At 38.1% G+C, this 113,808-nt stretch overlaps 1 pseudogene across 1 annotated transcript; it reads left to right on the forward strand.

Moving 5' to 3' along the window:
- The first annotated feature begins 4,157 nt into the window (after positions 1 to 4,157).
- On the forward strand, positions 4,158 to 111,009 carry LOC308554939 (large ribosomal subunit protein uL6 pseudogene; annotated as a pseudogene). Its single transcript has 3 exons — positions 4,158 to 4,323; positions 109,078 to 109,204; positions 110,304 to 111,009. The product of its transcript is annotated as a large ribosomal subunit protein uL6 pseudogene (transcript).
- Positions 111,010 to 113,808: the final 2,799 nt, after the last annotated feature.

The following is a 113,808-nucleotide window of genomic DNA, read 5'->3' on the forward strand; positions in this document are numbered from 1 at the left end:
CTTATTGAGGTGGTTACTTTGTATGGTATATAAATGTCTAATCACTATGTGTAAACCTGAAACTAATATAATATTGTGTCAACTCTAACTGAAAAATAAATTAAAAAATTTTTTAAGTAAAGGTTTTTTAAATCGCCTATAAAGTATCTTTCTTATGAGTCAGAGTAACCAGATAGAAAATCATTTGAAAAATAAAAAATAAACAGAAAAATTTTTTGAAAGGTTATTTTCCTTGAAATAAATTTATTTTACAACATTAAAAAATAGAAAGCAGTAGTATCCAACGCGCACACACACAAAAACTTACACTACATAAGAATATACATAAAATAATGTTCAGTGATATAAAAATAAAATAAACACAAGAATAACTTATAAAGACAATAAAAGTAGATATAAAACTGCAAAAATATATTAACAGTATGAGAAAAACAAATCAAGGATTGGAAGGAGAAAATTATGTTGAGTGAAAGAGTGAGAAGGAAGATACCAGGCACAAAGAGGAGGGACAACAAAGACGCAAACTGGAAATAATATACTTCTTTGGAGAAGTGACAAGAGTAAATACTTCAGAAGTGAGAATGAAAAATACAGACAGAAACATCCCCGATCAGAACAAAATCTAAAAACCTGAAGCTTTGCCCAGGCAAATTTAAAAACTAAAGTCAACAACAAGAAATATCCCAATAGAAAGTTAAATTTCAAGGATAAGTAAGTAATCCAAGAAGTATTTTAGGAGGAAAATAATTAAAGTAATGCTAACCTCAGCCTTCTCCTCTACAAAATAAATGCCAGAATGTAATTAAACAGGGTGGGGCAAAAATCGGTTTACAGCTCTTCTATGGAAAATAATACAATTAATAAATAATAATACAAGAATAAGCTCTGTGTTTCACATACTCACAACAGTAAATCTAAATCTATGCCCCACCCTATATGTACAAAATCTTCAATTTCAAAACAAATATTTCACTGATTAACTTTATAATAGCTAAACTACCGTTTATATCAAAAGGCAACTAGGAGAGATTCTAAAATCTAAAAGATTTTGAACATTTATCACCCTATTATTTTTCTGCAGAAATCATAATATTTTAGTATAAGTATGTTCCATACAATATTTGGGACATGCTTAAACTACAATAAAATTCACTGTTTATCTGAAATTCAAATATGACTTGGTGCTCTGTATTTAATCTGGCAACCCAGATTATGCATAGTCTAATTGGATCATGTAAAAAGGAACCAAATTGTCTATACTAAAGAATTTTCTAATTAGCTATGAATTTAGACTACTATGTAGAAAGTACCATGTTGAAGCCACCATGGTTATACCAAATAGTGCCTTCTTCTTAAATAATTCTAAGACGTCTAGATCCCCACTATGCTTGTATCCTGCCTGGAACTTCTGCACATTTAGGGTTTTTTCAACACATCCAGGGGCTAACTGAAACATATGGGAGCATCTTACTCTGTATCATAGTCAGCTATTTGGAGCCATATTTATCCTTTGTTTTACCTCTAGGGTTCTCTCAGGCTATGTCATTGCCTTGTTTCAAACAAAATTCCTGAAAGAACATACTTCTTTAACACATAATTCACCTTTATTCTAGTGGTTGGTCCAAAGTAGAGCTTCTACCCTCTTCTTTTCAAATCAAATATTCCTGAGGTGTTAATGCCCACCTTACAATTGCATCACCTGGTTATTACTTGTTTTATCATTCTTAACCTCTTCTCCTAGGGACTGAAATTTTTGGCCTCTCTATTTTCTGATAATTCCATCTCCTGAAGCTTGAACTCCCTTTGACCCAGCATGCACTGCAACACATTCTCCCTGCTGTTAGAACAGGTGCCAAACCATAGAAATAAATAGAAAGTCCAAATGACCACTAAGACAAAGCTCACTGCATAGTCCATATCATAAAAAAAACAGCATCAAGCATAATGAAAGTAATGAGTGTACGCTAAGCTAAGAAAGTAAACCAAAATATTCCAAGAATCTAATTTAATTCATGCAAAATAAGCTTTTACATTCATGCCTTGTTGCACCATAGGAGAAATAACCTTCTAATATTACTTGCTATTTGTATCTTTTGATCCAAGATTGTATTAAAATTATAACTTGCAGCTTTTTGAATTTACAACTATAATTTAACAAGATTAAAAACCTCAAGAAAATCAAATGCTTTTTATAATAGTGTACACTGCTAATTGATTAAATAATGATGATCCAGAAACTCTAATATTTTGAAGTTTAATTCACTCAATATATACTGATCACCTAGGACTGAGATCTTCAGAGATATCAAATATATGGCAATTCAATACAATCTTCCTTTGAATAACAATCTAATTATCAAAAGAATGCATTATGATATGAATAAAAATGTTGAAATGTAAAGTATCTTCAATGACAATGCAACATTTTCTATATTTTTTATTTTTCAACTCCAGCTTTTAATATCTCCTACACGTGTGCTTTAAAAAAAAAGGTCTGATCTGAGAAAAATTAATTAAGGATGGAATTAAGAATTCAGCAATGCAGTTGCACCCTGCCATGCTTTGAGAGATGAGCTCTTCCTAACCCTGCACACACTTGTCTTTCCAGCCCTCTTGCATAACCAGGTTTACTCAAGCCATAATTACTACGGAGTTTACTGCATAGCTGCTGCATCTGTATGTGTCATTTTCACATCTCTCACCTTACAGCTGATGAGTTTGTTTTCCAATGCCTACATTCTCAATCCCATTCTGTTAGTTCCAATTAACTACTGCAGGTGACAATATTGGATCGTATGACCTAGGTGGTTTCTCCATCTCCTTAGTGACTGCCAAATGGAACAAATACAAATAATAAGAAAATAAAGACTAAAGAAGCTACTTGAGCAGAAGTTAAATTAAGGAGTAATCTACTACCAGACAGGGTAAGGAAAAAGCATCAGCATGCAGAGAAGGCAACGATCTCTTATTAGAACTCCTTTAACCTTTTCGACAGCTCACATGCCCTCCATGTGCCCATGAGGACCCCCAACATTTCACACTTAAGAAACTGTTTTGAGTCTCTTAACATTGGATGACTCTTTTGTTTCTATCATATTGTCTTCCAGCCCGTACTATGCATTCAGGGGTCTATAGAAAACTTTTAAATTGAAAAGCCTTCTAAAGGAAAAGGGCTATTGTGAGCTGAGTAATTTAATTCTTCGATTCTGGAGAAGTTTTAATTTTGAGGACAAGTGGCAATGTGCATATCATGTTTCATGGTGTGATAAGGGACATTTTTTGTCTATGCCCTTCAAAAATGTATGTTTCACAATGCAAAAAAGAAAGACTTTTTTAGTAGGTCATTTTTATTGCACTATCTCACTATGCTCGAATTTCACACTGGTTAGTCCTTAGATAAGTATTCTTAGCCAGAAACGCACCTGTCAAAGCTAATATCCCAAATCAATTAAACTGTGAGTAAAACTAAGGCTAAACCTTACTGTGAAGCAAGAAAATGTGATAATTAAATGCAATAAAACTTCATACTTACTTATAAAATTGCAGAATTTTAAACTACTCCAGTTATTTAACTAATGTAAATAATCAAACATAGCTCAGGCCCAAGCTCCCTCCTTTCACTGAAAGTACAATTTTTACCTAAATTACACTATGACTGTCTCAATCCCTCATTTCAAAATGCTGCCACAGAGTTGGACTTGGAAAGCCAGTTTTCACAATGAGGAAATTTCTAAACTCCTTTGAACATATTTCAAAGCAAATCTTCTTTAAAAATAACAACTTTTTAAAGTTTCATACCATTCAAATAGTTAAAGAATCATTTAATTTATAGATACACTGATGATATGCCAACATAAAGAGATCCACAGTTCTAGTAAAAGCAAACAGCAAAATAAACCAAATAATTTGCAAATTTTAAAATTTCTTTTTTTGAGAAAACTTTGAGGTTATAGACAGAGTCTAAGTTCTGGTGTCCAAGATGACATAAAACATTGTTTCATGAGGATCTTCATAATGTCGATAAATGCAAACCTTTCTACACGGGCCTTATACTTATTATAGTAAAACCCAAGTGGTTTTTAAAAAAGCAAATTCAGAACTCTCAATCGATGAAACATTTCTGTTTTGTAAATTCAATCTTTCATTGTTTTAAAGAGATGGAATATTGCACAGTTCACAAGAAGGATCAAATGGTGCTTGAAACTGTGGACCTCTTTGAAAGTCGCCCCAGCAACGTGCAGATAGGCGCCTGCCAGTACCAGTCAGAGATGCCATCCTACTGTGATGTTAATAAGAGAAAGGATGCCAGTACAAAAGGCCACAGTAATTATAGGGGGAGTAAATACTTTTTTACTTCATGAATTGTCTCTCCATGCCACCTGCACTTCAAGGTAAGAGCTTTGTTATCCTAAGTGCACATGTTGATTAAACATTTCTTTAGGATGTTGCCCTTCACTGATAGGTCAGAGAAGAGCCATGATGAGAACAAATCACTGCCAACTGTGTAAGGGGTTAGAAGATGCCTGACCTCTGACCTCTAAGCCTCCTAATTCTTTTGCTCTGCCTTTCAAAAAAAGTTGTTTGGTCACCAGTTTTTCAAATACCTACCACAAATGTCAATGCCAACTGGTTACCAGAAACTGCATGTAGATTAAAGGGGTAATAGACTAACTGGACCATTGTATGTGCACCTGGAAGTAAAATAAGAAATACAGAAATAGAATATAGCCATAGAATGCCTATAAAATTTATTTAGCTCTTCATGGATTCTCTTCTGCAGGAAATTCATGTCAGAAAAGAGATGGAGACAACCTTGGCAATCAGCCAAGTGTGAAATTCTCTATTTAGTTGTTCTAAATTGTCACAATAATCATGATTATTTAGTTTAATTTGGTTTCCTGAATACAGAACTGAAAAGGAAAGAACTGAATTCTGATTTGCTGAATCTAAGAATGTCTAAAATTCTAAAATGAAGTCCCTGTGTAGAAGCTAGGCATGAGTATATTTTCCTAAATGTATCAAGGGAGAAGCATGAGAATTGTCAGAAAAGAGAGATTTTTAGAAAAAGAAACAAGGCTGTATTTAGATCCCTAGTTGGTTAAACTAATTGGTGTGGAGTGAAGTAATTAGTGGCCCTAATGCAGACAGTTCAAAGCCTGACCGTATGGGAGCACGTAGGTTATGATCTGATGCTTCATAATAGTAGCTGTGCCCTAGATGCACATTCTGGAATGAAGTTAGATTAAAACGAGCATGTGTCCCTGACCTTAAGAAGAATCAGTGCTAGGGCACTGTTTCAGCCCTCTACATATATGATTTGCTTAACATTTGACTGCTTTACAGAGCTTAAAAATAGGACTCTTTTCCTTCAATGATAGAAAAAGGTTGAGCCACAGAGATGTGATCTAATATAGATAATAAATGAAAAGAGGTGCTAAATATGCCATAGAGTCTTCCCCACAACTCTTCATGGGTGTTTCCTGTGATTTATAATTGCTTCTTGGATTGAGGCTCAAGGAGAAAAAGGGTGAGGAGTACACTCATTTAGGGAGAAGAGGTCAAAGGGAACACCATTCTTATGGCAAGTATCTTACTTCACTCTTTTTGCAAGGAAAGCACACCCAGACTGTATACAGATATAGAGAATATGCTTAGAATAGAAAACATTAGAATTGGAAAAGAAAGCCATGGTCACTAATCCAATCCCTCCCCGTGAGCAGAAAGTGACCCTAAACCACCAGGATCTTACAGCACTGAGCACCTCCAGTGATGGAGAGCTCTCTGCCCTTGCCAGGCCCAAATAATTTTTGGACAATTGTGACTGTGAGAAAGTGCTACATTTCACAGAACCAGTATCAGCCTCCCTGTGTCTTCTCTCCATTAGCTTATTCCCTAGGACTTCATCCAAATTGCTGATGAAAGTATTGAACAGGGAAGGGTCAGCGGCCTCACTCCAGATATGCAATAATCACTAAGTCATCACCTAGGGCTCCCCTAATGGTGAGAAAGCGGCTCCCTGAAATCCCTGAGCTGTAGGTAACAACCCAACCCAACTCAAAAGCTGGATTTGAAGATCATTCTGAGCAATTTCACTTTGGCTGGGAGTTATTAGCACTTTCTTTTTTAAGTGCCAGCAGACCGACCATCTTTTCTAGAATTTGGCTGGGGATGAAGGAAGGGTGCCAAAACCGATTCATATACTTCTCAGTGTAGTCAAGGTTACCTTAGGCCTACAAAAAGGAAAGAAAAAAGCTCAAATCTCAGCATCCTTATAAAGTTATAGTTACGCCACAGCTTGAACATTTGAGAGAAAAATTGATTTATTTGACACGGCATTTCCACAGGGGTCAAAATCTCTTACAAGACCATGTACACTTTTAGTGATGTCTTAGAACATCCCAAAACAATAACAATGAATAAATGAAAATTGTGCCGGAGAAGCAATGTTGTAAGACACTGTTTAAGATTTATTTCCACAGAATATACATAATGACCACTCCCCCCCACCAAGTGCTTTTTTTGGCTTCAGCATCTCCACTCCTGCTTTCCTCCAATCTCCTAACTTCTCTTGGTTGGTCCCTTGCTCTGCCTTCCCTTTCTCTGACTACCCATTATTATAGGAGACTTCTTCACTTTGTCTACATTCTTTCCTTCAGTAATGGCTTCCTGTGGCTTCAGCAACTACCAAAAAGGCAATAACTCCGCAATCTGTACTTCCAGCCTCGACTACCCCTAGCACCCGGATTCATGAGTCTAAGATCTCCTGCTCTCTCACCCCTGCCATGACAATCATGCTGGTGATCATGCTGGTCTGTTCATGGGCGGCCCTTTCCTCCCACCTTTCCACTGACATAATTTATTCACGCTTCATAGTCGGCATCAGTGCCCATTCACATATACGTATTAATTAGCTAATACTATTCTCGCTGCACTGTATCTGCTGTAGGCATGCTCTTCTCATTCCTATACCATAAGCTCCTTGAGGGCAAGAACTGCATCATAGCGATCATTATATTTCTAAGACACATCACAATGAATGAATTATACCAGAGGCAGATAAAGTGTTATGTGAACGAAATGAAATTTGAAAACAGTTTCTCATGAAGCAGTAGAGGTGTTGGTGTCTACAGTCCAATCACTGAATATATTGAGCAAGTGCTTTTTCATCTGAGGCCTACAGAGCATGTGTGGTTTATCCCCTCCATGGCCTGTGCTTAATGCTCCCTTGGTCCCCTGAGGCATGGCAATCTGTGAAAGTGCTCCTCCAAGGGTAAAATCCTAGCCAGCCTGCACAGACAATCGCATTGAAGGCTGGACCTTCACCTCTTTCTTAGAATAACCCAATTACCACATTCTCACAGTAAAACTGAGTATTTGTCAAAGTTTATATGATTTCTTAGCGAAAAGTTCTGCAAGCTATAAAATGTAGCCACCTCTGAATAAACAAATTGTCACATCCTATCTCAAAGTAAAACTTAGAGAGAGCCATATCTTTTTAATGCAAATTACCATTGAGAATCTGATGTCCCACAGTACTTCCTGTGTTTTCTAAATTCCCAAGATTAAATGTTCTAAGTGCTCTAGACGTTAGTGACTCTGTTACAGAGAGAACCGTGACACACAGAGGACTCCAGGTCCTGGAGGGGCCACAAAGAAATGTGTGATGAGAGGTTGCAGGGACAAGCAGTTAAGGACAGACACGAAAATGATAAATGGAGCCAATTTTCCAGTAAAAAGAATGAAAAGAGAGATTTGCAGTGAGAGGAAGAGCATTAAAGTGAAGGAAACTCATAGGATATCCTGGGAGAGAACATCCCTCCGGGGGTGTATTATATGTATAATGGGGAAAACAGCGAAGTGAAAAGGATGATGGGTTAGGAGCTAAGAGCGACTCTGCCTCAGCTGTGTGCTGGGCACGGACTGGATTCTCTACACAAAAGCTCCATTTTTTTAATGAAAACACTTATTTTGAGCATAGAAGCTTCCTCTCTGATAAATCCTGTTATGGACTGAGTGTTGACCCCTGACCTCCAATGTGATGGCATCTGGAGGTGGGGCCTTTGGGAGGTGATCCTCTTTAGATGAGGTCATGAGAATGAAATCCCCAGGCTGGATTTTTGCCCTTATAAGAGGAAGAGACCAGAGCTCACTATCTCTCCCCCTCGTGGGGACACAGAAAAGGCAACCATCTGCAAAGCAAGAGAAGGGCTCTCACCAAGAACTCTACCATGCTGGCACTCAGATTTTCAATCTCCCAGCCTGTAGACTATAAAAAATAAATGTCTATCGATTAAGCAACCTAATTTGATATTTTGTTAAGCAGCCCAAGATGACTAAGACAAATTCTGTGTATCCCCCTATATGAATACCATTTTGCAATAAGTGAAAGACGCCGAACTAGTATTTCTCAGTACCTCCCACTTTCAACTCAGAGATTCTTGAAAATGATAACCTGATAACCGAATCATATCTTGTTTTTTCTTTAAATTATGCATATTTGGATAAGATGGGAAGTAAATGTACAAACATGGCAGAGGATGAATTAGTTTATATATGAGTATGGAATACATTTATTAGAACCTCACACCTGAGGCTGCCATCAGATAAATCAACAAACAACACACGCTGGCGAGGGTGTGGAGAAAAGGGCACCTAGTGCACTGCTGGTGGGAATGCAGACTGGTGCAGACACTGTGGAACACAGTGTGGAGTTTCCTCAAAAGATTAAAAATGGAACTGCCTTTTTGATCGATAAATCAACAAACAACACACGCTGGCGAGGGTGTGGAGAAAAGGGCACCTAGTGCACTGCTGGTGGGAATGCAGACTGGTGCAGACACTGTGGAACACAGTGTGGAGTTTCCTCAAAAGATTAAAAATGGAACTGCCTTTTGACCCAGTGATCTCACTTCTGGAAATATATCCTTACAATCCCAAAACACCAATCAGAAAGAATATATGCACCCCTATGTTCATAGCAGCATTATTTATAGTAGCTAAGAACTGGAAATAACCCAAGTGCCCATCAGCAGATGAGTGGATAAAAGAGATGTGGGACATTTATATGATGGAATACTATGTGGCCATTAAAAAGAAGAAAAATCTTACATTTTTTGACAGCATGCGTGAACATGGAAATTATTATGCTAAGTGAAATAAGATAGTCAGAGAAAGACAAATACAATATGATCTCACTTGTATGTGGAATCTAACAAACAAAATAGGACCAGGGGCATGGATACATGGAACAGACTGACAGATATCAGAGGGGAGGCGGACGGAGGGACTGGGAGAGATTAGTCAAAAAACTTATATGCATAAATACATAATAGCCCATGGATACAGACCACAGTGTGGTGAAGGCTGGGGGCCGGGGGTCTGGGTGGAGAAGGTCAAAGGAGGGGGGTGGACCTCTGTAATAGTGTCAACAATTTTTTTAAAAGAATAAAGAAAATTCTCAGCTAAAAAAAAAAAAAGTCTATCATATAGGATGAATATATTAGATAGGGCAGTAACAAGAACATGTACCTATACATAATGAGAGCAAGTGTTTCTTTCATCTTTCTCCATTCCTCTGGCACTTAAGTGCACAGGAAAGACTCTGTGAAGTTGATGAGCACCATCTACCAGATTTGGAAAACACAACGTTGAGAACAATTCAACAGAGTTCCATTTTCTACGTAAACATCTTGAGAAGTAACAATGCACAACACAGTACGTGAAGATGAACAATGTAATAAAAGCTAACTTGAATATGCCATTATATGGCCTTGGACTTCTGATAAATTATGCCCTTTCTCCAAACCTCCTTAGGGCTCAGGTATAATTAAAACTATACTTACTGACAACAGCAATGTTTTCCATCATAGATATATGAAATAGCACGATATAGATGAGAATAAATGTAAAGATTATTTTTTTTTAATTCCACATGATGTTTCATAGGAAAGCTTTTTAATTTTATTTTTGAATCACAGTTTACATTCAACATTATTTTGTATTAGTTTCAAGTGTAAAGGATAGCTTTTAAAATATATACATCCTAGGGTATTTAAAAGTACATAAAAGTAGAACTTTTAGTTGCATGTTCCATACAACATTATCAACCACCTCAAATATGATAGCAATGGATTTTTTTAACTTTATTTTTCCAGCATTTAGTGATCAGAATCGAAGAAAATCCACACTGGGCCACTCACAGTTAGACCCCAGCCTCCAGCCTCTGGCCTGGGGTGATAAATCTGTTCCACTGTACTGTCTTCCACCCGATCCATACCTTCTCCACTTCTAAACAGGAGAGTTGTGGGTTTGTCTAAGACCAAAGTGAGCATTGCCGCCTGCATCTAATCAATGCACAGCCTTGCTTTCTGAAATACAGACTGACCCTGGTTCTCCCTTCAAGATGACACCTTCCTCATCATTTGTCACTGCTGAAGGCACACCAGCCTCTGCTCCTCACCTGTTTCCAGAACAGGCTGACACACTTCACGGACAGCATGAATCCCTTATGCACAGGCAACAAAAGTTAAAGAATAATATTACCATGGCTGCCAGCATGAGGAGGAAGTACAGAGGCTAAATCTCCAACCCACTGCCATTTCCTTTCATAACAACTCACAGTTGTGCAAATTAGTATGACTCCTGCATGCCTTGAAAGGAGCAGATATGAGTTTAGCGGGAGTTGTGGCTCATTGACTTTAGTGAGAGCATACGACTCGAACCCTCTGAGTTTTATAAGGTGGTGAGTTAGGTTAGGTTAAAGCCAACCCTGGAGCATAATTTGATTGGTTTTCCCTCCATCAGTGATGGATGCTTGATAATTGGTTTCTGCCTATTATATCAATAAATCAACGGCAATTCAATTTTAATCTGTAAACAAAGTTAAATCAAGGCTATGAGGATATTACACGCCTGCATTAGCCACTTAGAGGTGTCATTACTGTCTGTGGTTATTGAGCCGAATGTAGTCGTTTGAGTTTTTAAGTTCTGGTTTTAAAGAAGCGGAGACAAATTTGCTGAATGTTCTTACAAGAAACACCATACGCTCTGAAAAATCTGTACCTGCCTGAAATAGCAAACATAAATTATATAATATCAGAACAAATAAGGATTTCTAGCTTCAAGCACCAAGCGATATTATCTTCAGGTTGTCAGTAGGGAAGCAGGGAATACAATATAGAATAAAGTTAAATGCTCCTCACAGAAAAGGGGAAAGATGGGCCAATATTCCCATCTCAACCTGAGAAATTAAAGCTGGAAAAAAATCCCGTCTATCAACCTGCTCTGCTGTACTGCGCTCACAGCTGGACCCCAGTCCACAGGCAGTCTTACAGCACTTAGCACATTATGGGCGCTCAATAAATATCACAGAACACTATTACCCAGCCTGTACGCAGCACGCACTGCGGCCTCTACGTCTCTGACATCGTGGGACGCGTCTGTATGAATGTAAAGCACAGGCCGCTGGACGGAAGCACGTGGCAGCCCGAGAGATGAAGGAGGGGCTGGGCAAACCTCCGGGAGAACGATGAGAGAAGAGTGGACAAGGGACACCACTGCCTTTGCTCTGTGTCGAAAGATCGGTTCCTCCGCCTACTGTGCCCAAAATCAACTAAAAAATACCAGAGCATAATTCTACAGCAGTCACCTTTGACTCACCACACTTTCGTGTCAAGTTACCGAGAGGCAAACATTCCAGAATGGTATTCTCCATTTAAGGAGGGTTGTAGAAAGTCACGCACACATATTCTGAATAGGACTATTTACATGTTTTTTTAATCACATGAATCAAAGAAACTCAAAGAAATCACTCATAACACCTGTTAAAAAGCTGAACTTAGCACATTTATGCTCCAAATTAATCTTGAACACTATTTCATAGAGAATTCAGGATATTAACGAGAATTTACACTAAAAAGAAAAATAGATTCAGGCAGACGTCAGACTTTTAAGATAAATATAATTCTCCTAAATCCTGTTTAACTTTTGTGTTGTCAAAACCACTTCCCTTTGAACTAATTATTTAAATGAAATCATCAAGCCTTAATTTTTTGTTTGTTTGCCTCCTTGGTTATACTATGGGAAAAAGTTGAGGAAATGGAATTCTCTACTAGGATACCCAGCACCAGTGTAAACATACTGAAAGTCTAATTCCACTGTCAAAGCAGCAAAGAAAACAAACACTGAGTTGCATGGAGTCCACAGCACAGGATGGGGAGCTAACAGAAATCAAGAGTACACTTAAAAGGATTCACATCCACAGGGTCTGCAACTGCCTTTCTGCATCACATGTTAATATGGGATCATGGGTAAATCCTAAACGCATCAACTGGAAACAAGTGCTTTTTATCTTCAGGATATGAAAAAAAAATAGTGAGGGGGGGGGATTTCAAAATTATAAACAGAGGTGAGCAAAAGAAGGTTCACAGTTGTGATACAAATAATTAGTGCCATAATTAATAATAATACAAGAATAAACTCTGTGTTTCAGGTACTCACAACTATACACCTACTTTTGCCCCACCCCTGTATATGGAGTATGCACGTATATAAATATATATGGGGATACACATACACATATGGGGGGGGTGTATGTGTATATATATGTGTATCCCCATACACAGAGAGAGATAACACAAGCATCTAAGATATAAGGATTAAACAAATTATAAGGCTTAAGTGGCACACAGACAGCATCTAGGAAGGGTATTAGAAATAGTTATATCCAGCTTACTCCACAGAAATTCCTGGAATTGATGCAACTAAGTTCATGTTCAAACTCAGTTATAAGCACGACCCTCTTTCAAAATTTATTCAAAATAGCCAAAGCCCCAAAAGAGCATTTTAAAAATCAAATTAAAACTAGGAGCAAAAGAAGGGTCCTGAAGCTGTGCCTCCCAATTATCAAGGTTATGATTTGGTCCTGTTTTAGTATCAGGCATATTTAATTTCACAGATCGGGATATAATGTTAAAACACACAGCTTTACCAAGCCAATAGCAAGGCCTATCAAACACCTTAGTTTTCTATCCATCAGTGAGAGGAAGGTGAAGAGCAGACAGAAGAACCATTCCCCTGTGCCACTCACTCCAACAACACTCAGCAAATGTGTATTGTGTGATGTCCAGGCATCAGACTCTTTGCCCAACACTGTCAACACCCCCTCCACTCAGCTGCAGGCTTAGTCAGCTGTCTAGCCCACCCCTTACATCCTCACCTCTTCACAGTGATTCCAAGTCTTTGGAAAATGTACCATTCTTCAAAATAAGATGGGGCCCTTTTCATATATGGCAGTTTTCAATTAGCTAGCATTTTAACTTGGCCAGAAAACTCCATAGCTTTAACTAATTTTGGAAAACTGGTATTTAACAAATTCATTCCTATTTTGCTTATCTGGCATTCCTTACACTCATGAGCAACCACAGCCTATATTAAAAACCTTCCATTCTCTTTTCTGGGAAAAACGCCATATGAAAAGAATCAATACACAATCTCCTTTCAGAGAAAAGAATATGATAATACCCTCTGTTTCGTGACATCAGCCACCAATCTTTGTCAAGTGTGGAGCATTAACGAAAGTGGAAATGTCATATTCCATCTACATGACAGAACACAAAGAAAGGGTCCTAATTTCTTGTTACCATTAGACAAATGGTCTCTACCCTGATGCAAGAAAGTTAATGAGTAAAGGATACTGAAATCTTTCCACCAGAGATTTTCCTGTTGCCCAGTTGTTTCAGCACCACTAGAAATCATGCTTGTGTGCTTACAGCTGTGCCGGTGTGTATCCCATTCATTAATTTTCCCTTAAAATAACAACGGAAGTAATTCATAAACTGAGTAATGGCACAAAACACCAAATTTAACAGAGTTGTGGAATTTAGGTGTTGGAACAGGTGTAGAAGGCATTGTGTCTACTATAAAAAACTTTGACAAGTTGTGGTTCAGCGTGTCTGTGGTAGGAAAATAGTTCCCAGAAAAGTCGATTATATCATTGGACAACTTTAATCATTAGAAGTTCTTTCCTTTAATCAAAATGTTAATAGTAGTTACCCCTAGGGAGGTAGGATGGGAGAGAACTTTCACTTCCATATTAACTGAATTCTTCAGAATGATAATGTATTAGTTTGTAATTCAAAATAAGTGATTTAAAATCCAACTTCACTTACTTTCCACTCACTTATCCTTGTTCTACCTAATAAGAGCTCCAAGAGCATAGATGAAAGTCTTTCCATTTGGTTGCATGAAGACAGATCAATTCTCCTCAGTCTTTGTTTACTTATAAAGAACAGTCTCAGCTCCTCAACAAGAAACTTTTCTGGTACTGTTGGCAGACAATTATCTGAGGGTCTCTCACATTTCCGTAAATCTTGTGAGCAGAAGCACTTACTGCTGCTGTTCCAGACAATTGTCTCAACAATGTTAGTAAAATGAAAAGTCTTAGAAGACAAAAAAACAATGTCTCCCTCTGGAACAAAAGGCAGGCATCCTTACCACCCATTATCAAAGACTTAGGTTCCTTAAAGTTTCGGTTCCTCTGCTGTAGAGCAACCTACTATATAAGTGCAGGTGTCGCCTGGTGTCTTAGCATTCCCCTGTGGCAACAGGGGTTTGGTGACGGAACCAGAAAATCCAATATTCTGGGTACTAATGTTGCTTTTAGTAATAAAGTCCTTTACCTATGGCCCAGGAATCTCCTGCCATCTGCCAGCATCCATGGAACTGCGGGGCTTAACAGATAAGCTTGCAGAGATGGCAAACTCTTATCCTTCTCCCACTTTCTGGCAGGTACTGTACACAACTGAGTTGAAAATACGTTCCTGTTTTCTAGGAGATTATATTCCAAAGATGTCAAACTTGTAAAATTTTTAATGACATGTAATTGGAGAAGCTTAAAACTGTATTTGAGCACTAAAAATAAAGTATAAAGAAGGAGCAGAGTTATATGGTCAAAAAGTCTACTCAGCAAAAAGTAAAACAGATGGAGTTTCTTATGATTGTGAAAGGGGCTTTTTTTTTTAAATTATATAAGACAAACTGGAAAAGCTCTAGAAATGGCAATGATATTTCATCCCCATAACCTGTAACTCTAAAGCTCCTAAACATCTTGCCTTTCTTGCGTGTTTATAGGATGTTCATGAATCATACTGGAAAAGCCTCTTTCTCACCTGCTGTCTGGCTCCATAATCCAGTTACTACACCAGGGACCTCTCTGATCCTCCAGATTTGCTTCTCTAGCTCCCTCTAAAGGTCATTCTCTGGGGTCAGTGTGGTGAGGTGCGGACAGGGCAATAGCTGACTCCAGTGACTTGGAAGACAAACTTCAATCATACTTTGCCACCACTGAGTCATTTCCCTTTGTCAGCCAGCACTTGGGGAGCTCAAATTTCTTAAACTAATTGAGCACTTCATATACAGCTGTATATTAATCACATTGAAATGGTGCTAATTATTTCATTAACTCAAAACCAACCCAATCTAAAGTGTCACTTCTTTAGAGCTCAACTGCTAAATTTCTTCTTTATTTAAACCATTGATTAAAAACATGCTATGAGTTACATATGCAGATGAATAAAGATTAAGTTTCTGTCTAACATTTTGGAAATTCATGTATCTTGCGAAGGAGGTATGTGTGTATGTGTGTTTGCTTCTGATCAACTTTTTTTTTTTTCCTGCAGCATATGCAGCAGTAGCTGCAGTTTGTGACCATGTGAATAAAGGGAGGTCAGGACATATTTTCATCCCACCAGGCCCATGACAGACTGATGAGCAAAAAAGCTCTTTGCTCTCCTTTTTTTTCCTGTTCCCCTGAACATCTTGACTAGCAGGCTGCTAGATAATCCTGTTCAGAGTTAATGTGTAGTAACAGGATTGAGGAAAACTGGCTTAAGAGGCTTTCATCTGGGTCAGGACATATCGATGCCATATTTAAAGATGTTCTCTCTGTTCACCTCTGTGAAGATAAATGCCTGAACATTGAGCTTAAAAGCAAAAAGGAGAGAGGCACTCAGAGATGGGTGATGAGTTGTCAAACTGTGGAAAGGAGCTTTCACCAAAGAGGCATGTTTGCTCTGTAAAGAGGTACAGTGAAAAGGGAAAAGGGAAAAAAATAATTAGCATGTGTCTCCTTCTCTGGGCTGCGTTAGCCGGAAACCAGATTCTAAATGGGCACCATGAAAGCTTAGCTATTTTAACTGATGGAGAGGAGCCCTCTTCAGCAACAAGGATGATAGAAGTTACTCTCCTGTGCCCAGTAAGAGGGGCCAAAGGCCTGGCGAGGCAATTCATCAGCAACTATCCTGTGAAAAAGCATTTATAATCATAAAATGCTACTTCGGTTTTTTAATCAGCATTTAACCTGATAGTCGCTCTTATCTCAAGAGGTGAAATACACAAATCTCAAGACTGAGACTGTCTAATGCATGTTTGTTTTCTTTCCCTTCAAAGCCTGGTTCAATGTCTTTTCATTAGAACAATCTCAACCAGTCTGTGTGCGGGTGACTTGCTAATGGCATTTGAGAGTTTGTATGGTGGCTTAATAGTGAGATTTAAGCTTTTAAGCAGGTTAATTTACAGGTGAGGAAAGACCCTTCCCTGAAAAGCCTAAAAGCCACCAATTATCATTTGGTTTGCTCAAGGAGCCTGAAGAGACAGACAGCAATAGGGTGGCACGGGGACTGTGACAGTGAAACAAAACACCCTCATTTCCTTGCGATCTAGATTCCCTATTATTCGGACAATATACTGTTCTACGCCACTGAACTGGGATGAAATGTGGTTTGTCATCAGTAAATAAATACATTAACAGGAATCATAAGGTACTCCTCCATGCAGTAATCTGACCTACCGCAGAGTCAGGGTATGTGTGAACTTGTAAAATTCTCTGAAAAAATCTACGTTATCACTCTGCAGTTCTCCCACTACCAGTACTTGCTCTTAACTCTTTTTCAACAAGATGCAAATCTCCATCTTAACAAGTAAACTTCAACAGTGCTAATAAGCATCAAAGTGCAACATGCTAATGTGCTGCCAATGACATGAGATAACATATCATCGTCACCTTTTTCCACCAGATAAAAATGGATTGTACCATAAGCTCCACAGAAGAAGGTACTGTATGTGGCTTATTTCTTCTTAAGAACCAAGCACCTAGAATTGTACTTGACTCATAAAAGACACAGTAAATATAGACATGAATGAATAAATGAATGAATGAGTTAAACCTATACGACTGTATCTGTGATTTTTAAACTCTGAGTCTATTTTACTGGATAGACTTTCGCTATACCTAAATCATCTTGGTAGTGTTTCTGTATAAGGCATTTGCTTCCTGGAATTCCTCCAAAACTTGAGCTCTCTGATTCTGACAACTTCAAATATCTTTAATGATTTCTTTAAAGAGCAATAAAACATCAGGCTACTGAAAAGGAGATAACTGTACCATCCCTGCTCATGAATGGACTTAGCAAGCATTTAAGGAGCCTTAATGTCAATCTTCCACAGCTAAATGTATAACGCATCCATTTTATGAATCTCTTTGACTTGGATCCTAAAGCCCCCAGGCACAATTTTGCAGGAGTTCCTATGACACACACATTAAACTGAGAAGCAGGAAATACGATTCTCCTAGAGGCTAGTATGCACCTACTTTGATTATTCTGCATAGTAAGTCGGGCTCGGTTGGCAGGTCATTATCTGATGGATGTCACCAACTATAGGAGAAAAACAGGGCATAGGGGTCTTACATCAAATTGTCCTTAAGTCCAAGCTGTGGGAAGTAATTATTAAAGTAAAGGCAAAAATTAGGGTTCGCATTTATTCTAGCCTAAGCACTGAATATTCATTTGTGCCTTTTTAGGGTATTTAATGAATCCTTTTTTTTTTTTAATGAAGAAAATAACACAGTAAAATGAGGTAACAGACTTTTCATTTTGCCTTTGAGATTGTAGATTGATTTGTTGGGGTCCTTAGGTCTCCCTGAATAGATAACAATTTCTAAAAGACACAGATATATTGCCCAAATGTGACCTCAAATGAGCTACCTGTCAGTTCATCTCTTAATAGTACACAAATCAAATATCTTTGCCACATTCGTACAATTTTTAAAACACTGTTTTGATATATACTCCTTGATATGCATATTTGGCAAACCCATCAGTGCTCCCTACAAAACACTTTACAGTTAAATGTAATTGTGAATGAAATCAAAGGGTCATAGAGGTTTGTAGTCGGTAGATACTATGTAATCATCTTGCCAATCATCCCCTCCACTGTATCTGTCATTATATAATGTCTCTGACAATTTCTGCTTTAATCCACCCGTATATAGGGAGCTCAGTAGCTAAACAAGATAACCTACTCCATTACTAAGCAGCAGGAGATACGAAAAAGAATGTCTTACAAAAATAACTTCCACTTATACTGCACTTTACGTAGTTTACAAAGTGTTCATATATGTCACCCCATTCTATCCTTATGACACTAATGCCAACTAAAAATTATAATCTTACTTCCCAGATAAGAAAATTGAAGTTCAAAAATATATAAATATAGCAAAATAGAGACAGACTCATAAATAGAGAGCAGACAGACAGCCCTGGGGGGGGGTGTTGGGGGGGGGTATAAGGAATGAGCAAAAAGAGAGAAAGAACTTATGGACATGGGTAAACAACAGTGGGGCGACTGGGGGGGGGGCGAAGGGGCAGGTGGAGGTAGAAGAGGGTATAGGCGGGGCTAAAAAGTGATGGGGAAAAAATAAAATAAAGAAAAAATAAAATAATAGAATGGTCTAACTTTCAACTTGCAAGCTATGTAATAAAACAGTTTACAGATCTGATGAATATATGCCTTTGGGATCTGTCCTCATTCCCTCCAGAACACAACCCTGGTTTGAGGCACATGTTGCTTGTTTTGATCTTTATGAGGTTCCAGAATTAGCACATCCTTCCACTTGCAGAGGTCAGGGAATATAACTGCAACCACTGGAAAGAGCACAGTGCCCGAAGAGCTGTTTCTGCAGAGACCAATATGGGTTTGGCATGTGTCTTTAACATCCATAAAGACATAGTAATGACCCCTCATGTCTTCACAACCAAGGATGCTACTTGCAAGACAATAAGCTGAGTAAAAGAAAATCCCCTTTTGGGAGGTTCTTCCTAATAACTTTTAAAGCAATGGCTAATAAAGTGTATCTGAAGTGTAATCACCATCTTAAAGGAAACTTCATGGAATCGATTCCATATGTTACAGTATTTTCTGTCACAGGTATTCTTGAGTGTGTAAGGACTGTTCCACCACTCAGCCAGGAGCTACATATATGGAGTCCAGTCACACGCTTACTGATTTTCCATCACAGGATGCAAGGAAGTCACTTTCTCAATTAGAGCACGATGACACTAATGAATGCACTCTGGTTGTTCCTTTTCTTACAAGACTTTCTTATCTGGCAGCTCCAATGATGTGATGAGAGGGTGATTTGCAAGTCTGATTTGGAAGTTTTGATCACAAGAAACTAGGGAGTATGAAGTTTCTGCTTACAGTCTTAGGGACATTACAGAAAATTAGCTCTGGTAATGTATTGAAATTATTCAGATAGAAATAGACTCTTGATTTTGTGATCCTTCCTTCTTAACGTGCACAGGGACTGTCATGTAAATAAAAACTTTTATAGTTACTCTCTAGAGACTTCTGTTTAGTAACTGGATCTCTTCAAATTCTGCATTGTGCACCTATCTAGTAGTCAATGGGCAGGACTGTAAATAGAGATATTTTCAGAGTTTCAAATATTCTATCCCTCCTCTTGATAAATTTGAGTCAGTGCTTCTAAATAAGTTTTAATAATCAAGTGCAAGATTTTTTATGCAGAAAAATAAGCTAATTTATTCTTTTGTGCACGCACATAGTGGTATCCATTATATTACTCTCTCATATTATCTTGATTTTAAAACACTGAACATCTTGGAAGTAAAATAAACATTCACATCATTAAAAGAAGTGCTATTTCTCGTCCATGTATATTAGCAGATAAAAAATCCTACTTAAATGCTATATTAGGCAAGCTATAGCACTAAAGTATTATTCATGAGACTAGACATAATGATAAAAGCAATCTACTGATAATATTATGGGTAAGTAAATGTGGAAATAGTCAGGAAAATATTTCTTTGCTTTATGGTGCACAGCAAGAATATATGCAGCTTATTGGTCCCTGAAAGACAGATGCATATACTGTAGATTGTTCCACTATAGAGCACATTCTATTAGGCCAGTGGTGAAGCTGAACTGCATCGGTTTTTGGAGGGGCCACTTAAACTCCCTTCCCATCCGGGTGATGGAGAACACTGCCAGATGGCGACGGGCCAGGTGCAGGCAAGGAGAACAAGATGTCAGAAAGGCAAAGGGTAATTTGTTTTCTCCTCTGGGGTAACCTGGATATATTCTTTTTTCTCCAAACTGTTAAGCTTCAAGAAAATATGTCTGTGCCAAGTTCTGAATTATTAACAAGTTTAACATCCATGTGCCACCTAATGTGAATGCATTTGGAGATTGGTGAAGATCAATTTTCTGTTCCTAATTTTTAATTGCAACTAATGACCAGAAATTACCTAGAAGGCCTTCAGCCTCAGGAGGAAAAGCATTAAGCAGACCTGAGCAATGAGATACTTCTACTTGCATGAATATTTTTTATTTCAGACACTGTCCCTGAAACTGCCAACATGACAATGCTCTTCAATAATAAAAAAGATGTGTTCCAGGCTTTTGCAAAGCTGACACCTGCTTGACTGACAGCCTGTTCCTGCACACCAGTTCTTTGGCTCCAGCTACACAGCCACCTATCAGCCACTTAGGTGACATGAGCTTTTTAAATCATTAAAGAATTAATATATATTATTGTTTACCTCTCCATAATTCCGGAGGTGGCAAAATTGCTCTCCAAAATAACACTAATTACAGGTTAATTGATTATTGTGTCTTTCTATGACACATACTCTTTATTTACACAGTCAGAAGAATCTCCCACTGTATCTTGTTTTAAATCTCTTTATTCACTCCCTTTGTTTGGTCCAAGAGATAATTTTTCGTGGGTTCTCAACACCGAAATCAAAATGTGTGTCCTACTTTCCTGCTAGTGTTGTTTAAAAGACCTGCTTTTATTATTGACATGCAAAGAACCTGACTGAAAGTGGATGAGCCATTTTTCACTCCCCTCCAGCTGGGTAGAGCTGGGAATTATTTCTCATCATTAAGTAAAAAACATTTTACTTTTGGTTGGCATGACAATGACATAAGAGCTCTCCTTGGCTCTTTCTCAGGAAGCTGGAAAGTGAAAACCTTTCAGCTCAAGACACAGAGTCGATCTTTTACACTCTCATTAACACTAAAGGCGGCCATGTGGGCAAATCCACATACGGAAGAGTATGCTTCATTCAGAATTGCTATTATATTGCTTTTTAAAATTTTTTTACTCCTCACCAGAGGATATTTTTTCCATTGCCTTTCAGACAGAGTGGACAGAAGAGAAAGAGAAACATCGATGTGAGAGACACTGATTAGTTGCCTCCCACATGCGCCCCCACTGGGGCAGGGGGATCAAGCCTGCAACTGAGGTACATGCCCTTGACCAGAATCAAACCCCAGGCCCTTCAGTCCACGGGCCAACGTTCTAATCACTGAGCCACACCAGCTACGGATGTATCGCTTTTCCAGAGCAAAATTAAAAGCATAAAATAATGCCACAAACTCAGGTTGTATGTTTGGAGAGCACTCTGGGCAGTAAGGGCAAGATATCGTCTATTTATTCCCTCTGAAGATTTTCACAAGATCAGTGGTAACTCTACAGAAAGACTCAAGATTGACTGTTACACTGTAATCAAGAGAAGCCTTAAGTAAAAGTGGTCTTCCTTTGCCTTCCTCCACTTCCAAAGGTTCCGAAACTTCCTGAAAAACAGAACAATGCAAGACAAAGGGAGAGAAAGTAAAGTGATAGGAGGGTGCTGGATATATTTCCAAAGAAACCAACAGAATGTGGTCACTCATGATAACCTTCTCTGTTTTTTCTGAAGTATCTGCAAAGCTTTCCCTCTCAACCTAATAACTCCAATGATGACATACATTTTTACTTGCCTGAAATGTATTTGATTTTCTTGTTTTAATTCCTTAAAAAATAAATAAAATACATGTAAATCAATAGTAAGAAACAAGGGGAGAAAACCTACCAGACAACTAAGAAACAGAAGACACTCAGAAACATCTTCTATAAATAAATATAGAAAAAATTGGGATAGAAAATTAACATTAACAGCTATTTTGGAAACAGAACCTGGGAAACTTTTTAATTTATGAACTAACATATTTTGTGTCCATTCATCCTGAGTCACTCTATGGAAAGAAAAAGAAAGAAAACCAAAAATATAGACTCACTGATCCTGTTATATTAGTTTTCTTTGCTGTGTAACAAATTACCACAAACTCAGTGACTTAAAACAACACACGTTATTTCATAGATTCTGTGTGTCAGGTGTCTGGGCACAACTCAACGGATCCCTCTACTCAGGGTCTCACAGGACTGCAGTCAAGGTGTTCACCGGGCTGCATTCTAACGAGAACTCAGGGTCTCTTCCCAGCTCATTTGGTGGGTGGCAGAATTCAGTTCCTTTCAGCTATAGAACTGAGGCCTTCAGCTTTAAGAAATCATCCACATTTTCCTGCCATGTGACCCCTTTCAGTCTGTTCAGGCTGCTATAAAAATGCTATAAACTGGGTGGCTTAAAGACAACAGGAATGTGTTCTCACAGTTCTAGAGGCTGGGAATCCAGGATCAGGCACAGCAGATTTTGTATCTGGTGAGAGCCTGCTTCCCGGTCCACAGATGGCTACATCTTTTCCCTATGCCCTCACATGGTAGAAAAGGCAAGGGACCTCTCTGGGGTCTCATTTATAAAGGCATAATACCATCTAATCACCTACCAAAGACCCCACCACCTCCTAACAGTCTCCTTGGGGATGAGAATTTCAACATAGGGTTTGGGGAGGGCACAGTCTATAGCAGACCCTTTCTACTGGCAGCTCCTTGTTCCTTGTTTCTTCAAGGTCATTAAAAGAGCCTCTCTAGTGCATGTGAACAAGGCAGAGCTATCTGTGTATGCAGATGGAGCAGGAGGGAGTGGGGAATGGCGGAGAGAGAGAGGAATCTAATTATAAGAATATCTCATTATATTTGCCATATTCTGTTGCTTAGAAGCAAGTCAGAGGTCCTGCCTATACTCGGGGGGGGGGGGGGGTACATAGTGCATGTCTACTAAGGTCTCTCTGAGCTACCCTATGGTCTATTTAGATAGTAATTTTGACCTGTGAAAAGAATTTTCCATAAGGTCATACTACAGAGGTCAGTCCTACATGTCCAAGGAGTCTTTTCTTGGCAAGAAACCTCTTATTTAAAAGCCAAATCAGTCCCACAAAAATACTTATTTCTGGCTCTGACCACTTCTCAGAAACAAAATGAGGAATATTTTAGTGTTCAATGAAATGCAGAGGTTCATCAATGTGTAATGTGACCAAACAATGGCATGAACCAGGTGATGACTATGTTTCCAAATCACTGCTGCTTGATAATATTCTGAGATATCCTCAAAATGTCTCCCTAATGTTTCCTTTCTCTGATAGGAATGGTTTATTATCTGAAGAAAGCTGTAACCATGCAATAAAATGGCCTTATGAGAATGTTAATGTCTCTATCCAGGGCCAGGATGGTAAAGGCTAGGCCCAGTGGTGTGCTTGGACAGTTATTAAGGAAGGACCATGCCTCTGTTAAACTGCTGACACAGACGTCCTTCATATATGCTGCTCTAAAATAAAACAGCGAAGGCTCTCTTATGCAACTCATTCAAACTCTCCGTTGATGAATTGTTCCAAAATAAAACTGGTGAAAGCAAGGATTTTTTGAATGATGCATATTTTCCATAGACAGTTAATTTTATTTAAGAATGAATAAATGTACATATTTGCTATTTTAACATAAGGCCATGACCATTTTTTAGTGTGTATAACACTACTGATTGGATTTCTCTGTTGTCTTTTATCAATAAATTCACACATAATGAATCATAGAAATCTACTATTTCTAGTTTTCTTAAAAGTGGAATAAGAACATAAAAACACTAACAAACTACGGATTTTAAAGTAAATCTAGATTTTACTATTTATTTTACATATATCTTATTACACATCTCTTTGGATAGTAATTTTGATCAACTCATATCTACTGAGTCTTTCAAAATCATCTGACATGGTTTTCAAAGAAATCATCTCCCTTGCATTTTATATTCATATTTTATTAGTACAATGTAATTAGTTTTTAAAACCACCATAACCAGTTCAGATGACATTAACAGGTGCAGGATCAAGCTCAACTAACTTTTGGTAAGGGTCCTATGTGAACAGATGGACTTGAGACTAGTCTATTAGCTACAGCACGCAGAGTGCTTTGGGCAAAAGTCAGCATGCTTTAAGAAGGAATGAAGAGTGTCATTTAACCCAGTAGAATGGTTAAGGGGTCATTTAAAATATCTTCTGCTATTGATTGTCAAAGATATCAATATGCACACATTCAACAAATATCTGTTGAGCCCTTACTATGTGTGAAGTTATGGAGGTGCTAGCTACTCCAAAGAAAAGGAAAAAAATGTGATTGCTACCCTTGAAGATTCCAAGACAATTATATTGTGAGGTACTATTGCACTTACATAATGTTTATAGCATACGAAGGGTTGCTATCTTCTTTAACCCTACAAGCTTTCGACGTTAGCCTTGAATTCTGATAGGTGCTAAAGAATGGTGAGTTCACTGAGGTCCTAAGGTTATTGTTTGATGATTTATGACTCATCAGACCTTAGTTGAAAGGACCCTGTTAAATTCATTTTTAACACCAATAAATATGAGGTTAAATTGTAAAATAGGTTCCATTTAATCCAATTTATTTTATGTAGTTATGCTCAAGGATGCATGAAGGGGCCTGTGGTATGTGAGAAATCATTCCAAAGACTAACAGAGATGGAGATTTACCCTAAAAAAACCACAACGGTATATTCAACTCTCCTTTCCTACACCCCATATGTAATCGGTCCCTAAGTCATGTCACCCAAAACTATCCATTTCTCTCCCCAACTTTCCCATGTCACTGTTTTAGTACATTCCTCCAAATCTCCTGAAAAGCTCTCTCTTTTTCCTGACACCAATTTTCTCCCTCTGGCTTTCAAAGTTCACAAATCTGTTTATATGATTCTCATTTTTAGAGCCCACTATAGATCACCACACTCCAAATAGTGCCTAAGATCCTCCAAATGGAGCCAAGCAAGACAAAATCTAGATTTACCGTATTTTACCAGCATCACCTATGATTATTCCTGCTCATATAGCCTAAGTTCAGTGTCATAAATCGATCCCCATTCCTTCTACAAGTACACAAACATTATTGTGTAAGTTTGTATCATTGCAATTCTGTTCTGTGTTCCTAAAACACCCCTTTTCCTTAAAATCTTGGCAAACTTTTACCCATCCTTCAATATCAACTCTTTAAACCCTTACCCAATATTCCAAGCAGTTTGGTCACAATTACCCTTCCGAAATTTTCTGTTCTGTTTGGGGTAGAAGGTAGATTAGTGAGACATTTCATTTTCAAATTTCAACTCAGGAGCACTCCTAATTTCTTTACTTTTATGCCCTATACCACTTCTACAATATTTACTATACCGATGGTATAATTGACATGGGGTCAGAACTTCTCTATGCATTTTCCCTTTCAGTCAACCAAGGTTTATATCAAAGCTTTTGAAGATAATTGAAGATCATAACTTTGTTTACTCAATTTCTTGAAAATCTCATTTACCTTTGATTGTTACGTAGCAAAACTTTAAGAATAGGTGTTAATTTAATTGTATGGCTTAATACCTTATCTTGAGTGAAGCCAGCAGTTTTAAGACAGTCCTTTATCTTTCAAAAGAGTAAAGAGGTAAAGTAGTAAAGAGCCAATATTCCTAAATTAATCTTTTATAAAAATGAATTTTCTGTTAATTCTGAATATTTTGGCAGAAGACTGCAGTAAAACACTAGCTGTGAACACTAAGATGTTTTATTGACTTGGAAACATAAAGTTCTCAAGACTAACTCTGCTAAAAATGTGTAATTCTTCAGAATGTATTGCCTAAATAACAATTTGTTATGTTTGGTGACTCAGTTAAATCCCTGAAGATGTTGGAACATTTTGGTCACAAGCGCTTGCTTTGAATATTAATCTTTCAGCACTATTTTCAAACACTTGAATCAGTGTCCTATGAAAGCTAAAAAGTTGCATTACTAGAGTTAGGATTTTGTTGTGAGCAATATGAGAGCCCAAAGAGTATATCATAATAGCTATCTGGCAACAAGATCCAGGGTCACCTTTCTAAAAACTAATGTTATCCTAATATGAATAGCCTATTAGTTATCCAGAATTAAAAGGTATATAATTATCCTTATTGAAAATCAATAACTGATGAGTTGTTGAATTGGTGTGGCTCAGCGGTTGAGTGCCAACACATGAACCAGGAGATTATAGTTTGATTCCGGGTCAGGGCACATGCCTGGATTGCAGGCTAAACCCCCAGCAGGGGGTGTGCAGGATGCAGCCCCTTGATGATTCTCCCTCATTATTGATGTTTCCGTCTCTCTCTCCCTCTCCCTTCCTCTCTCTGAAATCAATAAAAACATTTTTTTTTTAATTAAGAACTACCCTTTGGGACAGCATGGATGGACCTGGAGAATATTACACTAAGTGAAATAAGCCAGGCAGAGAAAGACAAACATCACATGACCTCACTTATATGTGGAATCTAAAGAACATAATAAACTGATGAACAAAATAGATTCAGTGACATAGAAGCATGGAACAGACTGATGAACCTCAGAGGGAAGGTGGGGGTGGGAGGGTGGGTGGGGAGAGATTAACCAAAGAATCTGTATGCATTATATGCATAACCCATGGACACAGACAACAGCGTGGTGAAGGCCTGGGGAGGGGAATGGGTGCAGGGTGGAAGGGGTCAGTGGGGAAAAAGGGGACATCTGTAACACTTTCAACAATAAAGATCAATTTAAAAACAAACAACTGATGAGTTGATAGTACCAAATAGAAAGAACACTAGAAAAATAAGCCCTGGATTATCCCAGTAGGATAACGCACACCCGTGAAGGAACATAGAAGAGACCACATGTGAAGAAAGGATTGAGAGAACTTAAGAGTTCCCGCAAGACTCTGATTGTTTAGTGGCATCCAACACCTATCCTGATCTGCCCCTGGGTACACATGTAAACATCTGTAGTACGGTTTTTTCAATGACTAAGTGAAGAGCAGCACAAATAAAAGAAAAAGCTACTATAGATCCTTGAACAGAATATTGACACAAAAAACAAACTGCTTTAAAATATGTACATTCTTTGCACTGCTTTAGATTAGAATTCTTACATATCAAACAAGTGACAAGTTTCCAGAGCAGATGAGCTAGGAGATTATCTAAATTGGACCACATTTGAAATTTCTTTTTAAAACCTTTTTTTAATCAAAGATATGAAAATATGACCCCTCAATCTGAAGAAGCAAAAACTGCTAGGGCTGAGCTGCTGCTGTGACAGCTCACATGAAGACAGCAGAGGAGAACACAGAGCCAAGTAAAATCTCACTGATTCTCATCACCCAAGCCTGGGGCAGTCTTGGGGTGTAAAGTTTGGATAATAAAACTATAGTATTTTATTGTATTCAAATTTACTTAATAACTTGATCTAGGTTACTGACATGTTTCCTGGGTACAGTTTGGGGGTAAGGCACAAATAGCAATTCCTATATAATAGCACTATCTGAAGCATCGTTCACCACCATGGGTCTGTCGGTTGCACTGTTTATACGTAAATCTATGTTTCCAAAGTACTTAAAAATGTGTTCGTTTTGGTTAAGTACACCATGCATTACGCAAGACTTTGGTTGCAACTAACTGAAAGCCAGTTTGAATGAAATAAAGAGGAATTACTGGAAGGACGCTGAGAGAGCTTTCTGAATCAAAAGACGAGCAGACCAATAGAGGGTAGCCCTCTATTCCTGGTACTCCAAATAGCACAGCACATCCAGCCCCCAGCGCAGTTCCCTATGATCCTGGGAAGGGCCCTGAAAACTGCTGTGAAGTAGGAAGTCACCCAGAATGTGCCCATTATACTCCTCTTGACATCTTGGTTCCACTATTTCCGGATGATATTTTCCTTTGTTTCCTCAAACTTTGGAAGGGCAGAAACTAAAAACTTACATACATTTAGGGGATAGAGAAATAATCCTCCCCATTCCCCTTTCCAGCCCCACCACACATTGTACAAAGGTGAATATCAGAAGACATTTTGTCAGATTTAACACAAATACTGGGGAAATGAAAATCAATTTAATAAGGCAATTAAATATGCTATTTATGCTTCCCAAATGTATTCTTCTTTCATAATTTCAGTTCCCTAAATATTTTCTCTTCCACATGTTTTCGTTCACTTCTTGCTTCAAACAACACATATCCTTATAACTATATAACACTATACATGTTACATACATTTGTATTTGTCAACTTTTCATTATTATCTAATTATTCTATTCTCCCTAACTTCTGCTGCATGTGGAAGCCTTGAACTCTACTCAGATGTTCAGAAAAAATGTAACCTCTTTATTTCTTATAACATATTTGATCAATCCCACAAGCTACTGGTTAGTTGGGTCTACAGACAAATTTTAATTTGCCAGTTTATGGTTTCACAAAGCAATCCCTTGATGATAAATGTTTAAGCTTCTAGGTTTCCGTTCCTTCCCTTCTCTTTCACCTGTTCCTATTCAACATGGCACCAAGATTGGGGGGGAAGAGTCAGAAGGGAGGGTGGTAACTAATCTTCACTGGACCCTGCTGGAAAAAGACTGGTCAGGTCTATTACAGGACTGGTGGCCATAAGTGGCTGGTCCCACATGGACAGGGAACACGAGTACCCACAGCCACTGTTCATCCAGGGTCCTGGCTGCTTGCCCCATGTAGTTTGCCCACACTCTGTGGAATCTTAAGCCCTCCCCCAAGTCTTGCTGGGCCTGGCCCTCCACTGTCCCCAACCAGAAGGCCAGCCTACTGCCTTCCTGAAATGCAAGAGCAGTGGCGAGCTACTGTTGAGGAAGCATGCCACTGGTCCCTCCAAACTCCAACAGTCTCAGCTTCCTTCATACTTTTGGAAGTAGTTTAAGCATCCTAATAAGTGAGTGAAAGTGGGGTTCTCTGATCCTGAGCTCCCCCTATATCTGTTTTTCCCCCAACAATCCTCAAAATTGGCAAATTCTGAGGTAGGATGAAGGTGAATTTCTGCCTCCTCTTTGGTATCATTAGTTCTTCTACACTACCGAAGCAGCTCTGAGGTATGAACACTGCTTAAGGAAACATGTTTTGGATGAACAGGTGCCTCTAAAATTATCCTCATTACTGTCATCCCCAAGGTATACTGTAAGTTCCAGCCACCTTAAACCTCCTCATTCTGCTCATTGCTCCCCCTGCTTGGAACATACGTGTCCCAGTGCCCCACCTGAGTCCTCTGAGAAACAGCTGAAGGGGGCCTTTCCCATATAACTTGTCTTGCTTTACCCAGGCCAGGATAGCTGCTCCTGTCAACACATCCTGTGCTCTGCTCTCACAGTGCTGGGACAGCTGTCTGTACAAGTGCTGAGCAGTGCAAATACAACATAAGCCACACATCTGAGCTGCATATGCAATTTACATTTCTCATAGACACACTTTTAAAAAATATTTTTAAGTAGATGAAATTAATTTTAATAACATTTTATTCAACCCAATATATCAAAAGTACTATCATTTTGACATGGAATCAATATGAAAATTATTAGTGAGATTTGGGGGTGTTCCAAATCTTCAAAATCCAGTGTGTATTTAGATTTATAGCACATCTCAATTCAGACTAACCATGTTTCAAATGCTAATAGCCACACGTGACTAGTGGCTAGCACACAGGACAACTCATCTCTACATGGTAGAGTCTATGTAAGCTTGCCTGGCACCACTAGGCACTCAGGGCATGTTTACAGAATAAAGCGTTAAGAGAAGTTCCTTTTAGCAAAGAGTATAAATCTAGGTGAATATCAAACACTTCTGCGAGTTCTAGTTCCAGAAAAGAAAGCTGATTCACTGTTAATTAAGTCATTCCAAAAAAGAGAGAGAAATCCAAAAGAAAAATAGCAAAGAACAAAATGAGTCTAATATAGTATCTTTGTCACTCAAGAGATTTTTTTTTTTTTCTCGAAACATTCAAAACACTGAGGGTTGGTCTGCTCAAAAGAGATAGGAGGCTGTATTGTTTTTCTTCGTTTTTCTGTTCTGACTTGAAAGAGGAAGAAAATTTAGTGATGTGGCTGGCAAAAAAATATGTGGCAAATTAGAAATCTTGCTGGAACTAGCAGAAGACAGTTCTCCAGAGAGGTGTTAGCTCACATGTGGGGTAAGCTCCTAATTACGGATCTGCTGCCGGAGGGAGCAGACTGGAGCTAGCACAAGAGCCTTTGAACACACGGGGTTTTTCAAGACATGCATCAAGGTTTCTCAAATTTAAAGTTGTTTGAAGCTACCTTCTGCCCAAGTCACATGAGTGAAACTCTTTGAATCTCTGGATTCGGGAGTGAAAGGGATTCTGACTCTGATATAGATGTGTTTAGTTAGAATTAAGTATGAATGGAACAGAAGGCAGACGTGGTATTAGGGGAGGAGGCTCATTTATGTCTTGGTTTTTATTTTATTGTTCTTGTTTTAAATTGTTAAGGTCTATAACATTTTCCTAGCAGTATTTTAAAATCCTTATACTATCCAATAAAGTCATACCTTTGTATATGAAAAGCAAAAATTAGTGGCATGGAGTGGTTTTATCTGGACAATTTTGAGTCTTTTATTTGGAAGTCTTGACATAAATAAGAGCCAACCACTGGTGAATAGCCTGCCACCCACAGCTATAATTCTTTACGAGAGTTTGAGGAAAGCCTTAACAAACTGAATCCATTTCATCTCTGAACAACATCACAGAACGTTTTCTAGTAAATGCCCTGCTAATTCTAGTAAAAGTGTTTGATTTTCTTTGTTCACCAAATGCCAAAATTTATTCAATTCAGTAGAGGGGAGGAAAACAGGTCATTGCTTGGGTATTATATATTCATAGACAGTTTGATTAAAGTATCTTTATTTTCAAAATCCAACAAGGCCTTTATCTGTTTAAGCATCCAACCTTTAGTGATTGAGAAAAAAATGGAAACTGAAATATCATAGTAATTGAAAGCTAAAAATAGTATGAAATTTCACTCTAGCAAAATGTTTGCCATCACTACTAAGAAGCAGAAAAAAACCTGATTTAAATTCCACAGTGGATTTCTTGTGGACTCCATTACCCTTGTTATCACTGTCCCCATTAGCACAGATAATTGAGAAGTATGTGTATCTCACCACTAAATGATGAAATCTCATTCTTTACCTCCTACCCAGCACAAACTGCTGCTCATCCTTAGTAAATAGCTATTTACAAAAATGATTTACATGCTTATGCACAAAGCCCATGCTCTATATTATGGTGACATTCTTTTTAAAATGGTTTTTAAAACCGGTGATATGGAAACTGAAAGAAGTTCTCCTGAATTAGAAGGTTGTTTAAGGAGATCCCCTCTCACAAACATATCAAAGATTTTTATCTTTGCCGTAAGGCACAGTTGCATCTGGTACATAAGGAATGCAGGGAGTAATATTTGCGCTCAAATAGAGGCCAAGGCAGAACAGGGTAAGAGAAGGAAGCAGTTAAGTAGAAAAGGTTCATCTTGCTATTTTATTATGTTGTTCATAATTCTGCTGTAAAGACTGGCCATCTTTAGGTGGTCCTGCCACTCTGCACCAGGCATTAGACATAAGCTAGGAATGAGATTTTTGTTGGAAGGCCAGGGAGAATCCCAAAAGAGCAATGCTAAAAGGCAACCTTGAGAAGTACAACGCCATAGTATAGCTGTGCTGATGATGACTTGGTTATGAGTGTTTCAAAAAATCAGTAACAGGTGGAGAATTGATCACTTAAGTTCAGGCTTTTGGAGTAATAAATAGGTCCAGGATATTAATACAACATAGGGCTGAAGCAGAGGAAATAACTGAAGGAAAGTTTCCAAGAAACCAGCAAACTAAGGGTCTCATGTAGAAATAGTTTAATTATTTTTCTTGTTTAAATGATAGTTAGGGTCTGGCTATAATGAGAATTTCTCAAATTTCTTTTAATAATTTATCCATATTCTCTCTCTGACAAATACCTTCTTTGAGCTATACAATTGTCATGCCTACCTTTGTCTGAAAATTAGGTTGGAATGGTGAAATAAGGTGAAGCTTTGGAGTTCAGTGACCTAGAATCTCATCCCAGCTTTGCTACTTAAGGCTCTGTGGAGACTCAGGGCCTCAGTACTATCCTGTGTAAAGTGGGAATACTAATAATATCACAGGATGGCTGGTGGGATTAAATGAGATCGTGCTTATAAACTCTCTGTCCTGTAGAAAAGGACCTAGGAAATTTTTCTTCCCTCCCTTATCTGGCTCATCTCTTTGGGGCCCCCATCCTTGTTCTGAGTTGGTACTTTCTACCATTTCATCATCCTTCTAGGGCTTGCCCCCCCCAAATTTCAAACAACTGTACTCATTTTAGCCCTTAAGGCTTTACTCAACTAAGTAGATCAGAACCTAGAACAACAGCCGTTCCTTCCCCCACAAAACCAGCCAGAACCCTGGGAACTACAGCTCCACCTTTGAGTGAGAGGTAATGGTAGCTCTTTTCGACTCCTCCCAGCCCTTTGAACAAGCAAACCCAGGGAGAAGGTGCTAAAGGCCGCAGTCAGAGTCTGGGAAAAGGCCAAGACTTTTTATTTCCGCTCCCTCCATCTGCTTCCAGTTGCTGCCAGGAAATATCTAGGGGAAGGAGTTTCTGTAGGATTTAATCATGAAACTGCACCTTCCCGCTAACAGAATTTTTTAAATGTTTTTGGGGGGAGGGGTAGATAATCTAGCATGTTAACTCTTTTCATAAGATCTCTCTGCTGTAAGAGTTCTTGTCCAGAACTACATATTTCTTAGTAGAATTTCCTATGAATTAGCTCACTGAATTTTCAGAAAATGCCTGTGTAGGTTTTAAAAGTCACAATTTCCCATTCTGATGTTGTGCTAGTTCTAACCTGTCAAGTTATAAATATCCAAGGGAGCTATTCTCTATTTTTAAATGAATTTTTTTCCAATCAGTTGCCCTAAAAATATAGTCAAGGTACAAAGCCAGCAACTCTAGTAAATTCTTCCCATTGCAGTTTTTCAGATGTTATTTCATATAGCTTATGTATTCATCGTGAATCTGAAATAATCATAAATTCACATAAATGTTATAACTAATGGAGGAAAGTTAGTTAGATTCATTGACTTATTTACTCAGTATTTATGAAGCAACTTTCTAATAAATACTAATTGCCTGCGGAAGCAGGCTAAGAGCAAATGGCACCAGTATAGCTGAAAGTCACTAACACACCAATTCTAATCCTTTCACTCCATGATGTGCTCCCAGATCTGCACCATCAGTCTCCTGGGAACCTGTCAGAAATGCAAATTCTGAGGACGCAGCTCAGACCTACTGAATCAGAGAGACTCATGGTGGGGTGGAAAATCTGTTTTAACGAAGGTCTCCAGGTGATTCTTACGCACACTAGAATTTCAGAACCACTCTAAGATTTCTTTCCCCTTATTAAAAAGTATTTTGCTCTTATTCTCAATAGCCCCGTATCTAGGTGATAAATACATCTGCACATCTATCAGAATTAAACTACATAACAGTTTACATTTCTCTGGCCACCAGGCAGAACTGACACAGCATGAGGCCCACTCTGCAACGAAAGCCTTTCCACACAACTAAGTCCTGCTCACCTTTCTGGCCACCTCCAAGGAGGTTTCCTTACCCCTGGTGGACTCTGTGGGGTCACCTGCCCTCTGTATTCTCTTATCACTCCTGTATCAATCCCATCTCGACAATTACTGCACTTTCTGATAACTTCTCTGTGAGGGCACAGACTATATATTGTTCCCCATCAGATCTCCAGCATCTACTGTAATGCTTAACATGTTATAAGTGATGAATATGTATTAATAATGTATTAAAAATTAATAATGCCAAGTACTATAAGCAAGCAGATGTAGTCATGAGATTTATAACTCAGGTACAATATAAATCATATAAACTGTTTTCAGAAACTATAGGATTAGAAGAAATAAAGACTTAATTTGAGGAAGAATTTTAATCTGTGATTATTTTCCCTCTATCAATTAGCTGTTTTGTTACATTTTTTAAAGTGATCAGCATTCAAAGATATATTTAGTTGAGTGTAATATTTGATCCTGAAGAGTTCAGTTTTTGTTGTGGGTCTTTAATAATAATTTAAACTAGGACATGGTTTGATTTTATCAAAATCAAAAAGGGAATGGAAGTGGTAGGTATGTGATATGTTAAGAAAAAAAAAAAAAGAAAAGAACAGACAAACAAACCAATAAAACCACTGGGCTTGAATCCCAAAATGTAGATTTCTGTTACTTTGGGAAAGTCGACTAAACCTCAACTATTTCATCTGCAAAATGGGGTTTAATAATACCTGCCCAATCCACAACAAGAGGTAAGTGAAAAATCAAAGTAAATGGTCAATATGAAATTGCTTTATAAATCTGAAAGTACCATACAAGCATGAGACATTGTTATCTGTTACCATCTGGAAAATGGTTTGGTTGGGGAAACGAAAGTTTAATTAATCAGAGGAAGTGGAGAGTCAAGACTCCATGAGGAAGCAGACACAATCTTTCTTATGTAAGATCACCTCGTAAAATGTGCCTATGGACTATTTATGTAGAAGAGCCAGTACTTTCCATGACTAATGTAACTGGTCTTCACAAAATGACATTTTTTCCAAACTTACAGGTGTTCATGTTGCCTAAACTGTTCTAACAGCCTTTGATTAGTAACCATAAATCCCTGCTGAATTTTTAATGAGCATTTTAAACTAAACTAAATGAGTTTTTATCATTTGTTTTACATCTAACAGTATAACAAAATTATGAATCTGAAAGTTATACAGAAACTAGAAAATCATCTGGAATTAAGGCAGAGTTTTATTATACTTTAGGTCAAAAAAATAACTGGAATCTCTACTCTCTTTCACTACCTAAATTCTAAACTTAATTCAAGTTCAGCTTAAGCCCCATTTCTGCCATAAGGCTTCCTCCATCTCTGCTACCCCATAATGGCATTTTCCTTTCACTAAGTTCTTCAATACTTTGTAAATGAGACTGTAAATGCTCTCCAAATATCAACACTCATTCCTATATTTCCAATCTTTCCTCAGAGTTAGAAGCAATGGATTCTGAGAAGTGATATGTATGATATTTATGCTTCTTCCACTTCTGATAACCTACCTTGGAAACCACAGATGGAGTTTCCTCAAAATAGAGAAGCAGACTGGATCCTGGAATCTGCACAGAGGACACATGTCCTAGAAAATGGACCAACATGTGCTGGCTCATGTGAGTTGGAATGCGCTTTATCATAAAAATTTGCTACATTTATGGATGTATTTTTTATCACGGCATAACCTTGCTTATACTTACTAATAGAAGTGTATAATAGGCACTGCACAAATTTGCAGTTATTTATTCTGCACTGTATTCAATTTCAAAACTTTAACAAAAATGGAGAGCTCAATATTTGTTCTCAAGGATCTATAGCCTAGGGAGACCGATTTATAAATAAATGGATTGGTCATGCAATGTTATACATGACCACAGATGTATACATATAATAATTAAAGGATTACTGTAAGAAAGCACTTAACTCCATAATGGAGAAAGGGAGAGACCCAAGAAAGGCTTACCAAATGAAGTAATACTAAGTAAATTTTCAGTCAATTCAATGAGAAAATATGAAGCCCACTTGCTTTGTGTGAAACACTGAGCAAGTTGTTAAATTTTGATAGAATTTACCATAAGGAAGGAAGAAGGAAGGAAGGGGGGGAGGGGGAGAGAAGCAGGCAGGCATTCTAAGCACAGAAATTAATATACACAAAAACCAGGAGATCAGAAACAAGTGGGTTTATTCCAAAACTATACACCATTTAGTATTGACAGTATAAAATACAATGTTAATAGGCAATGATCGTGGAGAAGTGATCAGTTCAAAAAGGGTTCAACCCCAATGAGGAATATTGATTTTAAGCTGTTGATGATGCAAAGAGGCAAGAGACAAATCAAGTCTATGTTTTAAAAAGATCACAGTCTTGTTGTTTTTCTGTAGGAGGTAATCATGAAATGTGAAATTCAACTTTGAGGATGTTCTGAGAGAAGAGGTGATGGAATAAAAGGTGGGATTAGTATGCTGGTAATATTTAGCATCTGGCTCTCCAGGGGAAGGAAAGTGATTTGTGGCCATTTTTAGCTCCCAAATGACGTCACTGAACAGTGAGTACGAAAGAGACGCTCACAGTTGCATGAGCCAACTTCAGTACACACAGACGTTGAGACAGCACCACTGTATCACCTGCAAGTGACTGACACACATCAAGTGCATAATAAATAAACATCTGTTGAATGAATGAAGAAACAAATGCTTACGGGATGAGAAAGAGAAAGGGAAAAGTAAATTACAGAAATATTTGTAAGTAGAATCAGAAGTATATGGTGACTAGCGACACAAAAATGATTACTAGGATAATATAATAATAGCAACCATAGGAAAAATATTAAACCTCACTAAGCCTCAGTCTTATCTATAAAATGGGTATAATATTTTCCTTTAGCATAGTGCATGAAATATTCCCATACAGAGGGAACAGCACTTGTGAAAAACATTATAAATAAAATAGCTTAACTTTTTAAGGTAACCATACATAGTTTGCTATAGTTGGAAGCTCAGATATGAAGAATGACTGGACATAGAAGAGGCTGAACAGAAGTCAGGGCCCAGATCTTCGAGAGACTTTAGGCCACAAACTGGCACTGTGGACTCCAGACTGTAGGTAAGGAGGACCCTTACTAAACAGCGAGGTGCTGGCTCACATAATCAAATGTGTCTGGATTATTCTGGTACCATGTGAAGGGTAAGATGCAGGAGAGAAGCTGGTGAAACAAAGCTACTGCAGTAGTTCCACCAGTTCAACTAACAGGTTTGTAGAGGGTTTTGAGGAAAAGAGACAGATCAGAAAGGCCCAGAAAATAGGATCAATGGGACTTGGTGCTCTGCTAGATATGGAGAGTAATTAGAGGCAGTAAATAATGAAGGCCATTCTGCATGCATCTCCTTTGGAGATTAAGCAGATGAGGGCACCACCCAACAAGAATGGTGGCGAAAGAAGAAGGGGAGGCTGGATACAGACATCCAGAAGCTTACTGGAATTTGTTTAATTTGATGTGCTCATAGATGTTTGGGCAGCAACTACAGTAAGTCTAGAGTTCTGACAAGAGGTTAAGGTTGAAGTTCCTTTCAAAAATAAGTGTCTCCTTCAAACACTCCTATTGGGTGAGCTAGTTACAACCATTCTATAAAAATATGTAAACTGATCAAGAACTACTGGAAATGTAACTTGGTCATCCTTAGATTCCAAGATGCTAAAAAGAGGAGGGAAAAACCCATCATGAATAAGTACCTATTTTCTATCATTAAAGAAAATAATATTATCTAAATACTCGGAGTCAAGCTGCAAAGATGACACTGGATGAAAAGTCCTAGCTTGTCTCTTCATTCTTACCTTCTCCAATCCCGTCCCACCTTTAGAGAAGACTGAGGGAGCTTCCTGTATTCACCTTCTTCAATAAGCCTGGGAACAGTCACAGAGATAATAGTTTCCTGGGTCGCTGTTCAGAACCAGAAAGTGGGGCAGTAGAGATTCAAGAGGGACTTTTTTTTTTAGTATGCTTATTATAGCCCACCAGGGATGTTATTGGAATGGCAGCAAAAAGTCTTTAGAAAGCAGAGAAACGTTCATTGCTTATTTTATAAATCTCCCCCAAAGTTCCTGAAGGCTAATTCTATTCTCACCCAAAGTTCAAAGTCTGGCCACCAAACAGTGTGGTTTGAAATAGAAAAGCAGGATGGAACAACTTCTGTACTTTGAAGTCCAGAGAAAGAAGGATCATTTCAGGGGCTTGCAGCACACACACCACTCTTTCTTTCCATCACTGCTGCTATCAAAGAGTGAGGTTGAATGAAACTTAAAAGAGCCTTGCAGGAAAATTACCTTGCTGCTTTCATATATAGATTTGCTTCCTCTCAAGTTTTAATTCTTTCCCAATATGTAAGGCCCATTTTCATTGCCCTAAAACATATTTAAGTCATAAAAATTAGTAACTGTAAAACATCGTTATTCCATATATCTGGACAAGCTAAAATATTTTGTGCTATTTTGTTTCCAAAAGAAAGGCAAATATATGTATTTTAAACCCAAGAGATCTGGAAAGTTACACATTATCGGTAATGTTATAAAAGACCAGAGTAATAGTATCGTCCTGCCATTACCCTTTTCCCCAGCATATAGTGCCTGGGCTGTGTGCGTCTCACCCACTGTATTGTGCTGGGTTATTAACAGATCTTCCTGCTCCTCCCCTCGCACTCTGCAGCCCATCTTTTTAAAGGCAGCTAGAATTACTTAAATTGCCCATCTTTATAATTAATGGTTTTAAATTGACTGCCAAGCAATTAATGCCTTTCTAGAAACTCTGCAACTGTGGTAAGGTTTCAAAAGAATAACCTACAATGTATTTGATTAACAGTCCTGATAGTTTTCCTTTAAGTTGTTTCATAGCAGGAATTTGATTGCAGTTTTTTAAGTCCATGATATCATGAAGCCAAGTGCCTTGTGCATAACTGACACTTACTTAGTCTGTCTTTTAAAGAGTACTGATATCACCACTCAAAACATGACGATTCATTCTTAACTAGGCATTCTGCACCTTCAAGCAGTTTCTGCCTGTTATTTCAAAGGGAAAAAAATAAAATGGGGAAAGTTACCTCTGGCATTGGCATTTACAGCTCTCAGACCAGAAAATAAAGAAATACTGGCATTAACAAGTGGATAGCTGAACTAGGAGGAAGGTGAAGGTGACAGAACTGTGAGATCAAGTGGACATGAGCACAAAACTCAAAAAGGGGGATGCAACTTCCAAGCATCATGCAAGTAAGATGTAAGTCTCTTGTGATGAGTGTCTCCAGAAACCCCACTGATCTCAGCATGATTGACATTTATGAGAATGACCTTAAGGTAGGTGCGAGGCTGGTGGTTTTTTTGTTGCTTACTGTTTCTAGGACTTAAAGAAAGTAGTTTGAGGTGTCAGTCGCTGCACTGCTAATCTCCAGGCCAGCGTGAACGGAGCACTAAGCCTGAATGCCTACCTGTCTGACAGATGACTAAAATAGTCGGCTGCCCTCGAAATGCTGTTGCTTTCGGGCGAAACTTACTCATTTGCTGTCCTCCACATTCCTCCCCAGATCTGCCACTTTTCTCATCACGACTGGTGCCAGAGTGTTAGCATCAGATCTGCTTAATGTCACCCTCCTGTAAATGGACCACAGTAAACATATTGGGCAGTCTACAAGAAACACTGGAGATGAACAATTTAGACTCACTATCTGTCAGCGAGAGCAGGGACCATCTGGACAGGCAGCTAATGATCAGCATTAGAGCAGCATGCGCTGCTTGGCTCAAATGTAATCTCTGGGCCTCCGTTTAACAAATGTAGAGGAACTGAGAGGGCATTGGAGCGATGTAGCAAAAGATCCCCTGAGGTCCTAAAAAATGAGATGAGATTGAGTCTCACCTGGTAGTAACTAAAATATTCACACACACCGACAGCTTCAGCCTTGTTTTTAGGGCAGACAGAGAAAAGGACTGAGGTAACTGCTCTGAAAATTTAAATACTCCTCTCCTTCCCCAATCTCCAGAGAGAGAAAGAGAGAGAGAGAGAGTTTTCGCCCCAGCAATCAGATACATGAAATCTGCTCCTGACCACAGAGAATCTATAAACTCTTACAGGGTACTTGTGGAGTAGATTGGCTAAAAGAACCCCTACTCATTTATTAGCCTCAGCCTTTGGATCAGCTCTAGGAAGAAGAGGGCAAGAAGAGTTAGAAGCTCTGATCCAGACAGAGAGGAAAGACTGAGATTCACGGCAAATATTCCTACAGGTTAAAATGGAAGTGGTCCCAAATCATGAAAAGCTCATTTCTAAAAAGTGTATTTGATACTTCTAAAGACAAATGCTACCATGGTCTTTGCTAGTGGGTCATTTTGTTTATTATGTTGCAGTTGCGTTTCAAAAGCATTATCTATTTTGTTTTTGCAGATGAGGAATGGAAGTAGAGAAAATGAGGCTGTATATTTTTTAAAAAACAGAGTTCATCCTGTTATGGGCAATGACAACCCAATGTATATCTAGTATTTTGGTTGTTTTGGTTGTTTTCTTAAAAATTTTAGTTATCAGAATCTTTAATCAACAACAAAAGTGCAATTTTATATGTATCGTCAAAACCCCATGATTTCAAAATTAGGTGAGTATCCTTGGGCTTGAGATTAGACCTTAAACTCTTAGGTATGTATTTAACAGAGTGTTGCCTCTGAACCATTCCAAGAACATGTATTCAAACTGAACAGCCACATGTCATCTACATGCACCAAGGATGGAAAGCATATTGCTTGCCTGCTGCCACTGTCCCAGGGCATGTCCATGGCAAACTTCATTAACTAGGCCCTCTTTCTCACTGAGCTCAAGCAGAGTTTCACAATCCTTTTAACACAGCCACTTCTAACCACTGTCTTGAGGGATAGGTTAAACCTATTTGATATCCTTTATAGAATTTTTGTTGGAGATATTCTAAGTTCCAGGAAAAATATTTTAGGTGAGCCGAAAGAAGGAGGGAGGGAGGGAGGGAGGGAGGGAGGGAGGGAGGGAGGGAGGGAGGGAGGGAGGGAGGGAGGGAGGGAGGGAGATTATTTAGAGGCTGCTATGTATAGAATGTATACTTTGTATATATTTCAATTAGCAATAGTCGTGCTAATAAACCTGGCTACTATACTGCCACTGGGCAAAGCTACTTTGTATATATTGAGATTTTTTGCTTGACCAAATTTTAATCAGGCTTCTAAACCTTCTCCTAGGCCCATCTGTGTACTTCCTTGTAAAATTCAATTTTAGCAAGAACCCTGCTAAGTCAGTTTTACCAGAACTCCCCAACCCCAGTATCAGATCAGGTTCCTTACCCTCTACCATCCTTCTGGGGACGTCTGATGGCCCTGGCATGTCTTCAGCAAGAATCCTGTTAGATCGGTTTAGCCTAAGCATCCCTCCTTAGTGTTGATGTTTCCCCTTAGTAACTCTCCATCCACTGACCCCCACCCTGCTCCTTGGCTATAAAGTCCCACTTGTCCATGCTGTGTTCAAAAGTAAGGCTTATCTCTTTCCTTCACTCCACAATTCCATTGCAGTGGTCCCTATATTATTGCAATAGTCCCCCCACTTGAATATGGTCTTCCTTACCATGTTTTAAGTATCACTAAATAATGTTTTCTTGAACTATGTTATCTTATTTAACTCTCACAAACTTTTAATTCTCAATTTACCAAGAGGTCAAAAGCCAAGGACCAATAGTAATTAGAAGTCAAGTTTTCCCACCCCTCTTTCCAATATATGCATACACCTAAGCCACCCTCCACCATGGAGTTATATAATTACAATATGAATTGGCTTTATTATTATATGAAGAGTGGAAGAGATGCTTTGAAACATGATTTGTAAAAGCATGCCTGTCCCTTAGCAGTTATCTCCAGATATCAAAAAGCTGGAGAAAAAAAGGGAAGGCTTTAGAGGAGGAGTATGCAGCCTTTATTCAACAAAGGTGAAACAAACACCTCTGAGGATAAGGCCATCCTTGGTCCATGCACCAAGTGAAGACCTAAAGATAGTAAGGAAGTAAGAAAATAGTCCAGCTAACGTGTGTCTGCCTCGTGAAGCTTCCAACCCCTCCTGAAAACTACTACTCACAGAACCTCAGTTTTATCGGAAGCACCACTCTTTATTAGAATTGCACCATTCCTGAGCCCAGCTTCCATGATGAATATACTGCTGCCTGAAATTGCTCCAAAATAAGAAAACCGAGCTCTAGGACTAAACTAACAACTGGAGACACTTCTTCAGGATACCAAGGAAACTGAGTTTCTTCTTCATTTCTTACAGAAATCAGCATCCTTTTAAATTTCCTACAATTGTGCCATTTAAAAGGAGTGATGCTTCACAGTGTTCATGCCCTTCATAACAGGCTCATATAAATCTTTACCAGTGAATTATTTTTACAGGTGAGGAATGGAATCTTAAATAGGAAAGACAGCTTAAATGTTGGCTCAGCATCGAAACATATTTTCCCATCTCCAAAAACCATACATTTTGACTTACACAATGGTGGCAACTAGAACTCTGTGAACCTAGAGGTGAACACTGCTAATTCAAAGATTCAAATATTGGACTACTCTCTGCCAATAATGCTTAAATCTACTCCTGACCGGTTCAACCAACAGTTATAATTTCAATGTTCCTGCCCCCCTGAACCTTCAGGCACAGCTTTAGAATCGTATCTTCTGGTTTCTCAAATGCTAACAGAGCACGTTTCTAGCACTCCATGATTTCATATGAGTATCTACATACCTTATCCCTTAAAAGTGAGGAAGGGTACCCATTTCTTACTGATAGAGAAGGAATTAAATATCCTGCTCAAGATCACAGGTAAGGAAAAGCTCAGCCCTGAACCTAAACTTGTTATGACAGTGCCCAACTTTCTTCTCTTAAATTACGCTGTGGGTGAGAATTTGATGTTTCAGACGAGAGAAGGAGTTAAAGGGTAACGAGAGTTGAAAGGGCAAGATCAGAAGGAGGTAGTGATGTGGTGGCATTCGAACCATCTTAAAGGACAGAGAATTGTAACACATGTGCAAAGGGACATCCAGTAAAAATGAGGAAAAGCAAACAGGCTTGATAGAGAACAACGCATTTGAAAAGGAACCAGCAATAATGTTGGGTGGAAAATTAGTGAAATATAGTAGTTTGGGGCCAGATTATGTAGAAACACATAATCCATGCCAAGAAATGTAGATATTTCTGTTTGGGTAAAAGATTTTGAAAGGACAGTATAACGAACAGATTTGTGTTTGGGGATGTGTCTATTTGAGGCAGTGCAAAGAATATACTGGAGACAGCAGAAAGCGTGAGGTGTCTGTGGTGTTAATTGGGTAAGAAATTAGAGCCTGAAATGAACCAGAGTCCCTGTGGAAACGGAGACACTGGAAAGGAAGGAAGGTGAGGGAGAGGGGTTATGAATGAGTTTAAGGTTCTTAGTTTGAGCATCAGAATGGATGACAATGTAATCAGGTGAAGTAGGAGATTTAAGCACCTAGGGGCAAAAATTAATCAGTTTGGCTCTGAACTTACTGAATCAGGGGCCTTTGTCCCAATTGGTTGTTGGATATATGGAAGTGGAGCCTGCTGGACCAAACAGGAACAGATAAATTCTGGAGTCATCACGTAGGGGTGTTGTGATGCACAGCCAACAGAAAACAATATACTTGGCTCTAAAAGTGGTGTACAGAGGGGAAGCTTTGGAAAATCTTGCTGAAAACTTTATTTAAAGGTGAAGGATTCTTTGTTGTCTTAAAGAGCTTGTATTTTTACTAGAGGGAGCCATCGAATACGGTATTTGGTTGTGACAGTGGGAGGACAGGCGAACACTCAGAGCTGGAAGGAGGTGGGTTTGGGAGCAGCCTGTGAGCCTGCATATTAAAACACGCACAGAAGGTGCCACGGCTGCTGGCCTCATATGCAGCCTGTGGTTCCTCTTGGTTATAATAACAGCACTCGGCCGTGTGGCACATTTCATTCTTGGAAAGAAGTTTATTTCCAAAATTAGGTTTTTCATCTGAAAGGCTTTTTGAGTTCTACAAGATCATTAGGAAGCCGTGTCTCAAAACAGGATCTAATGTAACCCACCCTACTTTGTTTCTGCTTTCAAAGGGTGGTTTTTCAGAGTCTGTCATGTTTTCAAACTGCAAGGGCAAAAAATAATTTTCGAATTTCAGGGTAAGGACCACAAATGGTAGGGCATTTTATTTCTCGTCACCTAGCTCCAAACTATTTATGAATAAATTAACAAAAGACAAGACAAAGATTTGATGTCAGAATTATGCCTAATTGTGGACTAGGATGAGGGACAGAGAACCTAAGATACCACCGGACCTTAACAAGGAAACTATGTACACGGTAAAGGACTGGCTCTAACATAGCGTTTGTTGATATTTTTCATCTATGTGAAGCAAATGCTAAGTGAAAAGTGACAGGATGCTGCGCCTTCTAAGAAAAGCTCGTGCCTGTTGGAGGAGAGTCTGCCGCTCTCGCTCTGACAGCCCTCCCCCAGCTGAGGCTGGCACGGAAGATGGGGAGCTGTGCCCCCCTCGGAGGCGAGCAGTGCCTTCTCCTTAGGGTCCCCGAGAGAAGAAAACACAGCAGCGACCTGCCCTCCAATTACATTATAAGTGCACATTTCAGCAGCGCAAATCAGGACTCCTCTCGGTGTCTGGGACATGATGTGCTCGTAATTGCTGTTGGCGTCTCCTGGCGTCTCGGACTTTGCTCTCTCACTTCCCCTCTTCCCAGTCTCTCACCCGCCCCCGCACTTCAGAATCTAGCTCCGCTGCGTCTCACCTGGGGAGGCAGTTTCATCCTGCCCACCCGGCCCACTCTCCCCGTTCTTGAGCTTTCATCCTTCACCAGGTACGACAGCACGCGGGCTGGGGCTTTACGAAGGAGCCTTTCCAGCGCATTTGCATTTTGCCTCCCAGGAAGGTCTGAAATCGCTTGAGGGAAATAACAGCACCCCGTTGTGTTGCACACAATACCAACAGCCCAGTGAGAATAAGTGCTCGACTTCTTAATCTCTTTTAATTTTAAAATTTATTTTTAATGTTGACACTATTGCAGGTGTCCCCCTTTCCTTCCCTTTACTCCCCTTCCCCCCTGCAGCCAGCCCCCATCCCCTTCCCCTATTACCACACTGCTGAGTCCACAGGTTCTGCAATGTCCTTTGATGAATCCCTTCACCTTTCATCCAGTTCCCCGCCCCCTCCCCGTGACAGCTATCAGACTGTCCCATGTATCCATGCCTCTCTTTCTATTTTGTCAGTTTATTTTGTTCATTAGATTCCACATACAACTGAGATCATATGGTATATACCTTTCTCTGACTGGCTTATTTCACTTAGCATAATAACCTCCAGGTCCATCTATGCTGTCACAAAAGGTAAGATTTCCTCTTTAGATGGCCGAGTAGTATTCCACTGTGTAAACGTACCACAGGTTTTTTATCCACTCGCCTACTGATGGGCACTCGGGCTGTTTCCAGATCTTGGCTGTTGTAAATAATGCTGCTATGAACACATGGGTGCATAAATTCTTTCTGATTGGTGTTTTGGGTTTCTTAGGATATCCCAGAAGTGGGATCACTAGTTCAAAAGGCAGTTACATATTTAATTTTTTGAGGAAACTCCACAGCTTTCCATAGTGGCTTTGCCTGTCTGCATTCCCACCAGCAGTGCACTAGGTGCCCTTTTCTCCACACCCCCATCTGTTGATGTGCTGATGGTAGCCATTCTGGCAGGTGTTAGGTGATATCTCATCGTGGTTTTAATTTGTATCTCTCTGATGATTAGTAATGTTGAGCATTTTTTCATAGGTCTGTTGGCCATCTGTTCTCTTTGGAGAAATGTCTATTCAGGTCCTCTGCCCACTTTTTAATTGGTTTGTCTTCCTGGTGTTGAGTTGTATATGTTCTTTATATATTGTGGAAATTAATCCCTTATTAGATGTGTCATTGGCAAATATATTCTCCCATACAGTGGGTTCTCTTTTCATTTTGTTGATGGTTTCTTTTGCCATGGAGAAGCTTTTTAGTTTGATGTAGTCTCATTTGTTCAATTTTTCCTTTATATCCCTTGCCCTAGGAGATGTATCAGCAAAAGTATTGCTCCAAAAAATGTCTAAGATTTTACTTCCTATGTTTTCTTCTAGGATTTTTATGGTTTTGTGGCTTACATTTAAGTCTTTTTATTCTTGTATATAGTGTAAGTTTGTGGTCTATTTTCATTTTTTTAGCAAGTACCTGTCCAGTTTTCCCAACACCATTTGTTGAAGAGACTGTCTTTATCCTACTTTATGTTCTTGCCTCCTCTGTTAAATATTAATTGCCCATATAGGTGTGGGTTGGTTTCTGGGTTCTCTGTTCTGTTTCATTGTTTTATATGCCTATTCTTATGCCAGTAGCAGGCTATTTTGATTACAGTGGCTTGGTAGTATATTTTGATATCAGGTATTGATACTTCCAACTTTGTTCTTCTTTCTCAAGATTGCTGAGGCTGTTTGGGGGTCTTTTTTTGTTCCATATAAATGTTTGGAATATTTGTTCTAGAGCCATGAAATATGCCATTGGTATTTTAATAGGAATTAGGTTGAATCTATAGATTGCTTTGAGTAGTATGGACATTTTAATGATGTTAATTCTTCCTATCCATGAACATGGTATATGCTTCCACTTATTTTTGTCTTCCTCAATTTCTCTCTTCAATGTCCTGTAACTATAAGACATTGTGTACAGGTCTTTTACCTCCTTGGTTAAATTTATTCCTAGGTACCTTATTTTTTGTTGTTGTTGCAATAGTTAATGGGATTATTTTCTTAGTTTCTCTTTCTGATAGCTCATCATTGTATAGAAATGCTAGTGATTTTTCTAAGAATACATAAATTTATAAAGAATCATCTGTAAAGTTTTTAAATTTAGCACAATGTAAAACAAATTCCTTTTCCCTTGGGAAATAAATCATATAACCACTTTCCAAAACAAATCTTTTCTAAGATCATGAAGGAAAGGGGGACAAATCAACCCCCAATGGGTAGCTGGAGGGAGAAACACATACAAAAACAAAGCATTTATTGGAATCTACATTTTAAACTTTGCAACCTTCAATATTTCAGAAAAGGTATTCCTTCTTAGCTTAATAGAAAACTGAAACCAGCCACGAGTAACAGGTACAATAAAACCCCAGGAATTACAGGCTGATTCTTCAAAGAGCACTGACTGCATGGCAACAGGGTGTGGGGTCTGTGGGTCCCACTAGCAAATGACTGAGCACTTTTCCAGGTTTATTATTAACTGTTTCTTTTAAACTGTTTCTTTAAAAGTCTTTTGCAGCTGGGCCCTGGCCAAGTCTAAAAAATGTTTGATTATAAAATGAAGTTTAATTCCCCCTTTTACATGAGAGTTCACAAGCCACTTAAGTAAAGAGAAGGAATGGAGAAGCTTCTTTTTGTCCTGTACTCTCTTCCAATTAATTTGTAACAGGAGATTTCTGCTTCCCTTGTTGTATTTTGACCCCTGTCCCCACCTCAAGCCATAGAGGTGAAATGGCCCGGGGAAAAACAGGACACTTTCTGCTCCTAATTGGAAGTGAAGCTACATACTCACTCCTTCTACCAGCTCTGATAACACTATCTAGTCTCTCATAGGCCAGTTCCTTACTTCCCTGTAGTGTTACTTACAGTTCATAGAAAGCAAAAGAAAAAATAGTATCCCCAGAAGAAAACCACAGAGCAATTGTAACCTTTGGAAGACCAGCCTAAAATCAATGGCATTTCTAAGAACTCACTATTATCCCAAAAGGGGGGAGAGGGGGCACAGATAAAATGATGAATAATCTAAAACAAATTCATATTTTACTAAAACATGTGTTGTAGTAATAGAGAAATAGAAGCTGGTTATTTCTCTTGCAAGTGCTCATTGTAAAATTCCAATTTGCTTGCATTCATTGATAATCAAAAAAAAAAAAACCCGGAATAGTGTCCTATTGCTACTGTAATAAATATAGTGACTCAGAATAACACAAATGTATTCTCTTACAGTTCTGGAGATCAGAAGTCTAAAACTAAAAATCAAGGGATTGGCAGGGCCATGTTCCTTCTGGAGGCTTTAGGGAAGAATCAGTTTCCTTATCTTTTCCAGCTTCTTGAGGCTGCTCATGTTCCTTGGCTCATGGTCTCTTCTTCCTTCTTAAAAGCACATCATTCCAAACTCTGGTTCCATCTTCACATCTTTTTCTCTCTGACTCTGCTACCTCCTTCTTATGAGGACCCTGGTGATCACACTGGACTTACCTGGACAGTCCAATATATTCTCCTTATCTCAAGAGCCTTAAATTAGTCGCATCTGCAAAGTCCCCTTTGTCATGTAAAATAACAGTCACAGGATCCAGGAATTAGGATGTGGCTGTCTTTGAGGGTAATTATTCAGGCTACCACAACAACCAAGTTCAATCTATGATCAAGCATATGTAGAGAGATCCTTACAATGTATAAGAAATCAAGACTTGGCTTAAAGATCTAGATTTTGGATTAACACTCCAGATCTTCAAGAAAGCAAACTAAATGACACTTTAAATTGCAAGGTAACATGCAGCTAAACTGCAGATTTCTATAATCTTTTTTCTAAAAAATATTTCAAAAAATATTTTCTTCTCATACATTTAGTTAGGTACACAGAAAAAGATTATGAACTATAAGGAAAAATGATCATCTAAGCTGATGATGTGTGTGTGGAAAAATTCTCTTCAGTATGACCTAAACCAACAAGAAAGGACCAACAAAACAAATAAAAGAAAGAAAGGAAAGAAAAACTTTTTAAAAGACTGATGAAATGTTTCAAACTACAAAGTGAAGCCCATTCTTTTTTATGGAATTGAATTCTCATATCTTTATGTCCTGGGTATTTCTTTTTCTAAACACACTGTTGTGGTGGAGATATAAGCTCAGGAAACATTAAGCAAATTCCAGCAGATTAGCAAAGGTGATTTAGATATATTATGTTGATTTAGATATCAATGTGGTATGAGAGATTACCTCCACTGATCACAGCAGCTAAGAACACTAAGTATTAATCAGCTAATGTTTGCAGCTCGTGGTAGGGAAAGAGGTACGAGATAGAAACTAAGAATTATAAAGAGAACAAAAGAAGCATTAGTCAGAAAGGTAGAAATAAGTAAACACCATAAATTAGGTTAATGGCAGTGCCCAACATCTTCCTTTCCCTCCACCTTGAAAAAACCTTAAACTGAAGCTTAATACTTTCTATGTATAATCATATAAACTCATTTAATACCTTTATTCTTTATTAACTTTAATACTTTATTCATTATTAACTAAAATCAGTCTCTACAGTCTTTAAATACAGCCACAGAAACCATGTTTACCTTTTTTGGCCTAATCCTCTGAACTTGTTCTAATATTTTGGAAGTCAGAGTATAATGAAGATAAAGTGGTAGATACCAGAAGCCCGGGGTTGTAGGCCTCGCCCTTCCCCAAACTGCTTCCATGACTTTAAACCTTTGTCTCAATGTGCTTCAACAGCCTTATCTGTTAAAATATTTAAATTAGTCAAAAATTGTGTTATTTTGTAAATCATAATTGATTAACGCATTTTTCTCATTGTACAGTAAATAATTTCTCCATTGATGTCCACTATACCACCTATACCACAAAAAGAGTTGGAACATGGTAAAAGAAAAAGAAAAAAAAAGGAATTCACTTTTAAGAAAATACACTTCACTGTAGGAAAATAAAAGCAATGCCAATATAAACATACTAGGTCTCATTAATGTTATCTAATAATAGAGCCTGGCAAACTATAGCTACTAAGCGAAATCAGGCCCACCACCTAGTTTTGTAAATAAAGTTTTATTGGAACATAGCCATGCCCATGGATTTACATACTACTGATGGCTAATTTCAGGCTATAGTGATGGAGCTGAGTAGTTGTGACAGAGATCATATGGTCTACAAACTCTAAAATACTTACTGTCAGTCCATGAATAAAAAAAGTTTCCTGACCCCTATCTGTAACATAAAGTGACACAGGGCCAGTGGTAAATTCTATATCACACATTGAAATTAAAAAAAAATTTATAAAACACAGTTTAACTGATTTTTTCACATGTTATAGAAAATAATGATGTCTCCTTAGCAAATAGTTTGTGACATTTTTGTGGTTGGTGCTGGTTTTCTTTTCTGGGATAGTAGCTAATGTGCTGTCACTTTTGTTATTGTTCAATTGAGTAAGGATAGGCACCATTATGCTACAGTAATAAACAATCCCCACAATCTTCATGGCTGACTTATAACAACAAAAGCTCATTTCTCCTATTGCCTGGATCAACTGGGGGCTCCATGTGCATGTTCCCTCAATCTGGACACCAAGGTGACAGAGACTCTTCCATCAGTGTGACAGAGGGAAGAGAACACAGCAAAAGGCGCACTGTCTTTTAAAAATTCCACCCAGAAATGACGCATCCCCTCGAATCACATTTTAGTCTTCTAAGCAAGTAACGTGATCATATCTAATTTAAGGGGCGTGGGGCAGTGCAATTCTACCACAACCCCAGAAGGAGGAAAGCTAGAATATCTGAGATAGGCTCTTATGACAGTCATTGTAACTGCCAAAAACAATCCAAGAGATGGAGCTAAATGCCTCTTGCCTGTGGAGACTCAGCATCAAATACAGCACAGTAATCCCACCATGGTTCACAGAAGTCTAGACTCTATGTCTCAAAATTCATAAGTATTGCTAAAAGTGCTAAGCTCTTTTTGCAAATCCTATGACAAAGTTTTCTTTAGCGTGTGAGAAAATATTTATTTAACTAAACGTTACTTTTAGTTTTCTGAACTCATGGGTATTTCCGAATTCCATTTATTTATATTCAAAATAATTCCTTGATCCTTTCCAGTATTTAAAAATAGCAGTGGAAGTTTAGCTGTGAGTTCTCATAATGGCTATAGAAATTTACTCATCACACTGGGTAAAATGTACTTTTTTAAAAAGCATTTTCCTACTATTAAAAAAAGTATTTAAATCATTGTCTCTTTTAGTTTCTAAAATTACTTTCCTGTATTTTTTTAAAGAAAGTAAACAATCAAAATAGAACTAAAAAAGTAATGTGCTACATTCTTTTCATTTAAAAATCTATCAAAAGAAAATGAACTTGGTTTTATGTAACATATTGCATTTACATATTAGCTATTAAACATAACTTTACTTTACTGAAACAGTCAGACGTGATCAAGGAATTTGTGCCAAGACTTCCTTTTGAAAATTACATCATTAAATCATATTGACTATCAAAACTCCCAATGCTGTGCATCAAAAAAAGGTATCAAAATTATAAACCATTTTTAATTGAAAAAAAGGATTTTTGTTTAAAGTTAGCCAGATATGACTCATAGAATCCATAGTGAATCTCTTATACTTAATGAACACTCTTAAACTCTTGTTACACTACAATTAATGTTTTGAATGTAGGCATAGAACTATTCTATATCATCAGTACACAGTATTTTTTTACAATAATGGCTTAAGGGGAAAAGAGTATTTATAAAATATATACTGCTTTCTTGGTCAAATATAAGTTGATTCTATTAATGCAAGATTATTTTCAGTCTGGGTGTCTTCACTATTGATAAAATAGACTGTAGATGGGCTCCTCTAGCTGGAGGGACCATATGCATAAGAAAGTACTTGCAATGAAGGTGACATATGTCATACCATGTGCCAAATACCATTCCAGTTCTGGAAGTGACAATTTTCTCATATATACTGGCACTTGGAGCTCTCTTGCTTTGGATTTAACTCTTCTCCATAAGAGCTCAAGTGACATAATGTGTGTTTCTGAAAAGCTTGGTAGGAGATTTTCTGGCAATTAGCTGTATTGCATTTTATTTTTTTATCTGATAAACTTTAATTATTAAGCTTTGTGAACTATTTTTGTTGTACCTTTCAAATGTCAAACATGAGCTTGAAACATCTATAGTCTTCAGGTTTCTAAGGAACAAGCAACCATACTCTTGAACACACAAAACATATAAACTTTGCTTCTTAAACTATGAAACTAAGTTTCTCTGGAAAATGGGAATAATTCTACTATACTATGTACCGTACCATTCTAGTCAATTCACAAAAAGTCAACATGCTAAATGGCCAACTGCCATATTAACTAATGCATCTGTCAAAATATTTGTTTTCTAAAAACAACTTATTTACATAACGTAGTAATTTATAATAGGATGAGATGGCTTCTGACATTTTGAGGATTTCTGAAAAGTTTTAGTTGACCGATTTTTATTTCAGAATTACATATGGAAACTTTTTGATTTATGCTGACGTCTTCCTAATTCTCTTCTGTCATTTCTGCTTTTCAGAAAGTTTAAGATTCTTTTACCAATTTTTCAAGCAGTATATCAATATTAGTATGTGATCTGTAGCAATCAGTAGCCAAAATTTAACAAGTAGCATGGTTGTTCTTATCTGTGCCTCATTCAAAGTTACCCATCTTTTACCATTTTAAGGTTTTAGTACTTTTAAGATTTAACCAAATTTGTTTTTTTTATTGCTCTTTCTCACTTATACTTACTGTCTCATCACCGTTACAAGCAACAGTGATACATTTCATGCACTCTCATTTCCTTTTCATTACTTTGAATGATTTGCAGGTTTTGTGCTGAATATCTTTTTAAACCATTACCAGGTCAACATATTCCACTTGTTAGAAACCAAAACTTTCTGTGTCAACTGATTATTTAGTCCATTTCTTATTTCCATCACATGTTTAAAAGTTATTTACTTTCTATTGTTTAAATTCTAGGTATGTTTAATATCCCTATACCAGTTCCTTAAATTAGCACAGAAACCTTAATTTGTATTTCTAGCAATAAATTTTTTAATTTCAACATGATTATTTTTTCCCTGAGTACACGGCAGGCACTGTCCCTCCTAATCTGTTTGATTTGGAGGTCACCTACTGGTGTGAATTACATGCACACACTTTCCAAATTGTCCATGGGCTTACTATCAAAGTAAGAACAATCTATTTTGCTTACCATCAAAGGCAAGAACCATGTAAGTGCTCTTATTACCTAAGCTAAAGATAGACCCACAGTACACTTCTAATAAGTACTGGTTGACTGTTTAACATCCATATATCCTGATCAACTACCTTAGGTAAAAGCCCACAACCAAACTCCTCAAGCAGTAACATTTAAATAATGGGCAAAAGACTAGAAGCCCTCAAGCAATAAATGATTAATTTTAGGAGATGCTTTCTTGCTAGTATAGGCACCCAAAGCTCATTCACTCCTCTGCACTCAGATCAGAGCTGGGATGGAGAAATGGAAGACCAAACACTGGGAGCCCAGACACCACCCTGCCACCCCAGAGGAGACTAAGCTGACAGCTCAGTGTAGGAAGAATCTGCAGCAGATTGTCCTGAATTTAAATCAACTGGCTTCTTGAAGAGTGGGAACAGCACGCGCTCACACATGGGCATGCCAGCAAAACAAGCTGCAGGGCTTAGGGCAAGAAATAAGGTAATGATGGTGCACAAAGCCAGTCACACCCTTTGCCCTTAGTCAAGGTGGGTGGATCACTTTGTTTTCATACGTTGTGTTAGGTCACTGTGTACATTTACATAATTACACAAGCCAGCCCTGTAAACCACCTCAAAGCCTCCAGCAAGTAAGACTGGCCCTAACTTTATCTTGCCTTTTTTTCTTTTTTGTCTTACTCATGTTTTTACTTATGGTAGTTAGAGTACTCAAAGTTATTTCCTATTTCTCTAGAGAATGATGGTGATTTTTTTTTCTAATAGAGATGACACCTGCCTATATATACCAGCAAGAAACAAAAGATTGGGAATGCACAGGGTAGCTCTTCCTGCAAGGGGAATTTTACAGTGGAAAGCACGTTCATCTTTCCTCCTTTGATAAATTCAGTCTTTCATGTCCCAATGGCATCACCCATGCACATCATCCTAACTCCCACGTAGTGGAATGATCAGAGCGGGGGAGTACCTGATGACAGCTCAGATAAAGAATGTAGCTCACATGGAGTGGGCAGCACCACCCATCATTTTCCTGGTTGCGAATGTTACACAACTTATTGAAAGTGGAGGGGCCGTGAGTCTTGTTCAATCAGGATATTGATCCAGGGAATTGATCCTCTATGTTAATGTTGGCCCTTGCCCTTTTTCCTCTAATGGAACTAATGGGGCTCAGGTTGAAATTATTGGTGGATGATATGACGGAAGTAGAAAAATTCCGATTACTCAGCTGCAAAAATATGGGAGCCCCATGTGGGACAGAAGTTGACAGCTCTCTAGAATATCACAAGGGTCAGACATTTTGTTTGAGACTGTCTCAACCCAAATAAAAAATTAGGTGAAGGGGATGGTGGTCTACATAGCCTGGCTTGATCGACTCTTCTTAAGTACATCAGTGTGAAAAGAGAAAGCATGTTGTACACTGATATCCTTGCCCAGCCCGAAGAGGCTCAGGTTGCAGGAAGAAGCAAAACGGGCCACTTGGGAAATGGAAGCAATCAAAACAGAGCTGCCATGACTGACTCAAACACCCAAGGATACTGTTTGATTATATAAATGTCTTACCACTGGGTTGTACAACTGAAACTAATATAATATCATATATCATCTGTAATTAAAAATAAAAAAATATTTTAAAAAAAAAATATGCAATATTACATGAGGTAGATTTTATGTTTACTTAATTGTTAAAATTCTTGGATGACGTTTTACAGAAAACACTTCCCTATTGTTACACAAAGAAATAAGCTAAAGGCAGACGTGGGACCAAGAGCAGTCCAGTTCTGAGTGCAATATCTGAAATGGGTGGTTGTGATTCCAGTTTCATTAGGAGGAAGAGCCCATCCTATGGAAAGTTGGAATAGTGACCTTAAACATTAAATCTCTGATCGCTCAATAGGCTCACAATGCATGTGTCTGCAAGACCCCAAGGAAAAGCCTCTCATCCTCGAGAAATGTAAAGAACAGTTTCTGCTAAATTCCAGGGAAGGTAAATTAGAGAGAACACTGGGGAAGTGGCATATCAGAAATTATCTACTGCAAGAGCAGTGCAAATTTACAGGTATAGGAGCCAACGAATCACAGAGTTCACATCACGGGCTAGTTTTATTCTAACTAGGTAACTCAACCGCTTTTAATTGTCCCTGTCAGAATGTTACTGTTGACACTCCTGGAGAGTACTGAAATGAAACAGAAACCAGAAATGTGCCTTTCGGCCCTGCAACTAATAAAGCATTCGGGACACAGGAGAAACCGGGCCTGTTTACACAAAGAGATGGATACAGGAATGTTCACTGAAACATTGTCTATAACAATTCAAAACTAGATATTATCCATCAACCGGCTAAATACACTGTATGAATATTCGATAGAACATGATATAGGAGTTAAAATACATAAATATGAGCCATGTGTTTCAATATCTTAATTTTGAGCCAAAAAAAAAGGAGTTATAGAATAGTACTTCATAAAATGCCACTTAAGCAAAATGTGGGGTTTTTTATGGATACCTGCATTTAAGAATGATAAAGCCCACGCATGGGGACAATAAATTTAAGGTAGTGCTTATCTTGGAGGAAGCCTGGAGGTGAACGGGAGGAGAGAAAAGGGGGTACACAGGTGACTTTAATTGTTTCTGCTGTGTTTTATTCCCTCAAAAAGAACTAAAGTAGGTTTAGGGTAATGTCGGGGTTTCACTGAACTTGCAGGTGAGCAGGTATTTACTACTATTTTCTATACTGTTCTGCATGCTTGAAATATGCTGTTAAAAAATACCAGAACAGAGTCATGTGTTACGGGGAGGGCAAACTGCAGGGGAAGATACCAACATATTTTAAAAATGGGGCAAGAAGCAGAGTAGAGTTACTGATGATGGTTGAAAGAAACTGCTTCTGAGTTTAGCAGTTAAACCCAGTAAAAAAGATGTCACTCTTCAAAGAACAGAAAGCAAGAATTGCACTATCCTAACAAAAATGCATACTATTCTTTTTAGTATTATACTGTGAAATGCATTATAAAACAAAACAAAGACCAACCAAAAAATATGTCAGAACTGGCATCGATTTTTACAAAGCAATCAAATCAGGAAGCCATGCATAAGTTAGGAGATGTTCCAAGGTAGAGATTGATCAGAGAAGAAATGAAGATTGGAGAGAAATGTATGACTTACTAAGAACATGAATATGTGAAGTTAGTAAAATTAGAGAAAAGTATATAGGCCACCAAGAGCTTTTAGCAACAAATATACAAAGAGAAAGCAAACAAAAGTGTAGAATTTTTGCAAACAAGAACATGAGACACAAAAGTAGGACAGGACTGGAGAAGTTTGACCAATTCAGGTTCACATTTCCCTGCAGGAAGTCCTGTGCCTACCACCCCTCTGCCTGCCTAGGCTTCTCCCCTTTTCGATGGCATTTTACTAAGAAACCACCTGAAAGGCACTAAATAAATATTCAAGGTGCAGAAACACTTGTTCTGGTTGGTGCCACATCGCTGGAAGGTTAGAGAAACCATTAGCAGGGATTTGTGATGAAACAAAAGGTCATAGGGAGCAGACAGCAGGGGAATCAGGGTCCTGGTTGTGGGTGCAGGTCACGGGTTCTGAAATCAGCATCACTGCGGGAAACCCTTGGCCAGACAATCTGGAATCTGGAACAGAACAGGCACTTAACATCAGGCTTTCCACAAGGACTCACACCAGTCCCCACGTGCACACTCGGGCACACACAGGTAGGAGGGAGGCCTGTAGAGCAATGTAGAAATCATGCTAATTTCTACGGAAGGGCCTCACGTCAGTTCCCCTGTCACCTTCTCTAGCTACTCAGTTCCCATTTCTTCTCCCAAGTAGCAGAGCAGAGTGTGAGACAAAAGCCACAGATGTCCATCGCAGCTCCACCACTACCTCTGTGACCATGAGGCACAGAAAGGCCTTGTGACTTGGTCAAAATTCCACAATTAGTGGTGGGTCTCTTGTTAGCATTTGTGTGTGTGTGTGAGATAATGTAAAATAATACAGATTTTTTTTTCTGCCACAAATTGATGAGTAACTAATTGCCCTCTTCATTTTCAGTCAATTGAACTAACTAAACAAAACAGGTTTTATGGTTTTTCTTTGTTTGTTCAATTATTGGACTGACAGAGAGTCTCTGGGTATATTTTGCATTTTTTGCTTTAACAAACAAATTCCATGAGGCTGCAAAAAGAAAGAGACTTTAGCATAAATTTCGTATCGAGTATATTTTGAAAATTAAAAAAGCTTTCCTGAAAATGGTCAAAATGTTTTAATTGCATTCAGCACACCTCATAATATGCTCACGTGACAAAGGCCAAAGTAATTGTGATTAAATGAAACAAAATGCTTGCTCTACTCTTTGAACAAGATGCACTGTTGAGAACCTTTAAAAGAATAGGATATTTAGTCAGACATTCTGGTAACAAAAAGCTCTTCTGTTTTAGGATGTATTTACTAGTCGTCCCAAAGCTGACTATACATGTAAATCACTATTGGGGCTTTCAAGATATCTTGATGCCAGGGCACTACCCCACCCAAATTAAAGCAGTCACGCTAGAGCTGGGGACTAGGCATCTGCAAGTTTTAAAAGGTCCCCAGATAATTCTAATATGAGTCAGGGTTGAAAATCACTGATTTAGACATTGCTGTCCCAATTAATATTTAAACAGTCACAGCCCGTTGGCTCCACTAATCCAGTTGCATTACCACCGGCATATAAAAGATTATTTTTTAAATACCGTATGAAAAGGAAGATCAATGGGCTCTAGAGGTACAAGTTACTCCCTAATCCTCTGACACACTGTCCATCCTGGTAGTCTTCCTGCCTTTTAATTCATCGCCTGGGCATCTGCAGGATTGAAAGTGTTAATTAACCCTTTTTCACAGACTCTAGTGTAAACCTCGATACTGAATAATCCACTGAGTTGTGTGCTTAAGATCTTTGCTTCATTAAGTCACCAGATATTCCTGGCAGCATAAGAGCGGCACGATGTCAGCCAGAGCTTTGCTGAGCCAGAAGAATTAGCTTTTACCGTATCCCTGAAGATGAATGTGCTCTCAGAGCATGTCCATTAGCCCTAGTACTCTAATGAATGTGTGGCTTGACAGACACAATAACTGGCATGGTTCAGAGTGTAAGGGAATCAATCTGATGAATCAGAATAAGGTCAAGTGGGAGAAGAAACAAGGATTTCGTTTGCAGACATTTCTAACCATAGCAACAGGAAAGATTAAATAGTAAAAAACAAGATTAGGCAGACTTTGATAATCCATCACTGTGGGGCCCCCCATCTCATTAACACTAATCAATAGAAAGGTGGCTTCGCTATAAAACTGTGGCACTCAAGTTCCACAGAAGTCACGGGGTATCCTAGCAATGTCTTTTTCTCTTTCCAGGTCTGGAATCTTAACTATTTTAGCTAATCTCCAGAACTTCTGGCCTTATCTCCTGATTACTACCCAGTGAGACAGCTCACTTGTGCTAGCCTAGGATTGTACTTCCCCATGGGTTCACCACCACCATTTTTCTCTTAAAACATCAGCACTGCCCTTAAATGTATCAGGGCCCTCTCTGCTGGCTCTGGAACCATTTACGGCACTCAGGTATAATTCTCCTGATTGAAATATGTTTTGCTTCCACTCTTCAGTGAAACAATAAAAGCAGATTGCAGAGCAAGCCCTTTTATTCCTACTGAAAGGACCTGCTGTGAACTGCCATAGACAAACACAAAAGTAAATTGCTTCCAGCTAACATGAGACCTGCTCACTCCTGCTGGGTCATACTAAAAGGGACTTCCTTCTGTCCCCACAATAACAAAGGGGAGTCTAATTCTAAACCAAGCTTGACATGTGTCTGAGACAAGATGTTAGTCATGCTCGGCTTCATCTTCTCAGCCATCTCTTGTTTAATTTAACTCAGAGACTTTGGATAGTGGAGGGACTGATCCTAAACTTGAGTCAGACAAAGGAATCCAAATAGAACCTGAAACCACATCCACCTCCCCTGGGTTCTGACCTCACCATAACGAAGAAAAACAAATCAAACTAGGAGAACCTGGCCTCTTTTCTTGATAGAATCATAGGTTTAACGGTTAAGAAAAATGGGATGGATTATGATAAGCTATTTGGAACTTTTAGTAAGTGTTTGTAATATTTGGTAAATACTGCATGTCCTTTTTAAAAAAAAAAAAATTGTTTTTTAAGGAGAGGAAGGCAGAAAGAGAGAGAAACAAACATGGGTGGATGAGAGAGAAACATTGATCGGTTGCCTCCTCCCCACCCACCCCCAACAGAGGATTGAACCTGCAACCTGGGTATGTGCCCTGACTGGGAACTGAACCCACCACCTTTTAGTGTATGGGATAGCACTCCAACCAACTGAGCTACACCAGCCAAGGTGCATGTCTTATATTTAATAAATTCAAAACAGATTTAGCTTGAAAACATGTGCAGATAGAAAATTGATATATATGCTACTGACAGACAAGCATGGTGGGCAAAACTACTGGGTTATACTACTGGGTTATGCAGGGCCAGCTAAAATGATGCAGACTATATCTGACCGTTAGTTAGATTTTTCATATTTTTTATTTTTCAATTTATGTTTTATGTGACTACTATATTCTCAGCATTACAAGACATACAGACAAATTTTATGACCACTTCTACCTCAGGGAGCTTAAGTCCTTGTTGGGAAGTTCAAACAAGCTATGAACCATCCATGGGCAAAGCACAGGAGGCCGTGTTTGAGGGAATTATGAAGTATGGATTCTAACACATCCTCTTCTGTATTTCAGCAATTTTCTACTTAATGGAGTTCAGTGACAATTTGACTTTGTCTTTATTTGGGGCCTGGTCCTTATAACCTTGGGAAAATCCTCTGTAAATTATTCTTCATTTTATGTCAGATGAACTCAATCCAACCCAATCCAATATTCTCTGGTGGCTTTCACAGAAATTTGACCCCATTCACAGTGAGAAATGTATTTTATATCATGATGCCATACATACTATAGTCATAAAACTAATAATTTTGATGAAACTGTTATAAATTTTATAATGTATGATGCCCTCTGATACTTCCTATTTGATTCAATTCTATTATATTTCCTTTTAAAAAAAAAAAACTGATCATGATCCACTGAACTGATTTTATGACCCACTAATGGTCATCCTGCTACAGGTTGAATACCACTTGAGTCTAGGTCTTTCCTTTGAATAGGTTATGGACTTAAGGATGGTACTCTCCTTAAATAAGTTACAACTGATTTTCTGACTGGGGCTTTAAAAACATGAGTTGGCTTTATAAGCACTCATGAGCATGGGTCATGGATATTTGCTTGAGTCAGCCCTAAGACCACATGCAGTCTGTACTTTCAACTTGAGTGGGTCAGAAATTTTTCCCCAGCCTCACCACCTCTGGGCACTACTTTTAACTTTTAATATTAACACTGAAGCTTCATTAGACAAAATATATTTTGATATCGGGCTTTCACCACAGCCCCAGTGTTGTTACTTAGGGTCAACTTAAAAATGGGGAAGGGGGCTGGCAGGACCAGTTTCTGCTCGCTTCCTTGTTGAGCACCACCAACTCAAAGGCAGACCTCTTCAGTACACTTCTCCAAGGAAGGAAGATCTTTAAAACATTTAGCCTTGGGATTCTAAATGTATATGTATCTAATTGAAAATAAAATTAGAGAGGTAGAAGGGAAAGATAAAATAATCTGTTCTGATACTGAAGATTGAACACATACTCAAATTAAACACATGACATTCACAATGAGAAGGATATAAAAATGCTTTCAGTTGAAGGGCAGTAGAAATTAATTGTCAAAAAATATAAGTATATTATATTCTGTGTTCTTACAGTAAAGATACATCTTATCATTATATACATAGGAGACAGGATTAACCAACTGAATTAGTGATAGGCCTAGATTTGCTATAATTTATTTACAGTCTTGTATCCTAGGTGGAGAATGCAAAAAAGGTTAGTATTCATTTAATAATTATTTACTGAGCACTTACTACATAGCAAACACTACCCTAGGCTCTGAGGAAGCAGATGAACAAGTCCAGCATGGTCCTCAGGAATGAAGACTTGCTTTTTATTGAGTGAAGAGGGCCAAAACACAACAAAAATAAATACAGGAGATGAGTATTAAATAGTGTGAGTGTATGCGGAGAATTAAAAGAAAGAGGTGATGTGATGGTTTTATGTGGCTACTTCCAAAGGATTGGTTGGGGAGAGCCTCTGCAGATGCGACAATGTGACCTCAGCGGGTAACTGTAAGAGACAGTCCTTACTGGTCAGAGGAAAGCATTGCCCAGCAAGGAACAGGCCTGCTGGAGGGACTGAAAGAAAGCTGGAGATCCCGGGGTGTGATGGGCAAGAGGGGGAACAGTCCAAGATGAGATCAAGGAGGAGTCAGGGACCAAATCATGTTTGGATTTTATTTCAAATATTATGAAAAGCCTTTGTTGTATTTCAGGCAAATCTGACTCATGCTTTAAGAGACCACTCTGATTGTCAAGTGAACAGTGAACCTCAGGGAAACAAGAGTGGCAGCAGAGAGACCAATGAGAGAGCTTCTTTGGTAGCTGAGAGAGATGACATCAGCTTAGTCTAGGGTGACAACAGCTTTATTACTTGGTGATAATGGATGATGTCGCTGGTCTGAGGGTGAGGTAAAATGATGCTCTATAAAACGTGATGTGTGCAGCTTGTCCTTGTATAAATTCATCAAGAATAAAGCAGAAAATGCACACAGAGATAGAGGAGATTTCACTTCTCATTCCTGTGTACATTTTCAAGATGCAAATTATTAAATTCAGGCACTGTCTCCATACTGAAAGTCTCAGAAGCCACCACTGTTCTCAGGATCCTTGTTAAAATAGGGCATCATATGTGATATGACTCAGGACAAGAATCTTTCATGAAAGACACCTGGTTCCATAAAGAACTTAACTCACCACAATATAATAGAGATTAAAATGCTATAATGAAACAGGAAGAATTAAGAGAAAAATAGGAAATAATAATAACCGAGTTTTCAGAAAGTAAAAAAAAAAAAAAAAAGAGGAGGGAGACAGCATGAAATAAAAAGATACCCAAATGCTCGGGTCAAACCTCTTCACAGCCAGTACACAGCAAGTAAATCTATGACTTCTACCCCTCGGGATGCTACTGTGTGTAAAAGGCCCCCAGAGATCATCTGGCCCTCAAAAATATTTAAGGAACTGAGTTGACCTGGACTGAATTTTACATTCAAAAAAATCTTTGCCTTTATCCTCACTAAGAGCTTCGTTGGCTATTTCAATTCCATGCTAATCACAAAATTTGAAGCATTAAATAATAAACTAATTTCAAAAGTGCTTTGGAATATGTACCTGCCACCCACTTCACTCTATGGATTTATGCTCTGAAATTTCTGTTTGTGAACTTCTTTTGTTAGTCAATGTGCTGAGATATACCTTCTTGTTATAAATTAAAATATGTTCAGAATTAAATTTTTGCAGTTGGAGGGTTTAAAGTAACCTTAGGTTACTTTAGAAACCATTACTTAGATTACGTTTAAGTTTCATTACTGAGTTAAATAAATCACCTCAATTCCCTCCACTTTTAGACTCACAATTTTATCGTGTGAAACTGTTCTTCCTCAAGGCATATACTTCATTTTGCCCTTACTTTGGCTGGCTGCCTTTACCTTCATAGTAGCAGGAATTAATTTTAATCAGAATTTCTCCTCTATAGGTTTCCATAACATCAACATTGTAGTAATGTAGCTTTTTTATTCCAAAAAAGGAATGCAGTTAAGGTTCCTTAGGCCATGATGTACATAATTTCCTTAAAATAGGCTTTTATAAAAGGCAAAATACTCTATCTTTTTTTTTTTTTTTTTTGCAGAACTCACTTGATCGAATTGTATAAATACTTTCAGGTCTAACACCAGTGATATAACCACATGTTTCATTACAGCTCAGCCTGATTCACTGCTCTTGGCTGGTTCCTAACATGAAAATCAGAACTGCTAAAGAAAGGCTTCCTGTAACTCCAAGAGCAACCTCTGCTCCTTCTCAGCTCTGCTGATTATCTCAATCAGCATCTCAGGAATCAAACATACTAGGAGCAGCTCTCTATCCATGTAATTATTCTGAAGAAAAAATTTTCCCCACCTGTTCTTTATGACTGGATCCCCAAAAGGTAAAATTAAGTAAGACCCAGATGATCTTGTGTGTATGATTTAAATGAAAGGGGATTAGAGATCTAAATTATCCACTAAGTGCTTAATTGTTCCCTTTCAACCAAGAATGTGACAAAAGAAGAGGGAGAGGAAAAGGGCAAACTCCTACAAATAAAACACAGTATTTTAATAGCCTGAAAGAACAGTTTCAAAAATAAACCCTAATTTTGTAATTATCTCTACATCTTGCCGAGAGTATAATCCCAAACAAAAATTTTGGAAAAGGGGTTGCCTAGCTGTCCTGTGTCCCTTCTCTCCAATTTCATGGTAAATAGAACTTTTTCATCTTTGCACAGTTGACCAGTAGCAAAAAAACTGAATTTTAAATAAAAAGCAAAAATGGATAAACATTAAACTTTTGGGGTGCTATAGTTTCCAAAGGTACAATGCAATATGGAGACTTGTTATTCTTTTTTTTTTTTTAATTAAAGTTTTTGCTTCTGCTCGCTAGGGAAGGTTCATTAATTCATATTAGGGAGAAATAACTCACCTGACTCCTTCCTTCCCCTCATAGATGGTGATGGAGGAGAGACTGATAAGAGCCAGAGCAGACAAACTATTGTCAAAACTTGCTTCTGAGCAAGTTTTCCATAAGCAGAACTAAGCTTGGAAGGACCCAGAATGCTCCTCTTAATAAACTGGAAGAGATTTGGGGGTTGAGGAGATGTTTCTAGAGACCAGGTGAAAGGAGAGACATTAGGTAAGAGACAAATACCTTGGAGGCCGGAGACTTCAGAGGAGGCTTACTCAAGGATTTTAGGGGATATATGACTTGTATAATAATCAATTTAAGTTGTTTGTGTTATAATGCTTCCTCAGTCCACTATACATCTGAATTTATTAATAGGAGATATGGGGGGGGGGGCGGTCAAGGAGAAGGAGCCTTGTCACATTCAGGACACCAAGGTATACAGTGGGACAGCACACTCAACATAGTGAAATGACTCATGAAACAGATGGCTGCAGTTGAACAGTTGAAGCCAGAGATGATTAAAGAAATGTCAGCCATTCCTCAGAATCTCCAGACCCTAAAAAGGATGCTAGAGTCCAAGCACACGTGGCTTGGGGTTAATCAAGAAATTTCACTTGAGTGTATACATTAGAAGGAAAGGAGAGGAAGACCTCATTAAATTTGGATTATATTTTGTCTCTACAATCTTTAGACAATGCTAGTCCCCTTTATAAAATATGACCTTGTTGGCACAACTATCTCATGAGTCCCTCATATAACATCTGTCCAAAAGTTGAGTAGCCTGGTCTTCTCTAACTAGTCCCACTTTAATAAGGATATTTAGGCAGATATTATAATTACAATTTTAATTGTTTTCTATATGCTATTAATGCATACCTATTTCCACAAAATTACTGGTTTCATAAAAAAATAATCTTTCTCCTATTTGGATTTTCTTACTTTTCAGTAAATATTGCATTAAGTTTTAAAAGTAGCTTAAATACAAAATCAGCCCCTTCATTCAGCCTGTTGTCGCAGTAACAGAGTTGAAATGACAAAAAATACAATTCAGAAGTCCTATTAGAGGATGATCTTAATTTTCTGAGCCTAGGGGTTGGGGGAGCAATACCTTGTTACAATTTAGTGTGCATGGATGTAGTTTTATATTTTCCTATAGCAGAGAGGTTGGCAAGCTGCAGCCCTTTGAACAAAAACAGTAATAATAATTTTATTGAAATATAGCCAACTCATTCATTCATTTGCTCTACAGAAGCAGAGATGAGTAGATGCAACAGAGACCACATGGCCCACAGCAGCTAAGATATTTGCTACCTGGCCCCCTTTACAGAAAAGGTTTGCCCAGCCCTGGCCAGTGTGGCTCAGTTGGTAAGAGCATCATCCCATACAACAAAAGGTGGTAGGTTCGATTCCAGGTCAGTGTACATACTCAGGTTGAGGGTTCGATCCCCCGGTCAGGGTGTATATGGGAGGCAACTGATCAATGTTTCTTTCTCACATCCATATCTCTGTCTCTCCCTCTCTAAAAATCAATGAAAAACATATCTTTGGGTGAGGATTTAAAGGGGGAAAAAAGTTTACCCAAACCTGCTGTAGCACTGTTAAATTAATTAAACAAGGAGGCGATTAAACTGAGGAGGCTATAATGCCCTGGTGGCCTGTGTAAGCAAACCGAAATCTAAGCCTATAAATGCCTCAAGGTTATAAAATCAAAACGCTAAGGACAGTCAAACACAAACAGCCAGCGGGTTTTAAGCTATAGTCAATCAAATAATTTCCTTTCTTTGATTCTGCACTTTTTCTGGGGAAGTCTTATACCTGGCTCCTAACCACTTCCAGACTGATGGTTCCCAGTTCAAATGGATAAATGTTTAAATAAGTTCTTAAAGTTTTTATATGACTCAGTTTATCTTTTAACAGCACATTATTACTAGGAGTTATTGTCATGTCCAATGTAGGTGCTCAGAATAATTTAATAAAGTATCTTAATTTTATAAAGGTTTATTAAGGTGAAAGCAATCTGGAATTTTTCCTTCTGTGCCCCCTGATTCACTCGGTCTTTATCCAACTCTGAGCCCCAGGAGTTGACCTGTATGGAGTGATATAACAGCCACAGGCTCCTTTGTCACAAGGCTTCCTGTTGGATCTCCAAGTCTATCAATGGGAAATCAAAGGGTGGGAGGTGGCATGTGTTCTAGTGTATTTTCTGCCCCAGGTACCTTCCTGCCTGGCAGTTGTTGAGGTGAATATTCCTCTCTGTGCTCCTGTCTGGCAGTCCTCCCTAGAGTTACAGCCACTCATTCTGGGTTATGGTAACTACTCCCTGCTTTGAATCCCTCAGACCTCACCTAAGATCTGGCAGCTCTTACTGCACCAGGGAGCTTCATCCTGCCTTGTCTTATCCCACCTCATATGTAAATATGACCTCTGTTAGACTCTCCTGTGTTACACCATTGGAGCAGGCTTTTCCTACAAAGACTCTGACTGATTCGTAAAGTAAACCTCCAATGCATGTACCCAAGTAAGTGTGGGTTTAAATGCTATATGTTTCAATTACTTTAAGCAATTGCTTTACTTCTCTAAGCCTTCTCTGAAAACTGAGAATAATAGTATCAACTGCAAAGAGGTGCTAAGAGAATTCAACATAGTGTTGATAAAGTGCCTAACACAATGCCTGGCCCTCAGAAAGTCTTCAATAAATGGCAACTATTATTGCTTTGAGTTTTAAGCATCTATCACTTCTCACATTAAGAAACAAATGTGTCATGAATTAAGTAAAGAATGCATAAGAACATCAGTATTATTTTAATAACTTCATGGCCAATTCCACCAACATTATTTTCTCCAAGTTCTTTGTTTCAAATTAGTGCACTGTGTTACATTAGAGCATTGATTCTCAACCTGGGGCAATTTTGCCTCTCCTCCTCTAGCAATGTCTGGAGACATTTTTTTATTGTAGCAGCTGGGGGGACAGGGGAGGTATGCTATGGGGATCTGGTGGGTGGAGGTCAGGAAAATTGCTAACTGTCCTGTACAATGCACAGGACAGTTCCCCTAAAAGTGTCAATAATGCCAAGGTTAAGATGCCCTGCATTAAAAAAAGACTCGGGGCTACTTTTAGGGAGGCTCAGGAAAGTGAAGAGTCCAGCCAAGTGTATATTCCACATACCTACCACTTTAGAATAGATACTGATGCCATGTAGGGGGTGAAGAAATGTGTTTTCCTAACATTTCAATACTAACAAGAAAAATTTTTTCAGAAATAGGCATATCACTAAAAATGCCACTAAAAAATTTTTTAAACAAATAAAAGTCTTTTAAGTTTGACCAGCCACTAAATAAAAAAGTGAACAGACAATATGAACAACCATTTTAATAACGTGGGAGAGCTAAAAATGGAGGAGAGCTAGTAAGTACATTGCTCATCACCACAGAAATTAATCACAACCCAAGTGGCCTCAATGATTCACTTTATCTCCTTCTGTGTTCCCCATCCGACTCCCAGTGGCCTCTTTCCCTAGATCCTATAACACATTTCTGCTGAGCTACATTCCTTCCCACCTGGCCCCACAATTTCATGCACTACAGATGAACAAGCCCTTTGACAGTCAGTCAACACAGCAGAATTTTTTTGGTTTGGGGTATTTTTTTCTTTTGTTTAGTTTGGTTTAGGGGAAAGCAGGGGGATACCTATTTCTACTTTTTGTGTTACAGTTATTAGTTAGTCCCAAAACAGTGTGAGAGAATCCCCATTCAGTTCTTTCAGCATTTATTCAAAGTCATCCTTTCTCATGGGCCCACCCAAGCTCCTTACATACACACTTCACAGGACTCAGAACCCACAGAAAGGAGTCCACAGGGGTCTAGACTGGAAAGCAAACCAGCTGGAAACAGCAAGACTCAAAGCTAAACTCAAAATCCCTACTTTCTACTGAAGATTAAGTCTTCGTTATTGGGTCAAGCGTGGATGCCTCCCTTCTTTCCTCGGAAGGCATTTTCTCCCAGGAACCTTCCTCTGTCCTTCATGCAATGAGTGGGCAGTGCCTGACAGAGTTTCGGATATGCCCACACATGTCTACATCCAAGGTACTCACCTCAAGCAAGACCCCTGCTGTAACAGCATTTACAATACTTGCATTGGACAGGTAATCAAAACCATTAGCATCAACCCTTTTCAACTTGGAAAAATTGGGTAACAGACCAACTCTTTGCTCATCAAACTCTTTATTAACTCCAGTTCTTTTTAAATAACCACTGTCCAAATATTTAGTTCTATAAAAATACTAAACTAGGAATCTCCCAAGTGAACACAGTCAATGGAAACTATGGAATCTACTCAGAGAAACAACTATTCAGATGATCTTGCGGGTAAGTGCCTTTATGGAAGCTGATACTTATTATGCAACTTTAGGAAAAAATACAATAAAAACCTATTATAAGATACCTTCCTATATTACTAATCCAATTATACTGTGGGACAAAATTGTATTTCTGTGTTAAAATGAAATATATTTTATTTCTCCTTCAATAATATAGAAAGTATATTGAGTTATTTTCCTTGGTAAAAGTGACTTAATGGTGATGGATCGCAGTTGACTACCTTAAAATTAATTCCTGATATATTGCATTATTTTTAAATATGTAAAATAACAGCAAAAACCTATTTTGGTATTGAAAAACTCATATTTTCTATTACTGTATTAATGTGCAGAGCAAGAGCAGTTCATGTATTATAATTACATCTTTTTCTCCCCGGATTCAGCAGAGGATATGCTAAATTTTAGAAGCTCAAACAGAAAAACCTTTGAATAGGTTTAGAAGTGCAGAGATAAAATGCAGAAGTGAATATACAAAGAGGTAATTCTCAGGGTCATTGTTGGGCTTTGTCTCCTGGGAGTCATTTCCGATAACACCAGAAAGAGCTGTATAAAGCTGTACATTGCACACAACAGCAGGGTGACTGCTTCTGATCATGGAATCTTGGAGACCGGGTGCTGCCAAGGTTCAAAGAATGCAGAAAGAGGGCTGTACAATGGCTTATACTCTAGGAAAGAATGCTCTGCTATATATAAATGTGGACTGAAAAGTGGCATCTTAGCAACTGTATGAAACTGGAAAGTATTTAGTATACTGAGCCTGAGTTCCTCCCAGGGTTGAGCTAATGTGACTCCAAAACACCATTCCGCTCAGCTAAACATGCATGAATAAGTTACATTTTGTGTAAATGTACTTCACAGTATGATGAGAGTTCTTTCAAGGAGATACCTTATAGAATAGGTTTTTCAACTTCACATGTTCACATTCTTGAAAGACTAATGTATCCTTCATTAAAGAGATCACAGCTTTTCAGGTGTCATGCTTGAAGACACACAATGAATTGGTCATTAAGGGAATTTAGCCACGCAGAAAGGACAGAACAACTGGTTGACTCTTCTAATGGCTCAAACATTGTTGGCAGCGCTCTTTCACTTACAGGCTGGTTTATAGTTGCAGACATAATTTTTCAGATGTAACAACCAGGTGAAAGAATCAACCACCTCAGGAGCAAGTGCCCACCTTCTGGAAAAACAGTTTGTATACTAATGTTTTTCATCAAAACAGATCTATTCATACATTACTGCTGTCCCATCTTAATTGCTTTTGGCCATAAAATGTTATGCATCATAGACATAAGTTAAAGTATCATACTTAGGTGACTAATTACTTTCACATTATATCATATGAATTCAAAAGAGTACACCTTACAATATTTTGAAATAATGATACACATTTTGCACTTTCTTAATTGCTTCAAATGGATTTGTTTGCCTTAGGCTGAGTCAGTTTTGATTTTCTTACTAGTAATGAAAGACACCTGACTTGCCCATTGTGTCCAGTTAATTAGGCCTTACCCTGAAACTCTTAAGAAATGAGATCTGTATTTCTTCATCCAAGATTATATAAATATTTGAATGGAATATTACTCTATGCCTGGATGAAGGGTAGACAAGAATTAGGGAGGAAACCCAGTCTATGGCAGCAATTTCACAAGCCCCTCTCTGCCCCTTTGCCACTGTCATAGGGGAAAAGATTCTGGTAGCGGCTATTCTTTCAAGGATAAGCTGACAATTGCTAAGCCTGTGGAAAAGCACTCTGGTAACTTCCCTATTAATTTTGAGATTTTTTTTTTTCACCTTGTGGTGCTTCAAGGCCAAATGAGCCTTCAAGGAGGTCACAGGAACGTAAGTATATAAGAAATGCCATAACAGGTCAAATTAATGAGCCAGTTAGTCTGATACGCTTTTTCTGAAAGTAGCAACAAGGTACATTTTGTGCATGTTGTCAATTTCAAAATATTTGAGGCCATCAGCAGGAGTGTTTCTTAGATCAAGTATGTATTTCAAATGTCCACGGTTTCCTTTATTGATGTGTAATGTATCTTCACCCACAAATTCATTTAAACCCATCTGATGATATTTTAATCATGTACTACTTTTTGTATAATAAGCTCTATAAATCTGTTACTTTTAATTTGACCTAGCCTACCTGCTTCACATTTCCAAGGGTTTCCTGACTGAAGTATGCTGGGAGATGGTAGACTTATAACTGTGATTGTGTGCACTCTGTCTAATCGAGGTCTCCAACTGAGTTGATTAAGTGTTCAACTCCTCCCAAACAGGTAGTTACCGATTGTCCATCTACAACTCCTAGGACTTTTTGCCAGTTGTTTATCGCCCAAGAGCAGTAAGTTTCTTCTTATGTTCCAGTTCAATACTTTCTGTTGGTTAGCCTATTTCCTTCTTTTTACCAGGAAAAGCAAACAATCAGGATTCTCTCACAAAAAATAAACAAATGAATAAGCATTGTTTCTCAGGGCTTAACAACAGGAACCTGAAGGCTAATAACAAAGCCACATGTGCAGCTGACATGGGCCCATGAGCTGCCAGGCTTGTGGGGATGTATTTTTAATTGGCAACAAAAAACTAGCAATCTAAAAACTCATTGAAAAAGTGACGATAAAGAACAAAAATTCATATTTTAAAATCTTTAACTGCTAGTTTTTTGGCAAGGCTATCTGTGAGACAAAAAAGTGACTGCCACAGGCAACCATGGATAGCAGGGCTGACCCTGCTACATGGGTATGGATGGGATCCGTTCTTTCATGGGACCACCTAAGGTGACTACCAGGATAATGTCTTCTTTTCACTAAGGCTTTGTTTTCTTCTAAACTCACACGACACATGCACTTATTTAGTGAATAATTAAAAAGAAAAAGACAAACCAAACACACTCAGATCCTACCTTGATTTCTCAACCTGATGAGTAATCCAATAAATTATTTACTTTGGGATTACTTGGGTTAAACAGCATTCCCTGAATACTGTATGAGATATCTTTGATTTCAAGCTTCTTTTAAATAAATAGTTCTATCAAAATAGAATGGCCTTAAATTTCAGCCCTGGGAATAAACAAATAGTCTCAATCAATGACGCTGAGACCACCATTTAACATTTTTCAAGAGGCTAAGAAAAGAAATATTTTCATGCCTACAACATTAAGTCAGAAATAGCCTTTGGCACATATTTAACTTGGTCTTTTCAAAGGTTGTGGGAAAATATGGAGAAGAAATATAAGCAAAATTAGCAAGGCTACCATGACAACAAGCAAGTACTCAGAGGCAGAGTATAAACTCCAGAAATCTCAAAGGCAAGGAGAGAAAGGTCTCCAGGACAGTTCGTTAGGGAAGAGACATCAGGCGTAAAGAGAATTATTGCTAAAGGGACAGACACTGGGACAGATATTTATTGTAATGGATTTCCTGTGGTGTGAAATTTTATCAAAAGGGCACTGTTCCTAAGAAGGGACCATTTGCTTGAAATTATGTGGTTTTTGCTATACTGAACTCAATGTAGAAATATGTCCTACATTTTTATTTCTGCAGGCTGTCATTTGTTTTTGTTTAATGGATACAAGAAGCTGCACATTTGGGAGTAAGAAAAGAATCTACGGAGATTTTTAAAATGAGTTTGCCAAAGTGGCTGAATCAGGACTCAGGAGTGTATATCAAGACTCCCATTGCTCTTTCTATCACAGCATGGTTTTTTCCTATTTTAATTTGAAACCTTAAGTACTTACATTCTTTCATTCAATCAACAAATATTTACGGGCAATTACTGTGTACTGGTCTTCTACTACTGCCGGGAATATGGGATTGAACAGGAAAGAAAGCATACATTACCTACTAGGTGAAAAGAGCAAAAAAACAGAAATCAACAAGTAAACCAATATGTAAACAAGAAAATGTCTAGACAGGAGGGTCAACAAATGCAAAAGCCTGAGTCAGAAAAGAGTGTGGTATGCGTCAAGAACAAGAGGCGGCAAGTCTACCTAGGACACAGTCAGCCAAAGGGAGTGTACTTGGTGACAATATTTGAGGTAGGGCTCTGATCATTATAGGAATGCAGTGGGAATTTTCTAGTCTTGTCCTCAACCACCGATTTTTCACACATCTGTCAGAATGATCTAAAACATCATCTCTCACCTGGATTGTTGCACCAGAGATAGATTCTTTATTCACAATAAATATTGAGATGAAACAGGTACGACATGATGGCTTGGCTGCGGGATACAAAAGAATGGAAGCAGTAACAACTAGATTTTTGGCCCAAGACAAGGTCAATAGAGGTGCCATTTACTGACATGGGCAAGCCAGAGAGAATGGATCTGAGGGAACTGTGAACATCTGTTAACTGCCTATTAACTTTGGGACTTCCATTAGACATCCAAATGTAGCAATGTGGTCAAGTAGTTAAATACACAGTCTGTATCCATTGCTCAGGGAAAAGTTCAGGGCTATGGTATAAACTTTGATGTCATCAGCCTATAGATAACACAAAGCAATGGGCCCAAATGCAGTCACCTGGCATGCAGAGAAGAGACAGTTTGGTAATTAGAATGTCTAGAACCATATAAGAGTCAAAGCATCCAATTTCATTCAAATGAAAGACATGAATTATGGATTTATAAAAAATTTACAGATAGAGGTCTAACCTCAAATCCAATAATGTCCATGGAATTAACACCCTGTGAATTCCCTGGGCCACACAGAAATGTTGGGGAATGAAGTGCATTCATTCTCTCTCACTCCCCTCCCCTCCCATGTGAACTGTTCTTACTTATCCTTTCTGGGTTTGGGGGAAAGCTGGCAGGAGACAGGAAGAGAGATGAGGAGCACAGAAAAGGGCTTGTATGACTGACACTGTTGTAAGCTGGATTTGTGCTCTTTGGCTCAGTGGTGGTTTAGTTGTCTCCTCTATGGGACTTTTTCATGGGTTTCTTAGTGACTCACAACACTTATGGCCTCTCACCTGCATGTCCCTAACCAGATGAATGTGCTCTCTTCTAACAGTTCCTTAATCTCTCTTCAGGCCATCTCCAGCTTCTTCTCTGCTCCAAAGAGGATCATATTCAGTCAAATCAACAGTGATACCAGAGCAGCCTTTCCCCACTTATGACCCTCCACAAAATTATGGAAAATAGTCCTGCATTCTTTGCCCAAACAGACCTTGGGAATATAGTTAGACCTTCAGCAGCAATTTTTCTTCACTTTGGTTTTCTGAACCATCAATGTCTTTCCTTTAAGTTTTTCACTATGGGGTTGCACGTCTGGGTTCATTAAGACCTCCATTGTACTCTCCATGTGGTCTCTTTGAAGGTCTTCTCACACAACTGAGAGGCAGCATGGGCTGCTCTCTTCAAAGAAATCTCCAAATCTCCAAATTCTGCTCTTTAATCTGACCTTTTTATACTCATGAATGCAGAATTTAAGGGTCATGTAACCACTTTTCTAAAACTCCTTTGGAAATTCTGCACATGGTTTAGCTCCTACTCTGGAATGCAGCATCTATTTTATTGTGGGGCTCAGTTGAAATTGCAAATTGAAATCTTATCGCAGATTTTTTTTTAAACATAGAGTAATCTAAAGCAAGCTCACAGGATGATGTGAATAATCAAGAAAGAAAATAATACAAAATGATTCAAGAAAGAAAGGGGTAACTCCTGCACTATAAGAAGAGATGGAATCAAGAGTGCTGGAGGAGAGATATGATTATGTGTATGTCTAGCATAGCAGTATTCAATGTTTCCAGGGAAAATTTATCAAAATTAAAATACGTAATTTTTATCTCATTTTTATAATTATGAAGCAAATACTGATGCTTGTGTCCATAAAAACTAGTTATCAGTAATACTTTACCTTCTATGTCAGCAATACTACAATAACAAGTTTCCAAATGTTTAAAAAATAGCATAAGCATTTAGTGTTTTAAAACAATTTTATAATGCTTATTTTTATTGACAAATATTTAAAAGCTTCAAAAAGTCTACCAAGTTATATCAGAAAAACAAAACTGATACAGACCAATTCCTTACCTGAAATTTTAAAATAAAATTTAAAACTCTGAAAAACTTTAGGGTTTTTCATATTTTTGGTGAAAAAGATCCAACCTGACCTAAGAAAGGTCATTTATGGTCACTATTTCTCTTACTTATTGTGAACATTCATATATTTGCAGGGAAAATAATCTGTGTGATCACGGGGTTTGCGTGAGCCCTTGCTGAAAGTACTACACAGTGTATAGTATGTCCACAATATTACTTCTCTAAAATTGAGGGGTGGGTGGAAATCTGAATTCTTAAGTATTTTTTGGCTTCAGGAGTTTTGGATGGGAGACTGTGAACTTTTAGTAAAAGTAAAATGTGATATTTTTGTGAATTTAAGACAACTTAAGCATTTAAATCCAAATTTATGGAATTCAGTATAAAGCAGAAACCCTGCCTTGGAGAAATAGCACAAGATCTTTCTGTGACCTTGTCTTACCTGTATCACCAATAACATGCAAAGACTCCAAGGAGCAAATTAAAGTAAGATATAGTACACTCTCTCCAAGAAAGCCAAGCTTTTCTGCTAGCTTCCTTATTTCATCTGGCTTACAACATTAAGCATGTTAATAGCCAGGGCACTTTTGGAAGTCATTCGACCAAGCCAGCCTTCAGATCCCTGGTGTTCAAGCAAAACTGCACAGTAAATCTATTGTAGTAATTTGGAATATGCATTACACATACAAAGGGAATCTACATTTAATCTATCTCTAAAAATCATATCTTAAAATCACTGAAAATAAAGGATAAACTTTATGGTGCATAATCCTATCCTCATGGAATCTTTGGCTGACCATCAAAATACCTTTTGATACCACAAATCTGTTTAATCTTTGAAAAGTTCTACACTTGACCAAAAAAGTTTTCAAGAGCAGTGGTGCCGAAACTCATTGTGTGGTCAACCATTGTGTTTGGAGTCCCGCATCACTCACTGGGTTATCGCCTAAGGAAAACAATGCATTCACAGCCTGAGAATCATGACCGCACAAATGTCTGATATCTTGTGTGTTAATCTGACTCACAATTAAAGAGAGTAAACACAGACATGTGTAAATACTAGATAATATTTTTCAACCCAAGATGTTCAAACAAAAATCTCTGAAAACCTTTTAAGGACAAATAGCCTATTAAAGGAGCTGAAAAATGTACACATTGCAACTCAGCGCTTTTTTCATTCCTTTGAAAGCTTGATGGTGGTAAACAGGATTTTCAAAAAAATGTTCAATAATAAAAATGTGGTCATTTTGCTTAGAAATTGATACAACTTCTAAATTTTATTAGAACTCATGTCAAAGCATCAAGCTTAATAGATGGCTGTGAAACAAGTGCTAATTATATTCCCATAAAGCAGGGTCACAGAGAGAGCTCTCGTGATACTATTCCCTTGATGCCTATATCTCTACGGTGTCCAGAATATTACTCTAAGGGGCTTGATATTCATTTTGGTTTGTCTGTCAACGTTCTTTTCTGCGTGAATTTCTAGAATTATCATTATAAAGAAAAAGGAGAAGATGGAAGAGAAGGAGAAGGAGAAGAGATATCATGAAGACAGTAAATGCCCAAGACGCGCCCACTCACGTCCCCTCATCCCCGACATAATCACTAATGGCTGCGTCATCCTGGGATGCTGGGATGTTTTTCCGGTTTGTTTCCTTCATCTCACTTTATAGACTCTACACCTTCCTGAGCATAAGCATTTCATCCTGTTTTCTGAGCTTCTGGCATTCAGAATCAACAAAATATCCAAAGAGGCTTTGGAATTTAGATTTCCTAAATTCGATCCTTACCAAATTCGGTTAAACAAAAACTAATTGTTTCTCAAATGAGGGAATATATAGTTAGCATTGAGATTTCAAACTCTAATTCACTTTTTTTTTTTAAACAAAAAAAAAAGGTATAAAATGGCCATAGAGTAACATGAAGAGCAGCAGAAGCTATTGTTCAGAGATTTATTTTTTCTAGAAGATAACATTTGCTTTCCTAGTTTCCCTTCCACTGTCTTGACAAAATAACAATATGATTTAAGAACATACACCCTGCAACTCAATTGTTGAAATTTCTGTTTTCATAAATCTGATGTTAGATGGAGCTGCCGCCCCAATCTGCACTGGGTATTATAAAGGATGGTGCCTCTGAGGGCAGAGCTATCTTTAGTTTAATTTCCCAAATTTTTCAGTGGGAAATGCTGCTTCAGTCAAGCTCACTAATTTTGGTTCCCAGTATACAGCCCGTCTCTCATAACTAATATTTTGAAAACAACAAAAAAAGGCAGAACCAATGGAAATACTGAAAATACCTATTCAAATACCTACTTACGGTTAACATGACTGGAAAGAAACCTGGAGCTGTGAGGAGGCACAGAGACTGCTTTCCAGCTCCCAGGTGGAAATGGTAAGCAACCTTCCTCATACCCTTTCTCCTTTTTCTCTGACCATAATGCCTTCCGATTCTATTTAGAAGTACGTCTAACTCATTCTTCCAGCTTAGCGAGACTCGTCCTGAGTCATTTCCTATTTCCTCTCTTGCTGTGAGCAGAGGTACCTGTTGGTCCCAGTGATCATTTCCTTGGACAAAAAATGCACAGGTTCAGCTCTATGCAGCCCAGAGGATGTCTGCTCCTGCCAGGAACAAGACTTAATAGAGTGAGAATAAACAAACAGGGGAGGTAACTCACTAAAAAAAGAGAACACCTCCCAAGCTTCAAAGTTCCTAAAAAAAACAAAAGTAGCATTAATGACACGGGCCTATTAGAAACTTTTAAAAAGACATTTTATAAAATAGAAGCCAAGCCTAGCTCTCTCCGTCTACTGTTTAAAAATCTTTATTGTTGAAATTAAAAGAAATTGGGGAAAAAAGGTCTGTTCTTTATTAAAAAAATAATTTAGAGTACAGCCATTTTTGGACCTTACTACTCATTATACTTCCAAGGACATTACTTTCTACTTGGCATACTGGTGATTTTAGTGCTAGAGTTTTGCTCTTAAGAAAGCATACACCCACACTTCATCTTTTTAAATTTATACTAAATAAAAATTATTTTATTTTGGCTTATATTTCCCAAACCACTTAATGAAACCTACCCACAACCCAGGGTTATACTAATTCCTTCACAAAAAAAACACTCTCTTCATTGCATCCATGACAGTGTTGCAGTTTCCAATCTTTTTTTCTTGTTTTTAATTTTTGAAATCTGTCAACGAATTTTCTGACACAGATGGAAAAAGTATGAATATGCAAGTGATTGTTAAACACACTTAAAATGATGTGATTTTTGTTTTGTTGTTATTTTATTAATGTGCACTCAGTTCAGAAGTGAGAAACTATACAGGGTGGGGAAAAAGTAGGTTTATGGTTGTTCATGTGGAAAATAATATAATAATAAATAAAGAATAATACAAGAATAAACTCTGTGTTTCAAATACAACTGAAAACCTACTTTTGCCCCACCCTCTATGTATTTTCCAAAAGAAATCAACAGAGCACATATGAGAGGGAGGCTGTCTCACGTTTAGTATTTTGCAATATCATTCCATCATAGACAACAGAAGCAAGAGACACTGATATTTTAAAAGGCACCATTTGACCATCTTAAACTTCACTCATATAAATAAAACAAACCATTAACTCAGTGATTTTCAACAGGTATACAGCAAGACTTTTAAAACATGCAATACCGGACTATTTATTCAGGGGCACTGACCTCTTTTTCCTTAGCTTGTCAAATAAAAAAATGACAACAGCCAACACAACAATAGCCATCCAGGGTGAATAAATCAAAATTATAACTAATTTCTTCGTCAGATGTGCCGCAGAATTTTAGTAATTAGTTTATGTGTGCACAAGATGAAAAAGGTTGAAAAGCACTATAATTAACCTAATGTGCACACATATTCACTGCCTTGCATGGAATAATGCATGTATTGCCCTGAAACAGAGTCCAGCACTATATATACTTTCTGAAGAAACATACAGATGGGACTAAGAGGTAGCTTGTAACAACAGCTAAAGCTTCTCCCTTAAAATCCCCTCATCTATCTGCCCAATTAAAAAACAACAAAAAAACTGTTCACAGAAACACAGAATAAAAGTTGTTTGTGTGTTTTGCAAATAAAGCTTCAGGAAATGGCCCCTCACTCTCCTTTCCATCCAATTGCATTTCCAGTTATCACTCACAGTGGTGACTGGCTTTAGGGCCATTCACAAAGATCCCAATTTTCTTTCCAGCCCTGTGGGAGGGTTGTACTTCCTGCCCACCTTGCTTAAGTCTGTCATGTCAGATGACTTGCTTTGGCCAACAAAAGGTGAGAACAAAGGAAACCTGTCACTTCTCAGGAGTTTTAAGATTTGCATTCTCTATTCCCTGGGAAGTTCATTTCCAGATGGAGCCACCATTGGCTGTGACGCCTGAGCAACCACCATGAGCAGTACCTCCCTCTATCAATCCACAGTAAACATGTAGTCTGAGGGAGAAACCAACTTTGCTATTAATCCACTGAGATTTTAGGATTCTTTAATTCAACCTAATTAGTGTCCCCTAACAAACCGTTTCACAGAGGAACATGAGCACCCTACAGAAGACAACAAAGTTAACAGGTTTATTCAAATAGTATAAATCAAGTACCCTTACAAATCTACAAAAGGCCACTTGTTCTTTCATTTTAAAATCCAAGCCTTATGTATTTTAAAAGATACACTGCCTTCCATTAAAAAAAAATAGCTATTTTTAAGTTGTAGTGAAGTTCTCAACAATCATAGGTATTTAAAATAGCAGTTAATAATAATAGTAATAACAGTTAAGTTTACATAGTACCCTAAAACAGTTTAAATTCATGTTTCACGCTAATTTCATTATGATTGAGGGAGGTCTGATTAGAGGTTCCTCAGCTTTATTGTGCATGTTGTATAGGGAATATGACAATTTCTATGTCAACACTGATCAAAATGCACTTTGAAAAATAATTGCAAAGTGAAAATATTATACTTAAATGCTTAAAAGGAAATTAAATACTATCTCTATCAAAGAGAGAAAATGGTTTTTATTCTAGATGCTCAAATGCATTATCTGTAAGGGAAACAAAAAACCAGCTGTGTGTTAGACTACTTGTCAGAATCCTAGCAATGTCTAAGAGAAATCATTTGGAAGTTAAAGAGCATTAACTCAAGGTCTCAGTGTACACTCACAAAAGATGACAGCATTGCAAATCCCTGCTGAAAGGTGTGGCTTCAGCAGGCCTCCCAGGAAAGTAAAATCACAAAGAAAGTCACCCAACGCTATCTTCTATGAACCACTGGATATGACAGAATCATGAAGTGACAGTAAGCATTCTACAAAGCTGGACAAAGGACACTTCTCAGATGGTCCTGGCAATGTAATCAAAGGAGAAGTGTATGAAGTCGAGGAAATACTAGGACATAGAGTCATCCAATGCCATTTAAAAATTCAATAGAGGAGAGAATCATATATTCTTTTGGCAAATAATAGTCCTATATAAATGTGTGTGTGTGCATGTGCTCTACTCAACAATAGATTATTTAACAAATATTTATTGAGGGCTTACTGTGTAAACATTCATAGCATGGACAATACAAAGATGTTTGAAAAACACCCTGTGGTCTCCCAAACTTTACAACCTATGCTATACCAAGAATTCTAAGTCTCAGCGGCACAATGCATCTCCACAAGAGCACTTTGCACCCAGCCCATGCTTTGATTATTGTAAAGACTTAATACTTAGCTGAATGAATAAACAATGGCTGAGAATGAACCCTCTAGGTTTATTTTTTCATACACAAACTTCAATTTCTGAAATCTTGCCATTCTTCATTTGGGATATTCACAAAGCGCCTGCAATATAGGTTCTCTCTACCCCACAGCATGATGAATTTGTTACAGAAATATTGTGACAACTTTATAATAATCATGATACTGCAATTTTAAGCATTAATCATAGACACAAACAATAGTATGGTGATTACCAGAGGGAAAGAGGGGTGTGGGGAAGTAGAAGTGGGGAAAGGGGATAAATGGTGATGGAAGGAGACACTTGGCTCTTGGTGGTGAACACACAATACAATATATAGATGATGTATAATAGAACTGTACACCTGAAAACTACATAATTTTATTAACCAATGTCACCCCAATAAATTCAACTTAAGAAAAGACATCATGGGGCCCTGCCAGCATGGTTCAGTGGTTGAGCATTGACCTAGGATCCAGGAGATCCCGGTTTGATTCCCGGTCAGGGCATATGCCAGGGTTGTGGGCTCAATCCCCAGTGAGGGGAGTGCAGGAGGTAGCTGATCAATGACTCTCATCATTGATGACTCTCTCTCTCTCCCCCTCTTCCTCCTCTCTCTGAAATCAATAAAGACATTTAAAAAAAAAAAAAAAAAGACATCATGGGCACAATTAGCAGAATCTGAATATAAACCGCACATTGGATTTATATTAATCATTTTTATATTAATTTTGTGATTTTAAAAACTAAAAAATACATATGATAGTCCCATCTGTGATCAACATTAAAATTTTCCAGATTAGTATTTAAAGTGAAATTATATCCCGAACCTGCATACCCTTTAGAACTATTGCACATTTGAATGCAGGTAAGTAAAATAAAAATTATGATGCTTAATTTTCACTATCATGTCTCATTTCAGTTGGAAAATTTTGGAATTTGAAGTCTTGTCAAATCACCATGGAATTATATGAAAGAAGTAAAGAGAAAGGACAGAAAGGGAAATGTCCATGCTAGAGGATGGTGAACTTTAAAATGTTGGAGCATGTTAAATCTTTTTCTCTATCCAGGATCAATATTCAGTACATTGTCATTCCTAGTTCTTATGGAGTGTGAATAATTTTAATTATCTTATGATAAGAATATTATAGTACATTGTGCTGTACAACATCCGGAACATTAATACTAATATGTATAGTCACAGGCAAACCTTTATATGCCATGCATTTGCACCATGTGCTAGGTACATAATTGATAAGCACACACTTGGAAAACACAGTAATATAATCCTTTAAAGTAAACTATCCTTTCAAATTCTTAGCCTTTCAGCAGGTTCATTAAAACCTTTCAGATAATACTATCAGGTAGAAAGATGACCAAGAGAATTAGAAAATAGAATTCATTTTAGAATCTTTGCCAAGTGCTGATATTAGAGAGAGACACACCATAAGCATTTATTTAACTTGATTGCTCTTACTGTTGAATAGTCTCTACATGGTTTGAGCTGACTGTCCCATAACTAGAATATATTTTTCATATTATCTTTATCAAAGTAAATGCTAGCTGCTGTGATCGGTAGGTCCCAACTCCTCTGTGGCTTGACACAATACAAGTTTATTTCACAGCAGACTCATGGGGGTGCGCTTGGTTAGGCAGCCTTCCACATGGTCACTGAGGGCCCATGCTTCTTCCACCTTCTTTAAAGCTCTGCCTTCTTCTAGGTCCTGGAAGTCCTTGTCACTCTGCTGATGGATGGTGAAAAAGACCAAGACCCACCTGGTTTTTAATCATACTAGTCTGGAAGCCACTTTTCTTCATATTCCATGTGTGAGAACTAGTCACACAGCCCCGCTTACAAAGAGAAAGGAGCTGGGAAATGCAGTCGCTATCTGGGCCACCACTGCCCAGCATCATCTCTACACTGAGTGGGGCCCACGGGTTGTTCAGCTAGGTGTCTCTGACAAAATATCATTTGCATTTCTTGTCAATATCCTTTGCCTTTAAAGATCTAAAATTAGTTACAGGGGAGTCAAATCATCACATATTTCCACATGCAAGGAATCACTTTTGTTACAGAATAGAAACACTGCTTATGCATCTTCCATAACACTACAGTAGACTTCAACTGAATCTGAATGCTTATATCAAACAGTGCTGATAATAATTTAAAATTTCTATGAGAAAAATGTCAGCAAATACAAAGAATATTCATCCTTTCACATTCCAATCTTTACTTCTCCTGAAAGTTTTAAGTTTATGATAAGATATAATCCCCCATTTTCTAAACAGGAAGTACAGAAATGTTAGGTACTGCTGGAAGAAACTTGAAATGCATCAGGGCCTCAGTTAGCATTTTGTAGGCTGAGGTCCAGTAATGACAATGACTTTATTTACTTACATTTTTTCAGACCTTACCAAATTGCTAACTGAGATTTATGCTGACACACCCAGGTTCCACTGATTGAAACACCATGATCAGTTGCCCAAAAATGACTTTGAGCAGTTGTAAAATCTAAATCTCGCCTTTTCCCACTCCTAGAGGAGTTATTTGTGAGTTAAGGAAAGTAAGTGCTTATAATTTGATTTTAAATAAATGAGGCAGTAAATATAAGATTTGTGTGAACTATAAATACAAAAATTACCTTGAAATGATCCTAACAGTGTTTTAAGTAAAGAAAAAAAAGAGGATCCCATTTAAGATGAGGCAGTGAACTCACAGAGGCATAGTAGTAAGGAAATAATATGCCACTGGGCTTAAAAGAAATGACGCTGAACTTCAGCAATGACATCAGAAGAGAAGAAATAATGCAAAAACATTGTGACCAGACTGCCATGATTAATAAAAAATCTTCTTAATCCTGAAGGACAACTAATTGACACAGTAATAATTCTTTTTAAAGCATGGTAACGATGCAATGAAGTAAAGGGATGTTTTTCATGAGTACCTTCAATTGACAGCTGGTCTATGACATCAGGTAAGGATTCGAGGCCAATTCTAAGGATACTGAGGGGCAGGCAACATACAGTGAGAGGAATATAAAACAAAATGTTTTTCATCTAGCGTGGAAGTTCAGATGGAACTCGGATTTACCAGAAAACAGGGCTCAGTGTTAAACTATAATTGTGCCTCCTTCGCACTGTCCTGAAATTATTTCCAGCCTTAATTGGAAAACCTGGAAAAAGAAGTTTCTATAGAATAATGAAATTCTTCCTGCCCAGTCTGCTCTTTTCAGTGGGGCCAGTCCAAGAACAAATTTCATATAGTTCCTGGCTAGCGTGTGCACAACACACATTGAATAGAATTCTCTCAGCTTTAAAATGGCATGGGTTGAATGTCAAGATAACCTCTCTTTAACAGCACAGTTTGGCATGCATTTGTTTTTAATTTAAAATGAGTTAAAATTAATTTTGTCTTAAAATTTTCATGCCACTTTCTGGGATGATTGCAGCTACCCTGGAGGGTGATGAAACTGGAGTTGGGAATCACGGATTTAGTCTTTAGAGAAAAAGAAGCAATCTCCATAATTTCAAAATCATTTCATTAGTGGGTATATATGGTCTGAATTTTCAAATATAGGGAGCTGACCATATGCTCCCTTCTCTTCTGAAAGTAACAGTGGCAAATTGCCACATCTGACACAGAAAAATTGGAGATGTATAGTAACAAGGAATTATAAATATGAATATAAGTGTACACCATTATGCATATTACTTAATATACATGTGTGGTCTCTGTGTTAATTGGAAGGTTTTTCCCCCCTTAAAGTTACAGAGTGATGCATCCTGTCTTAGAGTTACCAATAGGTCAGCCAGAAGCTGAGTGCAATCAGGAGGAAATAACTGAGAAAGAAAAATGCATTGCAAAATAGGCACTAGAATCTACTGGAAAGAGTTGCTCCACAATACAGCAGTATTACCTGTGATTTTTATTTTGTGGATTGCTAATAGAACATTAGGTTCCAGTGGTGGCAATATTCACTGGGGACCCAATTCACTCCCTTGGTTCAAATTAACAGCACAGTCTTACAGATTTCTAGAGAAAGACAGATAGTGCTGTCAAAATCACAGCATATTGTTAAATCATGTGTTAAAATAAGATCCAGAAGTCACAGTAAAAATTTTTTAAACTGTAATTGTGCTATGAAAATATTATTTCTAAAAAACACACATTGTTTTCCAAAACAAAATATGCTCTCTACAGTATTTAACATTTTTTATTAAGCCATTTTAAAAGCTTTTTTGCATGGAATTCATGGAATTCAAGCAACTTTCACACCTGATCTGGAAGCTCAGAGCATCCCTGGGAGTTCAGGAAGGTAAAATTATATTCTTTTTACTCTTTATAAAGCAGGAGGCAGTGAGCAGATAGATTATGTGGGTTATCCAAAGTCACAGGCAGAAAAGTGGCAGACCCAGGTATCAAACCTCTAACAACCAATTCTGTCACAGAAAGGGGCTGTCAAGCATGCATGCGGTCTAATGCATACTTTCACCTTTCAACATGTCTGAAACATGCTTGGCCCAGGCAAACAGAACTCTAATTCATTCTTACATTTTCAAAGTAATAGCCCAAAATGAATTAAAAGGTGTGTCATGCCATGGCCTTGGGAAATAACATCCTTTCTCATTGCCATTGCAGAAAGAGACAAAATCATATCAAAGTAAACTAGACAGTTAAAAGGGAATAGGAAATAAAAAGGAAATGGCCAAGCAGTGCTGGCGGCAGCTGTCTGAAAGGGAACATCAGCAGGATCAAATAAAAGAACTTTTTTAGTTGACTCTAGAAAGCACAAACTAATGAAAATAATTATATACACACCGTTATGCTAAATCTAAATACACATCCACACACAGTTTCATTTCAGAAGGTATAATGGCAAGCCTCTCACAGGCAAACCAGATTAGCACCAAATCCAAATGCCTTTGAAGTCAGCATAGACAGTCACTTATATGGCCTAGTTTGAGATGAGCTGAAAGCTCACATCTCTTCATGCCTGGAATGGGTCCTGAAATCTCCAGGAAAGCCATTTCTGAGGATACAGACTCAAATGCAAATATGTGACAGGGAGGGATAATTTTCATCTAGATTTACCCAGTAATACAATAGTTTGTCAAGATATCTGAGAAACAATCTAGTGTTGTAAAAAGCATGGAAGAGAACGAAGTAAGGACAGGTTCAAAGAAATGTTCAGTACCTAGAGAGGGTGAGCCCTGCCACTGGAAATCTCAGCAAACTGTTCTATTTGGTTGAAAGATTATCAAATTATAAAGCCAGGAGAGCAGCCTGCTAGGTGGTATAATAAGGAATTCTAAAGATCTCAAAGTGCTACAAGGCAACATGTTAAGTCGTTGGTCTAACCATGTGCAATTGTTTACCTGTCTAAAATATTTCAGAGTTTCCCCCTTCCCTTCCACACTCCCTTGGCAAAGCCATTACACATCTGGAGCCCACCAGACTTCATCTACCTGTCTCCTCTGCAGAATTCCCCTTCTCTACACACATATAGCCTACATTCCAGCAGCACGAGATTTTATGAATATACCATATTTTTCTTATTTCTAGTAACTTTCGCCTATAGTGCTTTCTGCCTGGAATTCATGTGCAAAAACAGAACAAAACATGCATTTGGCAGCTCATACTGATTATTCAAGACTCAACTCAAAGCATTCCTCCATAAAGCTATCACCCAGGGTAGAGAATGCTCCCCTTTTATGTGTTTCAAGTGCACCATATGCAAACAAATCCCAGTTAGAAATTTATTATACAGAATACTTGAGAAAAATGAACAAAAACAACTGCAGACCAGGTACACTCTCATCACTATACCAGTTGACTTGGATGGCTCAAAATGCACAAAATGAACCCAAGAAGGGTTCTGAAAAAAGCACGCAGCATCCCATAATTCAGATAATCAAAGTAAAAGAATTCAGCCTTAAAAACGGAATCCAAATGCTTGCAAAGGATTCATGTACAAGTGTGATCTTTTTTTTTGTTTTTAGTCTATTTCCTGAACTCTATCTTGAGTTGTTAAAGTAATAAAGTATAGGCAAAGGTAAGGGGGCTTTTTAACCCTTCACCTACTGGCCATAGTGACAACAGAAAGACAAATGCAATGTGTGGCTTAAAGTTGGAAAACCTTAAGGTTTTCCACCCATTGTGCAAATTTTTCTTCCCTAGAAGTGAATATTTAGCCCCCTATTACCTCAAAAAAAGGGAAGAGGGTATTAATTTGACCTTTGAAATGAAAATATCTGCTTGAAGCTAAGCCTCTAACTTGAAAATAAACCAGAGTCACGAGCAAATGCAATTCACTTTGACAATAATTAGCTGGAACAGTTAGACTATCAAAGTGACCCTTTCTTCAGGAACAAATCTGAGAAAATACAAAATATTGTAAATTACTTAATTCGGCTTTTGGTTCTCCAGTTTTTTTACTTCAATTTATTATGCTTCTATAATGTTAGCTTGTTTTGTCTAGACTTTGTGAATACCCTGTGTACCTGGGAAAAGGCTGTATTTGGAGCTTGGTGAATAGATAATGATAATTTGTTCATTATAATTGATTCTGATACAGAGAAGTAGAGACACAATGATCTTTTCTTTCTGAAACTGAATTTGTGCACAATCGTTTAACTAGATTGCTAGTTAGCCTGTTTTCAAAGTGTAGAACAGAGAGATGAACTGCAACTAACCATTGAAATAAAACTGTCAGGTTGAAGGTGTAAGACTCATTATTGATAGTTACAACATTTGAAATATACATGTAAAATGCTGTGTCCCTTATTGGACCTACTTTTAAAAGTATCAATAGATTCTTCCATGAAATAAAATATTTTTTCCTTTTGACTGATAGTAAATGGAATTGCCAATATGTATGAGAATTCAAAGCTTCCTAAAACTTTGTTATGAGAACCACTGAGGAGAGTTAGCTATTGGATGACCTTCACCCATTGGAGACTCTGGTATCTCTGCTTTTCAAGTGGTTTCTGTATCTACAGACACCATCCGAGTTGGAATTAATAGCCTGAACATAGGCATGATTTAATCAAAAGTCCTTGGTGCCTAGTCCAGCATTTCAATTTAAGAATTGAAATCCAGTTTCTGCATTTTAAAAATCAAATCCATTCTCTACGGAATTTTTTTTACAAAACATCTTGGCACCTGCAATGCTGAAAATAGAGCTAGCTCTATTTAAGACAAAGTAACAGCAAATCGGGGATTTGTGCGATGGCAGTAAAATGCGGTTAAGTATGGTCATGCCAGGTTTTAGTCTAGAGACGGGTTTTTTATAGCACATTATAAACTCCTGGAACAGGAGGTTATTAGAGGATCGGTTCCCTAACTGTGGTTCTAGCAGGCTCTGCTCTGCTGCACTCTTTATTCTCCTGCTGGGAGCTCTGTCTTCGGAGGTGAACAGCCCATCCATCAGCCCTTTTCGGCTGTTAAGGCCCTTCATTTATTCCAGTGTTCGCCTCATCTTATTCCCTTGCCTCTGCCCCATGGACCTCAGAGAGCTACAGTTCTCTTTGGCCTCTTAACAGGCATAATGGATCACCAGCTGAACCATCATCACACAGTCCTTCTTGCTAGAAAATTATTTCTCTCCTGCTTCGAATGTTCTTTCCTTTCGCTTGGCAGATCCCTTTGCTGCTGTTCTTGCTGTGTGCAAAGGGATCCAACTTGGTCAAAAATGCTGACTTGTTTTTTGAAGCTGTCTCTTGAATACTGGCCCTTTGATCTTTTCCAACAGAGGATACACACACACACACATATAAAAAAAACTCCTCAAACATGAAAATACGTGCTCAAGAAAATGAAGTGTTATTATCACTAGGTCTTTATTATTTGTGCACCTAACAAATTATTATTCAACTATTTGGAAAATGATCTCTATTTATCTTAGTACTAGAGTCCTCTCATGTTGAAAGCACTTTCCTAAATACAATATTCTGTTTTAGAAACCAAAAAAGCTACTATATTTTATGAACTAGAGAAAATAAAAGGTAGTCAAGTTCTCAAAAAGAGGCGATCTCAAACCCTTGAGATTGTTGATAATGTTGCTGTACTAACGTCCATATCTGTTCCACACTACACTCATTAGCCAGTGATGGTCTGGCTGGTCTAATACCTCCTAAAAGAACTAAAATATGTGTTAGTGGAACCATCACTGGGTTGGTGGCTAGAAGATCTGAATTCCAGTCTCTGCTCTATGTTGATGAACTGAAGGGCTTTGGGAAAATCACCTAAATTCTTTAAGCCTGTTTCCTTATTTATGTTAACTGCGGGTGGAGTAGATCACTATGGTCCATTCTAAGTCTAGTAGTCCAGGAGGAACTTTAACCAGCTCCTCCTTTTTCCATTGTCTGGCTCTGTCCTTTCTTTTCCTTACGTACTCTATTTTATGTTTCTCTCTACACCTGTTCTTTCCTTTCCATTTTGCATCTTTTTTATATCTTCCTTCTAACCCACTATCTTCCTTCTGTCTACTCACAGCCCATCCATTATAAATCTCTCCCCACTGGTTCAGTTACAGAACAGCCCTGAGTAGAAAAGTCTCTTAGTTCTCAGATTTGAGGTCCTTTTGGCTCCCTACTCTGTCCCAAGTGAAGGTCTACTTGGTATTAAAATTAGCCTACCCTCCAGAGAGGCCCCTGAGAATTAAGAAAGATCTCATGATAGAATAAAGATCCCAAGAATACCTTGACCATCCCCCAGTATTGTCCCAATCCAATATTATAAATGGGAGAATTAAAAAAGGGTAGTTAACCAATGCTTATGGCAAACATGGGAACAATGTAATCAATCTCTAGGAAAAATGGTTCTTTCATTTAGGAAAACAGTTTAAGACTATTTTTGGGTATGAAAGGTTAGCTCCTCCCACCCCAAAAAAGCTATTTTAAGTTTCTGCCCCTGAATGAGAAGGCGTAAGGGTCCCGGAATTTAAGGAAGAGAGGATGATATGTAAGGCAGCTAGAGGAAAAAGGGATTTCTAAATACCAATCAATTTTAAGAAATATTTAGACCTTATGTCATATGGATCATATTGATTCATTCCTAGACGACCCCCTCTTCCCCTGCCATATTCTAAAGCTGATGCCCATGGCAGGCTTGTGTTGGTGATACTTTAGGCAGAAAAAGAGGGATGTTGTCCAGTATGGAGTGAAATGACAGGAAAACAGTCTCAGGAGATCAACAGTGACAGTGGGAGGGAGTCAGGCTGTGGCATTCACCAGTGAAGAAGAGGTGTGATCTCTCCCAGCTTTTGGGAACAGCCACCCTGACGACATCTGAACATACTGGGGAACTTCAAGGCTCCTATCAGTGCATAGCATGGAAGCTAGAATCACTTTATTTGTATATTAGAGGCACAGCGACCCCTGCAGTGTGAGGATGGCAAGCCTTCCAGATGAGAGTCACTGATGCATCCTGAACCCATTTCCATAACCCTTCCAACCGTCTTTCCCCAATGCTTTGTTTTCTTCTATTTCCACCAAATACTGTTCTGATCTCCTGGAAAGTGAACACATTCCCTGGTAAAAAGAAGTTTTTCCAGCCTCTTGCTTGCTCCTGCCCCTCTGGCTCCTCTGCGGAGCTCTGGTCACCTCCCTGACACCTCAGCCCTGCTGTAGGAGAGAGGGGAGGGGAGAAGGCAAGAGAGAGCCACCATCTAGAGACCAGCTGCAGGGGGACTAGGACCAGCTCTGGGTAAAGTAGGATTTAGGCGCAGGTTACAGTCATCAATTCTCTCCCTCCACACCCTCTGAAGACTACAGATTAGGACAAATCATTCATCTCCTCCATCTTTCTCTCCTCCTTGTCTCTTACTAGCTTTTATTACTCTCGTTCACACCCTCCCACACACATAGTTACACTAGAAAAACAATGTAAACTGAGAAAGTGAAAATTAGTCTTTATATGTTGCTCAGTGATATATATATATGCCTTTTTCATTCTCTTCAAAATAGAAAAAAAACTTTGTTTTTTATTATGCTTATCAATGCTTACCATAAGCTAATCAGAAAATGTAAAAGTGGGTAAAGGAAAAATAAAGCTCACTCGATCGAGATGGTAACTAGTAAGAAAAAAAAAATTACTGTTTACATTTTAGAGCATAATCTTCCCAGTTTTTTTAAGTACAATACTCATTTTCTTCTTATAAATATTGGATATACTAATTTAAAGCATTTCATCCATTTTTCTCCCAACTAAAATACAACATGGATCTCTTTTGATGTAAATAGATAGATGTCTGCCTTCTTATGGCTAAACAGTATTCCACTATATAAATGTACATGAATCATTTAGATATCTTAAGTTTATGAATATTTAGTTCTTTTCCTAATTTTTTCATTAAAAATAACACTGCAATGTTCATCCCTGTGTGATTTATGTGTTTGTTGAACTATTTCATATTGAAAAATTACTAGAAGTGAAATATTATATCAAAGGGCATTTTAAAGAATTTTGGTATATAAAGCCAAGTAACTGGCCAGCAAAATAAATTTGATTTTGACCCAGACCAGAATGGTATAAAATACACACACACACACACACACAGGTCAACCTTGGACATCATTAATTGCTTTAGTTTCTGCTAATTTTGTTGTAAACTTACTTGATTACTTCTGCACATGAGCTTAAACATCCTTTTATGTTAATCAGCCATTCTCACATCTTCTGTGAATTTTTTCCTTACATACGAAGACTATTAGCCCTTTTATTTCATTTATTTTGCAAGTACTTTTCCTTATGACTATTTGTCTATCTTGCCATTGCCATGAAGAAATTTTCACTTTTTAGATACTCCAATCCAGCAATAGTTTTATCTCCCTGCTTTTATTATTTAGAAATGCTTTACACAGATCAAGATTATAAAAATATTCACCTACATGTTTTATTCTTTTTCATTTTTTTATATTAAAACATTTAATGCCTTTGCAACTCATTACTGTCAAGAAGTGATTTTTTTAATCCAAATGGTCAGTAGGTTGTCCCAACATATTTCTCATCTACCCTTTCCTCCAGTGTATTAAAATTCCACTTTTATCATATACTACAGTACTATACTTAGGTATATTTATTTCTGGAACTTCTAGTCTATTGCACTGATATGTATATCCTTGTACCTACACCACACTATTTCAATTACTACAGCATTCTATTATATTTTAATTCTCAGAAAGCATTATTCTTTTTTCTTTCTTTTTGGATGTTTTTCTCATATATTTCTTCATCCAAGTTAACTTTAGAATCATTTTCACTTTCAAAAAAATATCCAGTGCTATCTTAAAAAGAAAAAAAATCTGATTTTCACTAAAGTGGAAATCAGATTGAATTGTCTAAAAGAGTACAGAAAAATTTTGACATAGTAGAAAGAGCCAAATCCTACACTTGAGATTTGATTTCCAACGAAAGCTGCAAATTTGGCAAGTTTTTTAGCCTCTCTGAACCTCGGATCTTCATCTGCAAAATGGAGCTAATGAAACCTACTTGCTGTAGACATCTGTCATGTTCTTTGGCCATCCTTCACTGAAACTCCATTCCTAAATCTGGAGACTTCTTCATCCAAAAATTCTTGTAAGAGGCACTGCCCCTCTACAGAAAGCTAATAATGCCAGGCACTCGCTCTGCCACCTCTTCTGAAGCAAAGCTCAGTTAGGAGGCCTAGATTCAGCCATGACAGGCAGACACCCCAGGTTTGTATCAGTAGCTGGTGAAGCAAACCAAAAAAGGGTCCATGAGGAAGAACCTCTGGCTAAGAAGGTAAATTCAGCAGTTGCTGGAATAGCAGTAACAGGAATGTCTCTGATGGAAATCCAGGGTAAAGAGCAGTGGCGTCCTCCCTGAACCTGGTTTGGTTCTCCAGGTATCCCAAGGATTCCAGAAGGCTCTCAATATCCTTTCCTGCTTAAGCCAGCCTAAGTTGGTTTCTGTTGTTTACAACTAAAAATTCTGCCTTCCACTACCCACCCCAGGCTGTTTAAGCAATGAAATGAGATGAAGCATGAATTCTCAATACATTCTGTTTCTTTTTGACCCCGACCTACACCCTGATCTGTGTACCAAAATGTTGGTCCATAATGAAATGCATCAGCAAGCGCCCTTTCCTCTGGGTTCAGGTTGAGTCCAGCCAATAGAAAACCCAGTGTGAGATGTGATGAAAAAGAGAGTTAGGGGAAAAGTAGTTATTCCCCTAATTCTTTCTCAAAAGGCTTACTGTTCACTGACTGTATCCCTCCACTGGATTACAATTCCTGACAGCCAGTCCTCTCTGAGTTCTATCTGCCCCTCAGGCCTAAGGGTCAGGAAGACTTCTAATAATTTTACTAGCCCTGAGGTAACTCACAATACCTTATGGTTTTTCTACATGATATCTACACATTTTTTAGTTGTCCTATTATCCTTCCCAAATTTCATATTTTTAATATGTTTCTGATTCTTGCTCAGGTCCCAATATGCAAGCTGAAGCTCCTAGTACAGTGCCTAGATTACAAGGGGGCTCCAAAAATTTTCCATGAGTGAAAATATCAAATGGATTTCTTTATTCCTGCTACACTGATGTGGCAAAGCAAGAGAGGCAAGAATGGGATGGCTTGATTTTATGGACATCTGCAGCCCTCTGATTTTTTTCAAACAAAGGTTAGTGGGGTCTTCTGCCACCTAAGACTCAGAACAGAAAATCTAGAAGTATGTCCCTCAAAGAGAAATTTGCCCGGTTCATTATCCTCAATAGACAAAAGTGGCAATGTTTCTCAAACCTTTGCTCATGCCCACTTAGGGCCATCGTAGGTGTCAGCATGCATACACATGCATACGAATGCCACCATCACCTGCCCACTCCCTGCTCCTCAGATTTAAAGGGTGTCCATCCATTAGTATGATCAAGAACCTCCCCCTCCCCCACTTTTACTCACTGTGTCACGTCTGATTTTAAATGGATCACAGCTCTTTGATCAAGCTGTGCACAAATTTTTGCAGACTCTTTGGAGCAACAAAAACTTGCCTTCAACCAGTCTCTCCATATGCACATAATAAATGATAGTAGAGGCTGCTCGGCTGTCCAGTTTTTTGTATCAATACATGAGTGTGATGTGCAATTAGCCATTGAAATAAAATTGGTAATGAATGCTAATTACTTCATTCTATGGGTTTGAGGGTAATGTATTCCAAGGCCTTCCTCATTACTTTGAGAAATTGAGAGGTGACTCTATAGTGATCTACAGAAATTCTGAAAAGTACTTAAAGCGTCAGGCATTAACTGGAGCTCTGTATAATTGAACCTGCTCTGCACTCTCACACACAAGTTTTCTTGAGGCAGGGCCCTGGATGCATAAAGAAAGGAGACTGCAGAGGGAGAGTGGCGTCAATCTGCTTTGCTGTCATTTGGATCTTTCGAGTTCAGAATTCTTTTGGCAGCTCTAATATAACAGAAGAGCTTTTCCTTCAGTGACTATATAATCCCCACTTTGGAATGTTTTTCTCACACATTTGTGTGAACGTTGCCAATGGCTACTTCTCCTAAAATTAATTCTCACTCTCAATGATGATTTTTAAAAGTTTACTGAAGTGCTGATAGTAAATACTGGGAGCTGTAAAACAGATATCTTCGCCACACAAAAAAAGTGCTTTATGTACTCAGATGTTTAAGAATCAAATACAAATAGTTTCATTAGATTCTGAATACTGCAAATTTTTAAATGTCATTCCTATTCCTTATAATTATATTCTGTGCAGTTATCAGTAATTCCTATCTATTGCCACAACAAAAGCAAAATGAAATCACTCTTTAAGGACAGAAAGCATTTTTATCCTTACCTGAGGCTATACTTCCACTGATTTTAGAAAGGGAGGAAAGGAGAGAAAGAGAAACATCGACGTGAGAAACACTCATCTGTCACCTCCCACACGTGCCCCAACCGGGGCTAGAACCCACAACCCAGGTATGTGCCCCAACAGAGAATTGAACCCACAACCTTTTTGATATGTGGGATGACGCTCCAACCAACTGAGCCACCAGGCCAGGGCAAGACAGACAATTTTTGACACAGGAGGATGCTGCTTGTTAGGAATACAGAGAAAACAGAACACTCTGTTCTGTCAAGCAGGCTCTACGCCTGAAGTAAACCTAGATTCTGGTTGCAGCTCTGCCATGACCTGACCTGGAAATGCCACTTGACTTCTTTTGATTTCTGTCATCTGGAAGATATTAAGTAAGCCTATATTATCTCCAGGAGCCCACCCAGCACCAAGTTTTTATAACTTCCCATAAAATCCAGTAAATTTCACCAATGGAAATCAAACTAGACCCAAGCTGAACTCCCATTCTTTAGCAGTAGGCATTTTTTTTTTAACTCACTTTATTTGAATGGTTACTTCATTTTCTTTTTAGATGATAATGATAACACTCTTTAAATCTGAAAGACCTAGACAGAAATCAAAGTTGGCATCAGGTAATGCATGTTTTGCTTTTGTGCCAGAGTGTCCGTCATAGCACAGGTAGGAGACACTGTGAATAGGTAGCAGTGCCCCCATGACCTGTGGTCTCCAGCAAGAATGGCCTGGACAAAGAAATGTCTGTGTTTCCTTAAATCTCATTCAATGATAAGATGTTAAACTCAGGGTCCTGCCATCTTTCTCTGGTGCTACAAAGTTCACGCAGATCCTCACAGAAGGGCTGAGGCAGGAGGCACAAAGCCAGTGCCCTGGCCAGAGTCCTGCCTCCCATTATTTGACTCTGGAATGCCCCAGGCTGTGGGTGAGACTGTGGAGAAAGTAATGTGTGCCTTGTCTGCTGCCTGGGACACCAGCACAACTGTCCACTTGCTCAGGTCTTCAGGATCGCCAGATGATGAACAGCGCAATGTGGAGCCATATTCTGTTTTATTCTAGTCCATTTACTTCTGATGAGCTCAGGAGCCAGTGGGTTGAACACATGAAGGTCAGCCAGCACCATGGCAGGGTGAGAGAGAGAAGAGAGCTGAACTTCCAGCTCTCAACACTAGTTAATGGAAATCATAAAACCAGGAAAGATTGGTAATAGTTTGCAGTGAGTGACCTCCCACTACAAACTAATACATACATGTTTCCATTTATTTCACTTTCAACTACTAATATTGATAGAATACCTTGAATGAATCTCTCAATCCATTAATCTGCTTTCCCTAGAACTGAAACATGCATAGGAGAAGGTTAATTTCTCTCTCTCTCTTTCCTTTCTCTCCCTGAAAACAGAAAACAGCACTTGCAGGAGCAGTGGAAAGGCAAGAAAAATCTACTCCAGAATAAATTGGTCGTGCTGAAACATTTGTAATTAAGCATGATAAGCAATTACAGAAATACCTGGGGTAGTTCAGTGATTCGCTCCTCCACATCAGAGGTCTCCTAATCAATTTGAAAAAACCAGAAAAAAACAGACGCTGCTGTAGAAAATAAGCAAGATCACAGCACTTGCTAATGAGACTCAAAACTGGATTTCACCGCATGAAAATGTTCATTGTCAGGAGGAAGACTGTTTGCAGAATCTTGCAGGTCATTTGCATTTGCATTTGATTCAAAAAAAATGCTTTGTTCTTTTCCATCTTCTCGGATCCTTTACAATACTACCGATTTTTTTTCTGGTGATTTAGTATTTTCCTATCAGTGTGTTGTACTGAGCCCTAAAAATAGACCAAAATAAATCCTTTTGTGCTGAAGTAGCTAGTATCCACTTCCATCATTACTTAATTTCACTGTGTTGGAATGGGTTTCCTTGAATTTATACTCACAGATGTATGGCAGGGAGAGAGCTTGTGTGACACCAGTTTCACTTCTGAAGTTCTGAAAGCAACATGAAAGCCCCGTAGTGACTGGGTGCCGTGGATTCGGAACAGTTCTCAACAGCAACCCTTTCCTGAGTGATCTGAACTGTAGTGGGCAAGCATTTTGCGGGCAATCAAAAATACAGATAGGCCTTTACGAATATGTGATAGCATATCACAAGCCTGATGAGTACCTGCCTTGCCACAGAAAAGAAACTTGAGAAGAGGCCCATATTTGAAAGAGGAGACAAAATGGTACTTCTGATTTCTTAAAGGCAACATGACTTAAGATGCCTGCAGCTTTGGTCATTATCAGATCCTGTGTGAGCCATTCACAGCTCTCTTAAGTTTATGGTCTAAATATTCTTTCCCAGATCATCCTGTGAGGGGCATGGTATGTCTCTCCTCTGTCTCATCTTTCTCTTCTGTCCTATCCTATTCTACTGTCACACTCTCCTTTACCCCAGCTTTTACCTCCCTCCAGTCCCTGTCCTCTCACCTTGTCCATCCCTCTCAGCTGTCCTAGCTCTCTGTGTACATTTGCAAAGCCTGCATGACAGAGGTGCTCTATCAAGTCTCCCTCGAGACCATAAGGAGCAGAAGATGTGCTCCAATGTATGCAGCAGTGCTTGGCCATTTCACAGTGCTCTTAACCATGTCCTCTTCCTGTCACCTCTTTTAGAAAAAAATTGCCATGCTCACAAATAAGTATTCTGAGAGAGGTACAAAGTTTGTGTTAAATAATTTACCTTCCAATTTTTTTAATTTCTAGAACACAAGAAATTTTTATCCTGAACTATTATCACAATTCTTGCTTATCTTTTTTAACTTGATAAAGTAATCAAAATGTTCCAAGTTAGTTAGGAAACTATTCTTCAGACCTATTATAAGACAAATGACACAATTTTATTCTTGATAAGTACTAGAGTCTATAACTCTAAAAACCTTTTTCAAAATACTTGAGTTCAATCCTTGAAATAGCTTTGGTTCCTACACTTTTCTTTCTTTGCATCTTAATGATTTCCCTTTTCGCTTACATACATACACATACACACACACACACGAAGAGAACTAAAAGAATATTAACAATTAAATATAAAAATATGTACCTTTCCTGCAGTGTTATTTCTTCAGCTCTTCTGGTGGCTGCTTCCTTTCTACCTTTCAGGCATCAGCTCTACTATCTCCTCCTTAGAGATCTTGCCTGACCACCTGGATAAAGTTAATCTCCCTTCACCCTGCTGGGGTCATTTTCCATGATGTAGATCTATTTTACATTCCTAGTAACACTTAAATCAGTATCTAAAAGTATTTTGTTTATTTGTGTGAATGCATATTTATCTTCAAACATACCTGCATATGTGTGTGTGTGTGTGTGTGTGTGTGTGTGTGTGTGTATATATATATATATATATGTGCATACATACACATATGTGGGTGTATATGTGGGTGTGTATACATATTTGTGTGTACGTTTATTGTGAATTCCTCCAGAGACAGGAAACTAAAGGCCAGCCAGACACTATGCCTTCAAATCAGCTGGTCCTCACTAGAGGCCTGTAGCCATGACAATTCGCTATGTTTTCCTTTCCATCCTGTTGCCTTATATCCCACCTTGTAAACGTCTCTAGAGAATTGTAGCTCCTGTCTGTGATCTCCAAGAATCCAGGACCTGATACTGGGCACTGCTCCTCTAAGGCGGAGGTCAGCTCTCTTCCTCCATAGCAATCTCTACTGACTACCACCTCAGCCCACGGGGTCCCAGCCTGTCCTCTACCCCATCACTAGCTCATGTACCCTTGTTTAAAAAGTAGTTTTAGGTTTATAGAAAGTACAGAGAGTTCCCATCTACTCTCCTCACCCCCTCAACCCCACACACAGTTTCCTCTATTATGTTAATTAGTGTGGTACATTTCTTACAATCCATGAACCTACTTTCACATGCCATTATCACCCAAAGTCCATAGGTTACATTAGGACTTGCTCTTGGCACTGTATATTTTATAGGTTTTGACAAATATATAATGGCATGTATCCATCATTACAATATTATGCAGAATAGTTTCACTTTTCTGAAAATCCCCTGTGCTCCACCTAGTCATTCCCCCCTTCCTTCCCATTGAGCCCCTGACAACTACTGAGGGGTCTTTGTGTGTTTTTAAAAGTCCTTTTTTAAAAATATGTTTTTATTAATTTCAGAGAGAGGAAGGGACAGGGAGAGAGAGAGAGAGAAACATCAATGATGAGAGTCATTGATCAGTTGCCTCCTGCATGCCCCCTACTGGGAATCAAGCCTAAAACCCAGGCATGTGCCCTGACCAGGAATCAAACCATGATTTGATTCCTGAACCACACCGGCCAGGCCTACTGAACTTTTAGTATCACAAGTTTTGTCTTTTCCAAAATGTCATATAGTTAGAACCATACAGTATATAGCCCTTTCAGATTGATTGATTTCAATTAGCAATATGCATTTAAGGTCCCTCCACGTCTTTTCATGGTTTGATAACATTTCTTTTTATCAATGAATAATATTCCATTGTTGGAATGTACCATAGTTTATTTATCCACTCACCTTTGGAAGAATATCTTGGCTGCTTCTGAGTTTGGGAAATTATAAACAGAGCTTTATAAACATTTAAGTGAAGGTTTTCGTGTGGACATACGTTTTCAAGTCATTTGAAATATGACTTCCATATTACCAAACAACAAGGAATGTGACTGCTGATGGTATGATAAGAATATGTTTAGTTTTATAAGGAATTTTCAGAGTGGCTGTACATTTTGCATTCCCACCAGAAATGAGTAAAAATTCGTTGTAAAACATCCTCATCAGCACTTGGTATTGTCAGTGTTTTGGATTTTAGCCATTCTAACAGGTGTATAGAGGTATCTCATTGTTTTTACGAAGCCTTTATCTTATTGGATTTTTCCCTCTCTTGGAAAAAAATTAGAAACCTCAGTGTTTTGCTAGGCATCCAATGGCTTAATTAGGAGCTGGGTATTAAGAAGTTTTTCCCTTAGAGTTAGCCAAAGTTGTTTTCCCTATAATGTCCAGGTATTAATACTAATCACACCTTGGAGAACAATCAATTCCAACAAATCTCTTGTCCTCATGTTGGTACTTCCACTATTTAAAAAAACAAACAAAAATACCAGCATATTTCCTCTGAATTTTCTCATATTAAAAAAACATTCATTTTAGAGCATAAACTTAAGACCCTTTGACACTCTAGCTACATTCCAATATATCTATATTTCTCTGAAAATGTGGAACCCAGAATTGTACCCAAGACTTCAGATTGGATCTGACCAATATCTCCTTTCTACTAGTCTCCTAATATCTACTATGACTTCACTGGCCCATGTAGCGGCCCTATTAGTGCTGATCCTTTCTGAGAACCATCTATATTTCTACATGCAGTTGCTCAGCAGAGATGTTTCCTCTGGTTTTTTTGTGCATTTTTAAGTAGGTTTTTACCTTTATCCTTATTAAATGTCATCCTATTAAAGGAAGCTTATCGAAATATTTTCAGATTCCGTCATCTAAAATATTTGCTATGCACCTTGGCTCATTTGCAAATCTGATAAGCACACATTCTGTGTATTCATACACATCATTGATACATGAATTTAACAAGATGTGGCTAAAAGCAGAGCTTAGCAGCGCAAGATTAGAACCACCTTCAGGCAGACACCTTCCAGTTAATCAGCATCCACTAAGTAACTGCACACACACCGTGATAGGGAGTGCAGGGTTTCAGAGTGGTCCAGTTTACTCCTTCTAAATAGGGAAGTTTTCAAGGATCTTGAGCAGGAAAAAAAAGACATAATAGTATTTCTGGAAGATAAGCCTCCTATGGAGTCCAGTAAGAATTGAAGTACCAGAAGTGGTAACTTAGAACACAATTATATTATAGAACAAGAAAGGGAAAAGCCCAAACAACAATATTTATTTCAGAAGAGAAAATACTGTTCACAAGTGAAATCATTGTATCAATTTATCTTCCATGTTCCTACTAAAATTAAGCAATCCTACTAAGTGTTCACATGAGACTAAAGTTTACTTCACTGAGTTCAACAAGCAATGAAAAACATGTTTCCTCTGTATCAAGTACTAGACAATGAGAAAACTCACGTACAAATGTTTCTTCTTTCCTACTCAAATCACTAAAAACCAGACACATACACAACATAGTACAGTCAACCATAGCATGTATGATATGTTATTATAATCATGTACCAGTAAGGAGAGAATACTTCCCCCCAAAAAATGACCTTCATATTCTACTGTATCAGTCATGCAAGGGTAAAGTTTGCTTAATAAAATTAAGATTTTCACAAGGTGAAATCAAGTATAATTCAATAGATCTATAACTTCTATAGTGTTGCCTCAAACTCCATATAGTAATAACTTCAAGCAGACATGCTGACCAAGTTGTTCCCCCATTAAATGTAAGAATTGCTTGCTCCTAAAGTTGACCAATACTTAAAAACTTTAGGGAAAAGAAGCAATTTTATACTTATGACAAAATAAAACTATAAATTACTAACATTCTTAGAAGGAATTAAAGATGAAAATGATAAATGTTCAGCTAAAAACAGAAACCTAAATGGAATTAAATAAGTACACCCTTTTTCTTGCATTTTTTGTGTCTTGCTTGGAATCTCTTTTTAACGCCTTGCCCTAGGCTAATTTGTCTAGAGCAAAGTTCACTTAGGATATGCACAAAAGAACAAAGGATGTGATCACCAAGCAGGAAGCTGCTGAACACATTCCCTATGTCCATAAAATTCAAAGGCTCCGGAATGCCCATGTCCATTCAATGCAAGTTGTGACTCTCACCTCCTGCCGAGTGCATTCAGAAGAAAAGCAAGGGAAGGTGAGCCTTGTCGCCAGCAGTAAAACAGTAACTCAGTCCTGAAAGCTAGCAACTAAAGCATGCCATTGAGTCACCAAGGATTCAGACAAGCTTATTACTAGTGCCATTCATAAGCCAGTCTGCCATCAGCAGCAACACCTCTCTTTTCTCATGTTCCCTTATAAAACCAGTTGGCTGAACTTCTCCAAACCTAAGCTCATCAGCCCTATAAACAGAGCACCAGAGCCCTCTTCCCACTGCTGCCCAAACTCACCACAAGCTATTTGAACAAAGTTTGAGGAAAACGCTTACTTTTTTTAAGTAGTTGACTCTTTTTCTTTAGTTTCATGAAGTTGTCATTCATCTTAGGCAGGCACTTTGAAATTTAGTCTGATGTTTTTTACTTTAATGAACTAATTTGATAAGCATCATTAAGACCAAAAAAATTAATATAACCAAATCAAAGACTTCTATAGATAGCTATTATTGCTAAATAGTTTCATGCAATGGGGAGAAAAAAAAAAACCATGAGAAACATACATTAATCTCCTAGACTTTTACTGAACTTTTCTGAAATGATATGCAACTATAAATTTTTTAAAGCAATATGTAATATTTATCCTCAAACCTATTGTTTCCTCTTCATATAACTAATCAATAATCATTTCCTTTTAACCACATTTTGTGTATTTTACATAATTCACAGTTAACTTGAATAGTATTATACTAGTCCATCTTTTATCACTGAGCTCTAGTTAGGAAACATTACTTGAGAGCCTTCCACAGTGGCAGGTGCCCTCCTAGGTCCTAGGAGTGCAAAGGTACCAGTCAAAATCTCTTTAAAAACCCACTGCTTTGTAGGAAAATACCCTGGAGAGAAATAGAAACTATTCAATATGACTTACAAAAAATATATAATACTCCTCTGGGTAATGATCAGGACAAAGGGGCAGTGGGATTTATATAGACCTATTTTGAAACTTCGGAACTCCTTCCTGACCATTCCTGGGCATGACACATCACCCCTTCCCCTAACGTAACCCTAGGCCAGTCCGGTTCACACTCTCTGGGTGAAGGCCCACATAAAAGGCAGGCTACGGATTCAACTTGATTCTAGTCCAGCTGCCTGGATTATTTTGTTAGAGTGACATGGTCTTAAGGTCATAAGAATAATGACCACTATGATCAAATGACCTTCGACCGTATGATAACGGCTCTGATGAGTCCCCTACAATGGCTCCGTTGGCCAAGGTTGGGAAATTTCGGTACTCTGTTTTATAATGATGCCCCTCTTACTCCTCACATTTGTGCGTGAAAGGTCTGAGAGTAAGTAGGGAATGGTTGGGGAAAAGTAAAGTTTTAACTACTTCATGAAGACATAATTTTGTGACAGTGGAGGAAGAGCAATAACTCAGGTACATGGAAAGGGAGCATCTTAGACCCTGAAAGGTTTAGAGGAAGGAGAAGATTCCTTAATGAGAAATGCTGAAGTGCAGTTCTCCCTAACTGTTGCAAGCGCCTTAAATTTAACCAACTTGTGGGCCTTCCATCCCCTGCTAGATGGCTCTGGCTATAATTTTCTCACCATTCCCCTCACTGAGAAGTTCATCAGAAACAGCAGAATGACCCCAGCTTCTGAACCTCCAATGCAAAATACCTGCAAAAAGCTCCAGGTGCCTCCCCCTCTCCTCTTCCTAGGTCTATGTCATTCCATGGAGCAGAAGAATTCACCTGGCTAATGGTGCAGACAAACAAGAAAGACTGAACTGACCATCCTCAGTCATTCCTTCTGAAATTAAGAACTAGACTCAGTTACTCAAACTGATCTGGGAACCGTAAGGCTTAGTAGCCAGCCAGAAGAACACACTGCAGGCACTGTCAACCTGTTCCCTGTGACTATGGAAGTCTCACTTGAGAGGGACCAATGAGTAGAAATGGGATTTTCTTTCCAAAGGCACTATGTGTGCCCTCAGAACTGTGCTGCTTATGGGGAAGCCAGATATTCATTTGCCTCCCTCCTCAAAACACCCTGACTTGTACCTTAGGGGTGGGCATAAGATACCTACAAATGTTAGGAAAATACTACCAGTTGATTCTGTAGCCAAAACATGACTGTGAAGATCTTTCCAGCCCGGCCGGGCGTGGCTCAGGGGTTGAGCATCGAACTAGGATCCAGGCGATCGGGGTTCGATTCCCGGTCAGGACACATGCCAGGGTTGTGGGCTCGATCCCCAGTCAGGGGCATGCAGGAGGCAGCCAATCAATGACTCTCTCATCATTGATGTTTCTCTCTCTCTCTCCCTCTCCCTTCCTCTCTCTGAAATCAATAAAGATATATTTAAAAAAAAAACAAAAAACTCTTTCCAGAACAAAAAGAACCTTTGTTAATCAGGGGAGCTTTCTGAAGGAATAACTGACTTGTCATTGATATGTATACTGTGGGTAATTATCCCAGTACGGGAGCCATTCAATTATAAAACTTTGTACAAAATTTGTCCTGATTTAAGTGATCAGTGACACCACCTCAACTCTGGAATACATTCAGGTCAGCATCAACTCAACGGCCAGGGTTGATACAAATGACAGATTTTCTCTAGACATCCTCCATGTGGGCCAAGGCAGAGTCTATGCCATCACTAATTCATCCTGCTGTGTCTGGATTAATGCTTGGAGCCAAAAGGAAAACCAATGCAGATACACAAGTAAAAAGCCACCTAGCTTTTTAAGGTAGACTTGATGGTTTATGGAATGTGTTTACTCACAGTAGCCTTAATCTTGTGAATTGAAAGTTTCCATTTCAAACTCTAATTTTGAAGAAAGAATTTTTTTTAATTAAGAGGCTTTATTTTTTAGAGCAGTTTCAAATTTACATAAAAACTGAACAGAAGAACAGAAAGCTCTCATATACCTACCTCTCCACCCCCACTCCCCTCAATACACCCACAGGTTTCCCTATTGCTAACATCTTGTATTAGCGTGAAACATTCCTTACAATCCATGAACCTACACTGACACATCATTATCACCCAAAGTCCATAGTTTACATTAGGGTTCACACTTTGTGTTGTACATTCTATGGGTTTTGCCAAATGCATGATGTCATGTATCTACTGCATCCACCATTACAGAGTAGTTTCACTGCCCTAAAAATCTCCTATGCTCCATCTGTTCATACCTCCTCTCTAATTCACCCTTATCCCTGGAAACCACTGATCTTTTTCTGTCTCTACAGTTATGCCTTTCTCAGAATGTCAAATAGAATCATAGAGTGTATAGCCTTTTCAGACAGGCTTCTTTCACTTAGCAACATGCATTTAAGCATTTTAAATTCCAGGTCTTTTCATGGCTTAATAGGTCATTTCTTTTGATCCCTGAATAATATTTTACTGCAGGATGTACCATGGTTTGTTTATCCATTCACTTATAAGAACATCTTGGCTACTTATAAGTTTTGGCTATTATGAATAAAAGCAAAGAGGAGAGGATTTTTTTTAAAAATCTATATCTTTCCCCTTCTAAGGATCTTGATTTTCTAGAAAAGCCAATCTAATGGAAAGCCCTCTGGAGTTGTGCTTTTCCTCTTCTATTTTAAACCACATCAAGGAAAAAAACACAACTTATAACAGTGATCTTACTTTCACAGAATACAAAAATGTATTTTTATTTTAAACTGATACTAACTTGAGTATCTTAAACTCAATTACTTCTAACTGAATTTTATTAGATTGCCTGAGCAATTTATATTTCCTTTCTTCTCAAGAAATTTATAATGATGTCCTATAAACTGAAAAAAATCTGTATCATATGCACATGCACTCATATGTCATATATATATGTGCAACTGTTCTGTTTGCAAAGGGGAAGGGTATTTCTATCTAAAAGTCTATTTGTAAAACAATTAATAAAACATACTTGAATTCTTACACTCAAATTGCCACTTTTTCACATATTAATTATATTAATGTCTAAGACTGGAATTCAAACTAACAAGTCTACATTATTAGAATTTCATTTATAACTTATTGACAGCCTCAAGTCATTATTTGTTCAAGGAAGTGCAAGCTAAGGCCTCATTATCCATTATTGATAGCTGTCAATAAGATAACATTACTTTATCTTGTAAGTATTATATTGATTGTTTTAACCCAATGTCAGCTCCATTGGAAATACAAGTTCTAAGTTAAACTGGCAGATCATTTCCTGCCCAATAAACATGGAAACCAGACAAGAGAAGCCTAATTCCCGAGCACACACAGCAATGAGGACAGTGTGTGCCTTTGTTCTTTGCCTAACCACACCAGGTGCACAGCAGCTTCTTGATCGTTGCTGTGTTCCTTCTCTGAACACTTGAGTCATTTAAGCTCACTTACTGCTGTACAACCCCAGTAAACAGGCACTGGGATGCCCCGTGGCATTAGTGGCTGTCACCCTTAGTCCTTACATAATGAGTGATTTAGTTAAGCCTCTATTTGTCAACAGGCTGCTCTGCACAGAGATTGCCTCAACTAAATGTTCCCACAAACTTTATTATGTCACATTGCTTTACACTTAAAATAATGTCTACATCATTTCATTACTAAAACACATATAAATTACTTTTATTTCAGGTCCACTCAGCGGTATCACTTGAATGTTTTCCAACAATTTTGTGCCTTTTTCCCTCTTCTTGATTTCTAGCCAGGAAAGCTGTTGTATTTCCAAAGCTGACATCAAGCACCTTCCTGCCTAGAATCTGAATCACCACCATTAAATATCATGAATTTATCCCCAATGTGCTTTGAAAATGGTTAATTTTTTACTCCCATGGATAAAATTTATACAAATATCCGCTATAAGTCAGTGTCTTTTGAAATCTGTCTTGGTTTTGATTTCACTTTTGTTAGTTTTTTATATCTGTTTTTGTCGCCTCTCTTTTTATAATCCTCACCCAAGGATATATTTTTATTGATTTTTAAAGAGAGAGGAAGGGGGGGGGAGAAAGGGAGAGAGAGAAACATCGATGTGAGAGAGAAACATTGATTGGCTGCTTCTCATATGCATCTGGACAGGTGACTGAGCCCGCAATCTAGGTATGTGCCCTGACAAATTGAACCCACAAATGACTGAGCCAATCAACTGAGCCACCCCACTAGGGCTCCCCTCTCTCTCTCTTTTTTAGCAGAAAGATCAAGAATATAACTAATGTGAAGGTCATTTTTCCTCGCGACTTCCCCTTGAGGAATAGGTGAGCTATTTCAAGACAAGTCCTACCACCAGGTGGGCACCACTCTTTATCAGTCTCTCCACCCTTTCAGGTCAAAAAGGAGTGGTACAGACTGTAAAAAGGTCAGAGGTAAATGTTTTATTTTATTTTATGAAAGCCAAAAGGCTACAGAACTAAAATATTAAAGAGTCTTGAATAACAGATAGCAAGTCAAAAGCAGCTTTTCAGGGAAATTGATCTCTATAATGCTTTCTTTCTAGGTATTATTACTAGCTCAGTATTGAGCAAATGCCATAATCACTCCCCATCACTGATCCCTTAAAAATTAAGATTTCACCTATGATTTTCCTATATAAAAACAAAAGCATTTCTTAGGAGAAATGACAACAGAAAGCTGTGGTATAAACAGAAAAATAGTTCACATGCAATCTGGGAATAAAATATCTCCCATATGGAAGACATCACCTTGATATCATAACTATAAATTAGGATACTGGTCATGGTAAAAAAAAAGATTTAAATATCAAAATATAAATATCTAACTTGATGTAAGCTGCATAAAAACAAAGAGCAACCACTGCAAAATCCAATAACAGAAACTGTTATCTAAAGACAGAAAAAGGAGCATGAATGAGAAAGAGAAGTGATTTTGAAAGCAATTTGGTACCTTAAAACTAATTCCTCACTTCAAGAATTCAGAAGGTGCATTTCCATGCTGTGTTGTGAAAACATGAGTAGAGTAGCAAGTTTTGCATTTTAGTCATTGGAAATGTTGCCACACACTTCTTTATTTGAGGGGACCAGAGTCCCTCCTTGATCCAAATGCCAATTTGACAACATGAACTACTAGAGCTCTTTAAAGGAAAATTGCAAATAAAACCAAAAAGAAAGAGCGAGCCATGGATGCTCCCATTTAAAAAATATCCATGTTATTAAAACACTGAATTAAAAACCCAAAGGTTTTTTAAATTAGCTTCCCAACTGACAATCATTTCAAAAAGTTGACACTTATTGACAGTTATATTGTTGTAGTTATTATGCATTAACCAAAAAAAGAACCAAAGACAAATGACTGAAATTAAGCATCAGGAACAGGAAGGCAACACTCTCCCAACAGGCACTGAATGGCTGCTTTCCTTTAACCTATATCCCAGAACGTGGCATCCTCAACACTGTGGTGGTACTTTGTACACTCACGACAGCCTCTTAGCCAGGTCTAAACTGCTCCTTTGAGCAGGCTAATGATCATTCCTGCTTTGGCCTTATTATAAAAAAAAAAAAAAAAAGGGAGGGGGGAGTTGACAATTATATGCATGGTGTAGCTATGCAGGCTAAAACCTCTCACAGAAAAGACTAAAATTTCAAGTCCAGGCAATTATTCTGAATCTTTTCAAACAAAGTTATTTAAGGAAGTAAAAGTCTCACCTTGGCTTCTCAACTCCTACTCACGTTTGCAAGTACTTTAAACTTTTAGCTACTTTTTTTTTTTTTTAAACTTTCAGCTACTTTCAACAACTGGGGACACATAACTCTCAATATTTTCCTAAGATATAGAGAAATACACACAATCACACATACACATATTGAAGAACTGTCATACTACATTTTTTTCACTAAACAATACAATATAGCAAAACTAGTTTTTCATGTTAGTATGTATAACTCTACCCCTCTCTTTTGAATGGTTATACAGAATCCACTGTATAGATATGATGTAATTTATTTCATCATTTTCTTATTAATGAACATTTATGTTTGTGATGGGCATAAAATATGCTTTTGAGCCCATATCTATAGGTGAGGTTCCTCAGAGTGATATTTCTAAGTTATAGAAACTGTGCATTTAAATTTTTAACACTTCTTACCAAACTAATCTCCAAGGGTTTTACAAATTCACTTCAACATAGGAGAATATGAAAAGGTCAACTTCATGCACAGCACAGCCCAGCATAGTATGGTACACAATGTTTTCAATTATCTTCATAACATCCCAATCTAACAACCAAAAAAGGTAACTGTTTTAATTTTCATTCCTTTAATTAGTACTTAAGCTAAACAACTTTTTATTTATCGGTTATTTCCAGCTTTTCATCTCTGAATTAATTTCACATACCCTGTGCCCACGTTTCTATTAAGTGGTTAACATTTTTTTCTCACTGTATTGGAAGAACTCTTTAAATATTAGGAACATTAGTCACATACACCTGCTATACATGGCACAACAATGTTCACATTAGCTTTTTCTATTTTTACTTTGGATTGTCTGTCCTTTATAGAATTTAGAATTTGATGTACTCCAATCTGCCCATGGTGCTTTCTTCATGGGATCTGGGTTCTGTAGCTTAAGAATGTCACTCCAAACTTAAAAACATTTTCTTCAAAAATTTTTATAGTTTTTATGTTTAGACTTTTGATCCATCTGTAGTTTATCTTTTGTGTTTAGTGAGAGGGGGAATACAATTTTGTTTTTCTTTTGAATGCTCAACTGTCCAAAACATCTCACAGATTTGAAATACCATGCTTAACAAATACTAACTTCCCATATGTAGGGATGTGTATCTGTGGCCACAGCCCAGTTGGGTTCCATTGATCTGCTTGTCTATTTAACTTCCAGTCTCATTTTACTTTACTGCAGTAACGTTTTTGTCTCTTTAAATATTATTGTGTGTACTTCATTATTATTAACTCTCTTGGAATTTTTCCCTGTGGGCTTTAATACCAACTGTGTGATGCTGATTGGGACTGACTTCTATTTTTTAAACTCCTTTCGTAGAGAATGACACCTTCACATTATTAATTCTTCCCATCCAGTGAAAATTCTTCTGGACTTCATTTTATGTAGGACAAAAAGTTAAAAAATATTCTAATGGGTCCTGAAGGACACGCATTGATGAGAATAAATTTTAAATCAACTCTAACACAGTGGGATGTAATTATACAGAAACTATGAAACTAATTCCACAAATCTTTTAAATCTGGACTTTGCTCTAAATGAGCAGAAGCATTTGTCATTTTAAAGACTACTTTTCTCTCTTAACACGGTTTTTGCTTTTGTCCCTCCTCCCCCAGGGGTGAAGGTGTTGTACTAGATTTGGCATGTATAAAGATTTTGTCACAGAGATAATCAAGAGAACTGAAGATGTGTCATTTAAGATAGGCTCAGTTTAACTAAGGTTGCAACAATGAATGGTTTCCTCCTTTCTGCCTAGCAGATGGGATGACCTGGTGCAACGAGCTCAATAAAATGAGTGATGGTGTGAAGACAGAGCATTTCGTCACCCTTCCTTATGACCTTTTTAACTCTGTTTCGGAAACTATCAACCAGGGAGACAATTAGTACCGGTTACATACTAGTCTTGTGACACGGACAGCTATTCACTGAGAAAGAGACCAATTCATTTCATCCAGGTCGCTGAACAATTGCTGGATCATAAAGACTTTTAGTCACTGCCAAAGTGAACTACATTTGAACTACCGGACCCAGTTGTGTGAGACCATCTATCATTGCCACGCCAACTGGTCACCCATACAGACACTGCATTAAGTGCAATGGCCTCCAACATGATTTATAAGTTCTCCCCTAAATAAAAGTCTGTATCTGGATATGAAAAAAGTTACAGAAAAAGGATATAGAGATATTTTCTGTCTCCTGCCTTCTCACTCCAATTTGTCTACTGAATGCATCATTATTTACTGAATGCAGTTATAAAGCTCAAATCACAAATAATCCTTACTTCTCTCTTGGACCTTACACTGCTTACTTCACATAAATAGATCATAACAAAACAAAAAGAGGGTTCAGAGTTAAAAAGTGTACCATGACCATCTTACAAAAACAGAGGATAGCAATATACAAAGGTTCAAGTTACAAAAGTTTTGATAACTGGCCTTTATTCTCTTCTTCAGACCTAGATAAGGGTTCAATGAGGTGGTTAATTGTCCATCCACAGTGGACAGTAAAAGATGGTAGCTATATAAAATAAAAGAAGCCTGAGGAATCTCAGACACTATATGGTGGTGACAAGGGTATGTATTTGGGATACTGGCTGTACTTCTAAATAAGATATGAGGTCTGAATGGGATAAATTTTCTGAGCCATTCTTGAGGACTATCTACCAGTGTTTCATCTTCCTGGGTATTGGGTTTTACTATCAACCAACAGAAATACAGATAAACCAGTCTTCTAGGTAAAAGAAAGTAACAAAATCTTCTGATTGTTTTTTGTGGGGTGGTTTTTTGTTTTTTTTTTGGTAGCCAGAGATCATCTTTAATCTTGAATGGAGAGCAAGTTCTAATGTGAAGAGTAAGTATCATCTATCTTCAGCACCGCTCATTCAGATTAACATTTTTAAACTGAATTAATTTCACTTTCTGGTAAAATTAAAAGAGATTGTTCCATTTAGTACAAGTTCTAAATTAAATTATAATTGGTAAGCTTTGCTGCATCTACAGCGAGGACAAAGACCATTCTCAGCAATCAGACTATCAACATCCCGGAAAATGTGGACATCACTCTGAAGGGACGCACAGTTATTGTGAAGGGCCCCAGAGGCACCCTGTGGAGGGTTTTCAACCACATCAATGTAGAACTCAGTCTCCTTGGAAAGAAAAAGAAGAGGCTCCGTGTTGACAAATGGTGGGGAAATAGAAAGGAACTGGCCACGGTTTGCACTATCTGCAGTCATGTACACAACATGATCAAGGGTGTTACACTGGGCTTCCGTTACAAGATGAGATGGGGGTATGCCCATTTCCCCATCAACGTCGTTATTCAGGGGAATGGTTCTCTTGTTGAAATCAGAAATTTCTTGGGTGAAAAATACATCCGCCGAGTTCGGATGAGAACAAGCGTTGCTTGTTCAGTATCTCAAGCCCAGAAAGATGAGTTGATTCTTGAAGGAAACAACATTGAAGTTGTATCGAATTCAGCTGCTTTGATTCAGCAAGCCACAACAGTTAAAAACAAGGATATCAGAAATTTTTTGAATAGTATCTATGTTTCTGAAAAAGGAATAGTTCAGCAGGCTGACGAATAAGCTCTAAGTTGTCCAGCTATAGAAACACGAAGATGTCAAATGATTTGTCACACTTTTTGCAATGTTTTAAAGATGCAATAAAAGCCTTGTATTGGAAAAAAAAAATTATAATTGGTAGTTTTCTGGTATCCCCAGGGGATGCTGTACTAGAAATGGCCAAAGGATCTAAATGTACCATCCAAAGTAGCCAGGTGGATGCAGGGAGAGAATCAGGACTGGTGAGGTCCATGGTGAAAGGGGAAAGAGGACCTAAGCCTCCCCACCCAGGAGTGCTCTGACCAAATTTGGAGTGAAGTCAGGCTGAGCACCAGGAACCTCCAGGGAACTGAAGGCAGTTTTTTTTCCATTTTGTTCATAGTCTTGTAACAAATCACCCACTTAAAAGAGTACTTAGAACCATGTTTATTATTTTCTTAGTTCATCTCAAAGGAGTCCTCTGAGATGACTGACACAATGCAATTAATCTTCCAAGAGATATAAAATAATCTGTCAGTGACAAGAAAGCCCAAATTTGAGCAAGAATCATGAAAATCCGACTCAGCCATGCCATATTTTTATAAAATCAAGTTCAAAGAAAAAACTGAAAGTTACTTTGTACAGAAAGAATATTTTTAAAGACTATACAAATAGCATTGCCATGTATAAACCTGAGGTTTTCAAGATGTTAAAATACTGGTCCATGTTGCTGCTATGAAAGGAGTAAGCAAGTTAACTGAGAGTAAGCCTTTGATTGCATATCAGTAACACCACATGGGGAGTGAAAACCAGTCTTTAGTGACCATTGCTCAGTACAAGCAGCAGCATCTACTGAAAAGAGCATAGAATTTATACTATAAATAAAATACAAAGCTTCAAATACAAAGCTATGTAAATAGAAAAATAATTTTACCTGCTTAATGGGAAGTATATTCTGATGTTTATTGTTTTTACTCTTGCTCCACAGAATATATTACCAGGGCCTGTGCTCCTGTCCCAGGAGAGAGATGAGCCCATTTTAGTTTTCATCTTATGTAATGTGAGAATAAATGCATAGAATGGAAATGGACTTAGATGTGTTACACGATTGAAAAGAATGACTTGGAACTACATTTGGAAGAACAAAAATGTATTATTAGGTTGAAATAACTGTCACTGATCACTTTTATGCCCTAGACACTGTAATAGGCACCTTACACAGATGACCTCAATTTTTTTGTTTTAAAGGAGGTTTAAAAAATTACAACTAAGTCAAGGTGTTAAAAATAGCACTTAAACAAGAATTCAGGTACAAAAATGGTATGTAAGGGCAGAAAAAATCACAAAAGCATGTGGAAAACAGGGTCTGTTCTTTTTTTCAGGCAGAAATAAGCTAGGGAGTGATTAATTTGCCATGCTCATTAGTCACCCACAACACTGCAACATGCACTGCGTTAGGTGTTGTGTTGCCAGGATGGTGAATTAACACAAGTCAGAGAGGAAGGGTTGCACTCTCAGGACACATATGAAGAAGGGGTTGAACAGCTTTTTTTTTTTTTTAACAAACTGTAATAGCATTGACATCCAGTAGTTTAGTATTCAAAAGCACATGAATGTTTTATTTCACAATTAGATCATAAGTTCATTGAAGGAGGGAAAATGTCTAATAAGTCCAGGATTCCCAGCACAGTCCTAGATACACTCAAGAAAGGCTAGTTTATTAAGTGTTGAAATGAGAAACTGGGAGAGTCTTGCATAATCAATGTTCAAGATGCTTTAAATTTAAGAAGGGAACCAAACGGGACTTTTAGACACTCCAGTTATAGGGCATAGTTTACCCTTCACAAGAAAGGGGTAATACACTCTCCCTGGTGCTAAACACCATCTCTAAGGACACAGTTATAGGAACAAGAAGAGATGAGATACTGTTTTTCTAGCACTTACCATCAAAGGGAGACAGGTCATTGTTTTAGGGACAATTGGTATTCCCCAGTGGAGGCCCAGACTTTTGGTCATAAATGTCCCATTTTATTTGGTAATCATTTAGCATTCTGTCTTCTTTGGTCCAGATGGGAACTGTGAACTCAAGCCAGTCAGCTGAGAATCCACACTGTGCTACAGAGAAATACTACTGGTATTACTGGGCTACGTTGCTGCGGGTGCTATTAGCTAAGTCCTTCTTGGCTCAGGGACGTTCAGTTACACTATACACTGCCGTAGGGAGGGGGTCATGCCAAAACCCTCCAGCCAGGGTGTTTTTAGAGAGCTAACATTTACCGTGCACACACTATGTGCCTGTGACTTTTCTAAGCTCTTTTTATAGATCGAGTCACATCAACCCTATTAGATGTGTACTGCAATCACGTCCAGTTCAAGATGAAGAAACTGAAGCAGAGAGACAGCTTAGGGAGAGCTGCTGGGATTTAGAGCCAGAGTTCTATACTGTACCAGTCATGAGAGGTCCTTGCCACCAGTTCACTTTTGCTGAGGCTCACACTCCCCTCTTATTTGATGGAATATCTGGAACAGTGGTTAACCCACTGTGCTCTTTGTGCCTGCATCACAGTATTGGGGGTCCAAAAGACTACATTCTTGCACTTCACTATCTTAAGTTCTTCCTTTTCACTTCACCACATACTTCATGTGTCCTCCTAATTCCTGTCATATTTCTACTAACTGCTTGTACTATGCCCTATGGAATCCTCCTGTTTGATCCTCAAACTTTTCCTCAAGAGTATTTTCGTGGTAGGAGCAAAAAAGAAACCACAGCCCGGCCAGGTGTGGCTCAGCGGTTGAGTGTCGACCGAGGATCCAGGCGATTGGGGGTCGATTCCCAGTCAGGGCACATGCCCGGGTTGAGAGCTCGATCAGTGACTTTCTCATCATTGATGTTTCTATCTCTCTCTCTCCCTCTCCTTTCCTCTCTCTGAAATCAACAAAGATATATTT

The sequence above is a fragment of the Miniopterus schreibersii genome, assembly GCF_964146895.1.
Source record: "Miniopterus schreibersii genome assembly, chromosome: 3".
Taxonomy (NCBI): domain Eukaryota; kingdom Metazoa; phylum Chordata; class Mammalia; order Chiroptera; family Miniopteridae; genus Miniopterus; species Miniopterus schreibersii.